Here is a 144,150-nt window from a genome sequence, read left to right as displayed (position 1 = left end):
GGAGGGAAGAAAGGGCAATATGAACAGTGAAAGTGGGACTTGAGGAGAGGAGGTGGCATAGACAGAGGGGTCTAACCCAGTGGGGAAGAACATGTGAACACTGATAATGTTTGAAATAAAAAGTATGCGATTATTATGAAAATACCAGATTCTTTCACCATTTTATTATTTTTTTATTTCCTAAAACTAATATGATTTATTACTTACACCTGTGGGGGGTTTTCCCACTGTTCAACCCTCCCCGTACATAGAATATCACTGCTCTGAAAACTTGTGACTGAGTTCTGAGTACCTTTCCACCTGACACTACTACATATTGTTAAAAAGGTGTTAACCTTGAAACGTCAGATGAAAGAACCGTTTGTCCTATCATGATTTTTTAATGATTTTACAAGTTATATTAGCATTTAATGTCAAGATATATAAGAATATATAATTACATAATTTCCCTCTCCCCTTTTCCCTTCCAACACTCTAAAAATGATTTTTAATTGAATTAATTAGAAATATTTTGTGGGGTGTGCGTGTGTGTGTGTGTGTGTGTGTGTGTGCGCGCGCGCGCCTGTGTGTTATCTGCCATGTGTGTGCAGTTGCCTGTGATTGCAAGAAGATCCCCTGGAACTGGAGTTATCATGGTTATGAGCCGCCCTGCATGAGTTCTGGAAGTCAAACTTGGGTCCTCCAGGGGGAGCAGCAAGCATTATTAAATACAATCATCTCTCCAGCCTCTTATCTGTAATTTTTACCTTGCCTCTTGTGATGATTTTGTCCCTCCAGAATGTAGAAGTAGAGAAGAAATGGAAGACCTGGATTCCAGGTTCAAGCAAACCTCTACAAAATCTGTGGCTTTGCTTCAAACTGAGTTTTCTTACTGGGGAAACAGCTTTCTTCAGAAATAGTAGATGTTAAATGACATTAGACAGCAGACAAACTCAGACTAAGTTTGACATTCAAACATTTGGCTTTCAGCCTGTCAACCAAATAGAAGAATTCTAAAATGACCTTTGGGAGATACCTAGCCTTTTAGTTAGAAAAAGAAATGCAAGCTCATATCCAAGTGGAAATGTTTTTATAAATAAACTTCACATAACTGTTTGTATGTAAGCAGACAACACTTCTCCAGAAAACATGGAGGCTAAGACTGGATATTTAGTGGTCTTGTTGACAGGGGTAAAATCAATAGTCACGCACAAAAATTGTAGTGGAATTTCTTTCTGTTCTGCTCATGTTTAGGAAAGGATCTTTCCATTGCTAAACTGATTTAAAATTTATTGTGAGCTTCACTACACTAAAGTAATCTATGCCTACCTTCCACAGAGGATAGGAAAAGGAAGGGACTGTGCCTTACAAAACACTCCATATTCTAAAAAGGAATCTGCACATACACATACACAACATGTATGTTTTATGTTATTGATTCCTTACCACGCCCATTGTTAATAGTTTGCTTGTTCTGAGTTAACTACCACCCCAACCCAGACGCCCTTGGAGTAGCACAAGTTTGACACCGGCAGAAAGTAAATAGACCCAATGCTTGAAGAAGTACGAGAGCCCGCACATCCACCGAATGACGGATTAGTGTGCAGGTGATGACGAGAGAGGCACAGCCATCACCACTCTCAGAAATATGGCGGACCACCTGACCAGGAGAGCAGGACTATGCTCCAGAGACATTGGCTGCCTTTGTTTCCTCTGTCTTCTCTCTACACAACTGGTTGGCTGCAGCTGAGATGGAAGGTTGTTTCTAAGGTGTTACCTTGCTGTCTTCCCAGACTGCTGGTTCTCTAAGTGTAGAGTGGCACTTACAGATTCACTTTCTGTCTCTGTTCATAGCCTCTGTGGTGACAGGCAGCGAGGGACGAAGTAACACACTGGCTTGGGCTTAATGAAGTCAATGCCTAGTCAGCATAAATCTTCAGTTTCCAGGTAATTTGGGGGCAATAGTAATATATAATAACACGGTAGCTACACAATTCATTCAGAAGTGCTCTCCTCAAAGAAGATACAGTTAGGCAAATCTAAGAAAGAGAACAGAAGCACAAATGTCCTATAGCAAGTTCCCTCTGACTTTGAAGGTTAGACCTTGCAGCCCATGATAGGGTGATGGTCCGCTTTGTGTCCACTCTCTGTGTTCTCCATCATCTTTGCTTGGACTTTGCCCTCTCTTCTGCCACCTGTAGCCACCCCTCTGGTGATAACGGGTTGTCTTGGTCTTTGTGCTTATCGCTCTTGTATGGAGCACTATGTGCTTTCAGGAACTGGTTCCTTTCTTGGTGATTTTTGAGATCTGAATAAATTCACTGTAGCCAGCACGTGAATTCAAAGGCAGGATTAACACAAGAAGATTCTGAGTCAATGAGCAGGTGCGAGATGATGAAGATGTGAGAAGCCAAGTTCGTTTAGCACACCCATCAAAGAATTACGGAACAATTGGAATCTTCCTGAGCAAATATAAAGCTTGCTGCTTTCGAGGGGTGTGCATTTCTTAGGTAAGGTGAAGTTAGAGAATTGGAACTTCCTTTTTGTTTAAAGAGTGCTTCATATTTCTGAACAATGTTTCTGGGGCTCTTTATTCATGGACTTACCATTTTGTACACTTGTTTTTTCCATTGTTTCTTTACTGTCCCCACAAAATGCAATCAATGTTATAGACCTAATTTTAATTACATTTCTTTTCTCCATGTAATACATGTGCATTGTGAAATCATCAAAGTGCATATAAGCAATAATACTAAAAATAGCTCTCACTTACGTTGTTCATAATTTTATGCAGAATGGATTTCTCTCATTCAACCATGCCCTTATTATATATTTTCGGCTTAGTTCCAAATTTCTACTGCTGTTAATGTTGCAGAGTAGAGAAACACTGTTACTAAGTGTAAGCACACATATAGATTCCTAGAGGTAAAAGAAACAATGTATTTGGGTACATTTTCAGGTTTGTTTGTTTGTTTTTCAGCTTTTGGAACTTACTGTTAAGTGTTGTTCCAGCATATCTACATGAAAATATGTTTCTTGTAGAAAAATGTTGTTTTATGATGTTAAAGCACAGGTAGTATATATATTGGGTAAACTTGAGGATATTATATTATTTTAAGATTTATTTATTTATTATGTATACAGTGTTCTGCCTGCATGTATGCCTGGAGGCCAGAAAAGGGCACCAGATCTCATTGTAGATAGTTGTGAGCCAACATGTGGTTGCTGGGAATTGAACTCAGGTCCTCTGGAAGAGCAACCAGTGCTCTTAACTTCTGAGCTATCACTCCAGCCTATATGTTTTATATAACGGGACGAAACAAAAATTTCCATGCACTGTTTTATCATGTGAAAGAATGGGTCTCATTACATGATTTTAATAACATAATAGGGCTCTAACTTTTAATGCAAAAGCACTCTTCTTGGCTTCTTTCCCCACTCCTCTACTGTATCCCCTTCTCATCTCTAACTCTTCTTCTTCCTCCTTCTAGTAGACTCCCTTTGCCTTTATGCCACATGATATCTGTCCCCCATCGACTACAGTTTTCATTTCATAGTCTCCTGTCATAAACTTTTAATTATTAAACTTTGACATATATATTTAGATGGCCACCACAGTCAGACAATCTCTTCAAAGATAACACTATGAAATAATTAAGTTTGTGAATTTGTTATAGTGATGTCTAAAAACACATTCGGGGTTCAGATTTAGTGTTCTGTTTTACCATGTTGATAGCTAATGTTCATCATTTATTGTTTATCTTAAATTAGGCTTTGTCTAATTCATCTAGGAAACATTCTTTTACACATTGTTTAAACCCAATGTGTAAAGCCTGAGTTTCTTCAGCATAAAGGCATCTTGGAAGACATTGCTATAGTCTATTTGATACCTGTCCTGATATTTGACTTGTACATGAGATAACGTATGGATTAGTCACTTCTAATTGGAGGTTCTGTGGAAGTTTTTCAGTTGTATAGCTAACTGGAATATTAAATACAAAAATCCCTAGACACTTTCATCACGGCCAGGAAATTCCCGCTGAAGTTGAGTTTTAGCTCATAACTGTGGTTGAAGCCGTTGCCAACTTGTATAAGGATGAAGACTAGGTAAGAGTTTTAACTTTCCATAGCACAACACATGTGCAGCATCTGCCACTGTATGATTCACACAAAAATTATTTTTATGGGAATGATTACTAAAATGTATTTCAAAATCAGTATTAGTCTTTCTTACTGCTTGTTAAGGAACATTGTTGAGTCTACAAGGAAAATGACACTAACCTTGTATCAAACCTTTTCAGTGTTTGGTAATAGAGGCTGAGATAACTTGTTCAGAGACAATTTAGTCTGGGATCTGATCTCAAACTCACCCAGTGGTTGAACCCTTAGGACACTTGGTATTGACGTTACTGACCCAATGACAGCATACATTCACATACTTTTCTGCCAAGTAACTGCGGATGACTAGTAAGGTAAATAACTCAGGTTTTAAGCATCTTAAAGTTCTGTAAACTTTATAAACTTATAAATAGCAAAGCCTTTGGCATTCCACATACATTCTCGATACCATCACTTAAAAGGTGTCTTAGTAGATTCCACTTCAGGCAGTATTAAATTAGCTAAATTAGCGTTTTCTCAGCTTCATTTGAAAATATCCTCTCTTTTGTTTTACAAAGATGTTGGTAAGAGTCAATGGTTCAGGCACATCAAGCTCTCCACAGACCTCTCCAACAGGAAATAACTGAAGTATGGGAGTAACATCTTCACAAGATGCTAGGAAAACCACTGTGATCATTCCCCTCATTCTTAAACTGACTACTGAGACCACTGCCAATCTTTTCACCTCTTTGGAAAACTGATCTTGCTAAGACATTGAGAAAAATTGGTGTGTTCTTCCCTGGGGAAAACTATTTTTCTCACTCTCAGCATTTCTTAATTGCCTATAGATCTTTGTGTAGGGTTGATGCTTCATGGTCTGTCCCCTTGATTGCATATCCAGTACTATTGTCTTGTTCAGCTCATGCTTAGGCAGTCATGTTAGTGAGACTGCATACCTAGAGTCAGCAATGTCTAGGAGACAGAATCTCACAGCAAACTCCCTGATCCACTGGATCTTAAAATTGGTTTTCCATTACTAAATGGTCAGCCCTGAAAACATACATGAAATTTACATTATGTAGACCAAACGTGTTACATTTAGCAATGTGTGTGTGTGTGTGTGTGTGTGTGTGTGTGTGTGTGTGTGTGTATAAACAACAATTAATGAAAAAAGAGGCAATGAATTTGAAAGAGAAAAGGTGATGTATATAGGACAGTTTGGAGGGAGGAAAGACAAGTGGGAAATGATGTAATTATAACCTCAAAAAAATAAATGAAGTTATTTTAAAAGTTGATAATCTTAATTGCCCCCTCTGTACTTTTCAGATGCCACAATCATAATCATTCGCAAGTCCACACAGGGAAGCAGATTACCTCAGTGGCTGCAGCGTGAACTGCTGAGAAATTTGGCTGTGGCCTCCTATCTGCCTTTTATTTTATGAAGACAGTCTGTTGAGAAGGGATATCCACTCAAAATTCCTGCTTGTCCTGATCACTGTTTTTCAGAGATGTGAAGAAAGCTTAATTCGGAATTGTCCACATTTTATTCTTTTAGCTTTGGCACCAATGATTTAAAAAGTTGACAGTGAATTAATCCACACTTCATTGCACTGTAACACTACAACGTGCAGCGTCTCCTTTCTTCTTTCTGTTTGTCATGACTTAAAACAATAAAAAGTATGATGAAGTATTGTCCACAGCAATAGGTATGCTGTGGAACTGCAGCTGTGTTTAGGTGATTTGCTGTGGTATAAGTAGCAGGGCCAAGCAACCAGAGTTCCAAGTCTGGACTGTCCTAACTGTTCAGCTCTGTTGTTGTGACACCAAATAGCTATGGGTAGTGTGCAAAATACTAGTATGGTTGTACTCCGGTGAACCCTTAATTATGAATGTGTACATCTGAATTTCATGCCAAATTTCACATGACATACTTTAATTTTTTTCTTCATCAATTTACAAAAGGCAAATTCTATTCTTAGCGCATAATTTATATAAAGCTAGCAGGCTGAATGTAGCTTTCAGGTTCTGTGCTGAAGGTTTATTTCTAAATTAGGTAAGATGAATCTATTCTTTTGTTGTTATTTGTAATTTAGTGTTTTCCCTTTCTATTCTTCAGTAGGAACTGGCATGGCAGATGGGTATTTGGATCTGAGAAGGAAAGGGAATTCAGGTATTTTCTAGACTAATACAAATGAACTAAGAATCCATGTCTGCTATGACCAGGGAACAGCAAAATTGTGTAAATGAGAAGTGGCATTTGTATTTTTCCCATTAGCTTTTCTTACTTTAATTTTGAGTGTGTTTCAGTTTAATAAGGTGAGAGACTATCTATGGAGAAAAATATAACACCTGTAAAAAGATAAATCATTTCTACCATATATTCTTTTTTAAGGCCCCAAACAGTTTTAAATTTATTAATAATCTTCATATACTTTCCATCACAATTTGTAGTCCAATATTTGGCTTTTGTAGCAAATTCTAGACAATTGAAGAAAATGGCAAAATCTATTTTAATTAAATTTATTTGAAATCTGGAGCACAGATTCCCCTCCCTCCTCTCCTTCCATTCCCTTCCCCACCTCCACTCTGCACCAACCTCCCAATCCACTCCTTGCCTGTTTTTGTTAAGAAAGGGGCAGGCCTCCCACTGAGATCACCAAAGCATGGCATATCAAGTTGCAGTAAGACTAAGCACCTCCTCTTGTATTAAGGCTGGGCAAGGCAACCAAGTATGAGGAATAGTTTCCTAAAGGTCAGTGAAAGAGTCAGAGTCAGCTCCTGTTCCCACTGTTAGGGGTCCCACAAGAAGACCAAGCTACACAACTGTCATATATACGTAGAGGGCCTAGGTCAGACTCATGTAGGCTCCCTGGTTGTCAGTTCAGACACTGTGAGTTCATACAAGCCCAAGTTAGTTGTTTCTGTGAGTTTTCTTGTGATGTCCTTGACCCCTCTGACTCCTACAGTCCTTCCTCTCTCTCTTCCCCAAGCTCTGCCTAATGTTTGGCTGTGGGTCTCTGCATCTGTTTCCATCAGTTACTGAATGAAGGCTCTGTGATGACAATTGAGCTATACACTGGACTATGAGTATAGCAGAATATCATTATGCATCATTATGTTGATGTTTTTTCTCCAATCATGTTTGATTCTATCCTAGCATTCCAGGTAGTGTCAGAGTGAGTTCCCTTTTCTGGCATGGGTCTCAGGCTGGACCAGTCATTGGTTGGCCGCTCCCTCAATCTCTGAACAACCCAGCACATTCCATAGGCAGGAAAGATTGTAGGCCAAAGGCTGTGTGGCTGGTTCGTGTCCCAGTTCCTCCACTGAAAGTCTTCCTGGTCACAGGAGCCAGTTCAGGCTATGTTCTTTAATGAGGGTCATCCTTGTGGATTCCTGGGAATTTCCCTTGCACCAGGTTTCTGTCTGACCCCAAAATGCAACCCCTCTTCCAGTCATCTTTCTCAGTACTCTCCCCCTTCATTAACCTCAAACCCAACTGGAGGCAGGTGGACATGGGAACAACTGTACAACCTTTGCGGCTTTTTTGTTGTTTTATTCAGTATTTTTTTTTAAATTTTTTTTTATTTTATTTTTTCAGTATTCTTTTTTATTGGTGTATTCATTGTACTAGGCCTCATAGGAATATTTTTATATTAATATACATAAATAATACACTTTGAGCAGACTCCATCCATGTATTCCTTTCCTCACTCCCCCACCCAATAGTTCTCTTTGATTGGCATGGACAGTTTCACACCTACTTTTATGTTATATATACATTTTTGATTTTATGTATCTATATACAATCCAGTTTTTGTTGTCTCACAAATGCTAAAATTTGACTTACAATTTTGTTGTCCTGGGATTGTTTTGTCCATTAACTTTTTTTATTCGAGGCAGGGCCTCTCTCTGTTGCCTATGCTGGCCTTGACCTTCTGGGCTCATAGGATCCTCGAACTTGAGCCTCCCAACTGAGACAAGTACATGCCACTACATCTAGTTTAAATGTTCTTTTCTAAAAGACAAAAATACCAAGTTTCCCCTTTGCATTGTAAATCTTTAACTACTACACTGTTGAAATTATATTGGTGAAATTAAATGTTATAGCACCATTTGTTCAAAGTGGACTTAAAACTGAGGTAGAGTAGTGTGCCATTTAAAACATTGAAATGTAGACATGGAGGATCTGCCAATTCTTCCATTAAACACCGGCTACTCCCCTCCTCCCTATGCCTGTCTGTTTTGGACTATTTGTTTAACTATGTAAAGATGTGCTGCATTTGTTTAATTGTGTAAAGATGTGTTACTGTTTTACCTGCCTGCCTAAGACAACTGATTGGTCTAATGAAAAGCTAAATGGCCAGTGTAAGGATTATGTCCTCAATTACATCACCAGCCTGCAACAGCATCCCAGCCTAAAAAGCAGGCGTGCCCTCTCTGTGCCCTCTCTTTTTCCACACTCTCTCCTCCCGTATTCCCTCGCCTCCATGCAGTCTCTCTGTCTCTCTCTGTCTCTCTCTGTCTCTCTCTCTCACTCTCTCTCCCAATAAAGCTCTAGAAAGGTAACCATGGCTTGTGATTCTTCCATCACTGATACATCCAGTGCTCTCTTTCCTTGGCATGGTGGCCGAGGGCGGCGGCCAGCCACAAGTGCAGCCGCTTAACCAACAGCCAGTATCAAGGGGGGAGGTACTTCTGGGCAAAGAAAGAGCAGCAGGAGGAATTTAGGTTGTGAGGGAGAAAAAGAAAGAAAAAGAGATACTAGGGGCCAGACACACAGACCTGGGGGAAACACAAAAGTAGGACATACAGAATGAAAGAAAGGTAAAAAGTCTTGAGACAAAATATAGATGAATAAGATTAAATTAATTAAAAAGAGCTAGTTAAACAAGCCTAAGCTAAGGCTGAGCTTTCATAATCAATAATAAATCTCTGTGTCTTTATTTGGGAGCTGGTTGGTGGCCCAAATAAAAGTCCAACTACACCTCTCTCTTTATATCATGATGCCATACAATACTGGCTCAGGACAGGGCTAATCTGAATAATTATAAAACAGAATTTAATGTTAGAGTCTTGTGACTTTCTCTCATTATTTATTCCTTCGATCTATTCAATACCTATAGCATCCCAAACACTAAGTATCTGAAATTTTGTGTTTCCTACCCTATGACATATGTTCAAACCAGTAACTGTAATTCTCAGTAATTATGAAAAATAAATTTGATAAGCCAAGCCATCTATTAGTAAAACACTAACAATGTTAATGATGATGGTCACAATAATGACCGTTTATGGGAATATTCTTAAAAGCTAAGAACTTTATATACACCATATTATTTAATTTAATAGTTGCAGACAAAAGTCCTAGGTGGCAATATTATTAACTATTACTAAGTTATTAGGTGAATGATTTGAGGCTCCAAGAAGATAAATGACTTTCTTAAGGTCTTATAGCCACTAGGTGGCAGAGTCTGGATCCAAATCCAGATGTCTCTGATTCACAAACCCACAAAGCTGATGAGACAAATGAAAATTCCATAACTATCCAAAAAGAATTATCTTGCTATGATAAGAACTATAGTTTATTTCCTAACCTAGGTATTATGAGCTAGTCAATCTAGATAAAGTGCCCCAAATGGAAGTACAAATAAAAAGTATTAGGTCAACTGAAAGAAGACTTGCCTAGCACACAGGAAGTGAGTCATGGTCCGTGCTTCGTCATTTCTGTGGTGGTATTTGTTTCTGCCTATTAGGAAGTCTTATACTTAATTATTGAATAATTTATATACAATAAACTACAATCATTTTAAAGTTAAAAAAAAAAGACAAGGTCAATTATACATGTATCCACACTCTCAATGGAATGGTTATGTGGTGAATCTTGGGCAGTTAAATTTCAGATAAGTGACACAATATACACGTCCCTTTGACATATTAAACAAACACCTTCTCAGTAATACTATGAACTTTATTTTATAGTATACCATTACCTACCTGAATCGAAACTTTAGCCAACAATTACATTTTATTTCAAAGTCAAATTTTGGAATGAACATGTCACATTATAGGACCATCAACAAGGTAAGTGTTGGTAAATCTGATAACATAATAGAAAACTTTTAGTTTTTGAGGTCATATTTCTTGTGTCCTTTCAGGAAGGTTGGGTTTCCTTAATCAGTACTGATAAATTTTCATCCCTAAACACATTTAGTTGCTCAAAATATATGTTAATTTCAGATAAATGAATTTTATGACAAGCCCAAATTCTGAAATAAATGCGATTTACAGTTTTGTGATGTTTCCTTTTTTTCATAAAAAAGTTGACATTTTGTTATTTGTATAATGGATATTTTTCAGTGGTTACACATGGCTGTGGAATAGAGGAAACACAATCAGCATATGAGATGAATGCTCTTATGTTCGAGTGCCTTTCTAAATGCGAATATGAAGTTATTGAAGGTGATTTGTCATTTAAAAGCCATCCTTTGAAAAACCTGTAAAATCCAGTAAATCCTCCAAGAATACCACTTAATGTTTGAGGGACTAAAAGATTGTGCTTTTAGCTCAAAGGGGATCTCACAAAGATGAAATTACCTGTCTTTTCTCCCAATGCAGAGGCTCTGCCCAAATCCCTGGTTCAAAGAAATATGAGTGATGAGCACATTGACATAAACTTGCTGGTGCTGAAGACAGAAGGATTCCATGCCACAGCGCAGTGAGTGACAGCAACGCCACCAGACATCCCCAAACACGAACAGTAATTAAATACCATGGCAGCAGAATCATTTACATCAACTTTCTTCCAACACAGACATGGTTTTAAGGACACACTGAATAGTGTCGATTTCATGATTTGCATAATTTGTTCTTTAGGTTTCAGGCAGTTTGGGTCACTTACTTAGTGGTAGAAGATACTACCCCTAATTAAGGTAGAATAATACCCATCAGACTGTCTCCATTCACCCAAGAATCATCTCTGGCTATGCCCACATATAATTTTGTTGTTGTTGTTTTAATAGATTCTGAGGATTAGGAATAAAAACATCAACATCTTTTAACGGATTTAATTGTATGGTCACTTAAAAACTAACTGATGATGATATTCATTATAGATGTGATGATGAGTCTTTTGGAAACTTACATGTAACTTAATGATTAAACTAGCAGTCATCAACAAAGCTCCCATTGCTGATTTTTTCTATTACATAGGATTTTATTTTGTTTTTGTTTTTAAATATCATTTCGTTCATAAATGTAAATTGCTTAGTCATCAATTTAAAAGTAGATATGCACAAAGCTGATAAAACTATTTTAAAATTTTTTTAAGTTAGCATATAAAGTAATGAATTATTTTACAGAATTTTTTCCTTGAGAATTTAATACTTGTATACAAAGTATTATGATCACACCCACACCTATTCCTCTTGTCCAACTCCTTCCATGTTCTCCCAACACACCTTACTACCAACTTCATGTCTGTGTGTGTGTGTGTGTGTGTGTGTGTGTGTGTGTGTGTCTAAAATACCAACCACTGTGTCCAGTTAGTGTTGGCTGTATATGCATGGGTGTGAGTCATCCACTGAAGCATGGGTGACCTAAAAGGTCACAACTGTGAAGAAAATTGCTCTCATTCCCTCACCCTCATCAATGGCCGATAGATTCTGACTGGCTTGATCTTATACAGGCAACCTCAGCTGCTGTGAGATCATGACTTCAAGAGCCCTGTCATGACCAGGGGACAATGTCTGGAAGCACTCCTGCCCATTGGCTGTGGGAACAGGGGTGCATATTGATAAAGATGTCCCATTTAGGACTGAACACATTATGAGATTTTTCAAGCATGCTTTGCTCTCATTCATCAGCCTCGAAGACTCACCTTCTTCCCCCTTCCCCACATTTTGGTTGCCATAACAGCACATGTTCCAATTATCAATAACCTTGGGAATCCTGATTCTATGTCTTAAATTGGAATTTCATGTCTAAATTATGCCCCATCTCATGTCTTCACTTTGATTCTGGTGTTAATTACTCAAATCCTGGACTTTTATGAAACTATTTGACATTTTTTTCCGTTTTATATTCTGATCTTTTTCTTGAATAGTTTCCACCTGCCTTCTACGGAATTCTGTTTGAATAAGAGTGTCAGTTGGCTTGTTTCCTTCAGTGTCCATCACCACTTTGTTAGTTTCTCAGGGCAGTTCCCTGATTTCAGTGCTTACTACATGGAGGCTCTTCAGTTCATATTGCTTTTTAATATAATGATATGTATTATTACATATTATTATATATCAATACATATTAGCTAATTGAGAACCTACACTGATAAACACTCATTATTGTCTGCTTAAATTACAAGTAGGTAATATATTTGTCAGGAAAATGAATGTGAAAAAACATTAAGCAAATGTGTTTAAAAATGTACATAATTCCTTTGGTTTCTGCTTGTCTACCATATTTTAGGTCAATAATTACAAGTCAAATTGTTATTTTTTGGTGATTAGGGGTATTGATCTGGAAGAAATCATTCATAGGGAAGCTCCAATCTGCTGGGCACCTCACTGTAGAATGCTTAAACTTGCTTTGTGCTCATTCTGTTAGACAGCTCTCTTCCCAGTATATTTCCTTATCATCTTTCAAGTTAGCATACAATGTGGTGTATTTTATTATGGCATTTCCATACACACATCTTTTTGTTTTGTGTTTTTCAGACAGGGTTTCTCTGTGTGGTGTTGGTACCTGTCCTGGAACTCACTCTGTAGACCAGGCTGGTCACAAACTCACAGAGATCCGTCTGGTTCTGCCTCCGGAGTGCTGGGATTAAAGGCGTGTGCCATTGCCTCCCGGCCCACACATAAATCTTTTTTTTCTTCCATTTTTCTTTATTAAGAAATTTTCTACTCACTCTACATACCACCCAAAGATCCTCCCATCTCCCAGCCCTCCCTCCCAAGCCACCCCACATCCCCACATCCCCCACATCAAGGTCTCCCATGGGGAGTCAGCAGAGCCCAGCACACTGAGCCTAGGCAGGTCCAAGCCCTTCCCACTGCACCAAGGCTGTACAAGGTGTCACATCACAGGCACCAGATTCCCAAAAGCCTGCCCATGCACCAGGGACAGATCCCGATCCCCCTGTCTGGGTGCTCCCCAAACAGTTTGAGCCAAACAACCGTCTTCCATATCCAGAGGGCCTAATCCAGTCCCATGGGGGCTCCAAAGCCACTAGTCTACAGTTCATGGGCCTCCAATAGTGTGGCCACCACCACACATAAACCTTAATATACTACTTTATAAATCCCTCTGTTTCACGCCATCTTCCTGTCCTCCCCTCTGGCCCATTCATTCCTGAGAGTCCTCCTGCTTCCATATTAACCCATTCCATTATTCTGTTTTATTCCTCCTTCTCCCCTCCACTTAAGATAATCTCTCTCCTTGGAAAATATTTTTGATGCTTAAAAAAAAAAGACTCACTCTGATAAATACTACCTGTGCCAAAACTAAAATGTATCTCTTTCAAAGCTTGTTACCTTTTTTAACTAGCATAAAAATATTTACATAAAGAGAAAAATAACTATTCCATGATAAAATAAGGTTACCAATGGACATAGAATTCCCTGTCATCACTGTGCACAGATTACAGGCACTCACAAATACAAACAGTAACATGAATACGGAATGGACATTGATACAAAGGTAGGTTCAAAAACGCATTCTGTCACTAAAGGAAATCATTTGTAATACTCAACAATTTTCTACCCAAGCCTTGAGTTGATGGCTTCTCTTGTGCCAGATGTGAAGTCACAAAAGTGTCTTCAGTCATCCTTTAAGTGACAAAGTGACCACAATAACTAAATGTGACCATTTTCACAATCTTAACTTGTTACAAAGTTTTCACACTCACACTTCAATCAGTTCTACCATAACCACTTTTTCTACCTCATTTTTTAAAATAATCCTGTGTTAGCAGCTTGGAGGAGTGTCTGTATTAGCAGTACTTACTGTCCATTTCCTTCTGGGAGGATATTCTGCAAGGGTTAAATAAATCCCAGCAAAATTACCATCATCGTCTGGGTTAAGTGAGAAAAACAGTACAAAGAAGTCCAAACATTTATATTTTTGTACATTTCATTAATGTATTTCAAACTGGTATGTTTTTACAATTTTATACTCATAAATAAAGCAAAAGCAGCATCATTTTCACTTAGACATTGGTGGCAGTAATAAAAAAAATATAGAAGGCCCTACGGAGTAGTCACAGTACTCAAAACTTAAACTTAACAGTGCCTGAAGGGGACCCAGACTCACCATGGCTCTTTTATTATCAATACACAGCATGCACAGCATGGAAGAGGGAGCTTGAAGACAGTGCAGTAGGTAAGAGGGGACACTACTCTTCCAGAGGACCTGAATTCCGCTCCCAACACTCAGGCCAAGCTGCTCAGGATCACCTGTAACTCTGCTTCAGGGGATATCATGCCCTCTTCTGGCCTCCTTGTGCACTGCATGCACATACCCATTCTCAAACACAGGCACACGTATAAACGTAAAGTAAAATCTTATAAAACAAATAACAACAAACCATGGTGTGATGCAATTCACACTCGCTCTTGAAGTACTGTTGCACAATTTCGTATTGCATACTAGGTTATGGCCTTCAGTCAACATTTTAGACTAAAGCAATGAGGCCTCTTGTCAAAGAAGCAGCCGTATGATTCATTATGCTCAGCAAATAATGAGGATGTAAAAAATATAATTAAAGCAATAAACTGTGGCTAAGGAGCCACTGGCTATGAGTCACAGACCTGCTACTCAGTCATGGAATAATTATGCACTGATTGTGGTTTTTTGTTTTTGTTTCTGATTTTGATTGTCTATTAGCTGAGGCAAAATAAAAAATTAGATTAATAATGTATAAACAGTCTGGACATAAAAATTAGTGGTTGGTGATATGGATTAACAACACGCCCCCACGGTTGAGCATGTTTACTCATGGTTGTACATGCCCGGCAGGACCTAGTCACTTCCACCTAGTCATTTCCAGGTCAAAACGTCTCACGTGACCAGGACCCCATGGCTTTCCGTGGTTTCATAAAGCAGGAAGCGCAACCATGTGATCTACGTGCATGTGTGGAATAGCCACATGGGCCTGTGTGCGCCCAGCCTTTACAAGCCGGCGCCATGAATCCCAGCTCCATCTTCACTCATGTGTCTTTTCCATAGGCCTGTGCACATCTGTCTCTCTCCCTTATCTTAATAAAACTCTTGTTAGTGGATTTTGTCTTGTTTTGTGACGTTTCCTCAAAGGGTAAGAGTGCCGCAAATCACCAGCAGCTGGGCAATCACTTTAGTTAAATAAGTAGCTAAAATTGGAGCATCGAACAGGTTTGCTGTGCAGAGCCTGAAGTTAAATGGGGAGGTCAGAACTGCGTGGGGTACCAGGGACTCCTCTACCCTGAATGTGAAAGGGCCAGGAGGACAAGTTTGCATATGCGTGCTGTTGCCTTCAGGTTGGAATTTCAGGAATGCTTTTGCTCTCCACTCCCTGTAGTTTCTGGCCTCCCGGTGGAATTCTTGTTTCTCTTTCTGTTCTGGAACTGTGTTGGACTCAGGCAATGCTGGGGATGCCACTGACAGCAGCTGTCCCTGGGCACAACAGATTTCCCTGGCATGCTTCATTTAATAAAAATAGTTTTTTGGCACCAGCATAAAACCTCTCATCCTTAGGTCTTAAATTATTTCAAAAACATTAATTCTTGCAGAACTCCTGCGAGGCACATATTATAGAGTCACAGTTTCATGGAGGCTTGGAGAGAAAGGAAACTTCAGATATCATCTGCTTCAAACCCCTTTGTGTTTCAGATGAAAAAACTGAAATCTCCAAAGGAAAGTGACTTGTCCAAGAAGTGCTCTTTTTAAAGAGTGTACGCTTGAGTCAGTTAGATGAATCATTCCAAGCCACAGAGTTATGTTTTAATTACTGTAAAAGTAAAATGCTAAGTTTCATTTCTTAGTTTGGGCATTCATGTAATTTTTCTTCCTTCCTTCCTTCCTTTTTTTTTCTTGAAGTAGAACAAATGTTTGGAGGTAATGTCCAGAGGTAGGTTTATAAATTGATGTGTCAATAGTCTGTAAAGACTGAAAGTAGAACAAGGTGTGATACTGTTACAGCTTGAATAAAAAAGATGTCCCCTATTGGTACATAAATTTGCATACTTGGTATCCAGTTGGTGGCTCTGTTTGAAGATACTGTGGGAAGCTCAGGAGTTGGAGCCTTGCTGGGGAAAGTATGTCTTTGGGGGCTGATTTGAGGATTTATAGCCCATCTCACTTTCTATCTCCCCTTTCTGCTTCCTGTGTGTGGATGAAAACGTGATCAGCCAGTTTCCTGTACCTGCTGCCATGCCATGCCTTTCCTACCACTGTGGACTCTTTCTCTCTGGAGCACAAACCCTTTTTTTCTTAAGTTGCCTTTGGTCATGGTGCACATCACAGCAAAGGAGAAGTTCCTAGTACAGACTCCATCAAGCTGAAGAAGCAACTGTATGGTTACTTAGCTTCAAAGCATGGAAGAAATAAAGAAACTAACTGCTCCTCTTATTTAAAATGTTAAACCCAGTCTCATCATGTACTCTGTCACCTCTTTCCATCTGTCTGTTTAAAGGATGAAATAATTTGGGAGAAGATGGAAATTGGTCACAAGGAGATTGCCAATCCCTGAATTGGCATGATGGGAATTTCACCATGGGAGTTTACTATCCATTTGGAAGAAGGAAGAATGGCATTTATGCTGATGAAATGAAATCCTCATCAGTTAGAGGCATTTTCAAAGACTTGAACTCTTATCAGCCACAGAAAAGTGTCTTGTGCCTACATCAGTTTATCGCAAAGTTAATGAATGTGTAATAATAAACATTACTATATTGTTAATGACATATACAATGTCTATTGTATAATGAATGTATAATAATATACAATGATAGGGCAAACAGGAATTGAAATAAGAGCACACCAAAAAAGAGAAGATAAGCAATATAATTCAAATTGAGTCTAGGAAAACATAGTTGTTTATAAAAATGGATTGAAAGGGAAAGAACATTCCAGAATAGAACTTGTTTTAGCTGAAGCATTATATACTTTCTTTGTTCAGTGTATGAGTGGTAGTATTATGGTTCCTATAAAGGCCTAATACAAGAAAATGAAGGTATGAGTCATGGTCAGTGACAATGGGCAGAGTCTGCTTGAGGGCACTTATTTAGAAGACTGTGGGAATCTTGTACTGTGTTGATGGACCAAGAGAAAAAAGAGGAAATAGGGTTACACTGCAGGAAAAATGGACAGCGAGGCTTCACTGTGTACTATGCAATGTAATTAAATAAGGACGGCAAGGGCAGAACACTAGAAGATACTGGGAACTGAACAAGTCGAAAACTGACTTTCGCCACATGTTTCAGATCATCTTTCCAAGTCCTTCTTTCTAAGAGATATAGCTAAATCTAGAAGTTTAGATCTCAAAAGACATCACAGTGAAAGAATTCTGATTTATAGGCTATGAGGCTCTGTTTGGGTAATAACACAAATGGGAATAGAGGATCATATGAACAATACTTTAGTTTGAAAGTTAAATATGGCCTCTCCTAGACATCACAGTAGGTTGCAGTGAGAACTGACTTTAGAGATTCCTACTGATATACATAACAGCATGGGAGTATGTAGCTAGAGTTTTCCTGCCTGGCCCACAGTCAGGACAAATCTCTGTCACCTGCCAGTCCCACAGCCACTCAAACCCGACCAAGTAAACACAGAGACTTATATTGGTTACAAACTGTATGGCCGTGGCAGGCTTCTTGCTAACGGTTCTTACATCTTAAATTAATCCATTTCTATAAATCGATACCTTGCCACATGGCTCGTGGCTTACCAGTATCTTCACATGCGGCTTGTCATGGTGGCGGCTGGCAGTGTCTCTCTCCCCCAGCTTCCTGTTCTCTCAATTCTCCTCTCTGTTAGTCCCGCCTATACTTCCTGCCTGGCCACTGACCAATCAGTGATTTATTTATTGACCAATCAACAACACATTTGACATACAGACCATCCCACAGCAGGAGTATCTCTAAACAATTATATTGAGTGCAAGAAGCCAAAAGCCTCCAACCCGAAAAGAAAACACAGGTATAATTCTACATATATGCAACTGCAGAAAAGCAAACTAAGTCTTACGGAAGGAACCTGCACTAGTGACCGATGGGAGACTGGAATAGGTCCTATTATTAAGAATCATGAGGAAGTTTTTTATTGTCATGCTCATTATCTTCTTTTTCCCTACTGCTGTGGACTAAATACAGGGCCTTGTGCTTGCTAGACAAATGCTGTTCCTCTGTGCTAAATCTTGATATGCTGATTTCAGAAAGGTCCACATATCAAAAGCTATCACATTACACACACACACACACACACACACACACACACACGCACACACACACCACGCACACACACACACACACACACACACCGTGAAACATACATTTTTCAAAGGCAGACCACGTGGGTGGTAGACAATCTACTGCACTCAGAATATGTAGTGGTTTTGGCAAATGCTTCTTTGGATAGCATCTGAGAACGTCGGACTCCCCAGCACAGATCTCTCTTCCTCATGCTGAACAGAGAAACTGCTTTGTAATGATAGCTACAGAGGGAAACAACTGTTCCATCCCAGTGAAGCGCAGAGTTCTGGAGTGCACTGGTAGAACACCAAAGACCATGCATCTGCTAATGCTAATTGTCTGATTGTGGAATTAGACCTCGTAGTCCCCACAAAAGGGGAACAAAAATACGCTACATTTCCCATACTAAAAAGATGACGTTACTTAAAAACAATTACAATATTTTTTATTTCTATTGTACAAGGTTTTAGGGATTTAAAGATAAGTAGGATGTGGTCTCTTCTCCCTAGAAACTTGAGACAGATAGTAGGTTGATACATAGGCAGGAAGAGAGACAAATCTACAATAGATATCCGAAATCTCACAGTGATGTTATGGAAAGAATACAGTAGAGTGCAAAGAGGGGAGGAACTCACCTAAGGCTTGCAGAGAAGGCATTTCCTTTGCCTCTTGAAGAAGAAATATTTCAACAGTGACAAGAGTCCAGAGGTTGACTCTTAAAGAACTGTACAGAAGACAGGCACATAAAAGAACACAGTGTATGGGAGACGTCCTGAAATGAATTGTGCCCAGTGGCAAGGGCAGCATGGGGAAATAAATCTGAAGTCAGTTTGGATTGTCTATTGCTATGCTATAAGAAATTGATCGAAAAGCTACTTGGAGGAAGACAAGGTTTATTCCAGTTTATAACTCTCAGGTCACACTCCTTACTACAGGAGGTCAGGACAGGAACTCACTGCAGGCATTTGGAGGAGGAACTGAAGCAAAGACCACAGAACTTTGCTGCTTACTGACTGGCTTGCTTTTATGGCTTTCTTAGCCTGTTTTCTTATAGCACCGAGGACACTAGCCCAGCAGTGGCCCCACCCACAGTGAGCAGGGCCCTCCCACATCAATCACGTATTAAGAAAATGAACCATAGTTTTTCCTATAGACTAATTTGGTGGGGGTAGTTTTTCATTTGAGATTCCTTCTTCCAAAATGACTATAGCTCTGTCAACTTGACATAAAATTCACCAGCATAGCAATATTGAGAATGCCTTGGAAAACCTAAACATAATAGAAGCATAAGGACTTTTACTTATTAAAGTATATAATGAATTATAAAACAAGCATTAATATATATTGTACCAGATTAGGAGATGTTAATTAATATATTAAATAATCAATACAAAAAGAGATCTATTAAATGGTTGATATTTTAAAAATTGTTTTTATTTTTATTGACAATAACTGAATGTATTTATAGGATATGGTATAATATTTTGATATATGAATAGTTTACTAATAATCAGATTACAATAATTGACCTATCCATCATCTCAGATATTTATAATTTCTTTGTATTGTGACTATTATAATATTTACTAGCTATCCTGAGATATACATTAATTGTTGACATTCATAGTTGTTTTACTATGCCAGAGAACACAGAATTCATATCCAATAATTTCCCTATAATATTAAATATTCTGTCTTCATCTTTTCCTCCTCCACATATTTTTCTGGGCTCTGGCAATCATTCTTTTAATACGTACTTTAATGAAAATAGCTTTTTATTACCAATAAAATTGGAGTGATATAAACAAAAATTAATACAAAACAGAATTTAAAGTTCATAATTTTATTCTCTATTAAAATGATTTTCAACATAAATCTAGGTAAATTTATGGCAAGTATTCATCTATATATTTACTTAATATAAAAGTTTGCTACTAGTGCATTATCATAGATCAAAAATTTCTTCAAAATTTTGACTAAATTTAGCTACATTTTGGGAAATAAACATATGAGGTATATGACAAAGACCTGCCAGAGACTCCCCAAAGAACTCAAGCTGTAGACACTGCTCTTGATTGTCCGCTGTAACTAGATAACAAGATCCTATTGCTGAAGACAATATTTTGCTGAAGACTTCTTTGAATATAAGGCACAGAGAAATCAAGCTTATAGAGAGCTGGAATCTCCTTGATAACTAACATCTGTAGTGCTGGAAGGTGCTATGAAGTCTGCTGGGGGAGAAAATGTGGCAATAGTCTAACCAAGTTGTGGGCCTTGTATGCTACAGTCCTGACTTGCTAGACAAGATATACCCACTGGTACAATGACTATTCCAGGAACAACCAGCTTCTTCCAATTGGATCTTAAGCTCATTCAATGGAAAGGAATACATGCCTGATACCATAACTCTTTTCAAAAGTCTATGGATAGAGAGGTCTCAGACCTTATAGAAGAGTCTATAACTAATACTTTGATGAATGATTGTGTAATTAAACTGTTTCTCAATATCTATATTTAGACTCCTAGACTTGTACATCTTTCAGCCTTAGGCACAGAAGCTTCTTTTGGCAGGTCATAATGGTCAAATCAGAGACTCATTAACCTGTCAACTGCTGAGAATAAGGAAGTGCTGAATATTCATTCCTAAAAGGGACATTGATATCCACCTATTTAATTTATCTATCCATAAATACCTGTTATAAGGTTTTAAGTAAGGCATAATATGACACTAAAAAACAAACTAGTAGTAAATTGAATAATTATAACAAGACACTGTAATAAAATTTTCAAAATCACTACTTGGAAGTTTGGTACTCATTGCTAAGGATAATAGCATGCTCAGAACAAAAGCACAATATTGTAGGGACTACAATATTGCAAATAACATATGGCTCAGACAGCTACTAAGTGGCTGAAGGGCAGGTAGCATATAAAATATAGATACACTGGACAAAGTGGTGATTTATGACCACAGCAGGATGGCATGGGGCAATGAGATTTCATCATCTACTTTGAATAGTTTCTAATGTAAAATGTGTCAATTATTTATGTCTGGAGTTTTTCATCTAATATTTGTAGATCAATTCATAATTGATCACAAGTAAATGAAACTGAAAAAAGCTAAATTCTAGGTGGGGACCAGTTATAGAGTAGAAATCTTGACTATAGAAAAATGTTTTTCCCCTGAATTGAACCAGATGGTATTTTTAATTAACCTTGAAATTTTCAAAGACTACTGAGATATCCAACACATACACACAATTTCTTGAGTTGGTGTTGTTTGGCATTGATTTTTGCTGTTAGCATGATTTGAGTTTAGCAGAGTTACAGGTTGATAACTTTACGTGATTTGTTTGATTTTAATAATTTCTTTATTGTCAAATGGCAATACCATTATAACTCAGATTATAAGATCTTTGTGATGTTTTAATGAAACTATAATTACAAAATATATAGCATAGACTTGATATACAATAGATACCCTACAATCAGATATTGTAATTGTTTTTATCTGCATGTAAAACCCTTAAAATGACTCCAGTGTGGAAAGAGCTGCTCTTTCATACTGAACATACACAGTTCTATGTTGAACAGGATTGAATTGAATGTCAAGCTTCCTGGCTTTTACCACAACTCTGAAATTAGTAAAGTGGTAACTTGATGTCTCTGATCTTTAGAATTTAAAAAAAGTCCATAAAATTAGAGACCCAGTGTCAACAACAGTCCAAGAATGGAGTCGTGCAAGGAGAGAGTTGTGCAAGGGGAGTTGTGTGTGCTTGTGAGCAAACTACAAGAAAACAAGACAAGAGTCTTGTGATCTCAGTTTCTTAAAAAAACATAGACTCGTTCTTGGAATGTGCTTTTGTGCCCCTCCCTGGTGTAATGGATAGGAGTGAGTTTACTTTATATTATTCATTACAACTGGCCGTTGTTATTTGTTTACATGCTTCCATGCAAAAGCACGTTTTTGCCATGTGCAGCTTGTCTTTCTTTGAACTCGTGAGAACTTTGCTCACAAGACCTTTCTTAACCCTCGGAGTATAAATTATCTGATGCTCTGAATAAAGTTGGCTATTGCATGAGACTTTAGTCAGCCTCTTTTATAGGCTTCATGCTTCCAGGTCTCACCCAAACTAGAGAAGCCACTGGATTTAATTCTAAGGAATCCTAGAAAATCAGGGATTTTCGTCATTGATCCTCATTGGTGGGAGAAAAGAGAGGGAACTCATCCCTCCCTCTTCACCTGTCAACTTGTTTCATGCAGAAGCAAATTTACATTTCAATTCTGAATTATTTAGAAGGATTTTGCTTGCTCAAAACACCTTGTACCTGTGTAACCATGAAAACCCTCAGCTTCACAACTGAAAGCTTCCATTAAAACCATGTAGGTTGAATACTTTTAAGAACCAATTGTTTAAAGGAAACTCCAAAAATTATTCATGAATATAAATTTTTAAGATGGAAAAATTAGATTTTTATTTTGTTGGAGAAATTCCTGTCATATATGATAAGCATAATTCCTAACAATTTTATGTAATTTTAGTTTAAATTTTATGGATATCTTCTTTAAAATTCAGCATTATTTCACCTTAAAGACAAGGAATTTAAAAGTAAAGATACTTCATTTACAGAGAAATAAATGATAGATTTGGAAAATAGAAATAAATTCAACCAAAATGAAAATATCAGGCTCATTTCTTTATAATGAATTAATAATTGGTGAAAAGATAAGTAATAGAGTAGAAATAGTGGAAATAGTGCTGTTATGTGACAAGAATTTTCCTGGGGAGATACAACATACATCTCCTCACCCCAGATAGGGAGCTCACCACAGACCAAAGTGTGGAGATCACCAGAGTCTAACTCTGGTGAACCAATGATGGTTTTTTGGGGTCACTTACAGGAATATGGGTGAGGATTACTTACAAGAGCAGAAATGACTCAGAGGCAGCCATGTTATCAAGCACCCCTCCCCCACATCGTGGGCGACAGTTCTTAAAAGCTGAAATCTGGAGCACAGCCTGCAGTCAGATGAACAGGTTGGAGAATGTCCTTTCCAATGGACTCCATTGGCCTTAGCTTCTTCCAGGCATGTCAGCTGGTTTCACAGGCAGCCCGTCTGGGCTCAGCGTTTCTTTGCAGCTTGGTTTATCAGAAAGTCCTTCTGGCAGCTTGTCTTGTGTGGAAGTGACTCTTAGCAGTCTTTATTGTTCACTTTTGGAAGGAATGGGGTATAATGAATCTGGTCAGTTTAAGTCACTTCCTCAAGGTATTTTGAGTTGTTTACATTGAGCCCCCCCCCCCCCCCATGAAATGTTTCAATCTCAGAGAAAACTGTTACACAACAGGCACTACCCAGCCTGTGTTTGTCAAGTCCATCTTTGGTCTACCTTTGGATGGCTTCATTCAACCGAGTTTCACTGACTGTCTCCTCCTCCTTGTCTAGCATCTTTGCAATAAATAGGACATAAGCCTGGTCTTCTAGAAGACCTCAGAAGAGAGCTGTCATAAACAGAGGGACTTGATAAGAGTCGAGTTGTGATAGGGGAAAAAATCAGAGAGGTTTTAAATTATGCAAGTTAAGTTCTCCCATCTGTGAACACTAATGGGTCACCTTTCTGGATATCTAGGAAACAGCATAGACAAGCCACAAAGCAGGGAGAGGGTAAAAGTAACCTTTAATATGTGCTTCAGAAGACAAAAGTAGAGAACAAAGACCAGCTTAGTCACTTTGGTCACTGAGTTCCTGTATGGAATCCAGAACGTAGCAGCATCAGTGAGGATGCTACGATCACCTAAGCTGACATTCTCTGACATGAAACAACCTCTGAAGACATCTTAAGTAGCACCAACTTCACATTTCCCAACACAAAGTTCAGCTTATGATGCTGGACACACAGCAGCCAATTAAGGAGTCACATGAGCTTTCACAGAAGCCAGCTAAATGGATGAAGGTGAGCACTGGCGCTTCATGGTGACATTATCATTTCCAGTGTAGCGACTAAGCTATGGTGGCCCTACGTATTGCTAACTAGTTCTTGTAGAAGGTGTTCTTTCCAACAAGCTTCCTTTCTGATTCTTGTTAACTCTAGGTGTTCTTGTCCTTATTGGAGTGAAAAAAGGAAAACAGAAACAGAGCCATTGAAATTGCTCAGTAAAACAGGGTGTTGTGCCTTGTGCTATTTTGAAGATTTAAATAGATGAGCAGGGCCCTTCAAAGTCTCAAACTCAAAACAACTCAATTTCAAGCTTCGCTGTTATTTTATCATTGTTTCTCTTCTGGAATTGATGTGACAGAGGATCTATTGCTCTTCCTTTTGTTTGAGAAGCTTCTTCCTTCCTGGTAGTAATGAGGTTGGCATCACTAACACAAACCTGATCCAGATTTCCAGTATGCCTTTGGAGAGGGCTCGGAGCCACAGGGTCTCCACTAGTGCCTGCCAGCCCACAGTATTCCAGTCCTTAAAGGGATCCCTGCTTCCTCTGAGATTAGTTGTTAGCTTAGCTGGACATGTGCTAAGGGACCTCTGTAAGAAGCAGACCTGAACACTTCCAAAATCTCTACTTTTCTGGAATTTGGCAAAATAACTGTATTTCTTGTATCATAGAGGTAACTCAAAGCTGCTTGCTTGCTGCTTCTGTAATGCATGCTCTGTGTGCAAGATGCCAATACTACAGAAGCATCAGGCATCCATTCTACAGGATAACTATAACACGAAGTCCGTATGGAAAGCAGGCTAACTGAGAAGGAAAGCCCCTGTATGTTTATGTAGAAAGAAATCATAAAAACAGTCCTATCCATCTCAGAACCCCCAACAATGACTTATGTTCAGCCATGTTTTCTGTAGCATAATAAAACAGTGTACCCATAGGTTCACAGCAAAAGAAAATAATTTTGATGCTAGGCTTAGGACAGAGTCTCTGTAGCCAAGTTTTATCACTATCTCACAGCACATCTGAGGCACACCTTCTGGCCTCTCTGAGTTTCTAGGCCAGTGGTTCTCAGCCTTCCTAATGCTGTAACCCTTTCATACAGTTCCTCATGTTGTGGTGACCTCCCCCTCATACACACACATCATAAAATTATTTCCCTGCTACTTCCTAACTATAATTATGCTATTGGTATGAATCTTAGTGTATATCTGATATGCAAGGTATTTGATATGCGACCCCCCAAAGTAGTTGCACCCCCAGGTTGAAAACCACTGTTCTAGGCCATGCTGTGAGTAGTACTTCCTGAATTAGGTACTCAGAACTTAAAATGTAGTTTATTACAGACAGACTTAATATATCCCAGAGTACTTAGGGACATGCTTTTTATGTAAACAAATACCTACTATAAATAGATTTTCTACCACTAACCTCATTAGAACCCTCTACCATCAATGTTGGCCTTAGTTAATGAGGCTCGACAGTGTAGGATGTGTAGATGCTTTTCAATAGCAAGCTAAATCCAGTTAAAATTTCTGTTACTGGGAATAAATGCAAAAAAAAAACAACAATGACAAAGCCAATACTGTTAGATGCAACTAGAAACAAGCTGCACCTTCTACCCTGAAGTGACAGGGTGGAAGAGGGAAAAACTAAAACAGCTGAGACATCTGCTGTTTACAGAATCAGATACAATTGCTTGGAGAGACCTAGCTATGAGTAAAAAGATGTCAATGTATATGTTATGAAGTGCCTAATCTATGGGTAAGGTGTGATAGGCATGGGAGGGCCTTGCTTCTTTCTCTAGTAACAGATTCTCTCTTTCTAATAGGGGTGATCCAACTCCCAAGAGACAACCACTGAACCAAGATAATCAAAATTAGAGACATCTGAATTATTTTCTGCCCCGTTGTCTTACCATGAGAGAGATGAAAGGGTCTCTTTGGTTCACCTTAAAACTGGGAGTCAAAAGACTATGAACCTAAATTGGGAGTCAAAATAATATGAACCTAAATCCACCACTAAGCAAAATCTGCAATGGTCAGAAGAAAGAATGCTGCAGAGAATGAGCTAAGCTTGGCGACAGAAGGCAGAGTTCCCCTGCCATTGGCTAAGTCCTGACATTCTGCCAGCAGTGAAGCCGTGTGTGTGTCTCTCATTGTTCTATTTCCTGGCAGCAGACTGGACACAAACATGTGCACATGTTTCTCTAATGTTTTGAACCATGAGTAGCTCACTTTAAAATAGAGAATCCCAATTTAAAGTTCAATGGCAGAATGACTCCACTGTCAAGAGGAAAGGGTACATCTACTGCCTAAAATAATTTAGTATATTATTTCATTAGATCAAAATAATTACAACCATAAAATAAATAATCACAATATTTTGAAAGTAACGAAAAGAGCTACAAAGGCTTATGTGTTCCCCTAAGTGATAGAGAACACTGGTTTGGGTAAAAAAAAAATCAAAAGAGAAAACAAGAAAAAGACAAATAACTCAAATATTATATAAATGCTGTTTTTAGGAGGTATATCCTTAGTAAATTGATACTATCTCACCATGAGAGAGATGAAATGGTCTCTTTGGTTCATCTTAAAATTAAGAGTCAAAATACTATTGTAGCACTAACCTTAAAAGGTATTATTAATAAAAAACACAGAGCCAGGTATTGGGGTGAATGCTGAAAGATCAGAGAAACAGAACAAGCCACAGCCAATCTCACCTCAACAATTCCTCAGCTGATCTTGTTTCCTGAGACTGGAAGCTTCTGAGTCCTCATCCAAATGGATCTCAGCTGAGCTGCTGCTAAATGCCTAAAAGCTTAACCAAGGCTCTAGTTCCTGGTCCTCATGCCTTATGTACCTTCCTGCTTCCTGCCATCACTTCCGAGGATTAAAGGCGTGTGTCACTATGCCTGGCTATTTCCAGTGTGGCTTTGAACTCACAGAGATCTGAATGGATCTCTGCCTCTGGAATGCTAGGATTACAGGTGTGTGTGCCACCATTTTCTGGCCTCTGTGTCTATCTAGCAGCTGTTCTGTTCTCTGACCCCAGATAAGTTTACTAGGGTGCAAAATATATTGGGGGGCACAATATCACCATGTACTATGAACCTAAATCCCTCACTAAGCAAAATTTGCAACAGCCAGAAAATACAGATGGGAGCCTTCAAGATGGCTCAGTGGGTCAGCATACTTACCTCCAAGCTTCATGACTTGGAATCAAACCACATGGTGGAAGGAGAGAGTTGACTCCTGCAGGTTACCCTATGACCTCCACACATATGCCATGGCATAAATGCATCCAAATAAGTAAATAAATAAGTAAATAAGTATAAATTAAAAAATACAGGATGGAAAATGCCAGGCAAACCTTATTTTAAAAGCAAGTGCTCTTTTGTGTTACTAATGTATGCTAATTAAAAAAGGAAAAAAAAACACTGGTAAGGCAATATTAATAAAACAGGGTTCAATGTCAAAGATGCTTATCTGATACAGAGGCCTATTTTGTTGTGGCACAGACACAGAGCCCATTTCACCACAGGCAGCATTCAGGAGCCATTGCTCTCCTGGTGGCATCAGTTTAAAGGATCCAAAGCAACCCTGATGACTCCGAAGGGGACAAGTCGGTGACAACATGAGGTAAGTGCCAGCACGTCCTCCCAGAAGCTTTCTGATCAAGTGTATCTAACAGTGAGCCACCATGTTCACACACCACAGGGTTCCCACGATGGGCCTTTTGTCATCCTTCACGACTGTTCAGAAGAGCTACTTCTTCTACTGTTCTCTGCTCAGAAAAATCACATTTGCCACAAATGGACAATTCCTGGTTACATTAATTTACCAAGCACTCAGTGCAACCAAATACAGTGTCCAGTCTTAAGTCGCCATCAAATTCCCGTCTGATTTCGGGCATCTTCTTTTCCTCGTTGGCAATGCTGCTGGTATACTAGGGAAGGGAACAGATGGTGTCCTCTCAACTTTGCCTCCAAGTTCTTTAACTCCTTTGCCCCTTTTCTAGGATTGGGTCCTGCTCTACATCACTAATCATCAGAGAATAGAAATAAAAATCATGGTAAGGTATAACCTCCTTTCTTGTTAATTAATGAGAGAGAGAGAGAGAGAGAGAGAGAGAGAGAGAGAGAGAGAGAGAGGGAGAGAGATGGGGGGAGAGGGAGGGAGAGCTCAGGCAAGAGAGTGGACAACATAGATTTCCTACATACTGTGGACGACATGAACTGAAACAGCCATGACTGGAAACAGCATGCAGGTTTCTCAGAAATTAAAAATTTGACTACCACATGATCTAGCAATCTCCCTATTAGGTATATATCCAAAGGAACTTAAATCAGAATTCCAGAGGAGCAGCTGGAGAGCCATGGCAATGCCGTTCTTAAGAGTCGAGCTAAGGAATCCATCCACATACTACCGGTGAAGAAAATGCAGCATGTATAAGCATTTAATAAGACAGACCTCCTGACATTTGTAATGATAAGGTTAAACTAGAAGATGTGATGCTAACAGGAAAAAATGAGCATTGAAAGAAAAACACAGTGTAATCTCAGTTATGTGTGAATTTTGTTTTTAAGTCACACACAGAAACAGTAGAACTGTAGCCACAGGGCGGAGAAAATGGAAATGGTCAAATGGGGAGAGAAGGCCGTGTTGGTCAAAGATAGAAGACTGCGGATCTGTACAAAGAATAAACGTATGGTATAGCATAACTGTACAGCATGACTGAGACATGAAATGGAAGTTTCCTAAGACAATAGAGTTTAGGTATTTTTTTCATAGAAGTGGCTATGTCCAATGATGAATTTCTTCATTTGATTTTAATAATGTCTGTATTATGTCCATATGCATAACAAACATCATGTTCAACTCAAACACAGCACAACAAATCTATTGGGGGATGTGGGGATACGGGGTGGCTTAGGAAAAGAGGACTGGGTGTGGGAGGAGGGAGGGGGGAATCTGTGGATAGTATGTGGAATGAAAAAAATATATAATAATTAAAAATAAAAGAAAAAAGTTATAATAGAAGTGGTCTTATAGATAGTTGAAAAGTAGAATTTTTTTAAACAAACTTAATTCACATTGTTTTTCTTATATAAAAACCCTATGTGGTGGCTACAGCTGGATCCAGCCTGGGTCTTCTGAAAGGAGACTCTGCTGTGGGTTTGGGCAAGATGGTCAGTGAATTCCTGAAAAGGAGACCTGGTAACACAGTATCTTTTCTGAGATCAGGGGTCAGGACCTAAAGCTGTAGGTCTTGGAGATGGTATCAAAGATGGCCTTGGCAAGTTGCCCAGGGTGGCAGTGCAGACCCTGGCTGATGTGTAGCAGTCATCAATACCAGCCACTATCAGTAGCTTCTTGGGCACAGGAACAGAGACAATGTCAGTGCATCTGGGAGCAGGGATGAGATGCCCCAACACAGAGTTACAACGGCTTGTCACTTGGCATAGAACAGTATGGGGCTTGCCAATCTTGTTCCCCCAGGAGCCTCTCTGCACAGGGACAATAGAAAGTTTGGCCAAGGTGATGGCAGTGGCTACCTCTTTGGAGCACTTAACACCAAGACCAACATCACCATTGTAGTCCCCAATAGCGAAAAAAGACTTGAACTTGGTCTGCTGGCGAGCCCGAGTCTGCTCTGCACTGGCATGATCTATAGAATCTCTCCCTTTAGGGATGAAAAGAAAAACCAATACTGTCAGATTCCTTAATGGGTGGGGAGAACAGGTAAATCTCTTCTAGGGACTTGACCTTCATGTCCTTAACCAGGTGGCTCAGCTTGGTGATGGGAATCCATTCCTTGTCTTCAACTTTACCTCTTCCAACCCTGTGGCTCCACCAAGAATCGGGCCTCTCTGGAATCCTCCATGGAAGCCTCCTCTGACTCCCACCTAATCTTGCTCCTCGCTTGTCCTCTGGGCCCTCCCTCTACACCTTCATCATCTGCCATTTGGTGTTTTACCGAGGAAAAAGAAGAGGCAAAAGGTAGAAATTGTATTTGCTAATAAATGTAAATGGATCCATTTTATCTCATGAACAATTAGAAAAAAGCAAATTAAAACAATGAGTGTCATTTTCTGATTAGGTGACTGAAGAAATATGAAACTGGGATTAGAGTAGTTACTGGAGAAACTGAAACTCATTGGAGACCATGACGCTGTGATGTTTGCTAGAGAATGGAATCTTTTAAGGTCAAAGCAGTGCCTTCTTTGTGACTCAGTTTCATTTCTGAAAAGGCTTATTTCTTTGCACAAAGGATGTCCAATTGTTGGGGAATATTATTTTAAAGTGTGTTACTTTTGTTTATGTTGCATTTGTTTAACTCTGTGAAGCTGTGTTACTGTGCCTGTTTAAAATACCTCTTGGTCTAATATAGAACTGAATGGCCAATAGCATGGCAGGAGAAAGGATAGGTGGGGCTGACAGGCAGAGAGAATAAATAGAAGGAGAAATTTGGGAGGGAAAAAGAAGACGTAGCCAGAGAAGGAGGAGGACACCAGGGGCCAGCCATGCAGCCAGCCACAAAGTAAGAGAAGAAAGGTATACAGAAGTAAGAAAATGAAAAAGCCCAGAGGCAAAAGATAGATGAGATAATTTAAAGTTAAGGAAAGCTGACTAAAAACAAGCCAAGATAAGACCAGACATTTGTAAGTAAGAATAAGCCTCCATGTATGATTTATTTGGGAGCTGAGTGGCGGGCCCTCCAAAAGAGCAAAAACAAACAACAACACCCAATAATATTTATTTTGATATTATTGATAGCATCCAAAAAAGGGGCAAAATTAACTTTATGCTGCCATGAAAATTAGGGGTTCCTATTTGAGTTCTTAATCTCATCAATGAAGAATATAGGAATGGATTAAAAAGGAACAATGTTATTGGATCTAGGGGAGAAAACAACAGAGTAGATAAAATAGAAATCCTGGCAGCCTTCAGGATAAGAGAGATGGAGAGAAGAACATGTAGAAACCATGAGAAATCCAAGAGTGTCAAGGAAAGCATGCTTAGGCTTTTGACTGGTTTCCAAAATAGACAAAGAGAAAGGAAAGGAAAAACATACTTAGTGTCAGTCCATGGACCTGTGTTCAGAGAGTACAGGATTCCATATTTTTAGGTCTCAGAACAAAAGAGGACAACAAGGATGTATGGTTAGAAATAGAAATAGAGATAATTAAGAAATGGAAAGCACTCCTGAAATTAGCAGTGGGCTAGTGGGCTAAGAGAAGATAGCCCCAAAAGCTATGGGCCATGAAGACGTGATCCTTTATAGGACATTTTCATAGAACCAGAACTTTTTACATTTGTGTATCGCAGGCTTTTTTTTTTTTTTTCATGCATTCTTTTGGTACCAGGAAACTGGGTTCCCTCTTGGAATTCTTAGTCTCATCAATAAAAGAATTGAAGGATGGACTCAAAGGGAAACTCAAGGACAATTTCATTTTAATTTAGAAGAAACACCCCAGGGCAGGTAAGCTGACAATTTCAACAGCTTCCCAGAGCAGAATTGAGGAGAGAAGGAAACACCATGCCATTTGAGTTGAGGCAGAATGGTGGACAGCCACGCGATGATAGTCAGCCACGTGATGGGGAGGCGAAGTTTAGAGGAAGAGTGGAGAAAACCCCCAAAAGATAGGAGAAGGGCTTCATAGGCTCTGATCAGCATGTGGGAGGGGGGAAAGAGAGGAAAAAGAAAATGTACCTATCTGAGGACTCAAAATGTGGGTAGATGTTGGTGGATCCTAATGGCTCCCTCGGGGGAGGGGGTGAGAAGGCACAGCATCAATGGCTCAGACATCGGGAGTCAGTTGAAGGCAAACAACAAACTCATTTATTTAATAATGGGGAAGCCCTTATATACCCTCCTTCCAGCACCCAGTCTGTGTCACAACCTGGTGGCATTGTGTGGTCATCCCTCATTGGTTGGATATGAACAGGAACTGTGACAGTGACCAGGAACTCTGACAGTGTCTGTTGCTAGACCCTCAGACAAACTTCAGGTTGGCTCATAAAGAAGTATGTGCATGCTTTGGAAGCTGGTCTGAGCCAATGTCCTCGACCCTATGGGCTTGTCCTACTACAGGTAGACACAAATGACTCTCATGGTGGCTTATAGCCACTGTGCTAGAGGCTGGGAACTCTGGTAAGGAAAGATACAATATCTCATCGAAGGTTAATTATTCCTCCTACCTCTTTAGCATAGCTTAAAGTGAACCTGCCTTTCTCATGGGGCATCATTACCACTCAGAGGTACATTCCATTCTTTTGGCTAAGAGGCAGCAGCTTTTCCTTAATGGGCCTTAAATGGTATTATAACACTTTGTTCATCAGACGAAACCCAGGTAAAGAACTTCTGGTCTTCCTCTGCAAACTGGCTTTTTTCAGATTGATCTTGATTCTACAGTCTGCAGTCCCTTACTTCTGCCCCTGTTCTGTGGTTATCAGGCAGAGGGGTTGAGGACAAGACTATATACAAAGGAATGGTTATCAAATATTGTCCAGGAATAATGAGGGATAATGACCTAGATAAGATGGAACTACAACCAATGCGAACAATATCAAGCAAGACACACATACTAAAATCCAGAGAAGTCTAGAGCATAGGTAAATGGCATGTTACAAAGATCATTCCAAAAGGTGTCCTATCCTAAAGAACCTGAATCTAATACTTAATATGTTCTATCTAAGATTATATATATATATATATATATATATATATACTAAGTTGTAACTATAACTGCTAGTCTTCAATCCCATCAAAAACCTGAGAAGGAATATAATGGTACCTGAGAAATGGTAGATGGATGCAAGCAACTTTTGGGAATCTTGTAAGAGTAGACCGAGATAGCTGGCAGCCTGGACAGTCACCTAATGTTTCTCAGCATTGTTGGTGCATTCAAATTGGCTACAGGTCTAGAGTATCTGACAGACTATTTTCAGAAGCAGGAATTCTGAAAGACCATCTTACCCTGTCTTGGCAGAGTACAGTGGTCACTTTCCTTGTGTCCTGCTTGTCCAGAAAGGACAGCATTTGTATTGTCAGCAGTCGAGGCAAGGGCAGTTCTTTGCCCATTAGGCCATTTTGTGCCAAGAAGACAAACTTCCAAATGGAAATGTCTTAGAAGCCCAACGTTCTCTCAGGATCAAATTGGTGTTTCCAGGAGCAATTGTGTCTCATGTCAACAGAATTGTAAGTTATTTAAATGCCATATTCTCTAGGTCTATGAAGTGTTTGAAGATTACCTGTCCATCTGACCTATGTATCTGTAAAACTGGATAACCTAACTAACGTAACTATAGAGATGACAAGCATAGGTGACTATAAATCTATAAGTCTTATCTACCAAAATAACCTAAGGACTAAGGTTTCATGTAAACAAAGTAAACAGTCTATAAACAAATGTATGGTAAAGAACGATGACTTCAAAATTGTGCCAATACACAAGATATTTATAACAGAGGTAGGAATATGTAGTGCAATATGTAACATGACAATAATCTTAAATATATATCAATATACCGAATATCCTAAACAGAAGTAGAACATACATAAAGGATGACAGATACAAATTTACATTTGTATCAATATACAAATGTAGATGTAACCAACCCTCTTATTAAATAAGAAACACAGAACCAATGCAAAGAAGAAAGCCAAGAGGTCAGAGCTAAGAGCTAAAACTGGTTGAAAGAACAGATGTTCCCGTTCCCACCTCAACATGATACTGGAAATGTTTTACCTTTAAATTCAGAATCACTGGGCTGCCTTTGGGTTTAGCGATGCCCTAGGGAGCTGAGCATAAATTATTCCCTTTTGAGAAGTCTGTTTAGAGGTTCAAGACCTTCAGTTCTAAATTGATTTTTAAGAGAAATGTCTGTGGAAATATTTTTCCTAACTTGCCACTTTCATCAACTATATGAAACTTTCTCATTTCCTTGCACGGATTAGAGGAAAAAGAAGAGAGTCACAACTATAATTCCAGTTAATCAGTACCTTTCCCAAAGTTAGCTTTAAAGACCTCACTGCGTTCTTAGGCATACAGTAGAGGGTGAACTCTCCCTCATTGCTACTAGGGGTGATCAAACAAGTAAAAATTAAAAAAAATCATCTTTTGATATGAAATTGCAGTAGTTTTGTTATTAAAATAAAATAAAACATAAACCCAACTGAGTGGCACTCAATTGAAATTGACAAAAATGGAATACTATTAAATTAATCAATAGAAACAGCTCATGCATTGCTTTAAAATATTTTTAAAGTATATTTATAACAATATCTCATTGCTTAAAAGGTAAGATTGATAGGTTATTACTAATAAATTTTTGTCTTTTCCCAGTCTTGGCACTTCTGGTTTTCTGAGTGTAAAAATTATTTTTGAATTTGAAAGTAACAACAGAAAAGAACAATTATTTTGAAAGATAGGTTTTGAAGTCAGGCCGATCTAAATCTTAATCTTAGCCTGTTTAAGTGGGAAGGATAATAACTACTTTGTTAAAATTGAAGGGAGAACCAGTGAGATACCTGGCCAGTGACTAAACGCATGTACTTCCAACTCTAATGACCTGAGGACTCACATGGTAAATGGAGGGAATGAACTCCCTCACGTTGTCTTCTGTCCTCCAGAGGCATGCGCTGACATGAGGGCCTCCCTTTGTGTAAATAAATATAATAATTAAAAAATACATGGAGTCATGTACTTTAAACTATTTGTTCTTATTTATATGCATGTTGTTATATCAGTGTGGGTATTTGCTGTGAGTACAGATGCCAATGGAGGTCCAAAGACATCATCAGATCCCCTGGAGCCAGAGTTACAGGCCAGTGTGAGCCACATGACGTGGGTGCTGGAACTGAACTCAGGTCTTCTGGCAAAGCAGCAAGTGCTCTTCCCTGCTGAGCCATCTCTCTGGGCATGAATTCATGTTCATTAAAAGCATGATATGATAAAAATTGAATAGGACCATCTTTTGTTTATTTTCATTTGTTGAAAATAGATTTTTTTTCATAAATATATGCTGATTAAGATTTCCCCAATGACTCCCAGTTCCTTCATACCTTCCATCTAATCCAGATCAACACCATTTCTGTTTCTCCTTAGGAAACAAATATCATCTAAGGAATAATAACAAAATAAAATCAAACAAATTGGAATACGACAAAACAACCAAAAAAGATAAAAAATTTCAAAGAAAAGCACAAAATTGCAGAGACACACATGTTCTCATACACAGGAATCCCATAAAAAGCCCAAACTTGCCATACTATAATATATATACAAAGGGCACTCATTCCACCTCCTCTTTCACAGGGCTCCCTGAGTCGTGAGGGGAAGGACTTGATGAAGACATCCATCCCATTTAGGGATGAGTGTTCCAAGTTCTCTCAGTCTCTGCATTTCATCTGACTATGGGTCTCTGCATTTGTTCCCATCTGCTACAGGAGGAAATTTCTTTGATGATGGCTGAGCAAGTCATAGATCAGTGAGTATATCAGAATGTTGTTAGGAGTCATTTTATTGCTATGTTCTTTTAGCAGAACAATAGTATTTTGTTTTACCCTCTGGCTGTTCAGGTTCTTGGCCACCCACACAGTGTTGGGTATGGGGTTCTATCTCACAGAGTGGGTCTTAGTCAAATCAGATATTGGTTGGTTGCTCCCACAAGCTTTGTGCCTCTATTGTACCACTATCTTGCAGGCAGGTCACCATTGTATACCAAAGTGTTTGTAGTTGGGTTCGTGCTTAAAACCATTTACCTTTATTAGTATGTGGAGTACCTTCCCTTACTATGAATATTAGTCAGTAGTGGTAAAGGCTCTAGGTAGGCACCAGCTTGACTTCTCCATGTTCAATGAGTTAGGTAGGTGTTTACTTCATCAATAGGGCCTTAACCGTAGTTTGTGGGGAGCCACCAATAGCCTTGGCAATAGCCTGGGTTCTTTGGGGCTTCCATCAGACCTTCTTGGCAAACAGCTCAATTCAATATAACCCATTCTTGGCACTAAGAGCTTCATTTAGTGGCAAGAGATGGCCAGTTGGTACTCTTTCTTCCTGTTATTGGGTGGTTTCATTCAGATCACCTTCATATATATATATTAGAAAACTTCTGCCATATTAGGCTTCCATGCAATCCACCCATGGTCCTTAGTTTTAGCTGTGTCTTCCTGTATTCCTCCCTTGTCCTTCTCTTTTTTCCTCCCTGTCTGATCTGCACATTTCAGTGTCATGTCTCCCTACCTCTCTCTCCCCATAACTGCATTCTATTTTCCTTCCTCTAATCTCTACCTAATGCCTGTGATTATACTGTAGCTTGGTTACCAATGACTTAACAGCTAACATCCACATATATTTAAATATATACCATCTTTGACTTTCTGGCTTGAGTTATCTCACTCAAGATGATTGTTTTTTTTGTAGTTCCATGCATTTGCCTGCGAATTTAATGATTTCATTTTTTTTAAATAGTGGTTGAGTAGTATTCCATTTTGTAAATGTACCACATTTTTATCTATTTTTCCACTGATGGTCATCTAGTCTGTTTCCAGTCTCTAGCAGCTGCAGTGAGCATGTTGAGCAAGTGTTTCTATAGTAGGCTGAATTGTCCTTTTGGTATATGCCCAAGAGTGGTGTAGCTGGATCTTGAGGTATGTAGATTCCCATCTTTCTGATGAACTGCCACACTGATTTACACAGTGGCTGTGCAAGTTTGCACTTCCACCAGCAATGGATGAGTGTATCTCTTACTCCACATCCTTACCAGCATCAATTGCTTTTTGTTTTATATATTGTGGCCATTCTGACTTGTCTAAGACAAAATCTCAAAATAGTTTTGCACTAGTTCAACAAAGGATGTTGAACATTTCTTCAATGTTTCTCAGCCATTTGAGTTTCCTTTTTGAGAATTCTCTCCCACATTTTTTTAATTGGGTTGTTTTCTTGACGTCTACTTTTTTAGTTCTTTATGTATGTTGAATATTAGCACTCTACTGGATGTATAGTTGGTAAAAGTATTTTCCCATTCTGTAGGTTGCTGCTTTGTATGAATGGTGGTGTCCTTTGTCTTACAGAAGCTTTTCAGTTTCATGAGGTGTAATTTATTAATTGCTGTCCTTAGAGACTGTGATATTGGTGTTCTGTTCAGAAAGTCATTTCCTGTGCCAATGAATTCAAGATTAGTTCCCACTTTCTCTCCTCTCACATCCGGTACATCTAGCCTTATGTTGAGGTCTTTGATCCATGTGGAGTAGTTTTATACAAGATGATGAGTATAGATCTGTTTGCATTTTCCTACATGAAGTCTCCCAATTTGACCAGCACCATTTGTTGAAGATGCTTCTTTTCACTATTTTTGCTAGTCTGAGATCTCTGCAACTTCTTTATGCAGGCACTTAATGCTATGAACTTTTCTCTTAGCACCACTTTCATTGTGTCCCATAAGTTTTGATTTGCTGGTCTGCTATTATTTATTCTTTGTGTTTTCTTGGGTATAGTTAGCCTCCTCAGGTTAAATTTTCCTTCTATAGCATCCTGTAGGGCTGTATTTGTGGATAGAAACTGATTAAATTTGGTTTTATCAAGCCATGTCTTCTTTCTCCCTCTTGTGATTGGTAATATTGCAGGGTATAATGATCTGGACTGGCATCTCCAGTCTCTTAGAGTTTGTAGACCATCTCTCCAGGCCCTTCTGGCCTTTAAAGTTTCCATTGAAAAGTCAGGTGTTATTGCAGTAGGTCTGCTTTCATATGTCATTTGGTCTTTTCCCCTTGCACCTTTTAATAAGCTTTCTTTGTTCTGTATGTTTTGTATTTTGATTATTATGTGACATGTGGAATTTCTTTTCTGGTTCTCTATCTTTGGTGTTCTATATGATTCTGGTACCTTGATAGGCATCTACTTCCTTAGGTTGTGGAAATTTTCTTCTATGATTTTTGTTGAAGATACTTTCTGTGCCTTTGAGCTGGTTTCTTCTCCTTCCTCTATTTCCATTATTTGTAGAGTTGGTCTTTTCATAGTGCCCCAGGTTTCTTGGATGTTTTGTGCCTGATTTCTTTTAAATTCAACATTTTTTTTGACCAAAGTATCCTGTATTCTTCTATCTTGTTTTCAGTTCCAGAGATTCTCTTTATCATCTCTTGTATTCTCTTAGTGAGTTTTGCCTCTAGTTTCCTATTCAAGTTCCTAAATTTTTCATTTCCAGTTTTCTTTCAGTTTTGGTTTCTTTATTGATTCTACTTCCACTTGCAAGTCTGAACTTTATTCCTTTCTTTCCACTGTTTGTGTTTTCACTAATGAATTATTTGTTTCTTCTTTTAGGACTTGTAATACATTGATAATGGCTATTTTGAAGTCCTTGTCTTGTGATTCAGGTATATTCCATTTTTCAGGAACTACTGTAGAAGTGTTGCTGGGCATTAGTGGAGGAGACATATTGTCCTGGCTGTTCTTGTTTGTGTTTTTATGCTGCTTAGGCTTGTGGGTTTGGGTATGATTGTAATTCTAGGTGCTGATCTCTGGTCTTGTCTTTTTTGGGTGGGTGTTTTGTTTCTCAGTTTCTGTTGCCTTTTCTGGTTCTAAGGAGAGTGTTATGGTTGTGTGTTTCCTAATAGGGAATGCTTCTGACAGGTTGACACAGATGTTTTCCTCAGTCATTCCTCACCTTATTCTTTGAGACAGTGTCTCTCACAGAATCTAGAGCCTAACAATTGAATAAACTAGCTAGTTGGTAAGCCCCAGAGAGCCTCTTGCTCCAGAATCCTCTCAGGTTCTTTGATTACAAGTGCATACCATGCTTCCCGGTTTTTCACCTGTGTGTTGGGGTCTGGATTCAGATCTTCATGTTTATATGAAGCACTTTAACATAATATTGAGCTATCTTCCCAGCCCCAGGATATTCTTTTGACTCATAATATTTCTCCACTAGTTGCTTGCTGTGGTCTCAGTGTTTGTGTTGTTCCCAAATTTCCGCATTGGGATCCTAATTCTGAAGGTAATGATAATCCATGGTTGGGTATGTTTAGAAGGAGTTTCTTTTTATTTTGTTCTTTTGTTTTTTATTTAGTTATTTTGTTCTTCATTTCTCAAGAAGCCAGTGTTTTGAAGTTCATGATAACTTTTCTATAGTTTCCAATTTTACATTTATATCTTAAACTTCTCATTATGCCTTAAAGTATACTAAACACTATCGCTTTCTTTCTTTCTTTCTTTCTTTCTTTCTTTCTTTCTTTCTTTCTTTCTTTCTTTCTTTCTTTCTTTCTTATGATTTCAGGGGAAACACTGCAGACTGTTCCTCTGTCACTTCTGGTTCACCTTTAATTCTTGTAGTCTGTGAAACTGCAGGACAAAAAAAAGCTTGAATACTAATATGTAAAGCCTCCCAGGGGCCTAGGGTATGGCCCATGCAAACCCAATTAAAAAACCAAAATCTTAGTGTTTTTCTACTGTATGAGCTGTGTCTCTGAGGATGTAGCCCTTTCATGTTTCAGATTACCTTGAGCTCATTCTAGAATCCCCAACGCTATAATCCCTTAGGTTAGATTTTTGCATAATTACCCTGCTGATTAAAATGAACATTCAAATGGGCCATACTTTGCAAATGTCATCCCTGTTCACTTACATTTTGCCATCCCCATTCCCATCTGACTAACCTGGTAATTCCTACTGTTCTGAACCTTTTACAAAGGTGACTTTTACACTTTATTCTATGATGTTTTCAGTGGGTTAGTTCTTGGCCTTTCTCTCTGTCTCTCTCTCTGTCTCTCTGTCTCTCTGTCTCTCTGTCTCTCTGTCTCTCTGTCTCTCTCTCTCTCTCTCTCTCTCTCGTTTTTTTCTAGACAGGATTTCTCTGTGTAGCTTTGCACCTTTCCTGGATCTCACTCTGTAGACCAGGCTGGCCTCAAACTCACAAAGATCCACCTGCCTCTGCCTCCCAAGTGCTGGGATTAAAGGCGTGCGCCACCACTGCCCAGCTAGTTCTTGACTTTCTTGAGACATGAATTAAATGACTGTTTTGGATGTTAACCATTTTTTATTTTATGTGTATGAATATAGATGGAGTTGACTGCATGCATGTAGATGCACTAGGGAGTTTCTTTTCTTTTTTTGGAGGGGGGTGGGGCAGGGTTTCTCTATGTAAACCTGGCTGTCCTGGAACTCGATCTGTAGACCAGGCTGGCCTTGGACAGAGATCTGTGCTGTGGTATAATGCTTTTGTACACTGGTTTAATAAAACACTGATTGTCTATTCTTAAAATCTCTTTTAGATACTAAAAACAAACATTCTGTCACATTTGATGGCATAAATTTAATCTGTAATAATTCATTTAAGCTCGATGATATTTATGAGTCACTTGGTACAAACATAAAAATATTTTTATTGGTCCTTTGAGAATTTCATACATGTATATAATATATTTTGATCATATCTACACCCACTTGTCTTCTTAATTCCTTCCAGATATCACCCTTTACCTCTCCAAAATTTGTGTCCTCTGTTTATTTCCTTTTTCTATTACTCATGTCCACTTTATGCTGCTTCTATATTCACAGGAGTATGCCCATCCACTAGACCACATACAACTTACAGAGGCCACATCACTAAATAGAACTGACTCTCCCTCCCCTAGAAGCCATCAGCTGCCCTTAGCTCCTCAGTTAGAGGTGGGGGCTTGCGATCTCCTTTATGTTGGAGGGTTGGCTGGATGCATCTTGTGCAATTCTTGCGCAGGCAAACAAAGCTGCTGTGAGTTCATGAGTGCTGCGTCTGTCCTTTCACATCCAGAAGATATAGTTTCACTCTGGTCTTCCCTGACCTCTGGATTTTATTGTCTTTCTGCCTTCCCTTTTATGATGGTCCCTGAGTCTTGGTTGTAGGGAAAAGTCTGATATAGGTGTCACGCTTGTGAGGTGCAACCACTTTTCTTTCATTTTGCAGAGAAGGAAAGCATGACTCATGGAAGAAAGATTAACTGCTCTGAGAACCATGAAAAGACCTATTGACTCACTCGGAAACCTGGTCCCACGCCTTCATGCTTTATCTCCAACATCACATAAGGAGAATATTCAGGAAATGTTTAATTTCTATTATTGGTAGGCAAAGGCAAAGAAATCCATAGGAATCAGGGATGAGGATGAACCCACACCGAAGACAACTAAGACATCATTAGTACCAACTCAACACGGAACAAGGCTGTTTCCTTCTGTTTCTTTGAACTACTAGATGGCTGTATTATTCTTGGATTTGTCTGCAAGTCATAATATTTCTCATTTGTTCCAAGACTGTGTGTATATGAGTCATACTTTTAACACACAATAGCTCTAAACCGTGAAAATACTCCTGCATGAGGTCACCTCTCCACTTGAATGACGTGGCTCTGGCTCTGCCTTCATTTTGGGCAGCCAGGTCTAGTGACCTCATTTTCTCCTGGTTTTGATGCTGACATTTGATTATGACTTAGAGTTACTTTTGTATATTCCTTTCTGACCCTGAGAAACTTGATGATCTCACCAACATTTGTCTCTGCCCTTAAGTACTCTGAATCTTGCTGTTTTTTTTTTTAATTTTTTTTAATTTCACCTATTTCTTTGTTTGAGCCAAGGTCAAATCCACACCATCAGATGTGAATGATCTAAAAGGCAATTGTCCTGGGTCACATGACTGCTTCCTGGAAATAGTCTGAGACTTGGAGTAGCATGGTGCTATGTGGAAGAATATGCTTTGGAGGTAAATGTTTAAAGAAGCACACAGAATACATTCCAAAGCAGGAAGGGCTGACAAACCCTGAGATTGAAATTGAGGCTTGACTCTATGAGGAGATTTACTGAATCAGTCTTTGAAATCTTCCCAAACGTAGTTTTGGCCTTAGGTTTTGCGTCTGTTCTTCTCCACATTCAGCTCAGTCATTGGACAACCCTCAGGCCAGGGTTGACTTTTTGAGAGGAAGACACATGTAGCCAGCTAAGGACAGTTCCAGTCTATCAGTATGATATTTCTGGCATGTGGGGGTGAGGTTCTTGGTACTGACTTGGTCCAGGTGTGACTCCAGAGAGTCCTCTTTGCCGATCTAAAATCCAGTAGGAAATAGTAATGTCAAGTGGGAAATAGGAGAATCACAAAGCTGTTTGCCAGTCACCACATGAAAAGTCCTCACTTGTCTCAGAAGTGAGTCATGACTGTCAAACCTTTTTTAAAAACAGGCTTTATTTTCGTCTCTGTGTATGTGTGTATGTGTGTGTCTATCACATGTGTGCAGGTATCTGTGGAGGCCAGCAGGGGGTGTTAGAACTCCTGGACTTGGCTGTTGCGAGTCTCTTGACTTGGGTCCTAGGAACTGAACTCAGGTCCTCTAGAACTACAGCATGGATTCTTAACTGCTGAGCATCTTTCTTGCCTGACTGACAGTTCTTAATTCTTAACGAGCTACTGTTCCTGTGTACCTGGGACTTCCCATCCTCTGCAGTTAACACGGGCCACATTCAGGATACAACTTTCCTTTTCCATTGTAAAATTATTCAAAGTTTCTTATTTGTTTATAAAAATATGACATCAGTTTTGTCATCTAAAAATTTTGCACATATCATTTTTAATATAAAAGCAACATTTTAAATAATTAACCAACTTAATTCTTATTTTTTTCCTTCCCACGTCTTCTTAAAAAGTTGTCTGAACTTAATGCATAACTTGAAAGTTACCTTGACACACCATTTTATAAAACTTCAGTACATAATCACGTCAGTTTGGAAGGAAGAAAAAAATAGTGCCTAATACTTGCTTGTGATTTCAAATTGAGAAAAAAAAAAAAAACATGACAGAAAGAAAGATAGGAAATGTGTATCACATCCAAACTGGCTGTCTTGAAATCCCGGGATGGCTATTTGCCAGCTGTGAAAGTTTGGTGAATCTGTTTGCTCAATCTGCACCCCAGTTTTCTTATTTATAGTATAAATAATCATTCCTTTCCTCACTGGCTTGTTTTGAAGATTAAATGAGTCGATGCATACAAGTTATTTCAAATGATACCTTGCAACAAAGTAGAAGTTACAAGTTTTGTAGGATGTTATGTGCTTTACAAATAAGACCTATTTAGACACGATAACACGTTGGTTAAAATAAGCAACATTTTTCAATCTGGCATCTTCATTTTGTCCCAAGAAAAGACTGTGGAACCATGACTTTGGGTAGAAGCTCTTAAAGCATAAGTAGCATCTGTGTCTCCAGAAACTGAATCTCCCAGGGCTGAGTGTTCCTGGGAAGCTTTCTTCTGGAAAAAACTGCTGCAAATAAATCTCCCTGATAAGCCCGGTGGAAAGCAGGGGCTGAACTCTGTACAGTCCCAGCAACAGAACTTACTTTATCACAACGTGCACTTTAAATCAAGAGACAGTGAAAACACCTGGTTCACACAATCAATGTTTTACTGAATGCTACTGCATGGGAATAGGAAGGTAGAAACTAAAACAAGGTCTTGCTTTTCCTTCTCTGAAAAAGAAACAGAAATTAAAATATATCTGAGGATAGGTCCCAGAAGTTCTTTGTGTTTTAGATAATAACTCTTTTTATATATTAAAAAATGGCATGGAACCTTATTTTGGATACTGTCACCAAAGGTGTCTGTGGTAAGGGCTCTTGTCCTTGCATGGTGCCATTGCAAAGTGAGGGCACCTTTAAGAGGTGGTGCTTAGTGGGAGGTCATCATATCATTGGAAGTATGCTGCTGAAGGGGATTTGGGGATCTGGCCACTTCATTGTTTTTCTTTGAGTTTCCAATCAGATGGTGATGGGCTATGCTCTGCAGAATGGTTCTGCCATATGTCCTATGGACTGAAACCCCCCAACACCATGAACCTCAGTCAACCTTCCTTCATATAAGCTGCTTAGCTCAGATACTTGCTGCAGTGACAGAAAACTGACATATTAGATATCAAAAATACCTAGTTTAAAATTCATTTATCATTTATTTTTTAATGGGAATGTGCATGTGTGTGTGTGTGTGTGTGCGCGTGTGTGTGTGAGCTGGTTCTCTCCTTCCATCATGTGGGTATCATGAACTGAACTCGGTTTGTCAGGCTTGGTAGCAGGAGCCTTTACCTGCTGAGCTGTCTTTCTGGTTACTGTGATTTGCTCCATTTTAGGAGAACTAGGCAGAGAGTTTGTTGTTCAAAAGACTAAGACCTTTGATTAAATGCAAACAAGGCTTAGTATTGTTTACACATGGTCCTAAGTTGGAAGCAGAGAGGGGCCTGCCATCCTGCTGATTCAGAGGTGAGGGCACCAAAGGCCTTATAGGGAGAGATTTACATCTAGCTTTATAAAGGACTGAATGGAAACTCAGAAGGTTAAAGTGAGTTTTAGACTAATGAGATACAGTGTTAGCAATAGGGATTTTGCATTCTGTTTTTGTTTCTGCAGTTCTCCAAGGGAGACTCTTGAAACCCTTTCTACTTCCAACCAGAAAGTTCAGATACAAAGCAGACAAGCAAGCCCTTTAGAGAAGGATGTGTGTTCTGTTCCCTTGCAAAGTTAGATTGTGACACAGAAAATGTTGTTAACAGAAACTGGTGACTTCCCCTCTCTCCACGTGAAAATCAGACTGGATCATTGACTTTGTCCTCCCTTTTCATGAGGCTTCACAGACTGATATAATAAATGTACTTAAGCAAGGCAATTACCCAAATGTTCCTTTAGACATGCAAATTTAACGGCCTATTTCTATAGTGCATGAAAGTAAGTCTTTGTGAAATTACAGTATGAGTGCATTTGAAGTTATCTTAAAAGGTTATCCTCCTCTTAAAGTGGTAAAAAAGAGAGCCAGAGAGAAGCAGGCATTGGGGACAGCTGATACTAAATAAGAAGTTTCTCCCTTTGTCAATATTATAGTCTATACACTCCCATTTTACATTTCTTCCTTAAATCTACACTCAACAAAATCTTTGGTCCTGTGTTTTCATTTAGAGACTAGAAGCTGAATTGATCTCTTTTGGGAGTTGTCCAAGGACAAGGAAGCAAAGGAAAAGAAATTACATGATCAAAGATGTTCTTTTGGCTGAGTTTAACCTAACAGGGAAGGGGTTGAGTGACAGAGATGGAGGCTGATGTCCTTGTTAATTTAGGACTTTTGAGGAATCTGGCAATGGAGTGTTGTTTTGGAACCCCTGGTATAAACACCATACTAGGAATGTGAAAGATGGTCTTGTTTGGACAGGGAACCCAGGGCCCTGAAACCCAGCGTCAGGGACTAACAGATGTAACTCCTGATTGGATGTGGTATTTCGATGACTGAAGACCCAGCTATATAGTATGGTTATTGTAATTTGCTCAGCAGATGTGTCCTTCAAGTGATCCATTTTAAGATAGAACTAGGCAGAGAGTTTGTGGTTCAAATAACTAAGATCTTTAATTGAATGCAAACAGTGTCTTGATCTAGGAATTTCTTGCCTCCAGGACTATGAAAAAGAAAAGTGTATTTATTATAAACTCCCCAACCCCAGGTAGTCTGTTACAGCCACACAGAATGGACTAAGATTCAGAGATTGCATAATTGTCCCAGTGACTCTTTTCACAATTTTCTATGTCACCCATCATAGAACAATAAGCACAATTTTATAATGTGAAATCCATTATTTTTATCTTAGAGTATTTATATGAAGTAAAGGGCAGTTTCCTTCCATGAAGGGACATCTCTACAGTGTATATGCCAAAAGGATATCTAATCTCTGAATTTTGATAGCTCTAAATTCTTATTCATAGTAAATAATTTGTATTCACACCTAACTCAGTCCTTGATGACCTTGATCCTGTGTACATTCTGCCAAACTGTAGCAGTATACTTAGGCATCTGTGTAATATGCTTCCAGGTACTGGTAACATTTATACCCACCTCCCTTTTGACTCAAGTGCATTTTTCCAGTTGTCTCTTGGAATTTCAACTATTTTGCTTGTCTTTGTCTTTCATTATTTTAGTCTCTTTTTACTGATTATATTTAATATACTGCTTATGATGATGCACAGTTATCAGGGTAGCCCAAACTTAGTTATTTCCTCTCTTAGTAAATATAATGCTTGACTCTACTTTTGAAAGTGGTAACAAGTTATACACAAAAGCAGTGAATGCAGTTAATGGAGAGAATATCACTTTATAATCTCAGCAGCTTCCTTCTGTGGAAAATAGAGTTATGAATTGTAGATATGTTCTTCTGACATATTAAATATAGCCCACAAACCCTGTGGTGTAGACATCATATTATTGCTCTCACTATATAGAAGAATTTACTGAGGCTCAAAAGAGTTATAGTATTTGACTGAAACACACAATTAGCATGTGACACAGTATGAATATCCCCCTTACTAATTCCTGTGTATGTGTGTGCCTGTATTTCTCTTGCTGTATGTATAAGCCAAACAAATTTCTACAACTGTAAGAGTTCAGTAGCTGTGCTGGTTAGCTTTTTGTCTACTTGACACAAGCTAGAGTTATATGAGAAGGGGAAATTTATTTGGGAAAATACCTTCATCAGATTGGCTTGTAGGCAAGTCTGTGGGCATATTTGTTGATTTATTGATTGATGTGGGAGAGCCCAGTCCATTGTCGGCAGTGCTGTCCCTGAACATGTGGTCCTGGGTATATAAGAGAGAAAAAATGGGCAAGCCATTAAGCAGCATTCTTCTGTGGTCTCTGCTTCAGTGCCAGCTCCCAGGTCCCTACCTTGAGTTCCTGTCTTGACTACCTTACAAATTGGACTCTGTAAGTCAAATAAACCCTTTCCTTTCTGTAGCTGGAGTATTCTTGTGTCCACCCGGCTCCTGCAGCCTCTCAGACCCAATTAAACACACAGAGACTTATATTGCTTATAAACTGTATGGCCATGGCAGGCGTCTTGCTATCTAGTTCTTATATCTTAAATTAACCCATTTCTGTTCATCTATATGTCGTCACGTGTTCCGTGGCTTTACCTGTTGCCTTTTCATGTTGCTCCCTGGACAGCAGGCTGGCATCTCCTAACTCAGCCTTCCACTTCCCAGAATTCTCTTCTCTGCTTGTCCCGCCTATCCCATACTTCCTGCCTGGCTACTGGACAATAGCGTTTTATTTATCCATCAATCAGAGCAACACATTCACAGCATCCCCAGCACTTCCCCTTTTCTTTTTCTTTTTCAAAAGGGAAGTTTCTAACTTTAACATATTAAAATTACATATAACAAAACAATTATCAAGCAAGAATTACAGTTACAATATCTAGACTATTTATAATATCTAGTCTATTTGTATTTGGCAAAATTAAAGAAGATATTCTATCTATCCTATCTATATTTGTGAGTCTAAGGTTTCATATCTAACTTATCTTTTATCATGACTAATGAAATTATAACTATCTAGTCTTCAACTACATCACAGACCTCAGAAGGATATAATATTACCAGAGAAACAGGAGAAGGATACAGGCAACTTTCAGGAATCTTGTGAGAGTAGACAGAGACAGCTGGCAGCCCGGACAGTCATCCAAAGTTCTTCTGTAAAGTTGGGGCATCTGTCTTCAGCCCACAGGCCTAGAGCCTCTCAGTCACTTCTCTCTGTGTCCTATAGAATGTCTGACAGTTTCCTCTGTGAAGCAGGAACCTGAACGACCATTTCGCCAAGCAAAGTTCAGTGGTCACCTTCCTATGGGTCCTTCATGTCCAGTTGATCAAGCAGTACAGGCAAGAATAGTTTCTTGCCCAAATGGCTATTTTTGCCAAGAAGAAGATAAACTCCATATAGAGTGTCTTTGATGCCCCTTTCCAAGTTGCTTTTGGTTATGGTGTTTATCATAGCAATAAAAACCAAACAGAAGAGAAGCATAATACATGACTGAATACAAACAAGAAATTAGCCTTACAAGATGTGTTCATGTATGTGTATGTATGTCTGTGTAAATGTGTTTATAGGTATATGTGTGTGTGTGTGTATGTATGTTTATCTGTGTGTATGTGCATATATGTGTACGTATCTGTATATGTATACATGTGTGTATGTTTATGTGTAGATGTGTATGTGTGTATATTTATGCATTTGTGTGTATCATTATCATTTGAATCATTGTGCTTGATCCAATGTCAATTGTGAAATTATTTCCAAATTAATGGTTAACATTCAAATTTCATTTGACATTGATGATTATGGTGGTTTGAATAGGAATGGCCCTCATGGCTCATACATTTGAGTGCTTGGTCATTAGGGAGTAGCACTATTTGAGAGAAATTAGGAGGTATAGCCTTGTTGAAGCAGGTGTGGCTTTGTTGGAGGGATTGTGTCACTGAAGGTGGGATTTGTGTTTCAAAAGCTTATACTAGGCCTTGTCTCTTTCTTCCTGCTGTCTGTAGATCAGATGTGAGACTCTCAGCTCCTCTTGCACCGTGTCTGCTTGTGTGTTGCCATGCTTCCCATGGCTGATAATGTACAAAATCTCTTAAACTGTAAGCCACTCTGAATTAAATGGTTTTCTTTATAAGAGTTGCCATGGGCATAGTGTCTCTTCAAAGCAATAGAAAATCGACTAAAGCAATGATTAAATTAATGATTTCATGAAGATAAATAACATCCGAAAGAAGACTTTCTCAAAGAAGCCCAGGACAGTCTCAGTTTATCCCAAGAGTTCTTTGTTTCATCTGCAGTCTAGAAATCTCACAAAGACAGAAGTGTGGTGACAATGTCTGGATCACTTGTTTGTTAAGAACATTTGTACTTAAGAGACAGACTAAAAACAGATGAGCTAGAGTTGGAAGGAGGAGAGGTGAACTAAATTTTCCTCTTATTTACATTTTATAAATCCAAACAATCTTTCATTAAATTGCAAATAGAGATGCTAATGCGGGAACTTCATGAGTGAATGTTCATTTCACATCATACTTTACTAAGCAGATTGAGACTGGTTCAGAATTTCAATATATGAGCATGCACTACTTATATGTTACTATATTATTAAAGTAACATTTTTTAAAAGACACTAAGTATGAATTGTCCCAATTATTCTTGTTAAACAATCTTTCTAATGGCCCCAATATCTTTACAAATAATCACCTGTTTACGTTTGTGCACACAATGTGCATTTGTGGACAGTTTTTGTTATATCCAATGTTGAAATTAGTAAATCTAAGGCAAAGGAGTTTAGGATGAGACTGAATATTTCTGAGTCTTTGAAGATTATCAAATACCTCTTCCATACTGAGTGACAGCAGCTGTTTCACACAGTTCTCATCCTCTGCCCAGGAGTGAGCACCTGAACATTTATAAATAGAAAGACTTCACGTGACCCATCACAGCCCTCATCTGTTACATAAATAATCAGAGACTTAAAGACGCAATATGACTTTCCCAAGATCATGCACTTAGTTCTCAGTAGAACTGAACTTAAGCTTTAGATTTTTTTTCTTTGCATAACCTCATCATTACTATCTACTAGAGTCATGGATTATATAGGGGTTTATATCTGCAGTTTTTACCTGCAGTATCCCTAAGTATGGCTGTAGCCTACTAATGCATTTATATATGCATATTACTACCACCTTCTTATTGGTACAGCATTGCTTTTTGAATAGGCAGAGAATAAACAGCATTCTCAATAATCTGGGAAATACTACTGAACAACTAGAGATCGTACTCATTTTCAATACAACATTTTACATTCTTTCAATGTTTCATACAATGTCTTCTGATCATATTCTCTACTCATTGTTCCCTCTAACTCCTTTCAGGTCCACTCCTACCCTCTTTTTTGTTTTTTAAAATAACTTACCTAGTCCAATTTATGCTGCCTGTCCAATTTATGGTGCTGTCTACTGGATCATGGTCAACCTACTAGGGGCCACACCCTTACAGAAAACTGACTCTCCCTCCCCCAGTGGCCACCACCTGTCCATAGCTCCTCAGTTAGGTGTGGAGCTTGTCAGTCCCTTCTTACTCTATGCTAGAATGTTGACTGGCTTGATCCAGTGACTTTCTTGTGCAGGCCACCACAGATGCTGTGAGCTCATGTGTTCAGTAGTCTTGTCATATCCAGAAGATATCAGTTCACTCAGTCCCTCCCTGGCATCTATTTATCTTTTAAAGCACTTCAGCCTTTCTTCTGAGATGGCCATTGATAACTGGGAGAGTTGACATAGATGTTCCATTTGTAGCTGACCATCCCATTGACCCTTTGTGCCTTGATCAGAAATGATTTTCTGCATTAACTCCCACATACTGCACAAAGAAACTTCTCTAATAAGGTCTGAGAAATGCACTAGCTTATGGTAGAGAGATACATATTTAAAGAGTGGTTTGATACTATGTACATTTAGCAGAATCACTGTAGTGTTATTAATCTTCCTCCTTTTAAAATGCCAAATTCACTGTCATCTATTTCAGGGCAGGAACACTTATTGTAAGTAATACAAAAAACTGCATCTCTCTTACTTAGCTTGATTTATCATATTTTATTGTGGCTTCAACAATGACATTTCACATTCTAAGGTTATTTGTTAACCATTTTCAATAGGTTATTTTTGAATTAAATATTCCTTATAGAGTTCAAACTATGGAACTGCCAACAATTAGTACAGAGATGATTTTCTCATGATTGTATCACGTGACATTTCATATACCCTTCTTCCATCTTGGTCACCACAAAGATGACTAATTCCTTGAGCAGTTAGTGTGCATTGAGCTCCCACTGTGGCTATGGACTTTACATGGATTACTATCTCAGCATTGTGCAAGCTCCTCATCCAGTGGTTGTTGTTCTTATCCGTGTATCACTGGTAAAGGAACTGAGATGCAATTTTGGACAAAACTGAGAGTTTTGTAATGACCACCTTCTCATCTACAGATCATGACAGAGAATGTGAAGGCTTGGAATTCCTTCTGTAATGTGATCCTCAATAGTTCCCTGATTTATCATACAAATCCTTTTCTGATAATTTCCCTACATGTGTGAAAATGAATGTGCTTTACATTTGAAGGAATGGAAAGTGGTTACCAGAGTACATATCATTTGCTTGTAAAATGCTAACTGCTTTATGAAATGTGCAATTACAGTCACAGGAAATAGCTTATATTATGCTGTTTTTTTTTTTTTTTTTTTTTTTTTACAAAAATGTTATTAAATTCTTAAATGTAGGGCATGTGGACTATGGCAATAAAATATAGTGTTTTTTATTTTCTACATTGTAGCCACAGCTCCTGCACTGGATGGAGGCCAGTTCTTCTTTCAGTTGAGAATAAAGCTAGACCTTAAAGCTTCATATAGCCAAGACTTACCTCATGAACATAGAGACTACTTATCGCCATGACTGAGAAGAGAACAAATTGTTCTAGTAGTTTCCATCCAAAGAACGAATGAGATAGAACAACAAGTTCAAAATGAGTTTTTTATTACTTGGCATGGCAGAAAGATATACCAGACCCTACCTGTTAGGAGCCGTTTACCTGAATGAATGGATTAGTGAATAATGAATACATGACACATTTGCATTTGAGTGGTAAGGGCAGAGTGTCACATGATGCTCCCATCTGAACTTTCTATCCTTTTCCATGGCGAGATGGCAGGAATGGCACTTCCCTAACCAGGAATGCTGGTATAAGACAAGGGTGGAGAATGCTGATGTCCTGGCCAATTATCAAGCGTATGTGAGTCCCTATGCTGCATGTTTATTTCATGTTTGATATTTTCATCTCTGTATCTCAGCAAAGGCATTTTCTCTTCATGAGTTCCCTTGTGAGAGAGTGAGTGTAGCCTTCTAAGTGGAGCACACAGTCTGGTCAGAAGTCTTCTAAAGACAATGTGAAGGAGACTTGGAGCCTACCGAACTTGTCTCTCAATCCCAGATGTGGCAATGGTTGACTCCCCAGCCAGCCTCAGTTGTTTTAGGTTGAATTCCTTATTCTTTTTTTTTTTTTTGTTGTTGTTATTATTCAGTTTCACTTTCTGTTCTCTCCTTTGGCGTGGCAGCCTAGCACCGATTTAGTTACAGCTGGTTATAGTTTTTAACTAAGGAGTTGAGAAGAGGAAAATTTTGGCTAAATATAACTGTAGTCAAAATTGGCGGGCAGCTGTGTTTAAATGACTGCCTCAGCTCTTCATTTTTTTTCCCTAGACCCACGACATTTTGGATTGCTTTTTATAAAGTGTGTGTGTGTGTGTGTGTGTGTGTGTGTGTGTGTGCCTGTGTATGTGTCAGTGCATATTTAAGAGCAACTGGCATTGGCCAATTAATAATCTGAGTTGCCGATAATTCTTTGTTTTATGTTCAATGATTTTGAGTGACACTCACCTGATCATTAAAAGAAAAATTCATTTGCATTTGGATGTTATTTGCTTTATTCTTTTCAGTTAAACATGGGAATTGGTTCTCATTATTGACTCTACAGGAATTAGATGAAAGCCTCCTTATGTAATTTTTCTAAAGCATAAATGTCATTTCAACTTTCCAGTGATGTTTTCTTCCCTCTGCATGGTAAGCTGTGTGAATTTTAGTAACTAGTTTTTTTTTAAATGCTGCTGTCTTTTAAAAAGTGAATTTACAAATGAATCCCCCAATTTACATCACACTGTGCTTTAGAATTTGATTTAATTCTGTTCTTCCCTATGTAGAACATCAATGATGCATTATAAAACACAGAAGAAGAATTCTCCTACGAGAATGGGATGCGATTTCGTGCTAAAATAAGAAACAAGACTTCAAGCCTCTGTTTAGTGCAAAAGTCTTTTTCCTTTGCTGCCTCTGAGAATGTGCCCGTGATGGTTAACCTAAGCCTGGGTATCCTCTGTGACCTTTCAAACTTTCTAGTCTAGTCTAGTTCTTGCTTTCGAGACTCTTATTGTTAATGTCTCTCAAGGATCCTTTGCCCTCTGCTTTTTTTTCTATTTTTAATCCTTTCTTCCTCAGCTTTCCCCTCGCCTCTGTAGATGGTGAGCTGTAGCCCTGACCTAAATTCTAGCTTTATATATGCAAATGTTGCTAAACGTATTTTTGTTGGATGCTGTGAAGTTAGACAAGCCCCAAACTTAATGCTTGCTGTTTTATTCTTTATGATTATGTGCATTGTTAAAGAAGAGAAAAAGCTCCAGGATGCTTGCTCAAATAAATAAGCATTCTTACTAATGAACGCTTGGGTAGGAAGCCATTTTATGTGACATTTTAAGCTGAACCATATAAACGCTGCACTGCTAAAGCTGTAAAGCGGTAAATACATCAGTGCATTGTTGCATTTCCATTGAAAAAGTTTTAGCATTTATTTATTGTGTGAGTGTTGATGGAGGGGAGGACAGGGCATGTACATGTTGCAGTACACATATGGAGGTCAGAGGAAGGACAACATGGAGAGTGGCTTCTTTCCTTTCACCACCTAGATCCTGCTGATCAAAATGAGGTCACCACGTTTGGAGACAGGTACCTTACCCACTGAGCCATCTCACAGGCCTTTCTTCTGATTTTCTAACCTTTTTTCATGGTTGTGTATACATGAAGCACAAACCATCCTAGCTTTGTTTGAGTGGACAATTCAATTGTGTTAATGATCTCTCTCTCTCTCTCTCTCTCTCTATATATATATATCTATATATATCTATATATATATATATATATATATATATATAGATATAGATATAGATATAGATATAGATATAGATATAGATATAGATATATATCTGTTCTACAAATCTTTAGAACTTTTTCATCCTGCAAACCACAGGCTACATATATCCTAAACATAACCCCACATATCCTCATTCTTCTTTCTGCTTCTAGAAGCTTGACTACTCACAGACATCATCTATATGGAAAAATGAAGTCTTCTTCATTTTATATCTGTCTTATTTCATTTAGCATACTGACCTCAGTCTTCCTTATTGAAGCATATTGCAGGGTTTCCTTCCTTCTTTTAATGGTTTCTGTGTGTGTTTGCATGTGTGCACGTGTGTGTGTGTGTGTGTATGTGTGTGTGTGTGTGTGTGTGTGTGTGTGTGATTTTCTTTATCTATCCACCTCTTGATGGCCATTTAGATTGCTTCTATCTCTTGTCTATTAATGAGTAATGCCACACGAAACCCAGGAGTTCGCATATCTTATTGTGATACTGATTTCAATTATCTAAAGCACGTGTATAAGCTAGCATTGCTCATTTAATAAATCTATTCTTATTTTATTTTTGAGGCATTTCTGTACTATGCTCATTAATGGCTACACTACTTCCTATCTCTCAAAGCACTGCACACACATTTCACTTTCTCCGCATCCTTTCTATCAGTTGTTTTCTTTTCAGTGACACCAGAATAATACATTTTATGGGTGTGATATGATATTTCAATACATTTGGGCATTATGAATGTGCACATTCAAACCGAGGTAAGTATAGACCATCCATATTCTCAAATAGTTATCATTTTTCTGTGGTGAAAGAGTTAGACACCCTTTCTTCTAACTTTTCTGAGTTACACTGAGCATTATTATTATCTGTGGTAACCCTGTTGAATAAAGGAACCACAGAAATTATTTCACCTACCTAACTGCAATTTATGGCTCATAGAATTTTAAATCCCTTCTTTGATTCTGTTCTACTGCGCCTCTGTGATCAAGCCTTCCACTCTCAAGTCTTCTTGAGACCAGCTTTTCTGGATTCTACAGAAGGGGAAATCATGCCACTTACCTGTGTCTTTTTGGATGTAGCTTAACCACTGGTTTCAACCATGTTGATGTATGTGGCAAGGTTTCATTCTTTTTTATGGCCGAATAGAGTTTAGTCATGTCTTTGTCAGGTGAAGCACACATGCTTGGTGTTGCCAGAAGACCATACACCATCGTTTGTTTGTTTCCTTTTATTTTCCTTGTTTATTTCTGCACCTGTTCTCCTTGTTCTTGTCAAGAATAAAGCCAACAAGGAAGGCATGGACAAGAAGCATGGACATGGGATGGGCAAACAGCACAAAGAAGACCTCACAAATGTATAAAAGAGAAATTTGACAAGCACTAGGATTGAAAAAAAAGGAACACAAGATTAGTAGAGAAGAGACATCATTAAATGTGAGGGCTCCAGACAGACTTCTATTAAAATAAATGGATGTATCTGGTGTCTGAAAGACGCACATGGGTGGAAAAGGTTAGGCAGTCATGAAAAAAACTACGAGGCTAATGGAGGCTGAAGCATGGCCCAAAGAGTTGACACACGAGGTCACAGGACTTTACAGGGCCTGGTCAAAGAAAATGAGATTGTAGAAGGCGGCAGTGGAGGAAAAGGGGTTGGGGCCTTAAGTACAATAGTGATAGCATTTGTTAGATTTCTTTTTGTGTGGTATAGGGAAATAAATCTTCATTTTAGTAAAATCATTTTATTTTGCTTTTTAATAACAACGAATTATTGGAGCATTAAGTAAAGAGGAAGAAGTGGCCAATGGGATGTTGTGTCAAGGTTCCAGGAGGAGAGTCTAGCCCAGACAAGGCTGGCAGATATGTTACAGATGCAGGGATGGAGATACCTTTAAGATTTAAGAATGAGATTTAAAAAAAAATAGCAATTAAAGAATGGGTTGTGGGGGGGGGGGAAGCCACCTATTTTTGGCTGAAACCTATATCTATACCCACAAACAAGGTAGAACTCCTACTTGATGCGGCAGAGCAGTTACAGATGAGAAGTGGGTTGGAGGAAAATGATAGATTCAAACTGCTGGGCTTGAATTTCCTTTAGAGCATTCTCTCTGGATAGCAGGAAGGACTGATTGGATGTATGAGTCTGAACTCGGAAGAAAGATCTTGACTGATGGTGATGATCGGGGGTCATAGATCATCCAAGGACCTTTGCATTAGGAGTCAATGGGGAGATCACTAAGGCAAAGCATGTAGACCTAGACGTGACTTTGAGAATTCTAAATACACAGCACAGCTAGAGGAGACTTAGATACAGCCAAGGGCAAAGAACTGATTCTTCTTTTTTTGAGGCTGTTGCTGTTATCATTTTTATTGCTTAAACTAACTTAACTGTTAAGTTCTATTCCCAGGGCCACCTGGTGGCTCTATCCCTCGTTCAGAGATTTGGAAGTCCAGTTCATGCTTGTTTTCTGCATGGTAAGAGGTTCAGGAAGCTGTGCTCTATTATCTTGTGAATTACACAAGGTCTCAGCTCGCAAGGTTGACTAGAAAAATGACTCTCTAAATCATTGATTTATAATTCAGCTAAACATCTTTCATCTTCTATTAACGTGAAAATCTTCCAGGCATTGGAACTTGTAAAATTATTAATTTTATTTCTTGAGAGTATAATTAAATCATTTCTCCCTTTTCTTTCTTCTTTCTAAACACTCTAATATACTCCTTCTTGCTCTCTTTCAAATTCATGGCTGCTTTTTACATGAATGGTTGTTACCTATATATATGTATATGTACATACATATATATTCCTAAATATATATACAATCTTCTCAGTCTGTATAATGCTACTTGTATGTACATTGTGACTTTTTAATCATTAATCATCTATTTTCATGTTAACAGTGTGCCTACTGGATACATCCTGAGTATCTCATACTTAATACTTATTTTGTCTGTTTTCTTTTCTACAGAAAACAGATTAAAGGTCAAATTCAGCATGTGAGACACAAATTTATTATTATCTTTTTGTGTGTTAATTTCATTCAGGCATTTGCATTTTAATGGAAAAATAAGTATCCTTTAAGTCCAAACAAGACATATTGTAATATGAACTATAGTAAAAAAAATCTTTTTAGAATTAATCAAATTCATCAGCTATCATCTAATTCACTAATGGTCTTGAGCAATTTTCAATTTAGAAGAAAACTGTAGCCTTTGTTTATTGGAAAATCTATAGGTAATGTGCACATTGTCATTCATATTTTCTCTTTTCCCTAAACAAACCTCTATATTTTAGTTTCTATTCTTCTACAGTGGTACCCTCACTGCATTTTGATAAAACTGTTGTGTGGTTCAAGGACATGTCATCAGCACAATTTTGTATCGAAAGATTTTATGACAAAGAAAATTAAAACAATTTTAAGAATAAACCCAGATTTCCCCTGAGGTCTCCCTTCTGCCCTCTGGGCCTCACCTTGATTCTCCTTGTGTCTTCTAACCTCAATTACAGTTCATTAAGACAATTGCCCATGCAACCAGCCTCTGGATTGTTGGAACTCTCCTTGAAATGCTTTCTGCAGCTTAAGTCAACGTTCTGTGTTGCTGTTTGGCTTTTGCCATCTGTGCGACTGTCTTGACATACTTTGACAGACAGAGGAGAAAATTCAAGGCCATAGCAAAGTGAAGGAAGTTAATAGAAACGAACTTTCCTTCCGTGATGTGGGATGCATCCAGTGGTGACCAGGAATCTGACTTCTGCTTCTATTTTAGAGATTTCTCCAGTAGTTAAGATTATCTAATAATTACTGTCTGATAAAACCCTCAGGAAGCCCATAGCTACAACTGACAGCATTTCATACATTGAGTGTAAAAATGAACAATCACCTCTGGAAAATTACAATGAAGTGAGCATCCGGAGGCTGGTGCTGAAAACTCATATTAATCTAAGTGGGCATATGAGAAATGCTTCATTTTACCACCATGACAGCTTGGATACCCAAACATCAATTTTTCCTGCATCCTTTGAATTTGCTTGAATTCTTTATCATAATATAATCTCTATACATATTAATTATATTGGCACTGTACCCCTGCAATGAGTGCTATTTTAAACCTGTGGATGAGCTGTATAAGTCCCACCACTTAGGAAATTGATGCCGAAATGGAGTATTTGAGGAGTTCCAGACCAGTCTGCTTTACATTAAAGATCTTATTTGAAAGAATAGAATCACTTGTATAACACAGCACCCAGATTGGCCTCTTCTACAGAATGTGACTGATTAAGAAAAGGTGATGATCTTGTGAGAATTAACATATGCTAAATGAAGAGCACACTTAAAATTTATTTCACTTACTATTAATGAAATGATGTTGGTATATATGAGGATAAGCCTATGGCGATAAAAAGATGATGTAGAGATGTTGACTTTAAATTAATTTCTTTAATAAATGTATAAACAGCAGGCAGAATTACTTGAGGGATTGTTTGTATAACAATAAGTCAAGATTCTACATTGTACTTTATGAATATTAGTAATGCTTAGAATTATTTGAGTAAGTACAAGGTTCATTATCAAAGTTGCAGTTTGTGATGCTTAGAATAAAAGACAAGGTGATGAGTCTGTGTCCTTACTTTACTCCATGGAAAAGCCACTGCATGAATGCTCTTGTCAGCTCAAAGGCCAGGAAAGTCACCATGACCCATTTGTTCTGGGATGTATACACCAGCTGGTGCATGATTTAATATGATGCATCATAATTATACAATTTCTGAAGACCAAAAACAGTCCTGTATGGTATCAATTCTGTAATGACCATTGAAAACACAATTTAGGGCTAATTTTGTTTACACATTCAAGTATTTGGGACACAGAATAAGGCATTGCCTTGCAACACTGCTTACAGACAACCCTTTAGGAGAATTTAGTCTATATTTCAATACAAGTCCAATTTTCTGAGCCATGAACAGCACTTGCACAGGAGATCTAAAGTGAAAGGTTGTCTGCAGGAAGGATGACAGCCTGTAGAGAAGTTTCTCTTCTCGTACTCAGTTCCGCTAGAAACTGTCTCTTGTTCTCAGTGTATTTCAGATTTATCTCCTGAACTTGTAATTAGAAGATGTGACCCAGACAACCTTCCTCTCTAGATGTCACATAGTTATCGAGGAAGATAATTGCAGAAAACCAATGATGAGAATGTAGGTTAGTTAAGTGATTAATACAGTCTTCACAGATGGGCAGCACCTTGTGAACTAGAAGTAAGCCAGTATGAGAGATGTCGTACACAATACTCATAATTTTCCCTATGTTCATCTTTTGTGTGGAGGTGTATTGTATGAGAACCTTCCAGCTGCCATGTTTTCAAGGGAGAATGACTTTCCCTCCCTCTGCACCTGTAAACTGCCAGTAGCTCCTCCGCCAATCATGGTGGGCCTTGGGAGCCCCTTCCCTATCCAAGCTGGAGTTTTGACTGTCTTGATGTTGTGTAAATCTTCTTATATAGGTAGAAATCACCTCTACTGCAATAATTCATGGTCCTCCAAAAGGGTTAAAATACATCAATAGCCACAAAGCATAGTGTTTAAAAATTTACATAGATTAGGAAAAAATACATTAAAGGTTTTCTTGCAAGGAGTAATGATGAGGACAAGTGTTGAACCACTGATCTAATTTACCAAATCACTTGAGTTTGATGATTGATTTTGAAAGCATATTTCTCTAGCAATAAAGCAGATAATAGATTTCATCCTGTTTTCAGTCTTCCCTATCTATACTTAAGGTTATTACAGAGACTCCAGTAAGGGATAATAAAAAAGAAAATTATTGGTATTGTTAATACCATTTTCTATAAAGGAAAGGAAGTACTGCTATGAGTATTGACTAAAAATGCACCAGTTAGAGATCAAAATTTTTGTAGTTTATTGGTCGTAAAGTGCATTATGAACATGGTATCTTACTAGATCTTTTAAATGATTCAAAGTAAAAGAATAGGGTGAACATAATATGGGAAAACATTTTTGTCATAAATGAGATATAATGAAGTTAACATAAATGTGGAGAAAATACAATCATTGCACATTGTACAGAGGCATCAATATTTAATCTTTAGAGGAATGAAAATGTTTCCAAGTTGATGAATATTTTTTATTGGCAAACAATACCCAAGCTAGGAAATTGCTGTGCCATAAACTGAAAAGAAGCTAGAGGTAAAGTAGTATTCTGTCTTAAATCATTTTACCTTTCAGTTTACTTCAGACTTTTAATAAATTTAGCTGATGATTTTACTTCTCTCTCCAAGTCTCTCCCTCCCCCTTTCTCTCTCATGTGTGTGTCTGTTTGCATATTTATGCATGTATGAGTGCACACCTGTACTTATGCATGTGGAAGGCAGAAGTCAGCACTGAATTTTCATTTCCCAAGAACTGTTTATTTTGTTTTTTTAAGACAAAAAAAATCTCTCTATAAGCTCGGGGGGGGGGCTCTTTCTTGGGATGGCTGCCCAGCAAGCCAGGTAGCATGTCTGTTTCCCCCTCCCTGGCAAGATTATAAATGTGTGCTATCACACCCAGGTTTTTTTGTGGATGCAGGGTCAAACTCACATCTTTGAGCTTATGAGGCAACCATTTTCCTAATTGAGCTATCTCCTCAGCCTTATTTCATTCTTTTTAACGGGGGGGGGGGGAGATGCCATTTGAAGGACTGTGTGATTAATTGCTTAATTCTACCGGTTTAACACGGAGTTGGAGGGTGCCATAGACTTTCTGCATTCACAGCCTGATGAACCAAACTGTTTTGACAGCACTTTACAACTCGAGTCACAAGAGGTTTAGAAACAGGCTCCTTCTCAAATCTTGATTTATTTTTTTGAAGATGTGATTAATAGGTTTGAGATCTCATTTACTTAATCAGTGCCCATTTCCCACACATTCACAGCACCCACCTTGTGAGTAGGCAATAGTCCTAATTTGGGCTTTGCCCCCAAGAAGACTCTTTTATTTAGCAATGAACTTTTATGAAACATACTGGAAAGGTCTCAGTATATCTGGGCTGTTGATTTGCTGAAGCAGTTGGCTTCTGCCCATGGGAGCCCAAATTAATAGATGTGCAGTCACATTAGATTACAGATCTCAGACGCAATATTTCTTTTCATTAACATTTCCCCTTTTCATCTTTAATAATGGACTAAGTTGACTTATTTAGCATTTGGCTTTCTTATATAAGTTAATGATAGCTACAAGCAAGCATCTACTTTTCTGACCACTGTCCTGAGTGACAACCATCTGTCACTGAAGTCTCAAATAGGCAACTGCTTGAGCAAGTATTTTACCTGGAATACTAGGGTCACTGCTTTCTAATACACTACATTGTATTAGAAGTGTTTGTTTTCTGACTGATGCTTGATCAAGGAATGTATTTTGTATTTTAAATCACACTGCACACATGTGATAGATTAGGAAATTATAGATTTCATTCCAAGACCTAAGTAATTTTGAACACAGACAGTATAAGTTAAAGAAATCTTAGATGTCATTTGAGTTTAGAAACAACATTGATGATTCCCATTACTGGAGAGATACAACAACCACCTTATTTTTGTTGGACAATAAACTTGATAATTGAGTTTTGGAAAATGAACTTACACTCTACTCAGATTTGGCTGCCAAATTTTAAAATTTATGAGGTTTATTGCTTTAGGTACTTTTTTTCCTATTGTGTGATACAATACTCTTACAAAAATAATTGTTATTAAGCGTAAAGTTCTATGTTATAGTGTATCACAGCAGGAAGTCACAGTGGCAGGAACCTGAACTAGCTGGACACAGTATCCATAAGTAGGAATGAGAACAGTATTCAGCTTCCTGTTTCAATTTCATTCAGTCAAGATCCCAACCAGGGAATGGTTCCAACCATAGTGACCGGATCTTTCCTCCTCAATCATAACCAAGGCAACTCATCACAGGCATACCTGGAGACACATCTTCCAGGTAATTCTCAGTTCTCTCAACTTGGCAGTTAATACTCACTACCATAGGAAGGATTGTGTCTGTCTTTTTCAATGGTACAACTTTACACATAGCACACTGTGAGGAGCAAAATGTGGGTCCAGTAAGTATTCATTTAATAAAATTCAATAAATATATGCTATTATCCCAAATAGTCTAAGAAATTTTTGCAAAACTAATTTTCTCTTGTCAAATTGGTGTGACCAATTCAAAACCAACTCTTTTTCTAGCTTATAGGCTTGTCTTAGTCAGTGTTCTATTGCTGTTAATAGTTGCCATGATTGTGGCAACTCATAAAGGAAATATTTAATTGGTGGTGGCTTACAGTTTTAGAGGTTTAGTCCATTATTAACATAGTGGTATACAGTCAGAATGGTGCTGGAGAAGTAGTTGAGATTTCTACATTTGAATCTGCAGGCAACAGGAAGAGGAAAATACTGGGCCTTGCTTGAGTTTTTGAAACTCCAAAGCCCACCCCCAGTGACACACTTCCTCCAATGAAACCATACTTCCTAATACCTCTCAAGTAGTGACATTCTCTAGTGACTAAGTATTCAAATTTCTAAACCTGTGGGGGCCATTCTCATTCATAGCACAACAAGGCTTCAATGAGTTTTATTCTGTGTGAGGTTGTATATTGACTTCATGAGTGTAAAGAGTCATTTTTCATCCTTTATTAACATGTATGAACATTACACATACAATAATGAATTTTAGTATGATATTTCAATCCCACATAATATATACTCTGATCATAGATAACACTTCCTTTTTTCATTTCTTTGGCACCCCTTGGTTTTTCTTCTCTACATCTTCATAAAACACATAACAGCTTACTGCAGACTACAATTATCCTTCTGTGTTGTGCAGCACCAGAAACTTCTTTCTGTGTAACTGTGTTTTACTACTCATTATCCAGCCTCTTTTTACCCATCTTCCCTCCATGACTTTACCAAGTGTTCAATGTTGTTACTGTATATTAAGGTTGACTTTTTCAGCATCCAAATATAAAGGAGAATGGGAGATGTTTGTCTTTCTTTGTTTGGCTTAGGACAATGACAATGCCCTTAAATTCCACCACAATTTTAGTAAATGTCAAGATTTTGTTTTCCTTGATGATAGAATAATATTTCATGGTGTTTATATGCCATAGTTTCTGTGTCTATTCATTTTTTTTTTGAGACACTTAGATTGAGTCCGTGTCTTAGGTTTTTTGGATAGTGCTGTAGTAACATGGATAGTACTGTTGTAACAGTACAACTTTGTAATGCTGATTTCCACTCAAATGTGGTATTCTCTAATATGATCATTTTAGTATAAGTTTGTAAAGCAGCTTCTCTATTCTCAATAATGGCTGCACTAGGTCATATCTGATGGGGGAATGTTTTTCTGTATGCTGAAAATATGTGTTTCTCTGCTTGGCTGATAAATAAAGCTGTTTATCCTATGACAGGGCATCTTAGAGGTAGGTGGGAAATTCAAGAGAGAGACAGGAAGAAGGCGGGGGAGGCACCAGCCAGCTGTCCAGGGAGCAGCATGTAATGGTGCACAGGTAAAGCCATGGAACACATGGCAACATATAGATTAACAGAAATGGGCTGAGTTTAAGTGTAAGAGCTAGTCAGTGATAGGCCTGAGGTAATGATCAAGCAGTTTTAATTAATATAAGCTTCTGTGTATTTACTTAAGTCTGAGTGGCTGTGGACTGGGCGGGACACAGAAAATCTTCTGACTACACACATCCCCAGTAAGAATGTGTAAGGGTCCCCTTGTTGCTATCTGCAGAAGAATTTGTTCATTTGATAATAATTATTCTGACTTTGGTGAGCTAACATTAAAATGTAGTTTCAATTTGTCTTTCCAGAATAGTTAAAATAGAGAGCATTTTTAATAAGTTTGTGAATCAACTGTGGTTTCTTAAATATGAGTCCATTGAAATTCAGGACCATTTCTAACTCAGGTGACTTGTCTTTAAGTTTTTTTTCAGCTACAAATATATTTTAGACATTGATCCTTTTCCTGATAGGTCATTGACACACCCTTTCCACCTTCTCTGCAGGTTATTTTTAGTCTTTTGGTTATTTTCTTGCTTTTTAATTTGAAGTAATTTCACTTTTTCTGGTTTTTTTTTGCCTTTTGCTTTTGTTTTTGGGATCTTATGAAGCAAATATTGCCAACATTAATATCTTGAAGCATTTGTGCTGTGAAATAATCCTTTTGTACACTATAACTATGTATTACTCTCATTGGTTAATAAAAATCTGTCAGGCTGGTTGCCAGGCAGGAAGTAAAGACAGGACAGCCAGAAATAGAGGACTCTTGGAAGAAGAAGGCAGAGTCAATAGAGATGCTAGCCAGTTGCTGAGAAAACAGGACATTTAGAAATTTAGGTAGCAAGCCATGATCCATGTGGTGAAGCATAGACAAGACGTATGGGTTAATTTAAATGGAAGAGTTAGCTAGTAACAAGCCTGTGCTATCAGCTGATCATTTATAAGTAATATAAAGCCTTGGTTATATAAAGTAATATAAAGTGTTGGTTATTTGGGAGCAGGCAGTTGGGACAGGAAAATTCTGCCTACACACTTGTTCCGTTTTATTCTGAGGTAGTTTCATAGTTTTAGGTTTTATGTATGTATGTTTGATCCATTGTGAATTGATTATGGTAGAGGGTGAGAGACAGAGCTTAAGTGAGAGACTTCTACTAGTTACATCTGGTTTTCCAAGTTTCCTTTCTGAAAAGACTGTCTTTTCTCCAGTGTGTGTTTCTGCCACTTGGGGAGAATCTTCTGCCTGTATATGTATGCATTTATTCCTGAGATTTATATTCTGTTCCATTACTCTATATGTCCAATTTTACATCAAAAATCTGCTGTTGATTGCTATTACTTTGTAATAGTTCTTAAAATAAGAGACTATGAAGTTTCCAGGTTTGGTCTTTGCATTAGAGTTTGCTGTGGCTACCCAGGTCCTCTTTTGCTTCCACGTGATCCCTGATACCAGAGTTGTGAAGAACATAATTAGTTTTTCAATTGGGATCACATTCAAATTGCTTTTTATTATTAACATCATTATTCTTTAAAATGCATTCATTTATTTAAATTCTGTATGTATGGGTATTTTGTCTGCATGTATATCTGTGCACCATGTATGAGACTGGTACCTATAAGCACTGGTGCAGAAAGATACTGAACTAGAGTGCTCTGGGGGCAGAAAGAGAGATTGATTGGGGATAAAAATGTGAAGGCCATCTCTCTGTGTCTATTCATTTCTTGAGGGACAATTTGATTGAGTCTGTGTCTTAGCTATTGTGAATAGTGCTGTAGTAACATGGGGCTCAGTATAGCTTTGGTATGCTGATTTCTACTCAGATGTGGGGTCACAGAGAAGAGCAAAATGGCAGAAAATAAGCAGATTTTATATGATAATCAGCAGGGTGGGGATGTGAGCTGATATCAGTTTTCCAGGTTGATCTCAAACCAGGTGTTGGTTTTATATGGCAGGGCAATGTTATTCATTAAGCGGCACTGTTTACCTGAGAGAAAAGCCACAAGGCACAATAAAACCCACTGTGAGAGTTTACCAGGAGAAGGGGGGGGGGCAGGAGAGGATGTGGTCAGACCTGTTTGAGAGACATGTGCGGAGACAGAAAGAAGGAGAATGGGGAAGAAGAGGAGGGGGGAGAAGTCTATGGCCTGCTTTTTATGTATCTTCTGCACATGTGCATATGGGCTCACATAGCTAAGCCACACATGTGCATAGATTATGTGATCATGCTGCATGCAAATTGTGTGACCATGCAGTGCACGGATTACATAGGACATAAGGCCCCTTACTTGGCTACTGAATAGCGTATGTGTGGTCATACAGTGCCCCATTCCTGTTCAATTGCAATTTTTTTTTTTTAATAAGCAGAGTCTGGAATGTTGCTACATGACTGCACATGTGCTATTCAGTAGCCAAGCAAGGGGCCTTAAGTCCTAGTAATCCATGCACTGTGTGGCCACATAATTTGCACACGGCGTCATCCCACAATCTATGTACATATGTGGTGTAGCTATGTGAGCCCATACGTGCATGTGCAGGGGAATCCATAAAAAGCAAGTCACAGATTCCTTCCCACTTCTTCTTTCCCCTTCTCCTTCTGCCCTCCTCTCTACACATGTCTCTCAAACAGGCCTGATTGCATCCTTTCCTGTCCCTCCCTTCTCCTAATAAACTCTCATAGTGGGTTTTATTGTGCCTTGTGGCTTTTCTTGCACTGTAAACAGAGCCATTTAATGAATAACATTGCACCACATAAAACCAACACTAGGTACCCTTGCCAAAGGTAGTTGACCTTTGGGAGAAGGTTAAGGAAGGCTTCTGGAGGATTAAGGGTGGTGGTTCCCATTGTACACTGACTTAAGAGATTTGTTTTCTAGTAAACAGAAACATTCAGGCTAGTCCATCCAATAATAATTGTAGATGTAACCAACTGTCTTATTAAATAAGAAACACAGAACTAATGCAAAGAAGAAAGACAAGATATCAGAGCTAAGAGCCTTACCCGCCTGTTGCAGCTAGCCTCTTAAGCCAAGAGACCTCTCCAAAAGAGAGCTACTTCCTGTCTGTCTTTATATAGACTTTCTGTTCTGCCTTCTTATTGGTTGTAAAACCAACCACATGACCGCCTTGTCACTGTCTGTTGTACAGCCCTCCAGGTCTTCTATGGTATTGAGATTAAAGGCATGTGTCTCCAATGCTGGATGTATACTTGACCACACAGAGATCTACCTAGCTCTGCCTACAAAGTGCTGGGATTAAAGGTGTGCGCCACCACCACCCAGCTTTTGCTATGGCTCTAATAGCTCTGACCCCCGGGCAACTTTACTTACTAACATACAATTAAAATCACATTTCAGTACAAATAAAATACCACCATAAATAATCCTTCTGTTTACCTGGCCAGAGTCCTTCTATTTAGGACATTGTCATCAGTACTGCCATTTTGGGGGCCGAGGGTCTTTGGACCTGAAAGTGTCCACAAGGTAAAAAAAGAGTATTAGATCCCCTGGAATTGGAGTTGCTGATTATTATAATCCATGATATGGGTGCTGGGAATTAAACCAAAATCATCTGCAAGAGCAGCCAGTGCTCTTAACCATTTTACTTTAATGACTACAGCATACAATATACCTGCATAATTGCTTGCCATGTGAGAAACATAATTCTAACTTAATGATAACATTACTGAATAAGTAATGAATGGTGAATCAAAAGCTTTACTACCAAATTTTAAAAAAGTGTGTGTGTGTGTGTGTGTGTGTGTATGCACTTATTGTTTGTTTTGATTTTAACTTTCTGTTCATTTGTGATTAAGTTGCCAAACCCTTTGTACCTGCTTTCTAATCAGTATTTTGAAGTATATATGTCAGGGTTCATTACTCTGAAACATGGCATTTTGTGACAAAAGTCACTTTCATTCCTTATTCCTTTTAACTTCCAAATGTGCCATCTCCTGGATTGCTCCATTTGTATCTGTCTAATCCACAAATCTACTCCTCAGTTCTCTTTTTAATAAAAAGAACATAGAAGCAAAACCATGCTACGTACAGGTTTTCAAACGGAGCAGACACCGTTGCAATGACAGCATTAATAGTGTTATTTTCATGGAGCTTGAAATGTACTTATTCAAAGAAACTTCATCTCAAACCGATTCCCATGAAATCCTGGAAACTCCCGAGGTGACAGCTTCCTCTGTCACTGGAAACTTAACTTTGTCTTGTAATTTATTTTTTTTATTTTGTGCCTTCTCTGCAGATTTTCATTGACATACAGCTTTTATTGAGACGATCCTTCCCTGAGATGGTGGATGCTCTAGATGCAGAGTGTCCTTGCCATAAAGAAACTGGCTATACTTGAGTAATTAAATCAACAGATGAACAGAAATGAGGGATTATGAATATCTTATAATTTGTGAGTGCTGAGTACATTGTGGGCAGGAATTCAAAATCTGGCTGAGGAGCTGAGTTAGACAGATTCCCAGGTAGGCAGACAGACAGAGGGAATGGTCATGACTAGGTAATAAAGACTGTGAACTTCCAAGATGGCAGGCTTCTTCCTTACCCTCCTGACCTGAGACAAAAGCCTGGCAGCTTAAAACAAAGGCCTTGTTGGAGTTTTTTTACTCCTGTGGTCCCCTGTTGAGGACTGGGTCAACAAGTTCAAGGACAGATCAGGACATATCACACAACGATTGGAGGGCCAATCAGCCATCAGGCCAGTCAGCCATTCTCTTTTTCTTCAAAGTTATCAATCCTAAATTGGGGCAGCTGTGGGTGGGAGGGGACACTTTAAATTCGTTTCTTAAAAATCTCAACTTTTGTAGAGGGATCAGGCTTTGACTTCCTGAGCCCCTCTTTGCTTTGGGGAGGTTTTTTTTTTTTTTTTTCCCTCTGTGTGCTTGCTGTGTGTGTTTTCTTATCCCTAATAAAAGCATTTTTTTTTTGTTATTTGTTCCTGCCCCCTGATTTTTCTTGTTGTTACCTGATGTACTTGAGATTTGCCCTCTTTTTAATTCTTTAAGTGGCAGGGAAAGTGAACCCAATTAAGGTAACTAGATGGTAACAGGGCCACCAGAGGAGTATCTCATAGGTTATAATCAGTAAATTTTACATCATCTTTATATGAATGTAATAAAATGCCTGACATAATTTTAAAAATAGGAGAGTTTAGTTTGGTGCATGATTTTGGATGTTTCATTTTGTGTTTGGTTGGTCCCATGGCTATTGGATCTGTAATTAGGTGACATTAAGGAGGCACAGGTGACTAGAGAGTAAAAGAATGGAAGGAAAAGACCTGCATCTCAAAATCCTCTTTTGGGGCAAGTGCCCAATAACCTAGCCACCTATTCTTATGTTTCAACAGCACTCTGATATGAGGACCAAGTCTTTACCAATAGGCCTTTGCAGATATTCGTATTAACCAAGGGAGTTCATTCTTTTTCATGCATAGTGAATGTGTGGCTCATCTGTGACCTGTGATTGACACACCATCAGGCACTGCATTTTTCTGACCTTGCGTTGGAGATAGCTAGTGACAGGCTCTACTCGAATCCTTGTCCTGGCTTTTGTATCAGAAGAGTCATCGGCTTCTGCAAGGCAAGTCTTGCTTTAGAATGGGTTCCTCCCAGTGGCTCATGCTGCCATTGACACAGCAGATAACTCACATTTGTGTAGTGGAGGAAGTTGTCGTTTGAACTCTAACTTAACTTTAACTCCAAGCTACGTAATTTCATGGGATTTGGTGTCCATAGTTCATGGTGTAGGTAGTAGATTAGTTCATGGAGAAAGTAACGTAGAGTAGAATATGCATGTTGGCAATGTATGTGACAAGAAAATTGAAGAAAGACTAGGGTGCACATTTAGTACTGTTTTCTTACCATCTATCTTTGAGAAATTCTCCCAGGCAGTTGCACTTTGAGTGGTTTTCCATGTGAAAGGAGAGGTGCTCCCCAATATTCTTATAACTCTAAGGGGTCATTATTTTATAAAGACTAATTTTATACTATTAACACTAGAAATGAGCAGTTCTAATACTTTTCCATTCTTAATTTCTAATCAAGTGTGTAGGCAATGATTAGAGCCTGTTAGAATGATGTTAAGCACTTGAGTGGTATCGATTGAACATTATAGTCTGATAATTATGGAGAGAAAAGTTCTGATTTACAGAGAAGGGATTTTGAAGTCAGGGCAAATTAATCTTGATTATGCCCTTCAGTGGCTTATTACCTTTTGGAACCTTCATAGTCTGGGTAATTGTGGGCTTTCTCCATCTACATTGTCTAAAACTGAAGGAAACCATGGATGGGTCTGGACAAGGCTGTGAGTCCTCAAACCAGCATTTCCTGCCTCTGAAAGAATGGAGTAGCCGCAGCAAAGAACGCTTATTTGATCTCCCCAGGACGCCACAATTTCTCTACCACTAAGTTTTATTTCAAAGGATCAGGGGCTTAAGTTTATTTACTTTGAATTGGGGCAAATAGGATTGCGATTTTCCGGGATTCTGAGAGGAGTCTCACAACAGTTTACTTTCTTTGATTTTATTTTAATATAATACCATGGCATTTGAGGGCTCGGGGGTCAAGAAATCTCAAAAACGTTCATTGTTAATGGGTTTCTAAATTTGAATTCTTGTCTTTGGCAGCAATTTCTCCTATTATATTGTTTCAATGACTCTTCTGGAATAAAACCTAACCAATCATAGCAACATTGTATGTTCACAGTGGCTTCAAATGCAGAGTTCTGCAAACAGAGAACTAAACTCCAATGTTTCACAGTGAAATATTTAGGGCTTAAGGTCCTTCTGAAATTCTCTGTAACCAAATACCAATTTACATCAAGCCCACGAAAAGAGGCTTTAATCAGAGGCAAAGCTTCCAGGGCATAACCCCTTACTGCCTTTGAAATACCTCTGGAAATGGTTTCAAATCCTAAAATCTAAGACCATTTAACTGAAAGACAGTTGAGATAGGGTTGTCAGAAAAAGCCCAGTTGTTCACACATACCTCTTCCGTTTTGTATGGGGAAATAACTCCTTGATTTCACTGACTCTAAATGTTAAGAATTTTCTTTGAATTCAAATATTTCAAGCTTTTGTGTCCATTTAAAAGATGCAGAGTTGTGAGCTAGGGAAACCACAGAGAGAAAAGGTATTTTAACAAGTGTTCCAATTTGTTTTAGCTATATCTCTTGGATGGATTCTAAAGTCATTTTGTAGTTCCAAATGAATGGCAGCTCAGAACAGTGTGAGAAATGCATGGATGGGCGTGCTCTATGTGTGCATACCGTTCAGCTGCTCCAAGAGCCACAGTTTCAGTGAGTGGAACACTTTCAAAAGCAATGTCAGAGATAGAGACTTTGGTCTGTTACTGTGGCCCTTTACCTCTTTCCTTCTGTGATGTCAGAACGATCAACATGCAGAGAATAATGAACATTGGGATGCTCAGTCCCACGTAGATGGGATGTCTATAAATATTCTGCCTTGCAAGGCTCAGCAATCTATGAGGAAGTGGGGGCAGAAATATTTCAAGAGCCAGATGTGATCAATGACTTCAAGGAAACTTTTTTCCCCCAGACACAGCGTGGTAGAGGCACATGTACAGAGATTGTGACAGCATGCACAAGGCACACACGAGCCCAAGCCAGAGAAATTCCCAACACGGAGGAGGGGCGGTGGCCACAAAGTCTCAACTCCAGCTGAGAGATATTGGCATTTGATTGCTTCTGGGAGTAGGAGAGTCAATTTTCTTTAACGATATGGCACTTCAGGGCAGGCCTCATGCCCTCAAATAGTTTGCCAGTACAATCTGAACTCGATGGCTTTGGTTGTGTTTTTTAAAGGGAGAGAGAATCTGAAGTTAGGTGGGTAGGAGGAGGAGGGCTTTGGAGGAGTTGAGGGAGGAGTTGTGTTAGGAATATTATCAAAATACATTATGTGGAATTTCCAAAGTTTATATGAAATCATAATTTTAAAAAGGTAGGATTCTAGTTTAGACTAAACCAAGAGCTAGAAAAACCAGATCTCAGAAACCAAACAGAGAAGATAACATCTGAAAAAAAGTCACTTGCTATTTTCAGAGTATCAACAATAAAGAAAATACATTTTTGGAAATTGCATACAGACAATTTATTATTACTGATAAGGCCAAAATATAGCTCAATGAACAAACATGACACTGAAAAATTGAGAAACAGGAGGATCCTTTAAGTACAGTTATGGACTTTTTACTGAAAACTCATATTCCTACAGCAGTTTTTCTGCACTGTTAGAGGATGTCTTTTTTCCAATACATCTTTTTACACCTTTCTCAAAAATTAGATGACCCTAGCTCTGTAGAATTGCATCTGGTCCTCTAGTGTGTTCCATTGTTCTATGTATCTGTTTTTGCATGGGATTATAGTGTGACTATTATTGTGACTCTACAAAGTAGTTGAGACCAGATATATTGATACCTTGCTGTTTTTATATTGCTGTTTTTGGTATGGATTGCTTTGTTATTCAGATCCCTTATGCCTCCATGTCAATTTTATGATTAGTTTTCCTAGGTCTCTGAATGCTGTTAAGACTTATAGGTTACTTCTGGTAATATGGCCACTTTCATGATATTAATATTGGCAACTCATGAATGTGGGAGATCTTTCCATCTTCCAATGTCTTCTTCAATTTATTTACTATCTTAAATTTTTCACTGTTGAAGTCTTTACATCCTTGGTGAGGCTGATCCTTAGTTATTTTATTTTTTGGAGTGATTGTGAATGAGATTCCCCTCACCCATTTCTTTACCAGGAAGTTCAGTGTTGATGTACAGAAAACCTACTGAGTTTTGTATTTTGATTTTGTACTCTATTCTTCTGAAAGTGTTTAACAACTTCGAAAATTTTCTGGTGGAATTCTTTGGGTTTGTTATATATAGGATTTGTCATATGCAAATAGGGACAATTTGACTTTCTTGTCTCCAATTTGCATCCCCTTTCATATTGTATTGTTCTCTCTATAGCCAAAAAGACTGAGCAGTATATGGAATAAGAGTGGATGAGGATCCTTTCTTCTACGTTTTAAAGGAAACGATTCCAGCTTTTCCCATTTAGTGTAACATTGGCTATGTGTTTGTAATACATGGCTTTTTTTTATTACACTAAAGTAATTGTTCTTCATAGTCTTAGTTTCTTTAAGGTTTTTATCATGAAGGTTTCTAAACTTTGTCCAAAGCCTTTCCTGCATTGCTTGAGATGATCATGTGATTTCTGTCCTGAAGTCAACAAACGTGCAGTGCTGCAGTTGCTGCCTTTCACATGGTAGCTAACCTTGCATGTCTACCTTGGTCATAGCGTGTTCTTCCATTTGTTTGCAAGAATTTCTGTGTCTATGTTCATCAGGGAAAATAGTCTGTGGTCTTATTGTTGGGTCCTTATCTGATTTTGGTATCAGGATCATTGTGGAATGAGTTTGTCAGCATTTCCTTCCCTTTCTATTTTATGAAATGGTTTGAAGAGTGTTTGTGTTAGCTCTTCCATGAGGATTTGGTAGAATTTAGTAACAAACTTATCTGGTCCTGTGCTGTTCTTTGTGGGGAGCATTTTATTGCTACTTCTGCTTCACTGATTGTTATGAATCCATTTAACTTGTTTCTCTCCACTTGACTTGATTTTTGTGTGCCATGTATGTCTAAGGAATTTATCCATTCCTTATAGATTTCCGTGGTTTTTGGAATATAAGTTTCCTAAGTATTCCTTAATGATCTTTTACAATTTATTGGAATTTGTAATAAACAGCATCACATCTACTCATATCTAAATTTATGAACTTAGGAGTTTTCACTCTTTCTTTTGATTATTTTTGCTAGAAGCTTGTCAATGTTATTTTTTAAGAACCAACTTTTTGACTGGTTTTATTTATTGCTTTTCAAGTCCCCATTTCACTAATTTTGGGCCTGACCTTTATTATTACTTGTCATCTACTGCTTTGGGGTTTTGATTGTTCTTTTTTTATTTTAGGTGCATGATTAGGTTACATATTTAAGGTCTTTAAGACTTTTTGATGGAAGCATTCACAACTGTAAATATCCTCTGAGAATTGCCAAAGCTGCATCCAAAAGTTCTGGTAAACTTTGTTTTCTTCTTCATTGATTCTAGCAAACTTTGAAAAATCAGTTAATCCCTGATATTTCTCAATGATCCACTTGTTGGATCAAAGGGTGTGTTGTTCAATTTCTAAATATTTCTGCAGTTTCTTTTGGTGTCGATTTCTATTTTTATTTTACTATGTGAGAAGACACAAAAGAAGTTTTGATTCTTGTATTTATTAAGATTTTATTTTAGCTTGTGTTTAATTTTCAAGAAGATTCCATGGACTTCTAAGAAGAATGTACATTCTGTATTTGTGGCATGGAATATTTTATATGTGTGTGTGTGTGTGTGTGTGTGTGTGTGTGTGTGTACATATATATATATATACATATCATATTTTATATATGATATAGTTTAACTCTGAGGTTTACCTGTTGGATTTTGGTTTGGATGACTATCTTTAATAAGAATGTAGTATTAAAATTTTTAGATAGCTTGAGAGATATCAGTAGGCTTGGAGGTCATTGAAGATAGGCCCATCTTTCCTTGCAATCAGCTCGGAACCTCATCTCCCATTTCCCTGGTGAAACTACTAAGGGAAATAGCACAATTGCCTTTCCTTAGAATTTAAAGTTCCAGATGTCTATATTGTTCTCATAGACAGTTTATGAATGAGAAATTACAAGCAACAGAAACAGTGTCAGGCAGAGTAACTCTTTTAATGAATGTCCTTGTCTTATTAGGTAGATACATAACAAGCAGGGTATGAAAGACCAAGAAGAATGAAATAAGTGCCCTAGGAAATCACTCCAAATACTAAGGACATTCATTATACAGAGAAGAAACTGCACCATGTTACGCTAAATCCAACTTGCTCCTTTAGAGTCAAAGCTATTGAAGAACTGAAAGAAATCTTGTTTCTAATCCCATCACCATTTTATCATTCCCTGCTCCTTCAGGATTTGTACTCTTTTGCCTGCCACTATCTCACATTCTCTCCTGTATCTTATTTCCTATTTATGAGTTACACATGACAAACTCTCAATATTATTTACTTTAACTCTCTGAGTTCTGCCTTTGCAGAATTCTAAGAATTTATTGGAACATTGAAAAACTCATATAATGCCATTGGTGAAATCTGTTTTTCATTCTCCTCTACACAGCTGCCTTCTTCGGTGACTGAAGATGTAGTTGCTGTTATTATATTGTGGAGAAGTGTCTGTGGTATTAGTGTGATCTCTGAATATTTCTTCATAAGATCAAGCAAGTTATATAAGGATAAATTTTGCTGATGTTTATATAGCTTCCTATCTTGCTAAAATGCCTATTGATGCCCCCTGAAAGACTGAAATGGTGCATCTATTTTTGTGTGTATTTCTCCACTTATACTGACTGCTTGCCGTGGTGCTCATTACCGGCAATATTTACATAAATAGAATTTCAGATTTTTGTTTTGTTTTTATTACTCTGAATCTCATTGCTCATAACGAGTTTAATCTTACATTTGTGTAATTATCATGAAATGTTATGAAATTCACTATAAATTTCAGATCCAGCAGATATCATGAAATTAAAGAGTTTTAAAAGTAGATAAACTTAGGATGAAAAGACTCATATGCATTAAGATGTGAAGTTCAAACTTGAATTCGTAAGAAGAGAATAAGCAGCTACTCACCTACCTCATCAGTAAAATCATAATTGAAACAGAATTTTATATTACCACCAGAAAGATTTCTTGGAACAGATCAAAGCACTGCAATTCTTCTGATGGTCCATGTGCTGTGATGGGGAGAACACAGTGATGGAAGCCGGTGGGACTGGGTTTCTTTGTTTTTTCCATTTCCTCCTAGCAGAGGCAGCACAACGGTCAAAGGCTGGCTCAGGCTCTGTGTGTCTCAGCTCAACCTTTGCTGCCTCTCCCCTCCACTACTTGCAGAGTCTGAAAACTGAAAAAGTTCCTTATCCTTCTGGTGGCTGTCTCCTCATCTATAAAACAGAAACAAGATTTAACTTTCCATAGTGATCAACATGAGTGTGCATCTTGGAATATATGCACAGGTGCAACTTTTTATTGAAAATTTACAGATATTGCATTTGTATGCAAATATGAATCAAAGTCTTTGACAGCCCTGGGTTGAGCAAGGTTATCAGAATCATTTGCCAACCAGACCTCTGGTGCCATTTAGTCAAGATGTGAATGCAAAGAAAAGGTTCTGGAAAAAAGTAAAAGTGCTATTACAGTGGACATGTGCATAACAGGAAATGCCACCTTTTGTCCTGGAAGTTCGACCAGGCACAACATTCCCTTAAGCCAAAGCCTAATCAGAAGCAAGACCCTATCTATGCTTAATTTTGTGGGGGCTGTGGGGGTGAGGAAGCTGTAGAAAGGAAGCTTGAAGCTATTGGAGGCTGGCTAATGGAGTCCTGACTAAAGTGTACCATGAAGTTGTAAGTGGTAAAACTTCCATCAAGTTTTCCAGATGATCTAGCTAAGATCATTGCTGAAAGTTGGCACAAGAGACAACACATTTTTAGTGTGAACAAAACAGCTTCACACTGGAAGATACCACCTAGGATTCCATAGCTATAAAAAAAAATCAATGCCTGACTTCAAAGCTTCAAAGGAAGAAGGCACTCTCTTGCTAGGAGCTAATGCAGCTAAGTTGAAGATAAATATCATTATCCAATCCAAAATCATGGCACCCTTAAGAAAGATAGAAAATCTACTCTTCCTGTGTGTGGTCACTGGAAAAATAAAGCCACAATGACCCTGCATCTGTCTACATTATGATTTGCTAAATATTTTGTTTACCACTGAGACCTACTGCTCAGACAAACAATTCCTTTTAAAATATTGCTTTCAGTTGACAATGCTCTGAGTCATCCCAGAGCACCAATGGGAATATATAATGTGTTTTATGTTGTTTTCATGCCTATACACACAATATCCATTAAACAGACCATAGGTCAAGGAATAACTTTGATTTTTAAAGCTGTATAAACACATTTAACAAGGTTACAACTGCCATAGACAGTAATTCTTCTGATAGACCTAAGAAAGTAAAATAAAACTCTCTTGGGAAAAATATTCACCATTCTTCATGTCACTAAAACTCTGGGCAAAATTGCAATATTAATAAAAGTTTGGAAGAAACTGGTTTCTGCCCTCATGAATGACTAGCAGAGATTACATCTTTGATTAAGAGGCAACTGCAGATATGGTGAGGTAGGAGAATAAGGTTACAAATGGGGCCAGATGATCTTACTGAGTGGCCACAGTGTCTCAAGAACTTATTAAGGGATGGAAGTGACTTCTTATGGATGAGTGAAGAGCGAGACTTCTTTAAATGGAGAAGGTTTTTGAACATTGTTGAAAGTGCAGTAAAAAGATTGAGAAGACGTGAACTCTGCACATAAGGCAGTGGGAAGGGTTGAGACGTTCTCTTTTGGCAAGATCCCATCAGCAGCTTTGCACGCTACAGAGAAATCTCTTATGGTAGAAAGAGTTAACCCATGCAGCAAATTTCACTTTCTTCTTATTTTAAGAAGTTGTCTCTCACCACAACTTTTAGCACTGGTCACTATGGCCAGTCAGGAGTCATCATATGTCAGATAAACAGCAGCCAGCAGGAAGATTATAACTCACTGCAGGCTCAGGTGTTTTAGATATTTTTAGCAATAAAATATTTTGTAATTTAAACACACAGGTTAATTTTCTGTTTTAATTTCTCTTGTGGCCATTTATTTTCTCAGACCCATGACATTTGATTTCCATACTTTAATGAACTTCTCATATTGAAGTCTATTTTAGTTTTTGATACTGAAGAGCACAAGTGCATATGATTTAAATTCTTTAAAATTTATTGATATTTCGTTCATCTTTTTATGTGTGAATAATATTCCATGTACATTGGCAATCAATCTGTCTTGAGTAGCCAACTGCCCTGAAAGCTTCCAGAGGAAGCTCCTGTAATGGTCTCCCACCTCACTACAGGTGAATGGAGATTACAGATGTGCCTGGCTTCACATGAGTCCTGGGGATTCAAACTCAGGTCCTCATCCTCGCATGGCACACACTTTGCCCACTTAGCCATATCTCCAGCCCTATCCTTTGGTTTTACATAGAGATATGACATTTATAAACATTTGTGGTATTGAAAATAACTCAAATATTTTACAAAATGCATAGTAGTGTAGCAAACAAAATTAGCATTTCCACTTCCTCAAAACATTTATTGAACTCTTTTTATGGTAATTTTGAAATGTGAACTATTGTCCACTGTAATTACCCCACAGTGCTATAGATACTAGTAGAATTTCTTCTGTCTAAAACTATCTTGGAACCGGCCATGCCACTTATTTTCCCATCTCCTTCCCTTTTCTTCCTAATTCTAGTGACCATCATGCTAAACTTCTATTCAAACAACTGCTAAAAATTCCACACATGAAGGAGATCATGTAGTACTTGTCGTTTTTTCAACTGAGTTATTTCACTTAGTAATAATGACCTTTAATTAAATCCTCATTGTAGCAAACGGCAGAATTTCATTGTTTTATATGATTGAATAAAACTATATATGCCACGTCTTATTACTCATTTATCTGTCCACAGACATTGTGGCAGATTGGATGAGAAATGTCCCAGATAGACTGAGGTATTTAAATGCTTGGTTTCCAGTTTATGGAGCTGTTTGGGAAGATGTTGGAAGTTCAGCCTGGTTGGAGGAAGTATGTCATCAGGAGTGGGCTTTGGGAATCCATAACCTTGCCCCGCTTCCAGCTATCTGTTTCTGCTTTGTGTTTGCCATTGAGGGTGTGAGCTCTCAACTCTTATTCTTCATAAACTATAAGCTCAAATAAACCTTCCTTTCTAGAGTCTGCCTGGGTCATGATATTTTACCATAGCAACAAAAAAAAGCTAATTCAGATACCTTGATAGATTCGGTGTCTTGGGTGTTGTAAATGGTGCAACAGTAAACACAAACATGCAGTATCTCTTCCATATGGTAATTTTATTTCCTTTGGAAATGAAAAGCAAAACTTGGGTCTTCTATTAGAGCAGTGTGTGTTCATAAGTGACTGGTGAACCATTTCTCTAGCTCCCTGTTATTAGGTATTTTAAAGGAAGGTTCATGCTGTTTTCCATAATGGTTTTAATAATTTCCAGTATAAAATTAGTACCCAGGAAGCCTCCTTTTCTCTGCATCGTCACCACGGTTTGCTATTTTTGCCTTTTGATGATAGATATCCTAACTGTGGCAACATGGATGTCTCATAGTGGCTTCACTTTGTATTTTCCAGATGACTAAAAATGCTGAACATTTTTATACACACATTGACCACTAAAGAAATGTCTGTTTAGAGAACTTGCTCATCTCCTCCATTGGGTAACTATTATTTGTTTCGCATTAAATCGCTTGAACTATTTACATATTCTGATTACTAATCTTTCACCAAATGGGTAATTTCAAAGCATTTTTCCCATGGTAAAGATTGTTTCCTCACTGTGTTGATCATTTCCTTTACTGTGTAGAAGCTTCAGGTCTGTCTATGGTTTACTTTTATTTTTAGTGTCTGCTCTTTTTGTTTTATTTAAGAAATTTTTGCATAAATTTCTTAAAGTGTTTCTCCAATTGATTTCATAGTTTCAGGCCATATATGTAGACCTCTGACTGATTTGGAGCTGACTTTCTGTGATAGGAAGCAGAAATGCTTCTCTCTCCTGTATTATGTAGATGAGGTTTCCCCAGCACTTTTACTGGAGAATAAAAGGCTATCTGGTTTTAAATAGATAAGTGAGTTTCTGGCTTTTTTCTGCTGTTTTCTTTGTCTTGTTCCACTTCTTAAACTTAGGTGCTATGTTGATTATACTTTAAAAAAAATTCTTTTTGTTTGGGGCTATAACTGACTATCTGTAATTTTTGTGAATATTTTTACATATGGGTTTGCATGGAATCGTTTATTTTTGGTTTATATTAGTATTGTTTTGTAGGCTTTGAAAAGTTTATTTTCTGGCAGGAGATTCTCTTAGCTTGAGGTTCACTGTTGCTGGAAGAAGGGTGTCATTTTTCTAACAGTATAGCCACTGGAGGACTAGGTGGGAAGAAATGTGGTGAGGGAGGGGATATCAGAGAGCAATGGTAGGTAAATATAAGATATTGTATATATGTAGGAATCTGTAAAAACAAACAAACAAACAAACAAACAAACAAAAAACTATAAAAAATGATTCTTTTAGTTAATGTAAAAGGTGACACTCCTGTTCTAAAATACAGCTTTGTTGGGCATTGTTTTCTTTAAAAAATATTTATTTTATTTTATGTATACTTGTGAGTACCTGCATGTATGTCTTTACTACATGCATGCCTGTTTCACACAGAAGTCATACAAGGGCATCAAAACCCTTGCAACTGTAGTTAGAGATGATTGTGATCTGCCACATAGGTGCTGGGAACCTAGCCTGGGTCTTCTGCAAGAGCATCTGGTACTCTTAACTATTCATCTATTTCTCCAACCCATAACATCACTTTCATAGTTGAAGTTTTCTCAGCATTTTGACATGTTGTCCTGCTTCCTTCTGGTCATCATAGTCTTTAATGATAAATCCCTGTCAATCATTTTTGTGTTTCTTTCTATATAATGGGCCATTTTCTCTTGCTATCTTCACTGTGTTTTTCTATGTGTCTGTCATCACTGCTAATGTGGTGTGTTTGGGTAGGTCTCTGATTTGTGTTGTCTCATTCAGAGTTTGCTGAGCAGCTTGGATGTGCAGGTTTATGCTCATAAGCAAATTCCTCACAATTCCAACCATTGTTTCACGGAATGCTGTGGGATGGTCTGTATGTCAAGTGTGTTGCTGATTGGTCAGTAAATAAATCACTGATTGGCCATTGGCTAGGCAGGAAGTGTAGGTGGGACAAGGAGGAGAATAAAGCTGAGAAGTGGAAGGCTGAGTCAGAGAGACACTGCCAGCCGCCATGATGAGAAATAGCATGTAAAGATGCCAGTAAGCCATGAGCCATGTGGCAAGGTATAGATTAATGGAAATGGATTAATTTAAGCTGTAAGAACAGTTAGCAAGAAGCCTGCGATGGCCATATAGTTTGTAATCAATATAAGTCTTTGTGTTTACTTGGTCGGGTTTGAGTGGCTGTGGGACTGGCAGGTGAGAGAGATTTGTCCTGACTGTGGGCCAGGCAGGAAAACTCTACCTACAAATGGCGCTCAACATGGGGCAAGAGTTTCCACCTAAAAACTGAGAAAAAAGATTCTAAAATGGAGCTAAAAACAGCTTCCTAATTGTCTCTCTCAAATGAGTGGCAGCTGCTGGTTTGAGCTACTTACTGGTGGGTTCCTGGTGTGCGTGCCTGACTTGCAGTATGGCGGGAATGAGGCCTCTGCAAGTGGCACATTAAGCTGCATGGTGGATTTAGACTTTGCTAGTACAAAATAAAAAAAAAAGAGGTTTCTGGGCTACACACTGCTTGGATAAAAGCATAGACCCACGATAGCTCCCAGAGCTGGCGGTAAAGTACCATGGCCATGTTGGGAAGCTGAGGTGGGCAGAGCCAGCAGCCACAGTTGCTGCAGTTTAAAGCAATAGATTCACAATAAGACAGATTCAGATGTAATAGTTTACAATGTGTGTAAAATATACGTAGGCTTGAAAGAGACAAAAAAGGTGATATATACAGTTATAGAAACAAATACATAGTTTTAAAAAATAAAGTCTTTAAAGAGACAGTAAAATTAATATAAAAAATAAGCCAAGTGAAGATGAATATTACACAGAGAATCTGGATTGTGTTGTCTTTGGGATTTTTAACTGCAGAAAAACATTTGATTGTAAAAGCTATTGAGTTATGCCAAAATGTATATTTTAAAGGTACCTTGACTTCAAAATTTGGATATAAGGATATGTTACTTTGGAAAGGAGTCTCTGCTTTTGTTCCCATAGAAAGGCAAAGGCTATGGATTTGTTCCAGATTAAGATATATCAGGTTTGACCAGTCAAGACCCCCTGAAAGGTCTCCAATGACACCATGGCCCAGATGATCCAACATCCAGAATGGTTTGAAGGCAACTGGCTCAGACAATACAGCCTCATGGACTATTCCATAATCCTAAAATTTTCTTTGTGTCCTCATAAGATACAGCGCCCCCCTCCAGCAGGAAGTAGTAAGAGAAGCTACACCCAAATTACCAAATTATATGTAATTTTACTTTGTTAAGGTTAAAACCTTCCTTTTTGAAAAAAAAAAGGGGGGAAGTGCTGTGGGATTGTCTGTATGTCAAGTGTGTTGCTGATTGGTCAGTAAATAAATCACTGATTGGCCATTGGCTAGGCCGGAAGTATAGGCGGGACAAGGAGGAGAATAAAGCTGGGAAGTGGAAGGCTGAGTCAGAGAGACACTGCCAGCCGCCATGATGAGAAATAGCATGTAAAGATGCCAGTAAGCCATGAGCCATGTGGCAAGTTATAGATTAATGGAAATGGATTAATTTAAGCTGTAAGAACAGTTAGCAAGAAGCCTGCCATGGCCATACAGTTTGTAACCAATATAAGTCTTTGTGTTTACTTGGTCGGGTTTGAGTGGCTGTGGGACTGGCAGGTGAGAGAGATTTGTCCTGACTGTGGGCCAGGCAGGAAAACTCTAGCTACAATGGAATGTGCTTTTTTTCCTTTCTTCTATCCTCTGACTCAACTGTTTTGCCTATGTTTTTATTACTAATGGATTCTCACATCCTTGTAGGATTCACTCATCTCTCTTTCATTTTCATTCTCTACACACAGAATTGCCAAACATCTACCAAATTATCTTTATCTTTTCTAATTCTTCTATTATAAATCCTACTAGGGAAGTTTCCACTTCCATCATTATGCTTTTCTTTCTTTTTAATTATATTTTTATTGGTTGAAGACATTTATATGTATGTATGTATGTATGTATGTATCTATCTATCTATCTATCTATCTATCTATCTATATATCTATCTATATATATATCACATTCTTCCCCTCCCCCATGTCTTTCCAGACCCTCTCTCTTTTCCTTCCCACCCAACTTTAAATTCTTTCTCAAAACACAAACAAAAACCCAATATAACAACAACCTTCCCAAACCAAAAAATTGCCCCCCAAATCGTGCCAAACTGTAACCAAATAAAAGCACATAGATATAAATACCTGTGGAGCCTATTATATGTTTGTTGCTCAACCACTCCTGAACATGAGGCCTGCCCTGGAGTGGTTGATATACCTACCTAGTGTCACTACACTGGAGAAAATGGATTTTCCTCTCCCAACAGGAATAAACGACAGTTGAGTGGTCAACCTTTACCCTATTGTCTAGGTTTTTACTCATTCACTCATTAAAAAAGATAAACTGTAATAAGATTAAACAAACACTATCACATCAAAGTTGGACAAGACACACCCACAGAAGGAAAAGAGCCCAAGAGAAGACACAAGCATCAGAGACCCACTTGTTCACACACTCAAGAATCCCATAAAACACTAAACTGGAAGCCATTGTATACATACATTTTATACACACACACACACACACACACACATATCACATATGTATAATACATATGTGTGTGTTGTATGTGATTTACATCATAAACAATATACATTTTACACACACACACACACACACACACACACACACACACACACACACACACAGAGGACCTGGTGCAGACCTTTTCAGGCCCTGTGATTGTTGTTTCTGCTTCAGTCTTTTTGTTTGTTTGTTTGGTTGGTTTTTCGAGTGTTTATGCGTTCCCATGAGCTTTGCTCATGTTGATTTAGGAACTTGTTTCCTCGGCGTCCTCCACCCCTTCTGGCTGTTACACTCCTTCTGCCTCCTCTTCTATGGGGTTTCCTGAGCTTGGAGGGAGGAGAGGATGGTGGAGACATTCCAGCTAGGGCTGAGTTCCAAGGTCTCTCATTCTCTGTATAATGTCTGGCTGTGAGTCTCTGTATTTGTTCCCATCTGCTGCAGGAGGAAGCTTCTCTGTTGATGACTGATCAAGTCACTAATCTATGAGCACAGCAGGATATCATTAGGAGTCATTTTATCACTACATTTTTTTTCTTTATTTAGACCAGTATTATTTGGTTTTACCTAGGTCTCCGGGCTATCTAGTCTCAGATTTTTTGGTCATCCAAGCAGTGTTGGATAATTATTTTACTTTTCAATTTCTAAATGTTGTTTTAACTATTAAGTATGTTTTCTTTGAGATTATATATTAATGATGCTTGTCATTTTATCTTTATTTGGTTTTGAACGTACTTGTTTATAATGGTTTATTTAATAACTTCATGGATCCGATACAACTTTTTTGCCCTGGTACAGTTACTGCATGAAAGACAAAGTGTTACACCACAAACAGAAAGGGCTATGTATCTCTTTCTGGCAAGTTTCGTCATAGGAAACAGCCTTGGTCACAACCAGGAATCAAAGTTATTGGATCACTCTATTTGTCTGTTCGAATCACCCAGTTAATCTGCATTTGACTGTTGATATTGCAAGTGTTAAATTTCATTCTCCTCCTCCTCCTCTTCCTCCTCTTCCTGCTCCTCCTTCTCCTCCTCCTCTTCTTCCTCCTCCTCCTTTTTGCTTATCCCTAAAATATACTCTTGGATCGCATCGTCTTGATGCTGTTTCAATGTAAGTCAAGGCCTTTGGAGAGAACTTCAAATCTCCTTGTTCTAGGCACGTCGTTCATTCCAGGCAAGATTTCTAAGCTATTTATTTTAGAGCTGGAGACAAGAGTGTAAAATATTAATGCAATAGGATAATGACAGTAACATCTGGTGTCCCAGACTTGCCTCCTTTGGCACAGGACTTGGTCCTTACAGATGATGTGAGCTTGTGACTTCAAGAGTTGAAGTATTATTTCCCTGCTAGGTAATTTACTCGATAACTAGGGAAGGGTGGTGAAAGGGATTACCAAATCTCTTAACTGTAGTTATGAGGAAGTTAGCCTCTCCAATGAACCTGGAGTTGGAGAGGATGAATGAATGCCAGTGGACTGTGTTTATCAGTAAGGTGCCACCCTGTACCCAGGCAGCTGAGGGAAGAGAAAGCTCTTAATTCTTGCAACAGCCATCAGGAGTGGAGTTTGTATCCCGATGAGATGAGGAGAGGAGGAGGAGGAGAAGGGAAGCATGGCTCCAATACCACAGGCTGTTGTTCTCACTGTGTGTGTGCTGTGCACAGGTGTAGTCTCTGTGTGTAAACAAGGAGGAACTTCTCAGGTGCTTCCTTCTGTTGCCTTGACCCCTCTAAGTAGCCTAGGCTGGCTGGCTAGCTAGTCCCAACGGTCTTCTCCTGTTTGCTTTCCCAGCAGTGGCAATACACGTGTGTACAACTTTGTCCAGCTTTTTCACATGGGTACTGGAGTTGAACTCAAGAACTCATGGTTTGAAGGTAAACACACTGATTTCTCCAGTTTATTTACTGAAATTTTAAAAGGTTACATTTATTTGTTCACTTGTAAGTGTGGGTGGGGTTGGGGGAACACACTGAATGGGTGGGAGTTGGGGCACACATGACACGGAATGCATGTGGAGGTCAGAAGACAACTTGCAGATTGTTTTACTGAGGACCAGGTCTGTTGTCTCTAAAGGGAGCAGTTTGACTCCATTAATATTTTTATTCCTTTTTAGACTTTAAATTACATAGTAAAAGTAATGTTAGAATGGCTGCGATTTAAATATGATCTTTGAAATTCGTGTGATCTTTGAAATTCCTCAATGTTTTGGAGTACAATGATGGACCATTTGGGATGCGTTTAAGTCATGAGGGCTTGACTTTCATAAATAGATTAATGCCGATATTAAAACTTTTCAGAAGAGTGGGTTCTCTTTCTCTTATTTCCCTACACCCCTTTTCTGTAGGGATATCATTGGGAGGCATATACCAGATATAAGCCCTTTGATCCTTAATTTCTCAGCCTCCAGCTCCAGAAGAAACACATTTTTTTGTTCTTTATCAGTTACCTAATCTATGGTAGTATGATATGGAGCATCACGTAAGGTCAGAGAAAACACCTTTGCTGCACTAGACAGAGGGGCTGAGAATAGGATCAGTCTTATTAACTGAACAGTTACTGGGCTCCTTCTGATTCTTTAGCTGTGAGTTGATAGAAGAGAAGTGAGATATTATGTTAATTTATGTGAGCCTAAATGTTCCAATTTCTGCTGATGACAGTTTGAAAGGGTATCTTCCTTCAGTGAAATAAGAATTATTACCTACTTAGTGGAATGTAGACTTGATGGGCTATGACTCTCACATCTTCATGTAATCATAGCAGTAGGTGCACTGCATAGAAACTGAAAGAGTGTGTGTTAGGTGGATACATGCAATAGTCCATATCCTTTTTTTCCCTGTTTAGTCATTTGTGTTATTTTATAGCTCTATTTAAAATTATTTCTTACTCCCAGGAACTAAAATGTACTCCAGATTCCTTTTGTGTTTTCCTTGTGCCAGATCTAGAAACTGATATCTCTAAGAATCCCTGTTTCCCTTGTTTGCAGAATGGCATTACACATGACCATATAGATCAATGGGCCCTGTTACTATTGGATTCATTGTTAATGGTCCTGTTAGCTATTAGATTAAGAACATGTATATGTGTATCCATATATTTCACATTTCTCTGCCTTATCTTGCAAATCTACTTTCTAAACTAGGAAAAAAAAAAGTTCTTAAAATTATCTTTAGGGTTGTGAGCATGCTCCAGCTAGGAGATCTGTGACCTCATTGATCATCAGGGCTGATTTGGTTGATCTGGCTGGTTATGCGTGTGTCCCTGTTTTCTCTCACTATTTCATGTATATCCTTCTCAAAACTGTTTTATACCAAAGAGAATAAGCTTTCCCAACAGAAGAAAGCTATTCTTTAGCTAAGAGTACATGAGCAGCTGAGCTCCACTAATAGAACTTTCAGATAATACTCAAGGTCATCCTCAGAACAATATCGGCCTGTCACACTTCCAAGAGCCTAGTCATTCCCAAATGAAGCATTATGTACATCAGTTTTCCCTCTAAAAGCAACATTAAGAAAGCAAAAATAATTTTTAGAATGGGGTTGTGTGCTCATATATTTCCTCTCTCTCTCTCTCTCTCTCTCTCTCTCTCTCTCTCTCTCTCTCTCTCTTATGAAGCATGAGAAATTTACCTGCAGCATCAGTGTTGTTCAAGGTACTTTGTACTAAAAAATCTATCCAGAAGGCAAAATTCCTCTGTTGCACTAAGTGTATGTGTCAGTGTTTTAAAATCAGATTCTGAACAGTTAACAACCATCCCGAACGTTGCCTTTTGTCAGAGAACCTTTGCGAGGGCAGCAGAGCCATGAATGAATTGAGTCTTCAGGCCAACCATGACGACAAGAGCACATGAGGTACCTGGCAAACAAAGATGTGACAGAAGGGAGAGGCTCTGGACCCAGAGAGGAAAACAACAGGGGCTTGGATGTCACAGATAATTTCATTCTTGCTTATATATAAACCATAAATGCAAATCAAAGAGTGTTTGCATGGAAAAGAAGTATGTTTCTCCTGGCGATAACATCAGAAGTGGGAGGAGACAAGAGAGATGAAATTTGCAGGATTAAAAAAAAAATCATGTCAGAGACTGAAATAAACTGCCACTTAAAGCCACAGTGATGAGCAAAGTCACTTTATATTGGCAAATCAGCTGGAGAAGATGCCAAGGGAGATGAAGCAGGAAGTCTACATAACCTACATGTGAAATTTTACCTCCTTGGTCCTTCTACTGTTGCCACAGAAACTGCACTCTGTTTATTTTCATTTTAAGGATTAAAACATTTAACTACACAGATGTTCACAATTTCAAGGTAAAAAACGTTAAAAAATAGATAAACTCCTCTTTCCAAATTAGCATAAAAACCAACGTAGATTTCCAGGTGTTTGCTTATGAACCACACTTCAAAATCACTAAAAATTAGAGAAGATTCTTTATCATCAGAAATATGTCTTCAGGAGACTTACTGAACTAAATTTAAAAAAGTATTTTAAAAAGTATATCTCAGGGTCGCTTGGTAAAATCAATTTCCATTTTGACATTTAAATTGAAGACGACAGGATTACTAATGCAGATGGGACCTTATAAGATGTGATAGCCTTCTCTTCTGTTTGTTGGGCTTCATTGGACACGCTGAAAGCGAAAGCAGTGGCTTCAGGAGGCTCATTAATATTCATATTTAATGACTTCTCTTTAAATATCAAATTGAAGTTTTTCAAATGACTTTCAATTAGATGTTTAATGACTGGCCATGTAAAATTTCAGGGCCCTTAGGAGAAAGGTTCGTTTCCCAAAATAACAAGACATAAAAGCTCTTCGCTGTGTTTGAGCTTCTGTTGACTGTGACCTCTCATCTTATTCAAGTGGGTAGTACTCAAAAATGAGACTGAGTTGAGGGATCTCCTTAGAGTCACTTCTAAACATATCCATTCAGTTCGCTGTGCAACGATTCTTCCTGCTTCTTCTGTGGATAAGCACTGCTAGGTTTCAGGATGTGCTTGAGACTAGTAAAGGAGCCAGGAGAACAGAGCACTGATTCAAGACCTTCTGTAGCTGATTGCTGTCTCACTGTAGTGAGGGATCCATTCAGACACAGGTTCAAGCTAAGAGAAAGAAAGTCTTTATTAGCTTGCTAGAGACTACACTAGGTATTTGGGACCATGGTGCAGCCCTGAACCTTTCTCACCTTTCTCAGGATGAGCTTTTAAACACAAAAACCACTTCCTGGGTTGACACACCTTAGTTAGAACAGTTATCCAGAAGTGGATCTACAGAAGCCAAAAGTCAATGTTAGTACATTTAGAGACTTTCCCAGAATTATGGACTTTGATGGAGTATGTTTTTGTTCTCATTTTGGCAGGTCATGTTACCTATACACGGGGGTTCCATGGCCTGAATGGTACTTTTTTCATGGAGTCAGTTGTGCTAAGGTCTGGGTACTGTTACATCACATCTATTTCAACTTGTTCTTACACCATTGTTTAAAATATATTCAGTTATTCCTAATTCATAGATTAGGAAACTAATTCAAAAGATGCTTAAAAATTTACCTCCAGCAAGTTTCCTCAACCTTTAGCTTTTATAGTCCTTCTGTCCCCTCTTCCACTTGTGAGAAATACATGTAATGTAGATGGCCCTCATCGACTCACAGAATATTTTGTTGCTGACACAGACCTGGCAGAAGATTTGACCTTTCAATACTTCAGCATGGAAGGGGAGATGCTCCCAAGATCATGAACTATTGGCAGTTGATGGTCACTCAGGGAAGGAGAATCAGTTTTCTTTAGCAGTGTGGCCAAAAGTAGGTTGTCAGTGTGCTAGTGGTTGATGTCCTAGACTAATGTCTACATGGAAAGCAGAAACTGAGTTCAGTAGGTGTGTGTGTGTGTGTGTGTGTGTGTGTGTGTGTGTGTGTGTGAGAGAGAGAGAGAGAGAGAGAGAGAGAGAGAGAGAGAGAGAACTCAGAGAAGACATGACTTTGGTTGAGGTCAAGAAGTTGGCGGATATAGTCTAAACATATTATTTTCATGTATGGAATTACCAAAAAATTAAAAATAATTATTTTAACATATATATATATATATATATATATATATATATATATATATATATATCTCCCAATAACTATTAAGTGTCTTCTACATGGTAGTACCAATAAATTTGATTCAACACTTCTGCTAAAGAAAAAACTTTTTTTTACTAATAGGTATAATCTTGGTTTGATGAATACTTATCTATTATGCTAGTGCATTTGAACAGGGAAAAGTATCCCCTGAGATTTGATTATGGTCAAGTGATAAAGTAGGAGATCTGTCATTGAAGGCTGAGGTAGAAGGAGAATGCAATAGATACAATGGATTATAGTAACATGAGGGTTTGCTTCAAAAATACCTTTGTGCTAACACCCTTTTTAGATACTCTGGTTAAACTGTCGTTTATTTTGAGTTTTGTGGTAGTTTGAAAGATAATGACACAATTTGCTAGGATTAGGTGATGTAGCCTTGAAGAAAGTGTGTCACTGGGAGTGGGCTTTGAGGTTTCAAGAAGCCGATTCCAAGCCCAGAGTCTCTTTCTTCCTGCTAACTGAAGATCCAGATGTAGAACTCTCAGCTTCTCTAGAACCATGTCTGCCTGTGTGCTGCTGTGCTTCCTTGCCATGATGAAAAAGGACTAAACTTTTGAAATTGTAAGCCAGCTCCAATTAAGTGCTTTCTTTTGTAAGAATTGCCATGGCCATGGTGCCTCTTTACAGCAATAGAACGATGACTAAGACAAGTCTTGATTAGTCTTTCAGTCTTTAATTTTTTTAAAAAAAAATTTGTGCTGGTAATGGAGCCTTGAGCCTTTTCCATTCTGAGCAATATTCTTCTACCAAGCTCCATACCATTCCCCTATTCTTAAGTACGATAATTGTAACTTTTAGAGTTAACCTGTCTATGATTAGTTATTTCATCCTATCATCTGGACAATTTATCCAATTTCTCTGCTCCAATTTTGTCTTCAATCAATGAACAATGATTTAAATGATAAAATTGAAAGAAGATTTAAATGAACTACATGTCTACTGCTTTCACTGTGCTTGATATAAATCACCCCTTACTTAATAAAAAGTATGACTTGTGTTGAATTTTGTTATTATTCTCCCCATTGTGTTTCCAGAGGAAGAACTGAAGGCAGAGGCTAATAGTGAAGGTTTTGGAGTCTTAAAGTTCTGGCTTCAAATAATGATTCTAATATTTTATTGCTTGTACATTTGTTTTCTTTAAAAATTAATATGTTGATTAATTTGTTTACTTTCATTCTGTTCCTGTGATAAAAGCAGTCTGACCTAAGACAACTGTGGTTGAAAGTGTGTATTTCAGCTCATATTTCTAGGTCTATATTTGTAGGAAGTTGGGCAGAAACTCAAAGTAGGAAACAGGGGGCAGGAATCACAGAGGAATTGAGCTCACTGGCTTGCTCTAATGGTCATGCTCAGTCAGTCTTTTTTTTTTTTTTTTTTAAATCAGCTTATGTCTACCTGCCTAAGGATGACTCACAGGGGGATATGAGCCCTCCCACATCCATCATCAATCAAAAGAACCTCTCATGTATATTGCCAGAGGTCAATCTGATTGAAGCAAATCTTCAGTTGAGTTTCTCTCTTCCTTGATGACTCTACATTCTATCAGGACATAGAAACTATCTAGGACCCTCCATGCTGTGTCAACTTAGTATACAATAGCATTTGCTTTCTTGTTTGTCTCCAAGATCTCATGTTAATATCGTAATATACAACACAGTACTTTAAAAGTCCCACAGTCTTTAAAAATTCCAATGCTTCAAACATTCAACATCTGTTTAAAAATACAAAGTTTTTCAACTGTGAGTTACCGTTAAAAAAAGCAGTTATACACTTTCTTATTCTAAGAGAGAAAAACTGGGACATATAACCTATTATACTTCAGCAAAATGAAAGTCCAGGAGTATACATCCAAATTCTATACCTCAGTGTCCTAAGTCTTAAACTCACCCATCATCTTCTGGTTTCTGCATCACGCTTCTCCATCTTGCTATCCACAGCACACACTGCTCGTTTCATCATCTCAGGCCTATTTTATTCCACATGGACCACAGTGGTACCAATCTTGGCCTCTGTAGTATCATGGAGTCTCTGGGGTCTCCACTGCAACTGAACCTTCACCTTTACCAGTGACCTTACAGGGCTTCTCCACAAAGATTCCAACCCTGCTGCAAGTTGCCAAGCCCCAGATCCTCTCCAAGTCCAACTTCAAGCCTTCAAAACAAGTATCCTGTGGAATACTCCTACACATTATTTACCAAGTTCCGCTGCCTGCTTGAGGTGTGGTCTTGGCCACCTTGGACTACAACTTCTGTGTGTTGTTCCCAAGGAAATACTTCCCAGAAGATTTCACCCCAACAGTGATGACCTTTTTGCTAATCACAGCTGATTGTTTTCAGCCTTAGCTTACCAGCAACCACAGAGTCTTAATCCAAAATATCATGTGAGTTGCTCCATTGAAATCTTTGTTTTTCTATGAAACATTAGAAGCTGGGCCTCCATTATTGACATTTCTCTCAATATTTTTTCTCATCTTTCAAGCTCCTACGGAACATCTCAATAAACTGTGAGAAATCAATAGCTTTTCCAACTCAAAGTTCCAAAAAGTTTCCACAACCTTGAAATAACAACAGCAACAGCAGCAGCAGCAGCAGCAACAACAACAACAACAACAAAATGAGAAACAAAAACTAAAATAAGCATCACAACAACAAACACCCCAAAACAAAATGGTCAGGCTCATCAGCAGTACCCCACTTCTGCTAGTATTTCTGTACTAGTTACATGTTGCTGCTACAGTAAAGTACTCTGACCCAACCCAAATTGTGGAAGGAATAATTTATTTCATTGTATATTTGCAGGTCACTTTCCATCTTTGAAGGAAAGGCAGGACTGTTGGGGTAAGGACCATGGAGGAATGTTATTCATTAGCTTTCTTACTGGCATGTGTTCAACTAGCTTCTTATATAGTCCAGACCTGCCTGCCAAAGGATGGTGATACCCGCAGTGGGCTGGTTCTTCCACAAGTTATAAATCAATGGAATCTTTTCATATGGTCACAGGTTAATCTGCTTGAGGCTATTCTTTAACTGAATTTCCTTCTTCTGAAGTGACTCTATATTGTAAGAATTTGACAATAAAAGTTAATTAGGACAACAGCCTAACCCACAAGGTAATGATGTTATGAGGCAGGTCTTTAAGAGGTAATTACATGATGTGAAGCATAACCCTTGGGACCATTGATATCTTAGTCCAATAAGAACAAGAGGGATCACTCACCCTTTCTGCCATGTAAAGTTATAGTAGAAAAATATATGATGAAAAAAGCAATCTGCATCTCTGATCTGTACTTTCAACAGGTACCAGATTCTTGGTGCCTGTTTCTTCGACTTCCTAGTCTTCAGAAAATGTCAGATTTAAACAGTTCACTGTTTTATGATGTTTTTATATAGAAGATAAAATAGATTAAAACATTGCCTAGTATTTCCACGATTATTTCAAGGGACTCATGTCTTTGGTTAAAATGTATTCACATATAAAATGGCGAGCATAGAAGATATAGTTCACAGGATTGCTAGAGTGAATGTGTACACTAAAATACCTTTGGAATTTAGCATGATATCTATCATGTAGTTGAGTTCAAAGTGGTAACAATTATCATGACCAATATCTATTTATCTCTTATTCTTATTTCTAGTAAGAAATGAACAGCAATATTAAATGCAACTGAATCATGAAAAGAACAAGTCCTTAGAGAAAAATAGTTTCAATATTTATATCATTTTTATATTACACTGTTATAAATAATTTATAAACTCTATAAAATGAAACAGAATAAATTAAGAAACAAACATTTGTTGTCTCCATAGCTCTAGAGAGAACCCCAGACAAGCCTAGGAGTGTTTCTTGGCACACACATCCCAGATATTTTGAATACCACACTCATAAGCAATATAGCTTTTCTAATATTTTTTAAAGAAAAATAATGTTACAGTAGCATATTTTTTATAAATTTAAATTGCTTATTGAAAGCCTTTTACACTGTTTTAGACATAAAAGATAAAGAGATACAATTGACAAACATGGAAAAATACATAACATGTATAGATTAATTTTCGTCAACTAGATACAAACTATTGTTGCCCAGGAAGAGACCTCAACTGAGGAACTGCATCAATCTGATTTGTTTGTGGACATGTCTGTGTGGCATTTTAATGACTAATAATTGATATGAAAGAATTCATCCCACTGAGGGCATTACCACCCCTGGGAAGGTAGTCCTGGGTGGTGTAAGAAATCAATCCAGGCAAGCCATGGAGAGCAAGCTGGTAAGGAGCAGCCCTCCACGGTCTCTGCTTCAGCTCTAGATTCCAGGTTCCTGCCCTGGCTTCCCTCCATTACTGATTGAAACATGGAAAATATAATAAACCCTTTCATTTCCAAAACAAACAAACAAACAAACAAACAACCCAGTAACTCATGGTAATCAGGTGCTTTTGTTTTTGGAAACTCTACTAAAAAGCTAATTTTTAAAAATAATGCAGACTTCAAATTCCCCTATTTTCCCTTGCTTCTGTTCATATTTTTTTCTTTTGAAATGTTGAAAGCCAAAACGAAGTTTAGAAATTGTAGCTGTGTTTTGATGCCTGTCGTACTTGGCATTAATGACATCCTGTTTCCTCTTGTGCTATTTGAGTTCATGCTCCTTTGCTGACTCCCACTTTGTGTTTTCAATAGTCTCATTGTGTCTTCTATTCCTTACCAAATCCTGTTTGCACTATACTTCTCTATGCCACCTTGAAGCAAACTCTTATAAAATTACAAAGTCAGACTTCTCAAAGATAATGCATTCACAGATTCAAAGGTTGAAATTCAAAAAGGAAAGTAACTGCAACTGTATGAAAATGGAGTTCAAATACAGCTGGTTTCGGACTCACTGTATTAAAACTTACGATTTTTTTGGCATTATGGTATGGTAAAAATCCATATGTATTTAGTAGCAGACTTTGATTTTGGATCTTTGCCAGGGTACTGTTAGGTGATATAATCTCTCTAATGCTGGATAGGCTCAGTGAGCCTCAGCTCCCATAAGAGGAGTTAAATAACAGAATTAAGCAGGTGTTGTACTTTACCACACTGTGTTTTCTAGTACCTTGTTTATGAATATGTTACCATAAAAATTTGGTGTGTGCTTCTTTGCCCATTTATGTTAATATTTTGAATCATTCAAAAGTCTAGTACTGACCTGTAAGCATCTTTCTTGCTGATTTCCTTTCAGAGTACTGAAATCTGCTCTTCAAACTGCTATGGAAGAGAAGCAATCAACAGTCTTACCCAGCTGTGAACGTTGTGAGCTACAACAATGACCCATTGGTACAACAGTGGCAAAAAATGTTATAGGAATAACCAACTACTTTCTATTTGGATACAAGCACCACTTCATGAGAGAGTCATGCCTGGTACTATAAGGCTGGGCGAGAACCCATGCCTGGGGAAGTCACAGTCCTTCATACTATTATTTTGCTAAAGACCTATACAAGATCAAGCCAGTCAACACTCCAGCATAGAGAATGGAGGGACATATGAGATCCAACCCTTAGCTGAAGAGCTACTGGTACTTTATGGCAGATGAATATGGGCAATTCCTGTTCTTCATCTATGTTATTCGTGGCTATGTTTCCAGTGGATGGTATCCTGTACCTATGTAGGTAAAGGCAGCACTGATTGGATTCAATAATTAAGACAAGAAAACATACTGTTGGGAGGAGGATGTGGGGGGAGAGGAGAGAAGTTGCAGTGTGATGTTGGAAGATGTAGAGAGTGGGTATAACTTAAACCCATTGTTTTCATGTATGAAATTATCAAAGAATAAATTTAAAAATTTGAAGAGTTAATGTTTAAAATATTTTTGTTCTTTCCAGATCAACTTAAAAAAATCTCTTGTGACCTACAATAGGATGGCAGTTGCTTAAAATTCAAGGAGCACTTCTCTAGATGAAAGTTTAGGAAGTTTTAGGTTCTGCCTGTTCCTAAGCCAAGACAAGACTTTTGCTAATCAAAGTTCTTCTTTTTTTAAACCCCTGCAGGTTTTTTTTTCTGCAGGAGCATTAATTACTTCAGCATAGGCCAAGGAAAGATTAGGCAGATTCATGCATTCTCCTCAATGTATACGTTTAATCAAAGGGATGGCTTTCCTTGACTTCTCATTAGATTTGCCTTTTAAAGGAGATTTAATTTTACATTTTACAGGGAGACAATTTAGAGCAGAATTTCCTTTGATCGAGGCTTGGATGTGAAAATCAGGTTCAATTGGGATCAAATTTAATGGAATTTCCTGCTCCTTTCTCTGTCATAAATAATAATTGCTCATTTACTACTGAAGCATCCCTAGATTATTCTATTCAGACGTGGTCTATGAAGGCAGCCACATTGTTCTGTTAGCATCTGAGATTCCTGCTCCATCAATTATGCATGAGGGAAATGGTGCTGAGAAACTCTGAGGAAAGGGTTATGTTCATGATCATACCTGTGTGTATGTCTACAGAGCCATGTAGCAGTGTCCCACCATCTCCAATACAGAGTTTCTTGTATCATTCCTTTTCTCCATTAGGCTCCTTCCTTTACACCTGTTGTTCCACTGTGTAAGAGTTCTCATAGAGTGTCACACTATTTTTTTTTTTTTTGTTTTTTGGTCTGTTTCTACAGCAAGTTTTCCCATAGTAAAGAATTAAAACTGGTGTTGAACTAAAATTCCAAGGACTGGTGGCCTAAATATGTCCTTAATGATATAAAATATCAATCCCTCAGAGAGCCCCCCTACCTTTCCCTTCTCTCTCTCTCTCTCTCTCTCTCTCTCTCTCTCTCTCTCTCTCTCTCACACACACACACACACACACACACACACACACGCATATATGTATATACACAGAGGCATACATGCATGTGAGGTCATTGGATTAATACTACAAAGAAAAAAATAATCTGTATTATTAATTTTCAACATTAAACGTTCGGAATCTTAGTTATAAATATTTTCCATTTGTTTGTCAGGGAGGCATAGTCAAATCCAGGAAAAGCAATCAAAACGTCAAAATACTTACAATGGCCTCCACAGAGCAGTGAAAGGGTATTCAGAACATATGTTTTCAGTTCTACCCTATTTCTTATTATTTTTTTAAAATAACGTTATGAGTTAAAGTTTGAGTCAGTGAAGTGGAAGATTAAACATTCTTTACGTAAATGGGAGGCAACCTATTCTATTCATAGAAGGAGGGAGCCTTTATTTTCATAGAGGAGGAAGCAGTGCCTGCTGGGAAAAGTTTTGCCTCATCTAAAGTTCATGCTAATACACAAATGCATTTGTATTTGGGATAAATAATAGTCGCAAAAAGGAAGTACAAAGTTTTTTTCCACAAATATTTCTGAGTGGGTATTTATGAAATCAATAGAACATAAGGATGTAAAATGTAGTTTGAATACATGAGAGATAAATTATTTTGTTTGCACATGTGCAATGCCCTAGTTGTAAAATTTGGTTTGGATTTTTTACTTCTAAGCATGTTAGACTTATGTTACTCCCGGCCTCCCACTAAGACACGAAGAAACCTGAGTATTACAAGGAGTAAAAAAATACAAGAGGCCTTTAACCAAAACACGAGCAGTGTCTTGTAAAAAATCATGCATTTTATTACTTCTTAGCAAATACAGGGCTGAACAACTACCTCAGATGTTTGAAGATGTGCTCATTCAAAACTCTGTATGTGGAAGTTCACAGGTATTACAAATTTCCCAGCCGAGAAAAATCCCAAATGTCTTTAAATTGACAAATTATGTCCACATGTGGTTTGCTACTCAGGAACAAGAAGGATGAATTTACAGATACTTCTGATCACCTCTATGAGTCCCCAGAAAATGATGTTGGGAGATTAAAAATGTTAATTTCAGATATTTGTATAAAATGTGTGTGTGTGTAGCAAAATTCATAGAAAACAGGGCTGTCAGCTTGAGAGTTGGGAGGACATGGTAGGTGATCGAGGGAGGGTAGCTGGAAGGGACTGGATGGAGTTAAAGGAGAGAAAAAAGTGATGTAATTCTATTTCAATTAAAAACATATTAAAAAGAAGAAAGAAAATTTGGAAATGAAAAAAAGTCATGAAATGACAAAATTAAGAACAGGTAAGTGTGTCCCAGGAGTTAAGAAGGAGACGTGAGTGAGGGTAACCCTGAAAGTACAACACAAGAGATGATGATTGTTATGGGAGCCATCCTTTATCTTGACTATTGATCTCAGCATCCTGACTGCTATGCTGTACCATGGCTGTGGAAGCTCTTACCATTTCATGGAACTCGGTAAAGGGTATAGGACACCTCTCTCTGTTACTTCTCACAATTGTATGTCAAACTATAATTGCCTCCAAACTCAAGTTCTATGCTTATGAAAACGTATACAATGGTTTCCAAATGGCTGCAAAGACAAACTCGATGTTCTATACGTTTTGGTTTGGGGAAATAAAAATGATACAAATAAGTAAACTTACATAGGTGACATATTTTCTATTGAGAACTGGGTAAGAAGTTCCTGGTCTGAGCCAGGCAGCAATGACATGTAACACCAGCACTGTTATCTGAGTCCTGTCTACTTATTTGTGGATTATCTATGTTAAAATTGTTAACTGTTATAACATACATGTCAGAGCATCAAAATCGGTAGCTAATAGTTGCCTTTTTTATGATTCTAGCTTTTAACACTGGTGTTATGTGACACTTGGCATTTTATCAAGAGTCATGATAGTGGCACTAAAATGTATTAGCACTATTATATTCTCTATTGCCAGGCACACATGGCAATAAACGTACTAGTTATATTTAAAAGTCCCTTTGGTGAATCAGAAGATATTAATTTTATTAAATTTAAACTTATTAGGTCTTTGGAATATTACATTTAATGAAATGTGAGATCTGTACAAAACACTTAGGATACAAGTCAAAGAATATTGTTGGTGAAGAAACACTTGTATGATGCTTTGATTATGAGTTGAGTGTGTGTGTGTGTGTGTGTGTGTGCGCTCGCGTGTGTGCACAGGTGTATACCTATGTGTTGGTTGCTTGAACAAGAAATGTCCCTTATTGGCTCCTGTATTTGAACGCTTGCTGGTTTTGTTTGGGAATGTCATGAAATGTCTAGGTCCCTGGTGGAGGAAGTATGTCACTAGGGCCAGGTTGTGAGAGTTCACGGCCTCACTTCACTCCTGTGCAGTTGTGATGTCATCAATCAGCTTCGCTTCCTGGTCCAGCCAACTGCTGTCATCTGTCTATACCATCATGGACTCTAACCCTCTGGAACTATATGCCAGAGTAAACTCTGTCTTCCATACATCACTTTTGACCATGGTATATTTTATCATAGCAGCCCAAAACAACTAAAAAACCTGCATGTACTCATAGAAGGGAGATCTACACTTACCTTCTCCCTTTGTTGTTTTTCAGCTGTTTCCTTAAGAAAGTGTCTCTTGGTGACCTTGAGTCTAGTGATTGGCTAGATTGGCTGGCCAGAATACCCTGAATTTTTCTGTCTCTGTCTCCCTGTGCCATCATATCTACCTTTTTTAAAAAAATTAACTATTCTCTCATACAATACATCTAGACCTCAACCCCCCCTCCATCCCTCCTAACCCCACCTTTTCTCTCCCAAATCCACTGCCCTTCTGTTTCCCTTCAGAAAAGAGCAGGCCTCTCAGTGTTATCCACTGAACATGACAAAGCAAGATGCAATAAGACTAGGCACAAACCCGCATACCAAGGTTGAACTAGGCAACCCAGTAAGAGGAAAAGGATCCCAAGATAGACTCTGGGAATTCAAATTCAAGTACTTACGTTTGCAAAACAAGTACTTGACATAGTGAGCCAACTCCTGAACCCCATAGAAATATAGTTTATAAAGGGAAAAATTAATCATAAGAAAGAAGCTGAACAGAAAACCATCAGTGGTTAGGAAGGTAGGGTAGATTTTGAGGGAAGGGTATTTATGGAACTATTTATCTTTATTTTTATGATAATTATACAACAGTATGCAGTTTTCAAAACACAGAATTGCCTGCACTCTCTCCCCCACACAGATGGTAAGCCTGAATTGTCAGGTTGTTTATTGTTGATAGGTTCTTGCTCCATGCCATTGTGTGAGGTTCTTCTGTAAGCACAGCACACTGGCTACCTTCTTTGTGATGGTTCACTGCAAAACAGGCCTGTATGATTATGGATGCTTTCTTCAACCTGGAATGGGATGTCAAGTTTGATCTGCTCACCTTCCCGTTGCAGTTCTATATCTCAACACAATTTTGTTTTCATAGGATCCCATTAGTTCTGAATTGTGGTTTTCTCTTTGGTGTTACTGAGCTTTAGCTTATTTTAGTTCTTGTAAAAATGTAAGATTCTAAATCAGAGAAACTCATACATTTAACATCTTAAAGAAGTTATTTCTTTTATTCCCACCTTGAAAATCCCAGAGTAGAAAACAGATTCTGAATTTGTTAAAATACCTATTTCTATCTAGGTCAGAACATACTATAGGATCCAGGCTCCACTGTCTCCCAGTCAATGGAAGTATAAGAGTAGACAGGGCAGGCATTATTCATACATTTCTTTACAGTCTCATTGTGAACCCAGCATGCACTGTACCTGCTTTTGACTTTCATTAGAACTTCATCATGGGCTCTATTAACTATCTAAAAGGCAGAATCAGTATCCAGCCAGTTGCCCATGTTTCAACATAATCTCTCTCTCTTTCACACACATACATAGACACACATGCACACACACAGGGACGCACAGACAAACACACAGATACACAAATGGTCTTATGTACATGCTTAGACTCCTGGTCCTTCCGCTTCTGCCTCCCAGATGTTCAGATGGCAGGAATGCACCCCACACCTGGCCTAGGTGTTCCTTTCTTAGAGAACAGGGAAGAGATATTCTTCCTGATGTTATTATTTCACTGTGCTGACAAAACATGCTTTAATGTCCATGAAATATAGCTATAAAATATAGGATATATTAGAGGCTTATTATAATTTTATATTTGATTCATTCCCAGAGTTTTAAGACATAAAACTTTTTCACAGGTCTTACTATAAAGTAGTTCATGATCTGGCAAGGAGATAGAATAAGCTATCATAAAACCCAGAGAAGTAACCCTCTTGTGGAAAACACATAAACTAGGCTCGAAAGAAAGTCAAAATTCTATACAGCAGAAATAAAAGCAGAATAAAACCAATAAAAAAATAAATTGAGTCTTCAAAGGCTTAGGAAAATTTTGAACTGAAATACAGCTGCTTTAACTTCAGACTGCAGTTGTGTAAGTAGAAACTTGGTTATGTTTCAAAGTCCATCTTACAAGCTTCAGTATTTTGATTGGCGTGTTTATCCCATTTACTTTTAAAGTTTAATTAGATGTGTTAGAGACACAGTTTTCTTTTTATTTCCTCTTGCCCTCACTTATCTATTTCTTTCTCTATCTTCTGTAGTTTTTTCTCCTGCTGGAACTCTTCTAGCCGTTGCCCCCTGGGGCCTGGAAGCTCCAGTAAACTTTATGAAGTCTACATTCCCTGTTTTGTTTTAGATATTGGCAAAGCTCTATTGATCTGAGTCTGGAGAGATGACTCAGTGGTTAGGGGTGCACACTGCTCTTCCAGAGCACCTGAGATCATTTCCCAGCTCTCATGTCAGATGATTCACAGCTGCCTGCAACTTCAGGACATCTGACATTCTCTCGTGGTCTTCAATGTCACCCACACTCATTGCACATTCCCCCATACACACAATTAAATAAAAAATAAAATAAATTAGTCTTTAAAAATTACCTTGACCTATCTTCTAATCCACCGATTCTATGCTTGGCCATCTTCACTCTTGTATTTCACTTACTTAGTAAGATTTTTTCCTTTAATATATTTTCATTCCTAAAATTTCTTAGTTATTTTAAATAACTTCTATTACTTTGCTGAGATTTCATAGTTTTTCATTTGTATCATGATGACTTTCAATTTCTTTTTGAAATATTTTGATTATGACTACTATAAAATAATTGCTGAACATTTTCAGAATGCTGTTCCACAAACTGTTGGCCACGCTACACATCTCATATTTCAAAGGTGAACATCTTGTTTCTTGGTATGATAGATGATACTTTGCTATACTATAAAACAGTCTTCTATTATGTAAGGAAATTTTATTTCCACGGAGTTAGGAAATTCTGGATACAATTTGGTGTTTTATTTTAGTTTGCAATCAACTAATTTGGGTTTATCAATAAGTTATTGATCAACATTTGGGGACTGTTGTCCCATTCATATTTAAACAGTCCTAGTTGTTGGAAAGATATGTTGCTACCAGTCTTACCCTCATTATTGCCTAAGCTATTTGAAGCATGGAAAGTTAACTTTGGAAAAGCAGGTGGTCTCTTTTTTTTTTATTGGCGGGAAATGGGTGTTGGTTTGTATGAAGAGGTCTCTCAGGTTAGATGCTTCATCTTGTGTGGTTTTATTATGTGATGGAACTGTCTAGTTCTTGTAGCTGAAATTTTAGTACTCAACATCACAAATTAGATTTAGACAAAGCATATCTGAGACTCACTTACTTTCCTCAAGTAGGGACCTCAAAGGCCTGTTTGCTCTGTGATAGCGCTGTTAGAAAAACTCTGTTTATAGCCCCAAAGAACTTTACTAGCCACTAAGGATTGCTTGTTTTCTTAGGCAATGGATTAAAAAAAATATTTTTTTAAAAAAGAATGATATGCAAAAGCTTGTACCACTCATGCATATTGAGTCTAAATTTATATTTCTTAGAGTGCTAATTTTAAGCTGAGAATAAATCATACAACCAGATATAGCTTATGTAAAAAGGAATCCTGAGTCCTAAGAAAAGATTTCAGGCACATCTTCAGGAGAACATTGATAATCTGGGCTTCACTTAATTTTCACAGAAGAAAAAGTATAAGCATCATAAATCTAAACACAAGTTGAACTGGAAAATAAATGAGTACATGGAGTGCCAGTGGCTGCTACCGAGAGTAATATTGACATTCCAAAGTGAAATACAATATTACAACTTAAGGAGATTATAAAATTATGATGTTTTTAGTGATTTAAAAGTCAAATGGGAGGTAATTGTGAAAAATGAAGAAGATGAGACAGGAGAAAAGGTGCAGTTTGCAAAGTTAGGATATCATTTATATTTCTGGCTAAAGACTTCTCTCACTCAAGTGACACATGCTTAGAATTAAAGTTACACAGAAGTCAAGTGTTGCCACTAAAATGAGTCTGGGCAACAGTGGAGATAAATATACCCTTGACTTAAATGTTAGTATGTGGACATTTATTGTATCTGTTATTAAGCAATCTCTACTTTAAAAAGTGACAAAAAATGTTTTATAAAGATTTAAGAAGTAGAACTGAGAAAACAAGGCAATATCCGTGCTGCGTTTTAACCTGATAATTTTCATTTTAAGTGACATTAAGTGCACCATGAATGTTGGATGTGGTGGGCTTGTACTGGAGCATGTTGCTTTCTCAAGATTCATTGTATTTAAATCTCAGTGTCTCTGAACTACTATGCGTGGTAGGGTCAGAAGGCTTTGTATGTTGGTGAAAATCCAGTGATTCCTCTGCTCTTAAACATGTAGTCTTGTCACTCAAACTGGAAGACATTTTCTCTGACAAGTGCTCTAGAAACAAATCCTGTTAAGAAGTCAGTAAGATTTCAGGGACTGACTTCCCTAAAGCAGACACTCTGTAATTATTTCAATCAGTGAAAGTAACATTGTCAAAAGTATGCTTTTAGTTACTGCATATAGTATACAAGAATATTTCAGGGGCTATTAGACAACAGCTATAGATTATTATAAAGGATTGCACAAGGAGAAGCTTGTGAAATGCTGTGTAATTTTAAGTACAGGTTTCATTTACATCTTCCTGTTGAAAAGCTTCTAGAAGTTTCTAGTTCTCCATCTTTCTCATGTCTGATCAAGTGACTTGTATTATTACATGTAGTAAGGAACTCTTTTAGAGGATTGACTAGCCATTTATTATGAGTCTCTTTTCCTCTCCTCTCCTCTCCCTTCCTCCAGTTTCTAGTTCCTTTCCGTTCTCTTCCCTTCCCCTCCCCTCCCTTCTTCCCTTCTTCCCTCCTCTCCCCTCCCCTCCACTCTTCTCCCTTCCCATCTCTTCCCTTCCCTTCTTTTTCCTCCCCTCCACTTCTGTCCCCATCCCTTCTCTTCCCCTTTTGTTTCCTTCTCTTATTTTTTTCTATTCTTTCTTTTCAGATGTTGTCTTACTATGTGATCCATGCTGGGTTTTTAACTCATAGGCTCAGACAACCCTCATGCCTCAGCACCAGGCACACTATGCTGTAAAAACATCATCACTGATTCCTTGAGAATGTTGAAATGGGTCCCAACCTCATATGAAGCTCTGCGGTGTTATTGTACTCACCTATCTTTGCTTCCTTCTCCTCATACTTGCTTGCAACTATTTTCTTAAATAAGATCCCATTTTTATTTAGCTGTATTGAGGTATAACTGAAAAAGAAAATGTATTCCTCATATGCAGCATCATGTTTTGACATATGCATTTCCTGTGAGATGATAACCCTAATCAAGCAAATTAGCATACCCATCATCTTGTAGGGTTATTTTATTAAGCTATGGGAATGTTGAAGATTTGCTTACAACAAATTTTAAGCAAATAACACCACATTAATAGACACAATCATCATGCTGTATGTCAGATACAATACAACCTGTTTATTCTGTCCAACACTTTATCTCTTTTATAATACTTGTTTATTTCCTCTAAGTTCCCAGGCCCTGGAACTACCACTATACTGCCTGTTTCTATGGGTTTGAATTGTGATTGGATATGTGTGTATGTGCGTGCGTGCGTGCGTGCGTGCGTGCGTGTGTGTGTGTGTGTGTGTGTTGAGTATTGAGCTCAGGGCCTGTGTGTTGAGCAGGTACAATATTCCTGAAAAACACCCCCAGCCCAGAATTTGGAAATATTCAAGTACATGTGTGGGGGAGGTCATACAGCACTTGTATCTCTGTGACTGATTACATGAATATTAAGCAATTAAGAATTTGACAGGATTTGGTAAGCAGCTATGCTGCTGTAAAATAGAATTATGACGGATCCAAAATGAACGAGAAGCAGCAGTAAAATGCCTTCTCTTCTACAATGAGAACTAAAGCAACTAAAGAGCTGCAGTTTTGAGGTGAGTGAATATGGGAGGATGTGAGAGCATACAAGAGTGAGGTTGGACTATTGAAAGTTTGAAGCCTCAGCCAGATGCACACAAAGAATATTGTTCCCTGGAACCCACCACTGAGCTCTCCACCTTCTCTCTTGCAAGGGCAAGAGTGAATGGGAAAGCCCTAGCAAACTCTTAGCATGAACGATGATAATCCCAGGTACTGTACAGTTTCATAGTTGCGGCAGGCTTACAGTCTAGTTAGGGATCTCCAGAGTCTTGCAGAAAGAGTCTACACATTCCCAGAGTCCAGGGTGCTCTAACTTGACTAGGACATTATGAATATATACTGTCATCCAGCCAGAGACCTACATAAATCACCTTCTCTGGGATTCTACAGACATCCTACACCACCAGTACAGCTGGCTGTAGCCTCACAAGGCCAACATCAACCAGAAGAAAAACCATAACCTCAGTACCCAACCATGCAATGTGCTTCCCTGCTGCAGAAGGTGGGAGGTGACAGCTACTCTTCTATGAACTGAGAAATAAAAAGGCTTGGACCCTGGGACCTAGCTTAAAGGAAGCCAAGGAACACAGGGTAGGCAAGGGGCTAATGTTCTTCCTCTCAGTCATTTTATTGTCGAAGAGTAGGACTGTAACAGAGTACACACTATACCTTATAATTCCCTGATGTCACTTACCCCAAAGGCAGTCATTGAGAGCTCACACCACCAGTCAGTAGCTTGGTTGATATGCTCACCACTGTAGTTGACAATGTATGCTATCATTGTCAACCAACACCTCCACCTATGACCATTTATCATAATTTCAAATTCATCATGTTTAGAAAATCACAATTTTTTCTTTTTGCATATATATGTGTGATGTATGATAGAGCATGTATACATGTTTTAGCATGCAAGTGTGTGATCTCATGGAGGCCATAGCTTGATGTTAGGAATCTTTCTCAGTATCTCTTCTACCTTATTCTTTGGGGCAAAGTCTTTCAATTAAACCCACAGATTATTGATTTAGCAACTCTCCCTAGCCAGGGTAATCTGGAGATATCCCATATTTCCAACTTCTGAGGGTGAAATTACAGGTAAGTCATGCCCACCTGGCATTTATGTTAGTTCTGGGCCAATTCTCTTGCTTGGGCCTCTAGTGCTTTTATCACTTTATTTACGAAGCCATCTCTTTTGTCCAATTTTCTTGTTTTAAGGCTGAACAGCATTGTATTACCTTTTTCTATTTATTTATTTATTGATGAAGATGATGAGTAGTTTAATTCCATGTGCTATCCATTATGAATAACACCACAATGAACATGAGAATATATCTATCTCTGACATACTAACTCTGTACCCATTGTATGTACAAGGCATGGGACTGCTGTGCCATAGGTAGGTGGTAATAATGACTGTTACAGTGTGGACAGATGCTACACAGGAGTCTCTATAAATTGGTGGTCTTTGGTATATGTGGTTGGCAATAGTGTGAGGTGTGTGTGTGTGTGTGTGTGTGTGTGTGTGTGTGTGTGCCTTTAAAGCTGGGGACTTTTGCAAATTATCAGGTTATTTGCATCCCCCTATCAGTGGGGGAAGCTATGAATCATTTCTTTTCTCTTTAGTTGACCACTGGCTCTGACATGTGCCCTGCCATAGCTGTCTCCTGCTCTGGTCAGAGAACCAATCAATGTGCGGACTAATCTTGGACTTGAAATAGAATAAAACTCTTCTAATTGCCTGTTTAACCTGTTTATGGCATTTTGTTCTAGTGATATGAAATTAATACACTCATATAAAATGATAGGAGTTAGTTCTTATCCCTTTTGTCTTTCTTTCTCATATAAAGGTCATAGTATTTGTTCCCTTTGAAGGGGGACACAACAACAAAATACCATCTTGAAAACAGAAAACAATGTTTACAAGATGCTGAAACTGCTCAAGGTTTTATCTGGATCTTCACAGCTTTCATAACTATGAGAAAGAAAATTTTATTCTCTATAAATTACTGAGTCTTAAGTATTTTGCTATAGCACTGGAAATGAACAAAGACAAGGTCTTTTTCCTGTTACTATTACTCATGTTATTTATTTTCTTGCTACTGAGTCTTTCGGGTTCTTTGTATATAGCTTGCCTTTTGCTCTGTGAATTGTTTTTGTAGCTATGTAGGAGATTTTCTTTTGATGCAATTCTCCTAGTCTGTTTTGCTTTTGTTGGATTTGCTTTTGTTTGATTTTGTTGAATCAAAATAATAATAGAAAAATTTCTCAAAGCAATGTAAGTAACTATTTTTCTATTTGATTTCTTCTAAATGCTTTAAAGTTTCAGGTCTTATGCTCAAGTCTAATCTATTTTGAGTCTATTTTTTATGTGATAGGACATCTGGATGCAGTTTCATCCATTGGTGTATAGATAACCAGATTTTTACGGAGACTCTTCCTTCCCCATTGTGTGTTCCTGCCATCTCTGTTAAATATGAATTAGCCATAAATGCATTCACTTATTTCTGCCCTATAGGTTTATGAGTCTGTTTTAATTTTAGTATTGTTTTTACTACTACAATTTCATAGCATAATTTGAAATCAGGAAGTGTAATGTCTTCAATTTATCTTTGTTACTTGCTTGCTTATTGCTGAAATAATATTCTGATACAGCTCAATATTCCCAAAGCATTGGTCAAAATCAAGAAGTATGTCACCTCCCTCATCAAATCTTCCATTCCTAAGCATATTGTGCTGTTTCATACCATTTAAAAATATATATGTATTTTAAAATTACCAAATAGGGGCTAAAAAGTTAGCTGAGCATGTATACTGTTATTGTAGAGGATCAGAGATTTATTCCAAGCTCTAAAAAAGGGCAGCTCACAAACCAACCATAAGTCCAGTTCCAGAGGAATCCTACTTTTCTGACCTCTGTGAGCAACTGCATTTAGGTACACACACACACATAAATAAAAATAAATCTTATTATCCAATATATGTATTAAAAATTTCTCCCATCAAAGTGACTACATTCTTGATGTCCAATGACTCAGATATTTTATGGTGGTAAGGTACTAAGATTTATGCTTCATACTTCTAATGCACTTTCTATTCTTTTGCTCTCAAATACATACATACATACACACACATATGTAGATACTACTCATTGAAATGCAATAAATTTATGTGGCTAATGAGTTATGCTTGTTCTGCCCTTACATTTGTAAAACATTTTGTAGAAATCTTGCAAAATAACTCATACCCAAATCCTATAAGCTTTGAATGGTTAATTGCCGCAGTTTCTCCTTTTCTGTTGCAGCTTCTTAAGGATTTACATAATAGACATTTAAAAGATTTGTTGAATGAATTAATGCTTCCAAAACTCCCTACCAAGCTTCTTCAATACAATGCTTGTTGCTAATATGTGAGCTGGTAAATGTATTATTCTTTCCAAGCAGCAGAAATACTCCCACGCAATTATAAAGAAGACATTTCATTCATCTACTTTTTCTTTGGTAGACCACTGTAGAATGTATTTTGTTACTGAGGAGCATGGGACTGGCTAAGAGGCAAGTACTGGGACATCTTTACCACAATTGGGATTTATAAGCATAGTGCCTCTATTCAGTAGTTTCCAAGGAAGATAGATTACAGGTGCCGGGAGGGTGGTTTCCATTAGGCTGATGAAACTTCTCCAAAGACATTCTGTCCCTACTGAATTAGGATTAATGGTTCACCTATCAGTGGGCCTGGGTGCTGCAATGATAAATCTGACCTCAAAAGGGCAAAAAAGGAAAGATTTGGAGAGAGTGTAAGATTAAAACTCGGATAAATAAAACACTGTGAAGACTTTTCAGGGTAAATGGAGATCAGTATGCTGGCTCGGAGATGCAATCTTTAAGTGTCTGGCAATTGGAGAGACTGGGATTGCCAAATGAAATGGTAAGCTCATTGTGATTGGCCAGCTGGAGCAGATCAAAGTATAGGGAACAGTGAATTTTGCTCGCTTTCATCTTTATGAAGGGATTTTATTTATGGCCTCACTGAAAATGATTATCCTTAGGAAATGGAACATCTCCGAGAACATGTCTGAACTACAAAGCACTTGGGGAGTTCTTACATTCCATAAGTCAAGGCTCCTTAAAAACAGGCTAATGAGCCTGCTGCCCACACACTGATGTTCAGTATTATCTGACAGGGAATCCTGACATATTCTTCAGTCAAGAAATTAAAACACTGTAAAACATGCTTAAAAATTCATCTGCATTTGTGGTGATACAAATACATATATAATAAGTATATATTATCACTAAAGGGTGGAGCAATTCTCAAATTTTCTGAATCAAACTAGGTTAACGCTTTCTCAAATATTCAACACACACACACACACACACACACACACACACACACACACATAGACACTATTGGTTAGATTTTATCTTTAATAATTTTCTTCTGAGTGCTGTATGTGCACAGTTGTATGTGCTATGGATATTTCTATATGGAACATTAAAGAAAATACTACATCAGCTTACACAATTACAAATGAAATTTGGTGATTAATCAGAAACTATTTAACATGAATTACAAAAAAAATTCATGTATTTTCAAATACTTAACAGACACAGTGCATATTAGAGAAACACTGAGCTCTTATTTTTATACTTCTGTTATGTTGAAATCATATTACAGCCATTGAGTTAACACCAATTTTTAACAAAAGGATGAATTTGATCTTTGTTACAGTGGGATATAAAGTGGGAATGCTTGTGTGAAGTACTGAATCTGCTGTTGGTTGTTCAAGCCATCAGTCTCCAAGTAACACAGCCAACTGTGTAGTTACCAAGCCCATCAACTCTCTCACTTGCTGCTTGGGCCTAGTCATGTGTAGCCATTACTCACTCTCCACACAAACTGTATGGGTATAGCTTTGGTGCTTCCTTGTCTCTCAGGAATAAGTACCGATCACTATAAAACCTCTGCAGTTACACATTTAAACTACATCAAGGAAAGAAAATTTGGCAAGGCTGGAAGTAAAGTCTAGCACAAGCACACAATGGCGTGTGTACACCTTCTACGACAAGACTGCTGACATGGAAGCCATCCTACAGAGAGCTCATCTCTGCCTCAGGAGGAGCACAGTGACGGCTAACCTTCCAATGTGAAGGACAGGGCAGCTGGAGTGAAAGTGCTGAAAACTATTTAATTAATATGAACTTCAGAGATATTTCAAGATATCAATAATACAAAGGATATAATGTTCGAAACCCATCCAAACTGAGGCATACGACAGTTTATTTTCTCATCTTTTAAATTTGTTTTTATTTTTGAAAGTAATACATAATTACATATTTTTCCATTTTCCTTTCCTCCCTCAAACCCTGACTATGTATTTCTCCCTAACTCTCCAATTCATGGCCTCTGGCCTTTTTTTCTTATTATGTATTTCCTAAATACATAAAGTCTGTTTAGTCCATATAATGTTATTTGTGTATCCATTTTAATTTCAGGACTGACCACTTGCTATTAATATAGGGAGATCATTCCTAGGGAATACTAATTCTATCTCTCTTAGCAGTCATTAGTTGCCTCTAGTTCTATGTCTAATTACGGGGCTTCATGAGATTCTCCCTTCCATTACAGACTGTCTGTTGGTGTCATTCTTATTTAGGTCTTATTTACGCAGCCATGTTGTTGAGACTTCAAAGTTGCTGAAATCCTTCTGTTGCTTATTCTGAGATTATTAACTGCCTTTCAGTCTTGGGAACAATACAGATCTTGAAATTACTCAACTATTGCTCATAAGTATTGATGATATTTGGTATTAGAGACATCTGCCATCCTCTCTGTCTACTTGGTCTATTAGCTACTGAGTGAAAATTAGGTCCAGTTTTCCTTTTAAGTCTTCCCATCTCCCTGGAAAGCCCTTCCCCAAGACCAAAGTTCACCTGGTTCCAAGGGAGGTGCTTGCCAGGATTAGTATTTTTCTATCTTCATGTGACAAAATAAGTTAAAGTGATATCTCAGCAATCAAGAACTGCTCTTTTTTACATTTAAGGTTTATTTATATCTATGCTTACAATGCTGGAGATATGGCTCAGTGGTTAAGGGCACTTGCTACTCTTCCAAAGGACTCAGGTTTGATTCCCATCACCTTGTAGACTAGCAATCTTCTGTAACTCCAGTCTCATGGATCCATGCTCCTTCTTGACCTCTTCTGGCACTGCATGTACATGATTTACAGATACAGTGTAAATGCTCATGTGTATAAAATAAATATATATTTTATCAAAAGTAAAATGGGAATATAGTTACTTCTAGATCTCAGGTATGCTATTTTAGTTCCTATTAAGCAGTCTGTTTGGCACAAGAGTTATTAGATTATCCATGAGTGACAGGTGATGCCAGCAATTAGCAGCAGAGCCAGCTTGACCCTGGTCTTCATGCAACTCATTCACACCTATGCTACTATTTGATAGTATTCAAATATATTTTTTTCTAAAAATAATGCAAAAGTCCCAAGAAATTCAAAAGTGTCTTATTTTTGTGGTGTTTCTAATTTGGTTTTTAAAGTATATTTATATATAAAGTTATATATAAAGTTTCTAATTTGGTTTTAAAATATATTATTATATATTTAAAGAAAATTTTAAAGTATAATTTTCTGGATCATTTCATTTGAAATTCTAGTTTAAGAATTTAATCTTTCCTACTGCTTAGACTACAGTTATTATTTGATTATTTTTTAACTTGTGTGTGTGTGTGCATGTATATGTGTGTGTGTGTGTGTGTGTGTGTGTGTGTGTGTGTGTGTGTGTGTATGTACACCCATGCCATGGTATATAGGTGGAAGATGATGTCAAGAGGACACTTTATACAAGTCAGTTCTCTTCTTCCACCGTGTGAGCCCTGAGGGTGGAACTCACGTGATCAGGCTTGGCAGCAAGTGCCTTTACTCATTGAACCTTCTTAATAGCCAAGACATTATTTGATTATTATTATTATTTATTTATTTCCTTTAGAATTATAAACTAAAAACTAAGAAAGATTTTATGTCATAGCTATCATGACTGGAGATACTGGCAACATTTGGTTCTGTTTTATTTAACTGTTTTCTGATCTAAGGATGATGTCTTTGCCGGAAACTCATGTGTCATATGCTTGCTCCCATCCGGTGGTGGTTTTTTGAGAGGTTCATGAAAACTTAGGAGGTAGGCACTTTCCAAAGGAAGCAGTCATTGGAGTCACATCCCTGGGGGTATATTTTGTCTTCAGACCTGTCTTACCTCAACTCTTTCCTGTATAGCACAAGAAGAAGAAGAGGCACTGTCGTAGACTTCCACCACCATGACCTTCTACCCAGACACGTAGGATCAAGCGATGGCCAACTGAATCCCCTGGAACAATGGCCAACAGTAAATCCTTTTCCTCAGGAATTTTGTTTCACAACCACACAAAAGTGCCTAGCATGTTTACTTTTAATGGGATTCAAATAGCAGAGTTTTTGATGAATATGAGATAAACAATGCTGGTTTTAAACAATTTCTATTGGCTCAAACAGTTAATATACATGTTTAAGTCATTTAAAAGTGTTAAAGAGCACGACTCCTGGTGCTTATGGTGTGATGGGGAGGGAGGAGAGAATTAAAGAAAAAGAAGCTATGCACTTGGGAGTGAGTGGGGGGACATCAGAAGTGGGGAAAGGCAGGGTGAAAGGGATATAATTCTATTTTAGTTAAAAACATTAAAAATATTCAAGATCTCATTTCAGTAGTCAAATAAGAGGTGGGGATGTCAGATGAGTGACTCTAGTGGGGAGAACTAAATGTGTGTAATAACCCCTCCATGATCTCAGAGAACATGGCAGAGTCCAGAGGGACTGAAGAGGTACAATGTGTGGGGTGCTCTAACCATCCACATTGGAGATCTTGGAACAAAGCAAAGGGCAGTAGTAAAGGGTCTTTTGGGGCAACTAGTTGAAGAATAGAGACTGCTGTGGAACAACAAGCTTCAGCCTCAGAGGGCATTGGAAACATCTAGAAAAGTTTTAAATTAGCTTGATGGATGTGTGACAAGACCTTTGCAACTGAGTCCAAACTTTTTGTTTGTTTTTCAAAGTCAGAAACTTGTGCCATGCTATAGATGGGAACAATTTTTAATTGAGTTGAATTTATTTCTTGGACCTTTAGGCAAAAGGAAAACCAAAGTTCTCTTTCTGCCTCTAGATCAGGGGTTCTAAACCTTCCTAAGGCTGTGACCCTTTAATACAGTTTCTCATGTTGAGGTGACCCCCAACCATAAAATTATTTTTGTTGCCACTTCACAACTGTATTTTTCTTATTGTTATCAATTGTAACTTCAATATTTTTAGAGATAGAAGTTTGCCCAAGGGGTCGTAACCCATAGCTTGAGAAACACTGCTCTAGATGTGTTCCATGTTCTCAGAGTTGTGAAAACCAGGGGTCAAAGAAGTGCCTGTGTGGGGATGCTAGCACATTACCATGAATTAATAAGAGAAATGACTTACGAGTCCTGTTTGAAAGTGCTGATTTGCAAGTTAGAGATGATAAAGCTGTCCCCAACTGTTCCCGCGTGCTGCATAAAACCATCATCCATTACTCAGGAACACTCCCTAATTATGTAGACTTGGAAGATGGTCAGAGCTTTTTTTATCCATCGATACATTTTCCCTCTTCATTGTGATTCATTCTGTGCTTTCCTTGTAGCAAATATAATTTGAGATAGAAATGGCCTCTCTGGGAATGCTCCTATTAACCAGGATCTATTTTTTTGGTTCACACTATCTGTTATAACTTAAGGAGAGTAATAGTTTTATGACCATCACAGAATTGGTGAGGCAGAGGACTCGGCAGAGGACTCAGCAGGAGAGTGACACAGGCAAACAGAAACCCCTGTGACCCACAGGCCCTTAAGAGAGCCTGCACAAGGCTGAAGAAAGCCTCCAGGGGGAGGCTCTTTAAAAACGTGTTTGCAGTTTTCCCAAAGAAACCATTTACTGAGTTTTGGCTACATCTACCACGCACATGTCAATTTGCCCCTTCTCTTCTCTAGTACTTTGAGTCAGACTCTAGAGTTTCTAACTCAAGCACAGTTCATTTCTTGAAATGTGATCTGTTCATGTTAAAATGGTATTTCTCAAACTGCATTTATGTGCGTGGACTCAGAGGGCAAAGGTCTTGTCACACCTGGTGAATAAGTTCATATCGTCAGCACACACGTAAAATTGAGCATCACATGTCTGTAGTACGTCCTATCTGCTGATGGGAGGAGAGAAAGGGACCAGTGGCCCTGCTAGCCTGGCTTATGAAGCAACAAACGAGGGACTCTGTGGAAGGGAAGGGAAGACATCCGAGGTTGTCCTCCAATCTCTGTATGTGCCATTGCGTGTACTCTTCATGCACAGGAACACACAAATCTTTTATTATTTGCCTCTTTTATTTAACCCTTAGTAAAGCTTATCTAGTTTTGATATAATTATTTTAATGTTTTCAGCACAAACAATAAAAATGTTTTCTTCATATGATGTTTTATTTATCACTAAGGACTCTTTTTTATTATTTTATTTATTTATTTTACATCCCAACCACATCCTCCCCTCCATCATCTCCTCACAGCCCCTCCCACCCTTGCCTTCTGCACCTTACCTCAATCCACCCCTCCTCTATATTTGCTCAGAAACGAACAGGTCTCCCATGGGTATCAGAAAAGCATGGCATATCAAGTTGCCATGAGACCAAGCACTTCCCGTGTGTTCAGGCTGGGCAAGGCAATCCAACATGAGGAATAGGTTCCCAAGAGCCAGCCAAAGCACTAGGGACAGCCACTGCTCTCCTAGCTAGGCGTTCCACAAATAGACCAAGCTATACAACAGTCACATATACGCAGAGGGCCTAGGTCCTTCCAATGAAGGCTCCCCGGTTGTTGGCCCAGACTCTGTGAGCTCCTATGAGCCAGGTTAGCCTTTATCTGTGGGTTTTCTTCCAATGTCCCTGACACGCTCTCCCCCTATCCCCAGCTCCAACAGTCCCTCTTTCCTTTCTTCAGCAAGACTTCCTGAGATCAGCTCAAATGTTGGCGTTGGGACTCTGAATCTGCTTCCATCAGTTACTGGATGAGGCTCTCTGATGACAACCTGGTTAGTCACCAGTCAAATCGCAGAGGATAGCTAGTTTAGACTATGCATCCACTGCTGCCAGGAGTCTTAGCTGGGGCCATCGTAGTAGACTCATGGGAGTTTCCCTTGCTTCTACCTGACTCTATAAAGTCCCCCTTTCTAGTCATCTCTCCCTCTTGGACAGCCCCCCAATCAATCCCCCTAGTTCCCATGCCCCAGTCTATCCAGATCTCCTCTATTTTTCCTTCCCAGGGAGATCCATGCATTCCCCCCATTGGGCCCTAATTCTTACCTAACCTCTCTGGGTCTGTCGATTGTAGCATGGTTATCCTTTACTTTACAGTTAATATCCACTTATGAGTAAGTATATACCATGTTTGTCTTTCTACATTTGGATTCCCTCACTCAGGATGGTATTTTTCTAGTTTCATATATTTGCCTTCAAATTTCATGATGTTATTGTTTTTAATGGCTGAGTAGTACTCCACTGTGTAAATGTACCACATTTTTCTTTATCCATTCTTTGGTTGAGGGGCATCTAGGTTGTTGGCAAAAAATAAAGCTGCTATGAACATGGTTAAGCAAGTTTCCTTGTGTTATGACTGAGCATTCTTTTGGCACATGCCAAAGAATGATATCCTTGGGTCTTGAGGTAGATTGATTGCCAATTTTCTGAGAAGCTGCTATACTGTTTCCAATGTGACTAGATATGTTTGCATTCCCACCAGCAATAAGGAGTGTTCCCCTTGTTCCACATCCTCTCCAGTATGAGCTGTCCTTGTATTTTTCATCTTAGCCATTTTAACACGTGTAAGATGGAATTTCAGAATCGTTTTGATTTGCATTCCCCTGATGGCTAAGGATGATGAACATGTCTTTAAATGTTTCTCTGCCGTTTGAGATCCTTCTGCTGAGAATTCTTTGTTTTGTTCAGTACCCCACTTTTTAATTGGATTATTATTATTTTTTTTGGTGTCTAGTTTCTTGAGTTCTTTATGTATTTTTGAGCTCAGCCTGCAGTTGGATGTGAGGTTATGAGATCTTTTCCCATTCTGTAGGCTGCCGTTTTGTCCTATTGACAGTGTCCTTTGTGTTACAGAAGACTTTCATTTTCATGAGGTCCCATTTATTAATTTTTGGTCTTAGTGTCTGTGCTACTGATGTTCTATTCAGGAAGTTGCCTCCTATGCCTATGTGTTCAAAGCTATTCCCCACTTTCTCTTCTATCAGGTTCAGTGTAACTGGATTTATGTTGAGGTCTTTGATCCATTTGGATTTGAGTTTTTTTGCAGGATGATAGATATGGATCTATTTGCAATCTTCTGCATGTTGACATCCAGTTATACCAACACCATTTATTGATGATGCTTTCTTTTCTTCATTGTATAGTTTTGGCTTCTTTGTCAAAAATCAAGTGTCCATAGCTGTGTGAATTTATGTCTGGGTCTTTGATTTGATTCCACTGATCAATGTGTCTGTTTTTCTTACAGTTCCATGCTGTTTTTATTACTATAGTTCTATAGTAGATCTTGAGATTAGGGATGGTGATACCTCCAGCAGTATTTTTGTTTTACAGGATTGTTTTAGCTATCCTGTTTTTTTTTTTAATATGAAATTGAGTATTGTTCTTCAAGGTCTATAAAGAATTGTGATGGGATTACATTGAAATTGTAAATTGCTTTTGGTAAGATTATCATTTTTTAATCCTACTGATCCATGCACATGGGAGATCTTTCCATCTTCTGATATCTTCTCCAATTTCTTTCTTCAAAGGCTTGAAATTCTTGTCATACAGGTCTTTCATCTGCTTGGTTAGAGTTACCTCAAGATATTTTAGTGGCTATTGTGAATGGTGATTGTTTCCCTGATTTTTATCTTAACCCTATTATCATTTGTATATAAAAGGGTAACTGAATTTTTGAGTTAATCTTGTATCCAGCTACTTTGCTAAAGGTGTATATCAGCTGTAAGACTTCCCTTTTAGAATTTTGGGGGTTGCTTATGTATACTATCATGTCATCTGCAAATAGTGATACTTTGACTTCTTTTCCTAATTGTATCTCTCATTTGTTGTCATATTGCTCTAGCTAAAACTTCAAGTACTATATTGAATAGATATGGAGAGAGTAATCAGCTTTGTGTTGTTCTTGATTTTAGTGGAATTGCTTTGTGTAGGTGGACTTTTCTTTCCCACCCACCAGTTCCCAAATAACCAACATGGAATCTTAATGTTAATTATAAATGCTAATACCTCAGACTTATTACTAACTAACTCTTACAACTTAAAATAACCCATTTCTATCAATCTATGTACTGCCTCAAGGCTTGTGGCATTTTTCTCTCTGGCAGTCTTGCTTACTCTCTGGCTGGCTTGTGACTCCTCTGACTCCTCCATTTCTCTTTCTAGAATTCTCAGTCTGGCTCTCCTGCCCAATCTCTCCTGCCCAGCTATAGGCAAGTCAGTTCTTTATTAATCAATGAGAGTAGTACATATTACAGTGTACAAAGATTGTTCACAGCATTTCCCCCTTTTTGTTTAATTAAAAAGGAAGGTTTTAACTTTATATTGTAAAATTATATACAACAAAACAGTTATCAATAAGAATTACATATACAGGAAAAGGCGCAAAGCTACACAGAGAAACCCTGTCTCAAAAAACAAAAACAAACAAACAAAAAAGAATTACATATACAATATCAAGCCCATTTATATTTAGCAAAATTAGAGAAAAATACTCTATTATTTATCTTATCTTTGTGAGTAAAGTTTTATATGTAATTTACCTTTTATCATAACTATGACTATCTAGTCTTCAGCACCATCAAAGACCCTAGAAGAGTGAAATGATATCTAATGACAAGGACACCTGGCTGCTGGACAGTCACATTAGGTTCTTCTGTAACATTGGGGCATTCATCTTTGGCCCACAGGCCTAGTATATCTCAAAGACTTCACTAAGAAGCAGGGAATTTTGAAGAACTGTCCTACCTTGTCTTGGCAAAGTCTGGCAGTTGCTTTCTTCTGTGTCCTGCTGGTCCAGTTTGGACCGTATACTGCCAGTAATTGAAGCAAGGGCAATTCCTTTGCTTAAATGGCTAGCTTTTGCCATAAAGTAAGCAAACTCCATATGGAGGTTCCTCAATGTCTATTTTTTTTCTGAAGTAGATTGGTGCTATCAGGAGCAGATGTGTCTTGCTGTCATGGAAAGCCTTAGGTTATTAAACATATTAAAGGCCATATTCTTTAGGTCTTTGAAGTATTTGAAGACCATCTATCTATCTAAATATATCTGTATAACCTTGAAAACATACCTAACATGACTACAAGTTTGATTATTATGGATGACTATTAATCTGTATTTTAATTATACTTTGAATTTTTAATGAGTTGTATAAGCACAGTACTCCAAACAAGTGTAGAAACATACATACATTCATATAGTATAGAAAAAATAACTTTAAATTTGTATCAATAAATCAAAATCCATACCAATTTAAATGTATTGAGATTAATAGTTGTTTTTTGGATTAAAGTAGATTCAGTAATCTACCCTTTTATCTCATCATTTCTATACTATATCTCTCTTTTTCTTTTAGAAATGAATGTTTGAATTTAGCTCCTTTATCTTTTTATTTACTATAACCAATAACAATTTATAACCAAACCCCTTAAATGATAATAAATATCCATAACCAATATTTTGGGAACATGATCATTGTTTTCTCTAGACTGCTTTGTGTTTGTTATCTAGGGGCACTGGCATCTTTAGGGGAACCTTGAGAAAATCAGGATAATTGTTAAGTCTTGGCTAGAGTACTCTGTGAGTCTGGATCATCTTAGCTACCAGCTTCAAAGCTGTTCTGGATGTTGGATCATCTTGACTATCCAATTTTATTGGTGTCTGGTACCCTTGTTCTGAAAATACTTAAACTTTTAAAGGTAACATGCATATCTGCATTAATACAAATGTAGACTGTGCATTGTACACAAGTCAACCAAAGATGATTTTTTTTGTTTTGTATTTGCACTTCCTCTTTAAGAACTTCTATCATCCTCATAAAGGTGGTTTTAAGATTGTTTCCTTGTGCTTCAGCTGTGGTGGATTGTTCAGGTCCTGCTGCTGTGGGATAGCTGGTTTCTGGTGGTGACTTATTGCCCTTCTGTTATTGGTTGTGTTCTTACACTGACATTTAGTCTCCTGAATCAGGAGTGATTATAGGTCTAGTTGTTGATTCCTGTGTTTTTTTTTGTGTTCAATGGGTGTTTTGTTCCTTGGTTTCTGTCTCCTCTCTGGTTTTCTGGCCTAAGTGGCCAAAGGTTCTGGTGACTGATGAGCCTTTAGGTCTAGTAAGGTGTCTTTGCTGGGGTTTGGGGGGCCTTGGGTCCCTTAATCCAGTTTGGCATCTGGTAAAGCTGAAGTCTTCTTGTGCAATACCTAGGACCAGCCTGGCCTCTGGTAGAGCACTTGTGACTGTTCTTTCGAATGATGTGAACTGTGTACATGGGCCTGTGACATCTGTTCTTCCAAGTGGTGTGGACTGTGTCTGGGTTTATGGAGTCTCCTGGAGTTGACTGGTGAAGGTGGTTGTAGCTGGAGTGGTTTGCTCCTTTGTGGTGGACATCCACTGGGATTGAGGGTAGGGGCCCAGTGGCAGCAGGGCCAGGGATAAGGGTGAATGGCAATAGCCTTGGGAACAGAATGGGGGGTGGCACAGTTCCTTTCTTGCTCAGAGTAAGAACTGATCATGCCCAATCCTGATGTGTAAGCATTAGTAGTCCTAGTAAGGATGCTTTTTGTAATGCCCATAGTCCTTGCTCACTTTCTATTGTTCTTGGTTGGGGCAGATAGCAACACTAAGAAAAACAAAGCTACTGTAAAAATTACTCTTGTAAATAAACAACACTGGGCTCATGATAAGCTGCTTGTGGAGGGTCAAGTAGTGACTTCAGGTAAGACTGCGAAAGCCACTGAGAGGACAAGAGAATAGCTTGCTGGACAGGAAGAACTCTCTGTAAAGATGGTATTTAGTGTGTAAACTGTTGAATAAAGAGTGAGCACATGTGAACTCTAAGGTACATTAGAAACTGGAATGGTGGCAGCTTGCAGTTAGGAAAGTCAGCAGAGCAGATGATAGAAAACTCCAACAGGAAGTCAGCGGGTACAAAATGAAACCAAAAGCTAAAATGAAGAAATATCCATGGGAGTAAGTTTCTTATAAGAGGGGTGAATAAGGTCATATTGGTATTGAAAAGATATGACTACACAGAAGGAGAGTCAGCTGAGGTGATGGATAGTTCTGTTACTTGGTCTTTAATAAGGTTTAATTAAATGAGCATATAGTATTTTGTAAGAGAGTTACTTAAAAATAATACCAAATGTGGATCTCCTTTGAATATAAAAATGTACACATCAAATATTTTTTGAACTCATTAATCAATGAGAGAATTAATAAGAAGGTACAATTAGAGTATTCTAAGTGCTACCCATCATGAACAGGGAATGTTGAATTGAATCTATAGATGAATGTAAACTAGTCCATCCACAAGTCAACTCTGACCTGTGTTCTTTCAGATGGGAATCAGTTGTGCATGTATGCATATATAAAGGAATGCTTACATATGCTGATGTCCTTATCAGTTTCTTCTGAAATACAGAGCTGTGAAATAGAACGAAGACAACCATGAGTGGAAGTTGATTGGAAGAGTTCATTAGGTAGGACCCTTTATAATCATTCCAAGACTTACAAACACAGAATAAAATATAGAAGATTAAAGATGACAAATCAGAGCTGTCTCAGTTGTTAAGAGCATTCACGACTCTTGTAGAAGACCTGAGTTTGCTTCCCAGCACCCACACTGAGTGACTCACATCCGCCCACAGCTCCTGATTCAAAAGATTTGATTCCTTCTTTTGGCAGGTCCCTAAACAAGCCAGTAATAAGATAAAATTTAAAAATAAAAAGAAAATTAAATTGGAAAAAGATATTTTGAAATCCTAAGAAATGATGGGAATAGCTATACAGATTATTCATGAAGCTGATTTAAAAATCTTCATGGTGGAATAAGAAAAGACATGAATTAATGAAGGTCCACTGTATCATGCTGCTAGAGATGAAGAATATAATGAAGTCACTCTTCTTTTTAAACCAGGTTTGATTGTTGTTGTAGTCATTATTCTATTGCTGTGAAGGGACACACCATGACCAACACAACTCTTATGAAAGAAAGCACTTAACTGGGGACTTGCTTACAGTTTCAGATGCTTAGTCTATTACCATCATAGCAAGGAGCATGACAGCCTGCAGGCAGGTGCTGGAGCAGTAGCTGAGAAGTATATCCTGATCCTAGGCAGAGAAAGAGAGACTAGGTTGGGCATGGGCTTTTGAAACCTCAAAATCTCAGTGACACACTTTTTCCAACAAGGTAACTCTTCCTAATCTTTATAATCTTTTCACATAGTGCCACTTCCTGATGAGTAAGCATTCAAATACAGAGCCTATGGAGTCCAATCTTATTCAAATCACCACAATTGACTTGATTATTACTGATACCAAACATGTATACTCTTGTTCAGGATAACGAAACTGAAGTTTATTTATACAGATAGAGCTAGGATGCAGTTTAGCTGTCCAGCATTTACCTAGCATAAGCATGGCCCTGTTTTTATTCTACAGTACTGAAGATGAAATAAGGAAGACAAAAGAGAAAGGAAGGATGGATGGAGGGAGACAGAAACAGACAAACAGATAGACAGAGAGAAGAAGGAGGAGGAAAGGGAAGAATAAAGCCTAGAAGTAAATAAATGGGCAACCTAAATATATGTGTTATATCACTAAGTATAGTTATACCATTATTTAAAATATATGGGAATATTTGATTTTATTTGGAGAAACAAACTGGAACCCAAGGAGTCCAGCACCTGGTCACAAGTGTGATCCACTTAACACATGGTACTCCATAAAAATGTATAGTATTCATGTGTCAGTTAACATAATTAATTAAAGTGTTTTTGACCTAATAATTAAACGATTAGCATAATATCAAAAATGAAGTGTGGGAAAGGGGGATTCCAAGATGGACTAATGGAGGAGGTGCTCAGCCCTTACTTATTTCTGCTCCACCAAGGTAAAACAACAGCAGCTAGAGAGCTGTGCTTTTTAATTGAGTGGTCATGGAGGAACTCTAGAACTCAGTTAAAGGAGAAGCTGGAGCCCCATGAGACTTAGAGTCGTGGGAAGACACTGTTGAAAGAGAAACAGAGAATGAACTTTGGAATCTGCTACCTTGTTCGTCAATGTGGGGGCCATGTGGGAACATTAAACCCACTAGAGCAGCTGACAATAACCTTAGTACACATCATAGTGATGAAAATCTACAGCCTACAGTAGTAATACACAGTTTTCACAGGATCTTTACCTTCAAAGGGGACCTCACATCATTATCATCTCCATTCCAAACATGAGAGAGCCCAATGGGTACCACCTCAAGAAAGAAATTGCTGTTCAACTCATATTATTCTAGGGGTGAAACTCCTGCATGCATCCATCATGATAGCTTCTCTGCTGCAGGGCCTGTACTAATCTGAGTGGGCTGTGCTGTCACCTGGGGCCATGGTGATATCAGAACCTGGGCTGCTGCATGGGACCATGTCTGGGGTCCATGGTCCTACCACAGTTGGGCTCTGTGATGTCTGTGGCCTGTGGTGCCACCAAAGGCCACCCGGATGCCTGGGGTCTAGTCTGCATCCTGTGGCCATGTTGGTATCCAAGAGCTATACTGTCACTAGGGCCATGGTGTCATCTGGGTCAGGGCTACTGCCAAGGATCATGTCTGGGTCTGTGGCCCTACCGTAGTCAGAGTCTGTGTTGATGTCCATAGCCCTTGATAACATCAAAGGCAATGCTGATGCCAGGGTTCTGGGCTCTTACCTGGGACCTTGCTGGTGTCTGAGGGCCTTGCTACCATGGGGGTCAGGCCAATTCGAATGGCCTGCACAACCACACAGGTCTGGTCCCAGGCTGCTGCCATGGGCCATGTCTAGGTCTGTGGCTCAACAGCAGCCAAGGTCTAGGCTGCTTTCCATGGTTCATATTGCCACAAGAGGTGATAGGATGTCTATGTGTTGAAATCCAAGGGCTGTGGTGAGTCAGTCCTGTTCCTCATTTGCCCCAGAATAGCTGGCCCTGTCCCTTGCTGGACACCATAACCAGGAGAGCTGGTTCCAGTCCCCACCACCGCCATGGGAGAGCTGACCGCACACTCAGGAGAGATGGCTACACCTCACACCATAGGCTTGGGAAAGCCTGCCCTGATGGCATGGGCTTGGGAGAGCTGGCTCTGACCCTCACCTGAAGGAATGGTCCTAATGGCCCAAAACAACCAGTTAAGGTATCACCAGCTCAGCTACCACCCAGACCCACATACCGGGCCTTGGGTTGGCCCATCCTAACAGCTGTCCCATCTTTGGCCTGCTGAAGTGCACAAAAGGACTGGTCCTACAGAAAGATAACCACAGACTCTTCATGACTGGAGGCAAAACAGGGTATCTGAGAGGTGCTGTGGGATGGTCTGTATGTCAAATGTGTTGCTCTGATTGGTCAATAAATAAAACACTGATTGGCCAGTAGCCAGACAGGAAGTATAGGTGGAATAACAGAGAGGAGAATTGAGAGAACAGGAAGGCGGAGGGAGATGCTGCTGCCATGACAAGCAGCATGTGAAGATGCTGGACAAGCAGCATGTGAAGATGCCGGTAAGCTACGAGCCACATGGCAAGGTATAGATTTATAGAAATGGATTAATTTAAGATGTAAGAACTAGATAGCTAGAAGCCTGAGCCATTAGGCCAAATAGTTTAAATAGTATAAGTGTCTGTGTGTTTATTTTATAAGTGAGCTGTCAGACTGCCAGGGCTTGGTGGGACCCAGAGAGAAAACTCTCCAGCTACAGAGAGGAGTTTCAATGATGGCCCGGCCCAGTGATGATGGTGTACCAGAAACCAGAGGACTTGAACCAGACCAATGACTCATTGCAATGAACATATAGTGGGTGGGGCTGATTGGACAAAAGGATACACTGTGTGACACACCACAGCTCTCGATACCACTAGGATGAATGAAGAAGTATTGAAAAGATGGAGGAGCGAGGTGGGTTTTTTAATTTAATTTGGGGGGCATACTGCAGGGGTAAGGGGAAGATATGGAGGGACTGGGAGATGAGCAGAATTGGGGTATGTAGTAGTATACATAAGTGACCCCAAAAGTTCTACCAGAGAACTCCTACAGCTGATAAACACCTGAAGTAATGTGGCAAGACTAACTAAAAAAGCCAGTAACCCTCTGACATTCAATCGATAAACAGACTGAGAAAGAAATCAGAGAAACATCACCCTTTACAATAGCCACAAATAACATAAAATGTCTTGGGGTAACTCTAACCAAACAAGTGAAAGACCTGTATGGTAAGAACTTTAAGTCTTTGAAGAAAGAAATTGAAGAAGATACCACAAAATAGAAAGATATCCCATGCTCTTGGTAGGATCAATATAGTAAAAATGGCAATCCTACCAAAAGCAATATACAGATTCAATGCAAACCCCATCAAAATACCAACACAATTCTTCATAGACCTGGAAAGAGCAGTACTCAACTTCATATGGCAAAACAAAAAACCCAGGACAGCCAAAACAATCCTATATAATAGAGGAACTTTCAGAGGCATCACTATCCCTGACTTCAAGTTCTACTATAGAGTGACAGTAAGAAAAACAGCTTGGTATTGGCAGAAATTTCCAAAGAATCAATAAAGAATTATGTGTGAAAAAATGTTGAAATTGAACCAAACAGAAAACTTGTAAATGAGCAAAATATGTCAATTAGAAAATACAGTTGAAAGTTCCAACAGAAATGGAAGACAGAATATATTATTGAAACGTCCCAGGCAGACGGAAAATGAAGTACGCATCTAGAACTTTTGTGACATAATTAAGCAAACAAGTATATGCATTTTTGTGCTTACAAAGGAAAACTAACAAATACAGGGAACCATTTAATAAAGTGCAGCCACTTTTCTAGTATTGGTAAAGATGGGGACATTGGGAAAGATGCGGAACCTAATATAAACATGACCAGAAAAGGTCTGCCCTCAAATTTATTAGTGGTCAAAGTGGCAAAAAAATCACATGATAAAGATGTCTAAAAGTTTCAAAAGAAACTTGCCAAGCTTCAATCAGGGATCTTTCAAAGACTAACTAACAGATTTCTTGGTAGAAGCCTCACATTCCAAGAGTAAAGAATGATACATTCTGAGTTGTAAATTGAAAACAAACAAACAACAAACCTGTCAACAAACCTTGGTCTACCTGTACCAAGAGTAGTACATGTAGGCAAAATCAGTAATATTTAGGATAAGAAACAATAGAGTTGATTTAAAAGAGAGGGCAAGAGGAAGGTGGATATGAATAAAACACAAAGGTATATTTGCATCAAATATCACAATGAAACCTATTATCTTGTGTGGTATTAAAAACTTCATACAAGAAAGCTGTTATTCAGAAATATCCAGCTTTTCTTTACACAGGTACATCTAATAGAAGGTAAGAGAGACTTGGATTTAGGCAGATGTTCAATGTATAACCTACCAGAGAGGAACTTATTTTTAGACAGGGACTCATACTCTTGGTTTTAGTTACTTCATGTTTGTTGAACATTTAAAAAAAGTAGTTTAACCAAGAAGTACATGGTAAAAAGAAAATAAATAAATGCAGAATCCCCCTTCCTTTTCTTTTATGCACCAACTGAGAAAATCTATTTCTACCATTTTGCCAAAGGCAGAAAGTAAAGTATGTCAGGTAAAGGAAACACCAGGAGTTGAGCATTTCTGGACTCTTTGCAGAAGCTATTATATAAATAAATATATATATATATATATATATATATATATATATATATAGTCATATATATATGACTATTAAATTTGAACAATGAGGTCTACAAAGTGAAAAGAGCTGAAGGACAGAAGGAAGCAAAGAATATACTAGAAAATTAAGTAAAGAATGGTGTGAAGACTAACTTTAAAGAGATTCTTTTTACAAACCTGAATAAAAATAAAACATTACACTGAAAATTAGTTTGAATGTGTCTTTAAGTCTCTCAGTTTTCGGAGGAAAAAAAAGGAAGGCACTTTTGTGAGCTCTCTTTTTTTCTGTTCAGTTTTGATTTGTATTTTTCTATTACTATTTTTATTTATCCTTTCAGAAATTTCTATATACATACAATGCATTTCAGTCATATCCACCCTGACCCTCCAACTCTTGTAATTTCCCCATGCCTCTTCTTAACTTCTACCCTCTTTATATTTTTTATATTTTAAATTAATTAATTAAATTGAATCTTTCTGAGTTTGTGTGCTCTGCATGTGTGCGGGAGCCTGCAGAAGGCAGAAGAGGATATTGACCCTGTCCCCCGCCCCTGAAGCTGGAATTCCAGGCTGTTGTAAGCTGCCCTGTGTATGTAAACTGAAAAGGGATCCATTTTAAAAGCAGTGAGCTCTCTTAACCACTCAGCTTTGTATCTATCCCTGAAATCACTAATTTTATTATTAATTTTAATATTTTCTACTTTTATAACCCACTGAATCCAGTTAGTTCTGTCCATACCCACGTGTGGGCCATTGACTGGAGTATAGTAAAGCTACCAGAGATTATTTCTTCAAGAAAAAAGACTCTCCCCTCCCTTAGCTGTCACCAATTGTGACTAGCTTCTCAGCTAGGGGTGGGTGCTTGTATGTGCTTCCCCAACCCATGCTGGATGTTGAGTGCTTTGATCTTGTACAAGCCACCCAGCTGCTGTGAGTTCACGAATGAAGCAATCCTATCATGTATTGAGGACACTCTTTCTCACAATTTCTCTCTGATATTTGGTTCTTACAAGCTTTCTACCACATTTTCCAAGTTCCCTGGGCTTTGGAGGAGGGATTACAATATAGATGTCCCATTTATGGCTGAATATTCTGCAGATATTTATTCTCTGCTCTTGACCAGTTATAAGTCTCTGTATTTACCACTGTCCACAAAGGCACAGAGGTGTTTCTTGGTGAGGTTGAGAATGGGGCCTTGTTCTTCTCCTGAAGAAGACGGTAGTAGAGAAGGCCCAGAGAAGGGTCTTCTCCAACCCCAGGTGAAAGCAAAAACCAGCTCTGCCTCTGTACTTCCTTGCCTCCTCTAAAGAGGATTGAAATATAGTTATGTTTAAATGCAATTAAGATGGCATTCATGCCTCTCAAATTGGAGACGAAGTTTTTGAAAACTAATGTTTTGTTTATGGTTGTAGTGAGAGTGGGCCTCCTCATTAAATGATGACCAAAGCAATTAAAAAGATCACCTTGGAAATCACTTTCCAAATGTAAAATAAGCATTCCATGTTGAGTCAAGGTTCTGCATATAGAAAAACACTATGCCACAGTCATTGGGAGATCTGCAAAAGGGTATATATGGTGTCTGAAGTATCAAATTCATAACTGATTATTATGGACAAGCAAGTAATCCAAAGATTAGGTCAAATTATGGACAAAAATATTGTAAATAGAAAAGAATATTAGAGGACAAAAATATTAACTTCACTCTTACGTGTAGATCCAGATGCTAGTAAAAACTATATTCAACTTCTGCTTTGGCTCTTGGTTTAGTTATATTTACTTTCACTAATTGTATCTAATGTATAGCTACCTGTATCTCTATCTCTATTTTTACATGGAGAGACAGAAAATGACAAAACACAGAGAGAGAATAAGAGAGTAGTAGACTCTGGTTCCTATTTTATACAAGTTTCCATGACTATACAATTTTTTACACTTTAAAAATTTTTGAGGTTATAAAAATTTTGAGATTATTATAACATTTCTCCCTTCTATTTTCTCCCTCTGAACCCTCTCATGTATCCTTCATTGCTCTCTTTCAAATTCATGACTTCTTTTTTAGTAATGTTGTTGCATTCATATATGTATGTATATACATACATATTCCTAAGTATAACCTGTTCAGTCTGTATAATGTTTCCAATATGTATGTTTTCAAGACTGGCCATTATGCATTATTGAGTAACCAGCTGGTATGTTCTTCTCAGGGGAAGATTTTTCCCAACTTATTTTGTTATTATTTTGTTATATAAAATAAAAGCTCTTGAAAAAATTACTGGGTGTTTATTTATGCTGCTCTTATTTTTCTCTGCATACATTGACACAGAATTATTTTATAAGTTTGTTGATTATAGTAAATGGAGAACAAAGGGAATATGTCTTGCCTGTGGGAATGCTAACGTAGAGCCAAAGGAGAGAGGCCACTCATTATTCTGCCCTCCAACTTGTATTTTCCATGTTCACTCAGGACTAACAATTGGACTTAAAATTGTATAACGTATTAATTTTATGTATTTGTATAACAGCAGTGATGAAAACATCAATTATCTTTTAAACTTGTTTTTGAGATTTTGAAAATACCATGAAGACAAACATTTTTTTCATAATTTATTCTAAAAATCTTTAATGTCTCAGTTCTCTGGAAGAAGACATCGTCTCGGGCAAACTTGGACTGGACATAGTTTGTTTCGGAAAACTCTACCTCCTCATCCTCATTTACTCTCTCACAGTCACTGGTCTGTCTCTGACCAGCCAGCAGTGACCCAGCAGCTCAGCTCTAAGATGTGTTCCTTTATTTGGTATTAAACAGCTATTTGAATTCAATTAACATCTATCTAAAGACCAACATTAAGACAACTAGGTAAACATCATGGAATTTTTTGCTTTAATTAATTTTAATTGGTTTTAAAATTCTTTAGTTACTTCAAGCATTTTCTAGATCTTTTCTCTCATCTTCCTGGGGCTGGAGAAACCTACAATAATGCATGTGGCCAGTGATCATTCACGGCATTTTCAGGCTATCCTCTAACTAACCTGATAGGATTCATGTATACTAGTAAGAAAGATACTCTGCTTGCACAATAATTTTGTGTTATTTCTTACACCAAGGCACGTGAGATTGGTTATTTCATTTCAGCATTTAGAGCGGTATAACAAAATGTTGTAAAAATCTAATTTGGGAGATGTCTTCTTACTTATACTCCCATTGTCTGAGAAGTAATTCTTTTTTTAGTTCCTCTAAATGGTCTACTTTTAAGTGACATCATTCTTGACATTTCGTGCTTGGAAGAATGAAGAAATATTCAATTACAGTCTTGGCTTGATAAAAGTGCCCATATATGTAAATTCACAAGACAAAATGTCATTAAGTTTTAATCTCTTTAAAAATATACTATTTCTTCGAATGCACCATAGTACATAAATCTTCCTAAAAGCACTTGTTTTTTTTTTTTTATTTGCATTAGAGCAATTTACACCACAGCTGTGCACCAATAAACCTATTATGTCTTGGAATATGACACAATAAAATGATGAGGGTCAAGTGAATTTGGCACATGCTTTCTAAAGGGAAATTGTCACAAAAACGACATAAACTATAAACTCTACTGAGGATAAATGAGTTATTTATAAGGATGAGGCAAGGAGTACAACTTAGTGATTCTGAACATGTATACCGAAAATATAAAAAATTAAATGATAGTATGGCTGTTGAATGCCAGGAGTTTGCTGTTTTTCTCTGGTTCTTTGCTGGTGGAGTGAGAGAATACAGATAAGCAAAGACAGTTGGCTAGAATGAATCCTGTGGTTCTGAAATAGAGCAAAGAGATTAGTATAAACTCATGTTTAGTTCTCTCTCTCTCCATCTTCATCTCTATCTTCTATCAAATACAGACATAAATATTATTATGGGAATGTATGTAAAAAAGAGCAAGATGCATGTGTATGTTTTTTAATCTATATACTCATATGGCCCAGTAGTGATATATTTCCAACTCCTTTCAAAAATAATTTAACTTGTAATTACGTCTGTGAGTGTTTTGCTTGCATGTATGTCTGTGCACCATGTGCATTCCTGGTACCTGCACAGTCCAGAAGAGGGTGTCAGGTCCCCTGGGACTGGAGTTACAGAGACTTATGTACAACCATGTGGATGCTAGGAACTGAATGTAAGCCCTCTGCAAGAGAAGCATGTGCTCCTAACCTCTGAGCGAGCTATCCAGGTCCCTGTTTTTCTTATTCCTGTTCCCCTGCCTTTCTTTCTTCTTTGTTTTAGGACAAAGTCTCATTATGTATCCCTGGCTGCTATGGAACTCTTTTATGGACTAGGCTGACCTTAAACTCATCGTAGCCCTCCATCCTCCACTACCCAATGTTGAAATTACAAGCATACACCACCACATTTGCTTCCATATCTTGACTTCTAAATAGTTTTTCTAAGAAGCATATAAATAAGTGACAATAACAATAAAAAATCTAGGATTTTAAAATAAATGGTTGTCCCCAGAGCTGAAGCAGAGAAAATTACCAGGTGAGCCTAGAGCAAGCTGGTAATGCCAGAAGAAGAATGCGCTAAAAATCAAAAGGTATATTGCAGAGAGAAATGAGAGGTAACCTGGAAAAAAATTTTTCACCATACAATTTGGCAATCAAATAAGTAGATATGGAACTAGGTTACAAGTCAGACAACAAAGTAAATACACATGAATCTATGTGATGTAAACAAATGATCCCATAAATAAGTAAAGCATAGAAATTTAACTCATCCTCATTGAAATATTCTGAATAACATCTTATGTAGAAATTATATCCTGAGGCTCATTAATTCTCAGAAAACTGTAACTTCAAGCCTCTAAAGATTCAGTAAATTCTAGGGGAAGGCTCAGTAATATTCAGGAAGTAAGTAACTCAGAAGTCTCAGAAAATCTCTAAAACTGACAAGATGTTCAAGGGCCTCCCTTCTCAAGATAATTGTATTAGTAACTTTTCTGTTGATATGCTAAAACATGACTAAGGATATTTACAGAAGGTAAAATTTATTTGAGTTTATGCTTTCAGAGGATTAAAATCCATGATGAAGAAATGAAGGCAACAGGGGATAGACAGCAATCAGGGAATGCTATTCTACTTTCTCTAGTAGGAAGCAGAAGTGATGGTGTCATGGGAACCAGCAACTCAACTACACACCCATTGTACAACAGGGTATGCAATGATCTTCATTCAAGTAGAAGACAAGTGACATAAAATAGAGAGATGGCTAACATGACCATATTTTTTTAATGTCTTTTTCCAAGGCACTGTAAAAAAAAAAAAAAAAAAAAAAAAAAAAAAAAAAAAAAAGACTGGGACTCCTACCATACCTATGTCTTGGTATCATATTTTTCCACCAAGATAGACTCTTAACCCCCTGGAACCATAAGCCCAAATACACTCCTTCCTTCTATAAATTTTCTTTGTCATGATGTTTTACCACAGCAATGGAAAGTAACTAACATAGTCATATAAGCAGTTAAGGATCGTTAAGCAAATAGAGAGCTGCCAAGCTATCTGGAAGAGATAGTCTCTAACATGTCAAGGTGCCTGTAAGTCCTGCAATGAGTTCCAGGGTTTGAGCTTTCATGAACCATCTCCTGTGCTGGGTGAGTTTTTGGTAGCACAGCTACTTTTAAGATGTTCCTGCTCCTGTAAATAACCCCTCACCCATACATGTGTGAATAACTCCATTAAACATACTGACTCACAAAATTAGACTTTTGTACTATCATTACTTTCTTTCATCATTAGTTCTCAATCTAGGATGAGTAGATATTTGCTCATGGCTCCCCAGCAAAAGTCACACAACATATATGTGAGTATTCCTCCACCAGAAGGTAGTACAACATGCCAGTGTTCCATTCCCCATCCTTGAATGTAGCATGAAATCAGTGACCTGTCTCCAAGCCCTCGCTTAGGTTCTGTTAACTGCTAATGTTTGCTGGTGTTAGCTGACCATGCTCCAGTAAGTAATCTCCCAGTCATGTTCATGCAAACTTCCATATTTGACTCTGTGGGTTCCTCAAACTAAGGACATGAAGGTAGAAGGGAGCTATGTTGGAAAGAAAAGTTTTAGCCTGAGATGGAATCAGGAAGAGAGATGGCAATGGAAAGTGACCAAAAATCACAGAATGTATGAAATTGTCAAATAATTTTTTAAAAGGAGGAAAATAGAAAGTTTGTGGTAAAGAAATCTGGAAGATATCACCTTTACCAAGTGATTGAAAAATTGCTTTGGTAACATGTGCAAATAAATGTATGAAAATAATTGTACATTTTTAGATACCTGAGTGTAAGAATATAGCTAACTGAAAAATAAGTAAATAGTTTAATTATTCTGTGACATTTAGAGACATTTAGAGAAGTTTATATATAAAAAAATATATATATATAAAATATATAATATATGTAATCATATAATCATATATATGGATAAGGAATATATGTTTATGTATTCTTTAAATATCTATAGTGCTTCTATGTATCCAAAGCCGATACTTCACGATTAGTCAATTTGAGCCTTCTAACAACTTTGTAATTAAGGATTATTTTTATTATTAATTGTTTATTTTTTTCTCATTACCAATTCTCGATTAGTTTCATAAAGTAAGAACCCAAAATATTTGCCTTTCTAGGTTATGAACAGGACAAAGTAACATTTCTAATTAATATAAAATCAACAGAGATATAGCATTAATGTAGGTTTAGGATGTTAGCTGCCACTACATGACAGCCACTCAGTACTGCTCATAATGGCTACTGCTCTGTAGATGTTGGCAGACATATAGTGAACTTTTATTAAAACATATTCAGAAGTAAAGGCAGTTGCAATGTATTATAGAGTTGTCATGTAATCTTCATATATCAATGTGGTGCATACTCATTTTCCTCTTTGGAAAGAGAGCTCAAGACTATCAATTGGCATATGATATAATCTTATTTAAATTACTTTTAATCTGATGCATGATATGTAAAATTATACATATTTGTTGGGTAACATGCCATGTTTCAATACACTTATAGACTGCATAATTGTTAAACGCAGTCATCCTAATATGTGACAGCAATGCAGAACTTTTATATAAATACAGTACACATTAACAAGCCTTTCTTCATTCCATCCCTCTAGTCTTTCAAGGCTGTGATATTATCACTCAAATTTTCAAGGTTTCAGTTGAATGGGTAAAAAACCAAAGCAAATCAAAACAGTAATTTTTTTCGGTGCCTTTCACTTACTATGGTAACTTCCAGATCTATTCATGTTTTATGAAAATGATAAGATTCTATGCTTTTTGGTGAAGGATTTCTATATCTGTACCACATTTTCCTTTCATGTTTCATCAGTGGATGGACACCCATGCTGCTTCCATTTCCTAGCTCTTGCATATACTATTGCAGTGGGAGTTCACATGTGACTTCCTAGTAGTACAGTAGGTGGCTCACACAATACTTAAAATAATTAAATATCCTGTCACTGTTTTCCACATGGCTCTAATAATTTGTATTTCAACCAACAGTGTTTAAGAGTTCCCTGACCTCTACGTTTTCATCAGGACTTGTTTTCTTCTGTCCTTTTGATAGTAGCTGTTGTTACTCTAGTGACATGGTATTTCATCTTCCATTGAGATACAAAATTTTATTTTCCTGTAGATTTGTGAAACTGAATCTTTTTTCATAGTTTTAGGAAATGTCTACTAAGATCTATTGCTCATGTTTCCAATGAATTATTTTAGTTTGTTTGTCTTTTGAGATGGGTTCCTGATCTACTATAGATACTCCTTTATTGATGTTATCTTTTCATTGTTAATTTGCTTCTCTCACATGCAGAAACTTGTTTTTACTGTTAAATAATTTCATAAATGTGTACAATGTGTTTTATTTTTAACATAATCAACAGTTTATTTATTAATTTTAACCAAGTAGAAAAATCTGATAAACTTTCTATTTACAACAGCAAATAAAAGAATATCATACAAAGGCATACATTTATCAACGTAAGTTAATAAGATCAAAATCACCTCCATCTTTTATTAGAACTCATTTGTCCTGTTTTGTTTCCCTTTGATGCTTTTCAGACTATCCTTTCCCACCCATGATGTTCAGAAGCATTTCTCTCATCATGTGGTGTATCAGATCCACTGTTTCTAGCCTTACCTTAAGACTTGAATCCATTTCAAGTTCCCTTAAGAGATATTGGTCTAGTTTCATTCTTCTGCTTATGGAATTTACTTTTTCAATACTGCATAAAACATTGTTCTTTGCCCCAAGTTATTCTTTTTTTTCTTTAATTTTTCTTTGTTAAGAAATTTTCTACTCACTCCACATACTATCCACAGATCCCCCTCCTCCCTCCTCCCACCCCCAGCCCTCTTTCCCAAGCCACCCTGCATCCCCACATCCACCAAATTGAGGTCTCCCATGGGGAGTCAGCAGAGCCTAGTATACTGAGCCTAGGCAGGTCCAAGTCCCTTCCCACTGCACCAAGGCTGTGCAAGATGTCACACCACAGGCACCGGGTTCCAGATGCCTGCCCATAGACCAGGGATAGATCCCGATTCCCCTGCCTGGGTGCCCCCCAAACAGTTTGAGCCAAACAACCATCTTCCATATCCAGAGGGCCTAGTCCAGTCCCATGTGGCTCCACAGCCACCAGTCCACAGTTCATGGGCTTCCACTAGTGTGGCTGGTCATCTCTGCATGTCCTCCCATCATGATCTCCACATCCCTCGCCTGCAGTATCTCTCCTCTCTCTCATCAGTTGGATTCCCAGAGCTCAGCCTGGTGCCTGGCCGTGGACTCTGTATCTGCCTCCGTGAGTCACTGGACAAAGGCTCTATGATGACACCTAGGTTATTTGCTAGACTGGTCACTAGAGTAGACCAGTCCAGGCACCCTCTGGACCACTGTCAGCAGACCAAGGTGGGGTCAACCTTGTGGATTCCTGAGAGCCTCCCCAGAACCCTGCCTCTTCCTATTTCCATGATGTCCTCATCTATCATGGTATCTTCCTCCCTGCCCTCCCACTCTGTCCCTGTTCCAGCTTGACCCTCCCATTTCCCTATGTTCTCATCCCCCACTCCTCACCCTCTGCCACCCCCTACACCCAGTCCACTCATGTAGATATCATCCACTTCTCCTTCATGGATCTCATCCATGTGTCCCTCCTAGGGTCTTTCCCTGTTAGCTAGCCTCTCTGGAGTTGTGGGTTGCAGTCTGGCCATCCCTTCCCTCACATCTAGTATCCACTTATGAGTAAGTACATACTATGATTGTCCTTCTGACTCTGTGTTACCTCACTCAAGATATTTTCTAGTTCCATCCATTTGCCTGCAAATTTCATGATATCATTGTTTTTTACTGCTGAGTAGTATTCCACTGTGTATATGTGCCATATTTTCTTTATCCATTCTTCAGTTGAGGGGCATCTAGATTGTTTCCAGGTTCTTGCTATCACAAATAATGCTGATATGAACATAGTTGAGAATGTGTCCTTGTGGTAAGATTGAGCATTCCTTGGGTATATGCCCAAGAGTGGTGTAACTGGGTCTTGAGGAAGACTTATTCCCAATTTTCTAAGAAACCGCCATACTGATTTCCAGAGTGGTTGTACAAGTTTGCATTCCTACCAACAGTGGAGGTGTGTTCCCCTTTCTCCAAATCCTCTCCAACATAAGCTGTCTTCAGTGTTTTTGATCTTAGCCATTCTGACAGGTGTAAGATGGTATCTCAGAGTTGTTTTGATTTGCATTTCCCTGATGATTAGGGATGTTGAGCAATTCCTTAAATGCCTTTCAGCCATTTGATATTCTTCTGTTGAGAATTCTCTGTTAAGCTCTGTACCCCCATTTTTTAATTGGATTGTTCAGTATTTTGATGTCTAGCTTTTTGAGTTCTTTATATATTTTGGAGATCAGCCCTCTGTCAGATGTGGAATTGGTAAAGATCTTTTCCCATTCTGTAGGCTATCCTTTGGTCTTATGACCATGTCCTTTGCCCTACAAAAGCTTCTCAGTTTCAGGAGGTCCCATTTATTAATTGTTGCTCTCAGTGTCTGTGCTACTGGTGTTATATTTAGGAAGTGGTCTCTTGTGCCAGTTCATTTCAGACTACTTCCTACTTTCTTTTCTATCAAGTTCAGTGTAACTGGATTTATGTTGAGGTCTTTGATCCACTTGGAGTTGAGTTTTCTGCATGGTGACAGATATGGATCTATTTGTAATCTTCTGCTTGTTGACATCCAGTTATGCCAGCACCATTTGTTGAAGATGCTTTCTTTTTTCCATTGTACAATTTTGGTTTCTTTGTCGAAAATCATATGTTCATAGATGTGTGGATTAATGTCAGGGTCTTCAATTGATTCCATTGGTCCTCATGTCGATTTTTATGCCAGTACCAAGCTTTTTTTTTTTTTTATTACTATAGGTCTATAGTAGAGCTTGATGTCAGGGATCATGATGCTTCCAGAAGTTGCTTTATTATACAGGAATCTTTTAGCTATCCTAGGTTTTTTGTTTTTCCATATAAAGTTAAATATTGTTCTTTCCAAGTCTGTGAAGAATTGTGTTGGGATTTTGATGGGGATTTCATTGAATCTGTATATTGCTTTTGGTAAGATTGTCATTTTTACTATGTTGATTCTACCTATCCATGAGCATGGGAGATCTTTCCATTTTCTGATATCTTCTTCGATTTCTTTCTTTAGAGACTTAAAGTTCTTATCATACAGGTCTTTCACTTGCTTAGTTAGATTTATCCCAAGGTATTTTATATTATTTGTGGCTATTGTAAAGGGTGATGTTTCCCTGATTTCTTTCTCAGCCCCTTTTTCATTTGTATATAGGAGGGCTACTGATTTTTTTGAGTTAATCTTGTATCCTGCCACCTAACTGAAGGAGTTTATCAGCTGTAGGAGTTCCCTGGTAGAATTTTTGTGGTCACTTATGTATACTATCATATCATCTGCAAATAATGAAAGTTTGACTTCTTCCTTTCCATTTTGTATCCCCTTAATCTCCTTATGTTGTCTTATTGCTCTAGATAGAATTTCAAGTACTATATTTAATAAGTATGGGGAGAGTGGACAGCCTTGTCTTGTTCCTGATTTTAGTAGAAACATTTTGAGTTTCTCTCCATTTAATTTGATGTTGGCTGTCAGCTTGCTGTAAATTGCTTTTATTATGTTTAGGTATGTTCCTTGTATTCCTGATCTCTCTAGAACCTTTATCATGAAGGGGTGTTGGATTTGGTCAGAAGCTTTTTCAGCACCCAGTGAGATGATCATGTGGGTTTTTTTCTTTCAGTTTGTTTATATGATGTATTACATTGACAGATTTTCATATGTTGAACCATCCTTGCATCCCTGGGATGAAGCCTACTTGGTTATGGTGGATAATTTTTTTGATGTGGTCCTGGATTCAGTTAGCCAGTTTTTTATTGAGTATTTTTGCATCAATGTTCATGAGGGAGATTGGTCTGTAATTTTCTTTCTTTATTGCATCTTTGTGTGGTTTGGGTATCAGGGTAACTGTAGCCTCATAAAAAGAAATTGGTAATGTTCTGTCTGTTTCTATGGTGTGGAACACTTTGAAGAGTATTGGTATTAGCTCTTCTTTGAAAATCTGGTAGAATTCTGCACTGAAACCATCTGGTCCTGGGCTTTTTTTTGTTGAGAGACTTTTAATGACCATTTCTATTTCCTTGGGGGTTATTGATCTATTTAAATAGTTTATCTGGTCTTGATTTAACTTTGGTATGGGGTACCTATCCAGAAAGTCACCAATTTCTTTCAGATTTTCCAATTTTGTGGAGTACAGGCTTTTGAAGTATGACCTGATTATTCTCTAGATTTCCTCATTGTTGTTATGTCTCCCTTTTCATTTCTGATTTTGTTAATTTGGATGCTCTCTCTCTGCTTTTTGGTTAATTTGGATAAAGGCTTATTTATCTTGTTGATCTTCTCAAAGAACCAACTCTTTGTTTCATTGATTCTTTGTATTATTCTCTTTATTTCTATTTTATTAAATTCAGCCCTCAATTTGATTATTTCCTGGCATCTGTTTCTCCTGGGTGAGTTTACTTCTTCTTATTCTAGAGCTTTCAGTTGTGCTGTTAAGTCACTAGTGTGAGATTTCTCCATCTTCTTCATGTGGGCATTTAGAACTATTAATTTTCCTCTTAGCATTGCTTTCATAGTGTCCCATAAGTCTGGGTATATTGTACATTCATTTTCATTGAATTCTAAGAAATCTTTAATTTCTCTCTTAATTTCTTCCTTGACCCATTGGTGATTCAGTTGGGCATTATTCAGTTTCCATGAGATTGTTGGCTTTCTGTAATTTTTGTTGTTGTTGAAATCTTTAAGCCATGGTGGTCTAATAAGACACAGGAGGTTTTTTCAATTTTTTTTGTATCTGTTGAGATTTGCTTTGTGATCAAGCACAATTTTGGAGAAGGTTCCATGGGGTGCTGAAAAGAAAGTATATTATTTTGCGTTAGGGTGGAATATTCTGTAGATATCTATTAAGTCTATTTGAGTCATAATGTCTGTTAGTTCCCTTATTTCTCTGTTAAGTTTCTGTCTGGCAGACCTGTCCATTCTCACCCCATTGGTGAGAATGGGGTGTTGAAGTCTCCCACTACTAACTAGTGTATGGGTTTGATGTGCGATTTAAGCTTTAGTAATGTTTCTTTTACGAATGTCTGTGCCCTTGTATTTGGGGCATAAATATTCAGAATTGAGACTTCATCTTGTCATATTTTCCCTGTGATAAATATGTAGTGTTCTCCCCAATTTCTTTCAATGGATTTCAGTTTGAGGTCTATTTTGTTAGATATTAGGATAGCTACACCAGCTTCCTTCTTAAATCCATTTGATTGGAAAGACTTTTCCCAGCCTTTTCTTCTGAGGTGGTGTCTGTCTTTGAAGTTGAGGTATGTTTCTTGTATGCAGCAAATGGATGGATCTTGTTTTCCTATCCATTCTGTTAGCCTGTGTCTTTTTATAGGTGAATTGAGACCATTGATATTGATGGATATTAATGACCAGTTATTGTTAATTCCTGTTATTTTTTTTGGTGATAGTGTTGTATGTTTCCCTTCTTTGGTATTTGTTGGTATGAGACTATCTATTGTCTGTGTTTTCATGGGTGTATCTAGCTTTCTTAGGTTGGATTTTTCTTTCAAGTGCTTTCTGTAGGGCTTGATTTGTGGAGAGATATTGTTTAAATTTGTTTTTATCATGGAATATTTTGTTTACTCCGTCGATGTTGATTGAGAGTTTTGCTGGGTATAATAGTCTGGGTTGGCATCCATGGTCTCTTAGTATCTGCATAACATTTGTCCAGGACCTTCTGGCTTTTAGAGTCTCCATTGAGAAGTCAGGTGTTATTCTTATGGGTCTACCTTTATATGTTACTTGGCCTTTTGCCTTTGCAGCTCTTGTAATTTTTTTTTATTCTGTATGTTTAGTGGTTTGATTATTATATGACAAAGGGACTTTTTTTTGGATCCAGTCTATTTGGTGTTCTGTAACCCTCCTGTATTTTTATAGGCATTTCCTTCTTTAGGTTGGAAATGTTTTCTTCTATGATTTTGTTGAATATATTTTCTGTGCCCTTGAGTTGGTATTCTTCTCCTTCTTCTACTCCTATTATTCTTAGGTTTGGTCTTTTCATGGTGTCCCAAATTTCCTAGACATTTATGGTCATGACTTTGTTGGCTTTAGTGTTTTCTTTGACTGATGAATCTATTTCTTCTATCGTATATTCAATGCCAGAGATCCACTCTTCCATCTCTTGCATTGTGTTGGTTATACTTGCATCTGTAGTTCTTGTTTATTTACTCAGATTTTCCACTTCCAGCATTACCTCAGTTTGTGTCTTCTGTATTGACTCCATTTCAGTTTTTAAATCTTGAACTATTTCCTTCACTTGTTTAATTACTTTCTCTTGGCTTTCAAGGGATTTACTGATTTCTTCCCATATTTTGTTTGACTTTTCCGCGATTTCTTTAAGGGAATTTTTCATTACCTCTTTTAAGATCTCTAATATATCTTAAATTCATTTTTATGGTAGATATCTTCTGTTTCTTCTGTGTTGGGATGTTCAGGTCTTGCTGATGTAGGTTCTGATGGAGCCATATTGGTTTTTATGTTGTTGACTGTGTTTTTGCACTGACGTCTACCCATCTCTTTCTTCATTTGGTGCAGGTGGTGTCTGTGTCTGAGGGAGCCTCTCTTGGTCTGATTGATACTCTTGATCCAGTGGGAGCTCTTGGTCTAGTCTAAGCTGATGGACTTTTTGTCTAAGGGAGTAGGTCTTAGTCCAACTGGCTCTAGTGGGCTCTGTCTCAGGGAGTAGCTGCAGTCTTACCATGTGGTAAATGGTGGTAATCTGACCTGTCTGCAGGAGGTCTGCCTGCCAACTGGCCTCTTAGTCCAGTTGGGTGCTGGCAGGCTGTGTCTCAGGGAACAGGTGCAGTCTCAGAGGGTGGGTGGGATTTGGGGGAGGTGTGGCTTTGTTTACAGGGTCTGATGGGGACTGGTGTTAGTCTGACCTGTATGCAGGAGTGTAGTGGGTAGCCATTACAGCTTTGATCTGGAAGTTCCAACACCCATTGTGACTTCGGCAACTGTCACGCCTACAAGGAAGGGCCAAGGGAGGTGCCTGGAGACCCGAGATCTGGATGGGCGAGTGCTCTCTCTGGTCCGGGACCCTGGACAGTGGAGGTGGGCCAAGCAGAGCTCCAGAGAACACTGCTGGACTGCGATACACCTTCCCCAGACCCGGAGACCTACCTACCCCTTAATTTGTAAGTTATGCCATTAAATAAATCTCCTTTTAACTACGTGGAGTAGCCTTAATAATTTCACCAATATCTGGCACCCAACATGGGGCAAATTCCAAAGGCCTGGGTGACTCCCACACTCAGCCTCCTCCCCGGCTAGTGGGTACCTAAACTCACCTGCAAAGTTCCATATAACCAGGGAACGCCTACACAGTTCCATTCCCAAAAAAGGGAGCAGCTAGTCTGGTCTCAGTTCCCTAGCTTAGCCCCAGACCAGGGAAAGAGGCACTCCCCCCACTTCCTGAGTGCTGGCGCCGGCTCCGGCTCCTGCCATCTTGACTCCAGCGAGCTGCAGTCAGCCAAGATCACCAACAGGCCCTGCTTTGGAGTTGTACCAATGCCACCTGCTGGCTGAAAAGTGCTACTGCACCCCCCAAAACCATGAAAGGTAAGCATATTGTTTCAAGTAAAAGTACTTGATAATTTTACACCTTAAAATTGACTAACAAATTTTGAGTAATTCTTGTAATATGAGTGACAACATTACCTCACAAGAATTTGAAAACCTTTTTGCCTGTATGATGAATGACATCTTCCTGGAAATATACAACCTTCCTAAGGCATATCTGGCCTGTACCATTTTGGCATTCATCATAATAAGTCACACAGTGTTTAAACACTGGTTTAATAACAAGAACAAAGATGACTCATTATTGGGACTGATACAGGCTTTAAGAGATAGCAATGAAGGCTTACAGAAAAAGATTCTCTCTCTGGAATCTGCTTTAAGAGATAGCAATGAAAGTGTACAGAACAAGATTCTTTCTCTGGAATCTGCTGATCAGGATTTACAAAACAGGCTTGTACTGAAAATTGATCTTATTGATAATAAATGTAAATATTTAATGGACAGAACACTAACTCTTCAGACACTATATAAGGAAGAAAGATTATCATTAATTGATAAGATAAGGTCCATGGAATCATATGTTTCTGAGAAACATAAAAACTTCTATGATTCCATGAGAAATCTGGAATCCCTTGCCAGAGAGGAGGTTCACTCCATAAAACAGATCCTAGGTGCTCATTTGCAGGCCTTAAAAGAAACTCTCAGTTTACATGACAAGGGACCTAATAAACAGAAGGGCAAGACCATAGAGGTTGTAACATCTCCAAATGGCTCTCACACAATGGCTTATCGTGTTATCATCCATGAGAAGCCAGTGGATGACACACACCCCGACCATATAATACATATACATTACAACCAATTTCAACAAGAGACTTTAAAAATATAAACGAAGCAGTAGTTATGTATGGGATACACTCCACATATGTAAAACAGATGTTAAATTCGTGGTCTACCTCACATAGAATCATCCTAGATGACTGGCATCAGTTAATTTCAACTGTTCTAGAATATAGCCAGCAGCTACAGTGGAAAAGCTGGTTGAGAGAAGAGACAAATTTAGAACAACAAGGTAAACTCAGAGGTTTTGTGATCTCCCAAGATGAAATACTTGGTGAAGGATGTTTCACTGACAGGAATGTACAAGCCATTTATGATGAGTATACAATATCCCTATGCCGTACAGCAGCTCTAAATGCTTGGGAAAAAATTCCAGAACCTGGAAAACCAACTGAGATATACACAAAGATATTTCAGGGACCTCACGAACCCTTCACTGATTTTTTACAAAGGCTCATCACAGCTATAACAAGAGCTGTATCAGATAAAAAAATTAAGAAAACTATTAATTGAGTCCTTGGCGTTCGACAATGCTAATGCAAAATGCACAAGAATACTTACACCATTAAAGATCAGATCAGCTCCTTTGGAAGAATGGATTCAGTATACTAATGGTGTTGAGTCTCATAACTACAGTAATGAGGCTTGGATAGGAGAGACAAATCCCAGAGGTGAAAGAAAGCCCCATGTTATGAAGTGTTTTAAATGTGGTACACCAGGTCATATAAGTAAAAACTGTATGTGGGGTACTCCTAGAAGTAATACTCCCTTTAGGAATAGCCTAAACAGGAGACCCCAACCACCTCCCGGATTATGTAGAAGGTGTGGCAAAAGCCCACACTGGACCAGTGAGTGCAGATCAAAAATAGATATACGAGGCAACCCTTTACTGGTGGGAAATGCCTCAAGGGGCCTCTTGCAGGCCCCCAAATCAAATGTAGTATGAACATTCCCAGCCACTGTGGAAAAAATTCCTCTGCAGGACAACTGAATAAACCAATGCCTAATGTAAAAACCAATACTGCAATGGATGATAAAACAGCTCTGATAGGTGGATCACAGTTTACAAAGAACACTATAAAACACATATTTTGGCAGACTTCCATAAATGATCAAAGACCAAAGCTTAGAATTTGAATTAATGGCCTGGTTATGGAGGGCCTGGTGAACACAGGTGCAGATGTGACTATAATTACACCAAAATCATGGCATCTGAATTGGCCTCTTCAAGAGGTAGATGTCCAACTTTTAGGGATTGGCACCCTATCTCAGATAAAACAGAGTTCGAGATGGGTGGAATGCATAGGGCCAGAAGGACAGAGACGAAGGCAGAAGCCATATGTACCAAATATAGTAGTAAATCTTTGGGGCCGAGATCTGTTACAACAGTGGAATACCCAGATTAAAATTCCTACACCTACTAGAAGTTATGGCCATCATGGGAATACCTGTACAAATTAAGACAGACAATGCCCCAGCATATGTCTCCAATAAAATGAGACAATTCTTTGCTTATTATAATATAAAGCATGTTACAGGTATACCACACAATCCCACAGGCCAAGCAGTCATAGAAAGATCCAATTTAACTTTAAAGGATATGCTAAATGAACAGCAACAGGTAACAATGACTACTAAAAATAGATTGCATAGTGCTTTATTAACCTTGAATTTTCTCAATGCTGATGAGAAAGGAACAACAGCTGTGGAGAGACACTGGACAAGAGACAAAACTCCTGAGCTAAACTAACCAGTTTATTTCAAGGATGTGCTGACCTCAGAATGGAAACCTGGATATGTTCTACGTTGGGGAAGGGGTTTTGCCTTTGTTTCTGCAGGAGAAGAAAAGCTATGGATACCAACAAAATTAATAAAAATTCAATTCAAACAGGAAAAACCCCTTGATGAGGAGAAGTAAAAGATCATCCACCAATGTGACATCTCTACAAGTTGTAAGAAAAATGTAACAATCAAAGGTTGGGGTAGGGTTCTGTTTTTGTCTTTCCAGGATAATGGAAATACCCATCTTCCAAAAATCATAAGGCCTTGGATATCCGGATGTTTACAGCAGAAAGAAAGAATCTTTTGGTACCAATCTACACACGGTAAAATCTCTCTGTCTAACATCTATCTCTCTATCAATCTAGAAAAGTTGTGGTTCCAATTCAATTATAAGCCAAGCTTGCTTTGGAGATGGAATTGGCTCACTCCTTCTTTAAACTCAAGCATATTGCTAAATGAAAAGTTTGAGAGATTCTTCAGTCCCATATCAGAAGAGCCCTCTGGTGTGGGACAGAAGGAAACCAACAAAAAGGGACCATTATCTTCTAGATTCTAATTCTCTCCATGCTTACTCTTGATTTCTCAGAATCCTTTCTTACATGCTATATCCTCTTTAAATCCAAACCTTCCATTTTGACAACAAATAAGTTTTTCCAATAGCAATCTCAGAAGTCTCCAGAAAGAAGATGGGGCCCCAACAACAGCAACTTTACCCAATCCAGAATGATGCCACAGTAATCATC

The 144,150-nt window shown here is 38.1% G+C and overlaps 1 pseudogene; it reads right to left on the bottom strand.

Annotated features, from left to right (window-relative positions):
- Positions 1 to 29,567: 29,567 nt before the first annotated feature.
- Positions 29,568 to 122,676, bottom strand: LOC131926149 (small ribosomal subunit protein uS5-like; annotated as a pseudogene).
- Between the last annotated feature and the right edge of the window lie 21,474 nt (positions 122,677 to 144,150).

This window comes from Peromyscus eremicus, chromosome 16_21 (assembly GCF_949786415.1).
Source record: "Peromyscus eremicus chromosome 16_21, PerEre_H2_v1, whole genome shotgun sequence".
Taxonomy (NCBI): Eukaryota; Metazoa; Chordata; class Mammalia; order Rodentia; family Cricetidae; genus Peromyscus; species Peromyscus eremicus.
Note: the sequence above shows the minus strand (reverse complement) of the source record. Positions and strands in the feature narration are given on the sequence as shown.